This window comes from Nelumbo nucifera, chromosome 7 (genome assembly GCF_055504915.1).
Source record: "Nelumbo nucifera cultivar China Antique chromosome 7, China Antique-T2T, whole genome shotgun sequence".
Taxonomy (NCBI): Eukaryota; Viridiplantae; Streptophyta; class Magnoliopsida; order Proteales; family Nelumbonaceae; genus Nelumbo; species Nelumbo nucifera.
This window is the reverse complement of record NC_142655.1, coordinates 10588612-10704553: the sequence shown is the minus strand read 5'-3', so window position 1 is coordinate 10704553 and position 115942 is coordinate 10588612. Positions and strand designations below refer to the sequence as shown.

The 115942-nt window shown below is 40.2% G+C and overlaps 6 protein-coding genes and 1 long non-coding RNA gene across 11 annotated transcripts; 3 read left to right on the top strand and 4 right to left on the bottom strand.

Moving 5' to 3' along the window:
• Positions 1-16590: 16590 nt before the first annotated feature.
• LOC104608865 (triacylglycerol lipase SDP1-like) lies at positions 16591-21656 on the bottom strand. The gene is made up of 4 exons (XM_010274982.3): positions 21508-21656; positions 18931-20389; positions 18129-18272; positions 16591-17971 (listed from the first exon to the last, which is right to left on the bottom strand). The coding sequence occupies exons 2-4, from the start codon at positions 20347-20349 to the stop codon at positions 16931-16933; spliced, it is 2604 nt and encodes an 867-aa protein (XP_010273284.1). The 5' UTR covers positions 20350-20389; positions 21508-21656; the 3' UTR covers positions 16591-16930.
• Positions 21657-34911: 13255 nt separating this feature from the next.
• LOC104608866 (cytochrome C oxidase subunit) lies at positions 34912-46953 on the top strand. Of its 3 annotated transcripts, XM_010274983.3 has the most exons (7): positions 34912-36011; positions 36266-36600; positions 37719-37871; positions 39837-39929; positions 41679-41737; positions 46341-46434; positions 46613-46953. In XM_010274983.3, exons 1-7 carry the CDS (start codon positions 35171-35173, stop codon positions 46823-46825), a joined length of 1788 nt encoding a protein of 595 aa, XP_010273285.1. In that variant the 5' UTR covers positions 34912-35170; the 3' UTR covers positions 46826-46953. The 3 variants fall into 3 exon arrangements, 2 of the variants coding, with proteins under 2 accessions (XP_010273285.1, XP_088748175.1); XM_088892049.1 differs by lacking the exons at positions 46341-46434; positions 46613-46953 and adding an exon at positions 46256-46336 and having other exon boundaries at positions 34914-36011; XR_016078741.1 differs by lacking the exon at positions 41679-41737 and having other exon boundaries at positions 34916-36011; positions 46613-46667.
• Positions 46954-58324: 11371 nt separating this feature from the next.
• On the top strand, positions 58325-62395 carry LOC104608867 (uncharacterized). Of its 2 annotated transcripts, XM_088891135.1 has the most exons (3): positions 58325-60396; positions 60484-61855; positions 61973-62395. In XM_088891135.1, exons 1-2 carry the CDS (start codon positions 59079-59081, stop codon positions 61839-61841), a joined length of 2676 nt encoding a protein of 891 aa, XP_088747261.1. In that variant the 5' UTR covers positions 58325-59078; the 3' UTR covers positions 61842-61855; positions 61973-62395. The 2 variants fall into 2 exon arrangements, with proteins under 2 accessions (XP_088747261.1, XP_010273286.1); XM_010274984.3 differs by having other exon boundaries at positions 58325-61855.
• LOC148790159 (uncharacterized) lies at positions 62028-74964 on the bottom strand. Its single transcript, XM_088891136.1, has 2 exons — positions 74451-74964; positions 62028-74329 (listed from the first exon to the last, which is right to left on the bottom strand). Exon 2 carries the CDS (start codon positions 73196-73198, stop codon positions 72083-72085), a length of 1116 nt encoding a protein of 371 aa, XP_088747262.1. The 5' UTR covers positions 73199-74329; positions 74451-74964; the 3' UTR covers positions 62028-72082.
• Positions 74965-80254: 5290 nt separating this feature from the next.
• LOC148790158 (uncharacterized) lies at positions 80255-81169 on the bottom strand. The gene is made up of 2 exons (XR_016078910.1): positions 81013-81169; positions 80255-80647 (listed from the first exon to the last, which is right to left on the bottom strand). It is a non-coding gene; the product is annotated as an uncharacterized LOC148790158 (long non-coding RNA).
• A 5457-nt stretch (positions 81170-86626) lies between these two features.
• LOC104608868 (protein trichome birefringence-like 38) lies at positions 86627-91235 on the top strand. Its single transcript, XM_010274986.3, has 5 exons — positions 86627-87107; positions 87181-87352; positions 89936-90111; positions 90240-90398; positions 90772-91235. Exons 1-5 carry the CDS (start codon positions 86803-86805, stop codon positions 91061-91063), a joined length of 1104 nt encoding a protein of 367 aa, XP_010273288.1. The 5' UTR covers positions 86627-86802; the 3' UTR covers positions 91064-91235.
• Positions 91236-105995: 14760 nt separating this feature from the next.
• On the bottom strand, positions 105996-111548 carry LOC104608869 (scarecrow-like protein 3). 2 transcript variants are annotated; one of them, XM_010274987.3, is made up of 2 exons: positions 109220-111548; positions 105996-106413 (listed from the first exon to the last, which is right to left on the bottom strand). In XM_010274987.3, the coding sequence occupies exons 1-2, from the start codon at positions 110641-110643 to the stop codon at positions 106410-106412; spliced, it is 1428 nt and encodes a 475-aa protein (XP_010273289.1). In that variant the 5' UTR covers positions 110644-111548; the 3' UTR covers positions 105996-106409. The 2 variants fall into 2 exon arrangements, with proteins under 2 accessions (XP_010273289.1, XP_088748116.1); XM_088891990.1 differs by lacking the exon at positions 105996-106413 and having other exon boundaries at positions 109210-111532.
• Between the last annotated feature and the right edge of the window lie 4394 nt (positions 111549-115942).

The following is a 115942-nucleotide window of genomic DNA, read 5'->3' as shown; positions in this document are numbered from 1 at the left end:
AACTTAATTGGACAAACTTGCCGTCTTGTCACAAGTGACTCCTTCACCGTGCCATCAAGCACCTATCGTCGTGCCACCAGAGTGCCTACAACGTGCCTTTTTAGTGTCATCCATCATGTATATCATGGGTGGGATATGTATGTATCTTGTAAGGGGAGACCGCCAATGGCGTTATTGTAATTACCTAGTATAATTTTCCACTCTTTTGGTGTTTTTCTTATGTCACTCCCCCAAAAGCTTAACGTACTCTTTGAGGAGAGGTAGGTAGTCGAGTGAGCTCATAAGCGTGTAAAGGTTAAGCACGAGATCCCCTCGACACGGTACTGTGTGCTTGTGCTTACCACTGATTAATGCAATACAAGTTGCCTTTTGTCTAATTTGTGTGCCTTCTTGTTGCCTTTTGTGTGTTGTTGCTTGTATTTGTAGGTTTTCTCGACCCCATCGAGCGTCGCACGAGGCCTCATCGATTAGCCCGTGACAGTCTGCCACTGTAAACTTAGTCGCAAGCAAGCTCGCCCACCCGCTGCTGCAAACTTGCCAAACAGCCGCTGCAAGCTTGCCATCCGCCGCAAGGCCCACAATTCTTACTAGTGCCTGCAAGTGCTGCTCGCTACCTGCAAGCTCACCGTCGCCGGTCGTTGTCGGACGCTGGAGGTGCTGGCCGCCGCAGGTGGTCGGTTGGGTGTGAGGGTTGAGAGGAGGGAACTCAGGAAGGGTTGGAATGAAAATGGATTCCAACCCTAAAACTAAAGGGACTAAACATTGGAATTGGGTTGGGGATATAGAAGGTATTTTATTTTTTGTTTTTTTATTTATAACATTGAAAATAAAAAGAGTAACCCACGAACCACTGCCTGGGTCGAATAGTTTAGTAGTTCGATCGCCCCGGTCAACGGTTTTCTGACCTTTTCAACGGTTTTTAAAAATTTTCGGTTTTAGTAAAACCGGACCCAAGGGCTGACCGGTTACTGGTTTTTCCGGTCCAACCGTACAGTCCAATCCGATTTTGAAAACCATGGTTTAGACTGTTCTGTCTTTGTATTTTGTTTAATTTTTTTAATGTTTAATAGAAGGGTATTTGACGTCTGTATAGGGGATCCGGACTGTACATTGTGGGTGTTGAGTATTTTTCTGTTTTTAGACTTTTGAGCTCATATACATTTCAGAGCAGCTCCAGCTGGGAACCTCCTATAAAATGCTCGGAGCTTAACTTTGGTTCAGCTGCTTCGAGGAAGCTTATCCGGACTTCCGTTTAGGGGTGTTAAACCCGTCCAAATTACTACCAATTTGGACGGATTGGATGGACCAATAGTGGACTTATATTGGATTTGACCAGTCTAGACTTAACTATCCAAAGTATTTATTGGATTGGATTGGACTTGACCAACTATAATGGACTTATATCGGATTGGGTGGGATTGCACCAATAACCGGTTCATTTGTCAAAGATAAGGATACATGTGTCAATAGAAGATAAGGATACATGTGTCAATAGACCAATAACTGGTTCATTTATATTGGATCGGATTTGATTCATGGTTTATTTGAATCCAATCCAATTCGACTGGATCTAATAGGATTCGATTTGAATTTGAATTGTATCAGTAAGTTGGATCTGATTCGATTCGATTTGTTTTCTTTAAAAATTAATAAATTATTAAAATAAAAAATAAAATATACTAATTTAAATAAAGTTAAAACAAAAAATATAAGCATTTTTAAATTATTTTCATCATATATATACATGTTTTTATAAATAAATAAATAACAACAAATTTATAAAAATATAATATAAAAAATATATTTATAAATAAATAAATAACATATATATATGTATTGTATATATTTATATTTCTAAATATATAATATATATCGGATCAGATCTTCTAGGATTGGATAGGGGAGGGAATGCAAACCTGACCTGATTTTTGATTGGATCCTACTACCCAATCTGATCTGAATAGGGGTGATGCGAATCCAACCAAATAAGATCGGATCTTGGATTGGATTGGATTGGATCATGATCCCCATTTGCACCCCTAAGACCAGGTTTGCCAGGTTTAGGTTGGAACCAAATCTAAATTAAAACTAATTTGAATAGATTGGACGGTCCAAAGCATTGAATTGGATTGATCCAAAATGGTCCAAAGTATTCATTGGATTGAATTGAACCCAATCCACCAATAATAGACTCATGATCCGATCTATTTACACCCTCTAAGACCAGGTTCGCTAGGTTTAGGTTGGAGCCAAATCTAAATTAAAACTAATTTGAACAGATTGGATGTTACAAGGCATTGAATTGGACTGGTCCAAAATGGTCTAAAGTGTTCATCGGATTGGATTGAACCCAGTCCACCAGTAATGGACTCATATGGTCTGGATCGGATTGGACCAAATCCAGTCCAATTGACAGCCGTACTTCTGTTGATGCATGTTAATAGTTGCATGATGAATTGATCATCAAAATTGGCTTTCGCAATTTTTCACCAAGACCTCATTCGTTTTTCGTTTGTTTATTTATATGGGTAATTGAATTTGTTCATGTCCTTTCAACGGTTCCGGTTTAGGTAGAACCAGTCCCAATAAATAGTTGAGTCTATTGGGTCCAGATCCAATAAATCCGATTATATTGAAGGAGCCCAAATATCCTACAAACTTTTCCTACCCACTCTCTGCCCGCCATGAATTGGAACCACACATCTCTATTGACTCCAATTCACGGTGGGTAGAGACTGGGTAGGAAAAGTGAGTAGGAGGAAATCCCTTGTGATATTGAAAACTTTGGTTAAGCTGTTTTAACCCAACTTCCCCCAAGTGGAAAAATTACCCACCTAATTGACATGGAATTCTATTATTGGTTAAACACAGCCACCAAGTGCAGCAAACCAGAGAAGTACAACGGCTTCTACCTTTCCAAGGTGGGGTCTTATTCTTACAAGAACAGTTTTAACGCCATGTATTCTGAAGAAAAACCCAAAGAGCTCAAATCAGGGGTCAGTCAGTTATCTTTTGGGCTGTCCTCCTCAGACTCGAAAGCTTATCTGAAGCACCTCAAAACAACTGAACCAGCTTCGCTAAATGTTCAGATCAACCGTCTCAAACGGGCACTAAAGCTCGAGCTTTCCACAACATCACTGTTCAAAGTGGAGTTATTAATCTCACCAAACAAGCTCAATAAATTGCAGGGTGGAAATTGGAAATGGACTCCCAATGAAAGGAATTGAAAGAAAATCATTTGAAACCCAGAAGATTGATGATTGCATATTAATGATGTTATGGGCTGCCTTTTTATGTGTACTGCCGAAAAAATAACTATTAGCCTGTGACTTGCATTTAGGCCCATAATCAAGTCAAGAATTGTTTTTAGATAAAACAAATGTCATTAAAGAAAATAAATACAGAGTTTACCAAAAACAGGGGAAGACCATCTCCCCACTAAAAGGTTTAGCCTTCTTGGCGAATATGAGCAGGATAATTCAACAATCTGCCCATATGACCAAACCCCATATTAACAAAGTTCACTTTAAGAGTCAAAATTTTATCAACCATTTCCAGACATTCAGGCAACACCAGGGATCGGGGAATATTAGACTGAATTCCATTCAACACTTGCACAACCATCAAACAGTCTGACTTCATGAAGCAAATCCCCTATACCTTGCAAAATCAACAGCCTTCAAAATATGAAAATAGCAAACACATAAAACATTCTCACCTGGAAAGCTAATATAACCTGAAAGGCATAAATTCACATTAACAGACTTGAAACACTCCGAAATTCTAATCGGCCGAATAAGTATGTCCATATTCAGTCTCACCTCTAAAGCTTGTTGGCTCATGAAGAATTGAAGAGAAAAGAAATAGGATGATATTAGACTTATGACTTATAAAGGGCGAATGCTAGTATGGGCCTGTCTATCATGGAGCAATTAAATTTAAATCACAAAAGCATAAGACATTAACACCCAATAATTAGGGGTGGTTATTTCAGCCCAGGGCCGCATATATATTCATATGTAATTGTTGCTGTCAAGGATGGGCTGAGGGCAACAAGTTAATTTCACTTCCTTAGCCGAGGGCTAGTATGTCCGAGGGCTGCAATGCCGGACCTGAGGATCAGAGAGCTCACTAGAGGCCCTGGTGTTATCTTAGGGGTGGAGACTCCAACGGTCAAGTTAGTCAAGTGTGTAGTAAGGGGTCGGACGAGGCCTGAGAGGAAAAGCTCAGACGAGGTCACGCATGTGCTAGAGAGCTTGAGAGTAGAAAGAGCCAAGGTAGCTTACATAGGGAGTGATGCACCTATATATACTTGAGCTCGCCTAGGAGTTGGGTGGAGCCAGGTTGTTAGCAGCGGACGACCAGGATTTGATTTGGCCGATGCTACATGGCGCCATCCTAGCCTTGCCACATGCACCTACATCAATAATATTTTATGCTTATTATATATTTTTTATATAATATTCTATATTATATAATAAATATAAACTTATATGCATATTATATGTGATGATGCACGATCTGGCCGGTCTTAGCTGTCGATGATCTTGCCTCTGAACTGAGTAACAGGGACCTGAAACGGGAGGAGAAGAGAAGCTCCGGGGAGAACCCGGCGTAAGGGCTCCGAAGCTTAAGTTAGAATCCTTCAAAGGCAAGAATTACCAGATAGCGCGAGAGTTAGCATATCTCATCCCTGGGTGGGTAGAAGCCTTTTATAACCACCTCGCGCACTCACTTCCAGGCCTCCGTCAGGTCGGGCATGATTACTTCTGAACTCCTGCCAGTTCGGGGGTCATTTCCTCTGGCCGGACAGAACCACCACTGTTCCTTTTGTCGGAGCCGTCTCTGCGGCTAGTGACGACGGTTGCAGGTGGCGGTGGCAGGAAGCCGTTTGAAATGCGGCTGTTAGGTGTCAGATCCCAAATCAGTCAGGTATGCCACCCTTGGATAAAGACGTCCTTGGTATCGGGTACGTCTGGCTGGCCTGGTGCTTTGGAAGTCAAGTGTTGGAGTGGCGAGCGAGGTGCCTTGAGTTCGGTTTGGAGTGTTCCGAGCTGCCACGGGTCAGCTCGGGTCAGCTTTGTAAGGCTTGGGGCCCAGTACAGTTTGTGCTCCTTGCAGGGAGCTCGGGTTCTCAGGAGGGAGCTCGCTCTTATCAGGGAGCTCGGGCTCCTAGTACCGAGCTAGGACTTAGGGAGCTCGGACCTTTAACAGGGAGTTCGCTCTTAACAAGGAGCTCGGACTAAGTGCAGCGGTCTGGAGTTCGGGCTCGGTAGTGAGTTTGGACTTGCTTCCGATGTTCGCTTTGGGTGCTCTACTGTCCCGAGCTGCTTGCCTTTGCCACGTGTCGGGCGATCGCGAGGTCGGGCCAAATTTCCCTTCATCAATTGCCCCCCACTCCCTGTGACAACGGTTCCGTCTTGGCGCAGGGAGTTTGCGAGGTAGTGGGAGGGTTTTGGTCCGTACTGAGCGTGCTCACTCCAATTTGATTTTCAAAAAGGGGCGCGCGTTCAGAAGTCGTGATGTCAGTTTTTCAAGAGTTACGCTGCAGACGCTTTTATTGCGAGGGGACATGCGCCGTTGCTCCGTCAGTTTCGGGAAGACGCGTGCCGACACCTGTCCTCTGACAAGACGTGCGCGACGTTCCGTCAGTCTCTAAAAGACGTGCGCCGATTGGTTTTTGGAAGACGTGCGTCCTAGCGCGGTTGTGGGCCGTTGGATTGGCTTTGATCTGGGCCATCGTTTTCCGTACGCTGTGGATATAAATAGTGCACAGGGGGGGGCCCGTCCCTGCTATTGTCGTATATCTTGAGCTCGCGCCTTAAGTTTCAGCTCGTGCCTTAAGTTTCAGCTCGCGTCCTAGCTTTTTAGCTCGCGTCCAGGCTTTTCAGTTCGCGTCCAGGCTTTTCAGCTCGCGTCTCAGGTCTTGCTTGTCTTCTTCCCGGGTGAGTATTTTTTGGAATCCCGTTCCGTTTCGCGATGTCTGGCTTGGAGGGTTCAGACTGTTCAAGCGGGTCTGATGTGGGTTCTACGAACCAGTTTGCGTCCCACGGTAGTTCAAGCGAGCCCGATGTAGGTCCTGAGGGAGGGGCTGGGCCTACCACCCGAGGTGCTTCGGGTAGGTTGGCATCCACCTCCCGCCGTGGCCGGGTTGTAGATCAGTTCGGCCCTTCGACCATGACGCTTGAGGAACTTCAAACCCTCGTAGACTACTATAATTTGCCCAGTGAGTACGGTTATTTTATCCCAACGGGGAGCTTTCCTTGGGAACATGGCCCTGATGAGATGGTGATTTTCCGGGAACAGCTCGCCGCGGGGCTGCGACTGCCCTTCCACCCTCTTGTTGTCGAGCTCCTAAACCACTTCGGTGTGACGGTTGGCCAGCTTCACCCGAACTCTATTAGGAACTTAGTGGGAACGATCTCTTTATTTTGCGACGAGAACTTCCCTCTGGATCTGGAGATTTTTTCTTCTATCTTGATGTTGAAAAAGCAAGTGGGTCCCCTCCCTGGGCGTAGGCGGGCATACTACCTGTCCCCTCGCCCGGGCTTCAAGCTCTTACACGGACTCCCCAATAAGGTCCCGGCATGGAAGCGGGACTATTTCGGGGTGCGAAGTGCGATGGGGTGGCCGTTTCAGACCGGCTGGGGGGTGGCCGCTCCTGATTCCGGCGTCACACTTGATGAGGAGACGGCGAAGGGCCTTCGGCAATGGGTGCGGCTTGGGCTGGATTGCCAATGGTATCTGACGAAGGCCAAGCTTATTGCTGCGGGCCTGAGTTCGGGTAGGTTCTTTCCCTAGTGATCTTGTCTTGTTCTGTGCTTACGTCTTACTGATGCCGAACTCCTTTTCGCAGGTACAATGGATTCACGAGGGTCACGAGGTGCGCACTTATTCGAGGGGATGAAGAGGAGAAAGCTGGTGGCCAAGCGAGCTCGCGCCGAGCCATCCCGGGCTGCGGAGCCCGAGGTGCCGGACTGTCCGGCAGAGGAGCCCGAGATGGTTCCTCCCATGCAGGGGCCGGCGGGGGCTCCTTATGCTGAAACCACACACACGGGGGCTCCCGCTTATTCCGAGTCCGCTCATATGCGAGCTGGGCCGTCGGGCTCGGAGGCCCCGGAGGACTTCAGGAGCGTGCTGTCGCCCGTGCATGCTCTTCAACGGAGTAGGGAGGCGACGTTTCCTGAGGAAGTCGCGGCGTGGACCGAGCTCCCTCTGCACCAAGTGGCCTGCCGGGCCGTTACTCATGCCATGGTGGTAAGTGGCCTGCCTCCGTGCTTAGCTTCTATTTTTTCATTCGTTTCTCTGATCTCCTTTTCCTTTGATAGGTGAACTCCTCCATTCATGCCTTGGCGAATCAGGTGGAGAAATGCTCGCGGCAGGCGCGAGCTGCCGAGGAGGCTGCTCGGGCTGCCGAGGAGAATGCCCGGACTGCCGAGGAGAATGCTCGCGCTGCTGATGCTGCTGCTCGCCGTGCGCGGTCTAGGCAGGCGAGGTCTCAGAGGGATGCCGAGGCCATGGGGGTGGTGGTGCAGCGCATGGCGGAAATGAAGCTGGAGTTGGAACACCAGGTCGAATATCTTCAGGAGGATATCAGGGAGAAGACTCAGATCTTCTCTCAGGGCATCGAAGACGCGAAGAAGAAGGCTGTTAGCGATTACATTGCTTCGCCGGATTTTGATGACCTGATGGTAGACTCCTACAGGAGGGGTTTCAAGCTAAGTCGGTGGATGATCTGGAATACGTACCCCGACCTCGATACCAGCGCCATATCCACTTCGCGCATCACTCCAGAGATGGCTAATGCCGCGGATGCCGAACCAGACTCCGAGGGGGAGGCAGGTCCTTCAGGCGTTGTCGGAGAGGCTTCTGATAACGATGAAGTAGCTCCGGGCTTGTAAAATGTAATGAGATGAAATGTACACATCTGTTTTGAAATGAAACGTCTTTTTGTTCGTGTACTGCTGTCTTCGAGCTTATATTTTTTGCCGAACTGACCATTTCGGGCCGTCAGTTTGTTTAATGAAATGACTTCGGCGTACTTGCTTTGGTGGCCTATAGATAGTACCTTCTCAAGTTGACAACGTTCCATGCTCGGGGTAATTGTTTCCCTTCTAGGGTTCCGAGCTCGTACGCTCCCCCACCGAGTGTTTTTGTTACTCTGTAGGGTCCTTCCCAGTTCGGTCCCAGTTTCCCTACGCCGGTTTCGGGCACCATGACCTTACGGAGAACCAGGTCGCCGATGCGGAAGTTCCTCTTTTTTACTCGCGCGTTGTAGTACTGAGCTACCTTTTGTTGGTAAGCCGCGGTTCGGATGTGCGCGAGGTCTCTCACTTCGTCCAGTAGGTCGAGGTTGGTGCGCAACTCGCCCTCGTTTGTCCGTTCGTCGTACGCTTCCAGTCGTAACGTAGGCACTTCGATTTCCGTCGGGATCACTGCTTCGGTGCCATAGGTGAGGTTAAAGGGGGTCTCACCCGTGGCGGTCTTTTCCGTGGTTCGGTGTGCCCATAAAACACTTGGTAGTTCGTCTACCCACAAACCTTTGGCCCGGTCCAATCGCGTTTTTAGTCCGCGGAGGATGGCTCTGTTCATTACTTCTGTTTGGCCATTTGCCTGCGGGTGTGCGACCGATGTGAAGTTCTGACTAATTCCCATACTTTGGCACCATTCTTGGAACTTGATGTCTTCGAACTGTTTGCCATTGTCGGAGATCAGTACCCGAGGTAGCCCGAAGCAACATACGATGTTCTTCCAAAAGAAGTTTTGTATGTTTCGGGCTGTAACTATTGCTTGGGGTTCGGCTTCTATCCACTTTGTGAAATAATCTACTGCCACCACTAGGAATTTCCTCCCGCCTGTCGCTGGTGGGAATGGCCCCAGGAAGTCGATGCCCCATTGGGCGAAGGGCCATGGACTGGTGAGGCATTTGAGGTCGGCAGCGGGCTGATGGTGGATGCTGACGTGCTTCTGACACTTGCCGCATTTTCTGACGAGCTCGATTGCCTCTGCCTTCATCGTTGGCCAGTAGTATCCTTGTCGAAGTGCCTTTTGGGCGAGGGCTCTGCCCCCCAGGTGTCCGCCACACAAGCCTTCGTGGATGTCGCGGAGTACCAGCTCGGCTTCGGCTGAGCGCAAGCATCGCAGATAGGGGAGCGTGTAGGATCGTCGGTACAACCGTTCGTCTATCATGACGTATTTGGCTGCCTGGCGCTGCCCCCTCTTGGCTGTGTTGCGGTCCGCGGGGAGTGTTCCGTCTAACAGGAAGCTCGCGAGTGGGTCGATCCAGCTCGGCTCTGCTTCGGTGACGGGAGCGACCTCTTCTGCCCCACCGAGAATGCTGGGCCGAGGTAAGTCCTCTACGTACACGGTTCTCCTGGCGTTGTGGCTCGTGCTAGCTAGTCGGGACAGGGCGTCGGCCTCAGCGTTCTCTGACCTCGGGATTTGCTTGATGAAGTGTGATTGGAAGTTGAGCAGAGCTTCCTTTACTTTTGCCAAGTACGCAATCATAGTGAGTTCGCGTGCTTCGTACTCGCCTGTAACTTGGTTGACCACGAGCTGGGAATCACTGCAAATAACCACGTGCTTTGCTCCGACCTTGCGCGCTAGGTTTAGCCCGGCTATCAGTGCCTCGTATTCTGCCTCGTTGTTGGACGCCGCGAACTCAAAGCGTAGTGCGTAATCCAGTTTTGTTCCGCCCGGGCCGCGTAGCACTATTCCAGCCCCGCTGCCTTGTTGGTTCGAGGAGCCATCTACGTTAAGGATCCAGGGCTCCTCCTCCCAGTTCGCGTTTGGTCTAACCAGAAGGGATGCCATACTGGCTGCTACTTCGCGGGGTTCGGACTCGTTTGGCTCGGGAGCTCCGAGTTCGCCCGAACTGGGAATCTCGGGCTCTACCGGCTCAGGGGCTTCGAGGCTAAACGTGCATTCTGCGATAAAATCTGCCAAGGCTTGGGCCTTGATGGCAGTTCATGGCTTATACTGGAGATCGTACTCGCTGAGCTCGATGGACCACTTCGTCAGCCGGCCGGAAACCTCGGGTTTGAGTAAGACTTGCCTCAGAGGTTTGCTGGTCAGGACGATGACGGTGTGGGCCTGGAAGTACGGGCGGAGTTTCCGTGCTGCTATCACCAGAGCATACGCTAGCTTTTCTATCTGCGGGTACCTTGTCTCTGCTCCCTGCAAGATTTTGCTAACATAATATATGGGTCGTTGGACCCGGTCTGCCTCCTTTACTAGTACCGAACTGACTACCTAGTCGCTGGCCGAGAGGTACAGCTCCAAGACTTCGCCTTCCTCGGGCCGAGCTAAGGTTGGTACTTTGGCGAGGTAGCCTTTTAGCTCGTCAAACACGAGCTGACAGTCTTGGGTCCACTCGAACCCTTGGCCTTTGATCGCTTTGAAGAAGGGTAGGCAGTGGTTTGCCGATTTGGACATGAAGCGGCTTAGGGCGGCTATGCGGCCGTTCAGCCTTTGGACTTCTTTTATTTTCCGAGGTGGTCTCATATCTAGGATGGCTTGTATTTTGTCTGGGTTGGCCTCGATGCCACGTCGATTGACAACGTAGCCGAGGAACTTGCCCGAGGTGACGCCGAAGACGCATTTGTTGGGGTTTAATTTCATGTTATACCGACGCAGGATTTGGAAGACAGAATCTAAGTCTTGTACTAATTCTTGTGAAAACTGTGTTTTGACGACCATGTTGTCTACATAGCACTCTATCTTTGTGCCGATCAGGGACCGAAACAGCTTATTTACAAGTCTTTGGAAGGTCGCCCCGGCGTTTTTTAACCCGAAGGGCATGACCTTGTAACAGTATATACCGAATTCTGTTATGAAGCTGGTTTTTTCCTCGTCGGACTGGTCCATCCGGATTTGGTTGTAGCCTGAGTAGGCATCCAGGAAACTTAGCAATTCGTGTCCCGAGGTCGCGTCCACTAGACGGTCGATCCTAGGAAGGGGGAAGCAGTCTTTCGGGCAAGCTCGGTTCAGGTCGGTGTAGTCGACGCACATGCGCCACTTGCCGTTCGCCTTTTTCACCAGCACAGGGTTGGCCACCCAGCTCGGGTAATGGACTTCCCTTATGAAGTCTGTCGCGAGGAGCTTTTCGACTTCCTCGTCGATCGCTTTCCAGCGCTCCGGGGCTAAGTTCCGTTTCTTCTGTCTAACGGGTCTGACTAAAGGGTCAGTGTTGAGTTTGTGAGTTATAAGATTAGGGTCAATACCGGGCATTTCGGCCGCGGACCATGCAAAAATATCTAAATTTTGGAGTAAAAAACTTACCAGTTCGGCCCGTAGGGGTTCCTTGACAGAAGCACCAATATGGAGTGCGCGAGATGGGTCCGTAGGCGAGGTCGGGATCGCGACTGTCTCTTCTGTCGGTGAGGCTCGTTCTTCGCCTTGCTCCGTAGGCCGCTCCAGGTCGAGGTCGCCGGCCGGCTTGGACTTGCCCTTTAGGGCGGCGACGTAGCACTTGCGGGACTCGAGCTGGTCGCCCCGCACTACCCCCACACCGAAGTCCGTAGGGAACTTCATTGCCAAATAATAGGTAGAGACCACCGCCCGCAGGATATGCGTGATTGGCCGTCCTATTATGGCGTTGTATGGGGAGGGGGTCGCGACCACCAGAAAATCGTGGTTGAGTCCGACCGCACAAGGCCATGTGCCGACTTCCACGGACACCGTTATCTTCCCAAGGGGCCTGACTTCCTCCCCGCTGAAGCCCACCAGGGGAGTGCTCGCAGGTTTTAGTTCGCTCCTTGGCAGCTGTAGCTGATCAAATGCCGACTTGAATAGGATGTCCGCCGAGCTGCTTGAATCTACGTGTACGCGCCTAACTTCGAAGTCGCTGATCCGGAGTTTAATGACGAGTGCGTCGTCGTGAGGGTAGCGAACTCCCCGCGCGTCGTCTTCTGTGAAAAGGATCGGCTCTTCGGTCTTCGGCCTCTTCGGGGGGTTCCACTCCTTGAGGACCGCTTCGCGGACTGAGGTCCGAGCTGCCGCTGATGTGCACCCCACCACTACTGAACCTCCCACAATTACATGGATGGTTCCCCGAACTGGCCTTTCTGCCGGGGGCTGTCGCTGCATTGGTTCGGCAGGCCTGCTGCTAGTCTCCGGGGCGTCTTTTAAGTGTTCGCCCGGTTGATCCGCTTTATTGCTGTTATTGTTGTGCTGTACAAAGTTTCTTAAGTATCCACGACGGATGAGCCCCTCTATCTCGTCTCGGAGGTTATTACATAGCTCGGTACTGTGACCGTGGTCCCTATGGAAACTACAATACAAGTTCTTGTTCCTTTCGTTCGGATTTCCCTTTAGGCGAGGTGGCCATTTCACGAAGGGGGCGTCCTTGATCGTCATTAGGATCTCGGTCCGCCTCGTGTTCAGTGGCGTGTAATCCGTCCGAGCTGGGAGGGGAGCTCGGAGTGACTGGTTCGGTTTCGGGTCCCGGGCCGGGTTTTTCCGGTCGGCCGAGCTAGAGGGCTCGCCATCCCTCTTTCTTTTCTCGTTTCCGCCCTCGGTTCTTTGGTTGATTTCCTCCTCCGTCCTCATGAACTTGTCCGCGAGCTTGAGGAACTCGGCCACGGTCGCGGGCTGATTAGCTACCGTGTGCCACTTGAATTCCTTGTGCGTCACCCCTCTTTTCGCTGCGGCGAGCTGTACCGCGGGGTCCAACCGAGGTATCTGTAAGCATGCCTCGTTGAATCGTTTGATGTAGTCCCGTATGGGTTCTCCTTCCCTTTGGACTACTCCGAAGATGCTCTCTTTTGCTCTGGGGCACCGTTTGCTGGTAACAAAGTGTGTAGTGAAGACCTGCACGAACTGTGCCCAACACTTTATCGATCTGGGGGCCAAGTTCCTGTACCAAGTGCGGGCTACCCCCTTGAGGGTGGTGGTGAAGGCCACGCACATGCATGATTCGCTGGCCCTGGCGAGGTGCATTTGGGACTGGAAAGCGTCCACGTGGTCGTTGGGGTCGAAGGATCCGTCGTACTTGTCTAGGGGCGGGAGCTTGAAATCTTTAGGCAAGGGGACTGCCAGGAGTTCTGGGGCGAGGGGGGAAGGAACTGAGAGGATCGGGACGATTCCTACCTCGTCCGAGCTCGCCTCGCCTTTGCCTCTGAGCTCGGATAAGACGCGGGTGGCGGTTCGTCGACTTCGACGGCGTCTCCGCTGCTGAGTGGGCCTTGTGCTGGCGCTGCTGGCCTCTGTGTTGCCGAGCTCGATGGGCTCGGAGTTCTGGTAGTCCGCTGTTGTCAGTGCGCCGAATCGGTTTCCCACCAGTGGGGACTCCGGTTTTGAGACCCGAGGTGCTGACCTCGCGGGCGAGGTTCCTGATCCGCCTGCGAGCCGTGAGGCGGGGATGACTTTTCTTTCTCTCCGGCCTGGGGACGAGGCTTGGCTGTTTGGGGGATTCTGGGGCCTGGAGGCCTTTCCTTGGTGAAGGCGCCCATCCTGCGGAGAGGCTTTCACTGGCTTCGGGGCTAGGTGGCGAGGTGGAAGCGGTGGTTGGTTCGGTGTCAGTTGGGGAAACTGCTGCTGATAGTGGTATTGGGAGAGGTTGTGCAACACTTGGTGTTGGTGAAGCTGGTGTTGCTGGAACTGCTGCATCTGGGCTTGCATTGCCCGCATGCATTGCATCAAGTCGTCCAACCGATTCTGGCTAGCTGCCAGGGGGACGGCGGTTGGTTCAGAGAAGCTAGTCTCGATGGGAAGAGGGAAGGAGATGTTTGCGGAGGGCAGGCTTATAGGTGCCACTGTTTGTGGCGTAGTCAGGTTGGGGATTCCATCCACCATGAGGGGGATGGTGAACTGCCCCACACACACCACGGGAACTTGGAGCTGTTCCCCGGTGGTGTTTGTCTCTGTGCCGCGTCCGGCGTTGCTGGATGAGGCCATAAGTAATGAGTTTTTCAGAGAAGAAGGAAAGGGTATGAAAGTTTTGGAGGGAGGCTTTTTGAAGCGTTTTCCCACAGACGGCGCCAATTGATGATGCACGATCTGGCTGGTCTTAGCTGTCGATGATCTTGCCTTTGAACTGAGTAACAGGGACCTGAAACGGGAGGAGAAGAGAAGCTCCGGGGAGAACCCGGCGTAAGGGCTCCGAAGCTTAAGTTAGAATCCTTCAAAGGCAAGAATAACCAGATAGCGCGAGAGTTAGCATACCTCATCCCTAGGTGGGTAGAAGCCTTTTATAACCACCTCGCGCACTCACTTCCAAGACTTCGTCAGGTCGGGCATGATTACTTCTGAACTCCTACCAGTTCGGGGGTCATTTCCTCTGGCCGGACAGAACCACCACTGTTCCTTTTGTCGGAGCCGTCTCTGCGGCTAGTGACGACGGTTGCAGGTGGCGGTGGCAGGAAGCCGTTTGAAATGCGGCTGTCAGGTGTCAGATCCCAAATCAGTCGGGTATGCCACCCTTGGATAAAGACGTCCTTGGTATCGGGTACGTCTGGCTGGCCTGGTGCTTTGGAAGTCAAGTGTTGGAGTGGCGAGCGAGGTGCCTTGAGTTCGGTTTGGAGTGTTCCGAGCTGCCACGGGTCAGTTCGGGTCAGCTTTGTGAGGCTTGGGGCCCAGTACAGTTCGTGCTCCTTGCAGGGAGCTCAGGTTCTCAGGAGGGAGCTCGCTCTTATCAGGGAGCTCGGGCTCCTAGTACCGAGCTAGGACTTAGGGAGCTCGGGTTTTAGGGAGCTCGGACCTTTAACAGGGAGTTCGCTCTTAACAAGGAGCTCGGACTAAGTGCAGCGGTCTGGAGTTCGGGCTCGGTAGTGAGTTCGGACTTGCTTCCGATGTTCGTTTTGGATGCTCTACTGTCCCGAGCTGCTTGCCTTTGCCACATGTCGGGCGATCGCAAGGTCGGGCCAAATTTCCCTTCATCAATATGCTATTTAATATATGTACTATTCTATAGACAAAAGACTGCTCAGGATTAGCCTAGAACCTGGTATGGGCTGGGCCTAGCCTAGGCTATAGCCCTTATCATAAGTACCAAGCCCACGCCAGCCCAATCACCCCTACCAATAATCTCCTACTTTTGTGGTTCATGGTCTCTTTTTTTAGCTCATCCCCCTCCCTTAACCCCCACCCCCAACCACAGTGGCAGTGGGATTTGATCCCAGGTTTCTATTCTCATGAGTCAGAGATCCTACCAATTGAGCCACCATCAGTTGGTCCGCCGTCTCTTTGATGAACAGTGGAATTGTTAGTTACAGAGTTCTAACCCATCTGCAATTCTAAACAAAGAAGAAAATTTTTTAATCAATTTAAGATCCATGATCGTAAGATTTTGGCAAAAATAATTTGATGCCAACTGTGAACCTGACATAACCTTCCTTTATACTGTGCCAGGGCGGTGTAAGGCAAGCTCGCACTGGTGGAGTTTGACAAGGAAAATTTGAATCCAAGACTATAATCCCATTAAAGAACAACAATATCATCATTAAATAAAAAAGGCAAGTTGACGAGAAAAAAGGGCATAAGGTGCAACTCAATGGATCTTCTAATCACTTCGTGTATTTTTCAGTTGATGAAATTTGGTGCATCATGAAAGGGCATAAGGTGCAACTTAGTAGATCTGCTAAATCAACCATGGGCCTTGGCTTCACTAAAAACTGAAAGTTTCAAAATAGTGCTTGTTTTGGTTTATTGGTTTAGAGAGCAAAATACATTGGAGACCTTTAAATCACAAAATGGGCAAAGGGGATCCTTGCAAATTACTCTATCCAAATCAATCATGTGAGGTACATGGGTTGACATGTGAAAGATTTGCATTAGTTACATGTTGCCTTGGTATCTTGTAGGAGGCTACAAGGGTGATACAATTTTTTCCTTTTGTAATTTGAGACAAAATGGTCCTCACTTCTGTGAGTAAAAGTCTAAATTAACATTAGCAATGGCCTCACTTCTGTAAGGCCTGGATGGCTGCTTCAGAGCTCTGCTCACCATTCTGTTCAAAATTGCCTTGCTCTGTGGTTCAAATGCAGCAATCATTCATATCTTACCTCCCAGCAAATGAAATCATATTTAGAAATTGATTGGAAGCCTAGCCACAAAGTCCATATTTCTCCTCTGAAGAAAAAATGGAGAAAGAAAAAGACTTATGAAAAGCATTTAAAGATTCAACTACCACACCTAAATTAATTATAAACAAATGAGAATGACAGAAGAAATGAAAAAAATGAATGAATGGATGAAATGATGGACTCTAAGTTGGCGGAGCTTCTTCGAGGGAGCTCCTTCCTCCAGAAACAGAGATAAGAGAGATAAGAGAGAGAAAGAAGAGGAAGAGAGAAGGAAAACAAGGTAGTTATGATTCTTGTGTCCATTCTATTCTAATCATGGCCTTATATAGGCTCTCACACTAATCAGCTCTTCATGACTTCGAGCTCTGCATGTGGGTGGTTAGGACGTGGCCTACAGTTATAAACAAATCGCAGGGGAGGTTTGTAATGTTTGGCATGTGCCGCAGCTGCTCACTGCATGGCTTCATGACCCGTGTGGGCCTGGCTTTCCTACACCGAATGGGCCCGGTGACCTGATAGTGGGTTATTCGCCTGGGATCCATCATAAACTTTGTAAATAGTATGACTATGGCCATATAAGATAAGATGTTTATTGATTAATTAAATGGATAAAATTGATACTAGATTTTACTTTAATATGAGATTACATTCGTGGAATGCTGTCTCTAACTCCCTCTCAGAAGTATACACAATCCAGCATCATATTTCTAGGGTCCATAAGAACAGTAGGACTCTGCCATTTCTATTTGTCACCTAGCTTGAATTTGAAGTTCAGGTTTCATGTCAATTTGAATTTTCTCTTGAAGAGTGACATCCCCTAGCCTACCCCAAAATTGTAACAGAAATCATGGAAAGGAGCTCCGTCCAACTGTTGCATGCATTACTGCAGGAAAGAGGGACTGAAAATCTCATGGGTCCACAGATAGGGAACTATCTTGGTTTGAGACAAAATGATCCTCAGAACTACCATGTGGATTAGCTTCTTGAAGGTTGTTAGAGATGGTTCCATCATCATTACCATTTTCAGATGTTGAGCTGGCATCCATTTCCTTCTCTAGACATTCAAGTTGCATACATTCTGCAATGGGATTCTGAGATGAAGCTTGGGGGCTTTCGGATTCCAGAATCCTGTGAGTAGGAGATAAGTCTTCCTTCTTCACAACATTGAATACAAAACCATTATGGACTCTTTCAGGTTGCAGGAGGTCTCCTTCAGTCACCGTGATGCTATTGGAAGAAGTTCTATTAATTGCCTCTTGCTGATTGAACTCTGTGTCAGAGTTTCTGTCTGGTGTTGTTATCCTAGAGTCTGGTGCTATTATCCTTGAACTGTTAAAGTATGGATCATTTTCCACTATCTGAATTACAATGGAATTGGAATGAGCCATCAGCCCTTTGATCTCATCTTCCCTAGTCAATGGTCTAGTGGATTTTGCATTAACATCCAAACTTTCAACAAAGTCAATTAACTTATCTGCTGAAGTTGTTTTCATCAAGGGTCCACCAGATCTTGTCCATGAATTGAGGTCTATACTCTCTGACTCACTATCACTTCCATCATGTGTGTTGCGGTGGAATCTAATGTTCTGGCAAGATGGTCCTCCTATGTGTACACCAACACCTTGTTGCAATGGGGATGCAATATCTGAAAAAATTTCATCAAGGGATCCTGTTGAGTTCTCTCGTGCAAGGCAGTTCCATGAGGGGATCCTTCTGGAAGCACTGAACCTAACTGTGCTTCCCAACCCATGAGAAGCAGCAGCAGCAGCTCTCTCTGCACTCCTTTTGAGCCTACGCATATGGTTAAGAATTGCAACACATTCATCTAGTGCAAGTTCAATGCTGCAGTTGGCTTTTATTGCAGAGAGCTTCTCCCAGGTGCACCGCCTGCCCTGATTAGCAGCCTTTTGGAGCTCTACACGAGATGGATTTTGTATAATTTTTGAGTACTGCGATAGACAACAAAAATAAGGAAAACATAAAAAAAATGGGTATGTTAATCCAACACTGGAAAATCTATTTTGAATCAGTCTGCATACTGTTATTTAAATAAACAGAATACCATCAATACGTGCATAAAATAACCTAGCAGCACCTCAAACCTACCTGGGCAAGTGTGGCAGGCATAACAACTGTAACATCACCTTCCCATTCCTGTGCAAACAGCTTGGCCAGTCCTCCCAATGGAAAGCCAAGTTCCAGTACCTGGTCGCATCTATGCTTGACTTCCATTTCCATGAGATGAGCAAGCTAGAAAATTAAAAGATCAAGTTAACAATCACTTGACAAGGAACAAAAGCAATGAGTAAATGCCCACATGCACAAGTGACTCAGCTTGAGAACAGAAGTAGGTCAAATGGCATAATCAGTACATAAAGTTTGTGTATGTATTCCAAATACAGATGAACGACATACATATGGCACAGATGCTCAAAGATCTGAAGACCAATCAGAAGGGATATTAGACAATGGTCAAGCAATTTAATTTTGAGATTTGAAGCATGTAGTATCGGTCATTGGCCAACAATGTGCTAGAAACTGAATGATCAACAGATTGGCTATTGTTCCCAAGTAATTGAGATCTTCCAGGAAATGTGCTTTTGAGCTGTGAAGGGTTCAGACTGCACTTCAACATAAGCATTTTTAACACTATGTGATGAAACTGACCAACAACTTCTATGTGTATTTTGCAGAACCCTCCTGTCCTCCCTGATGTAGGAAGTTTGGTCATGCGTCAATTGTAAAGAACCGTATCCTAGCAAATATCCCACCCAACTGTTTTAGGAGTCCCTGAGCATCTTCAGTATGCCTTGATGCTTCATATAACAAAATAGCTTAGAGAAACTGGAGGATGCAAATGTTATTGAGAACAGTAAATGTCATAAAGTACTTAAGATCATCCACATACCTTGGCAGCAAAATTTCCTCCATAAGCTCGGACAAGCTCCTTTAGCCTCAATAATGGTGCAATATGAGGATTGGCCTGACTGACAATGAAATGATTAACATTGAACAGTTCCTTCAGTTGCAACATGGGTAAATCACTCTCCAAACTACCATCTCTCCACCTACGCACCAATGTACCATTATCTTCTTCAGGATCCATGTGAAATGGTGGGTGGTAAGGAACAATTTCACCACTTCTGTCTTTCGCCATCAGTTCCTGAGCCTCAAACAAACCAGGAAAAGCACAAGAAGCAGTCACTGCACTCCATATAACAACATGAGGCGATGTCAAATAGTTAAGACACCTTGGAGGCTCATGCTTCCTTGGGGAGCAAACTGTGATTGCAAGAATACGGCCAGTCATGTCATATGCTTCTTGGAATGTCAGGTTATTTGTAAGATGCCTCAATAACATCTGTAACTGCCTTATCTCATGAACAGCTCCTTGGGTCATAAGCCTTTTAACAACCGCAAAAACCCCACCCATCTGATCAAAAAACTTCAAAGAGTGCCAAGAATCCTCAAAGAAACTCTGAAGTTCAGGCCAAGACCTTGTGGCAACAACGGAGCACATGATGGATCCCACACTAGAGCCTGCAATTATCCTGGGCAGAAGTTTATGCTCCACAAGTGTCTTCACCACACCCACATGAAAAGCCCCCAGCGATGCACCACCACTCAAGAGCAACGCTGTCCTCCCAAATGCATGTCTTGTCTCATGCATGAATACGAGCTTTTCTTCCAAGAGAAGTTCCTCGGAGTCTGAGTCACAAACCATTCTCAACTGAGTTGAAACCTCATCAATGTATTCCTTTATGAGTTTTGGCACCTGAAGTCTTCCCTTGTGGAGTTCCGGGTTGCACATATTACCCAGATTTCTGACCAAATCAGCACGCATACAGAAAATTATATCTCTGAGAGAACCCTCCTGACGACGGTGTCGAAGCTCTTGGAGCTTATTACTTACCAGTTCTTCATCATAAAGATCCGACTTGTTAATCTTGGTGGTCTCCTTGTCCAGCATCTTGGCTGCATGAGCCCATTCCTCGTATGTCAAAGCATTTCTCATCATATTCCTCAAAAATTTCCTCCTGTGAGCCATCTCCGCCTTTAGCTTAATAGTTGTGTATCTCTTCAACAGGAAAGCTATGAGTGTCACCATTACCAATATCCCTTGTGGATTCCGGGGATGAAACGAAGAAACCACCGGTAGCAGAAAGTCTCTAAACCGACAAAGAAAATTCCATAGAAAATGGAGAATTTTCTGCCTTAATTGGGATATCGACCTGCAGAACAAAATCCTGAAAGCAATTGTCCGCCCAATGATCGTTGAGGGTCCGATTGAGAATGGATCAACGTTGGGTTCATTACTGATATCCATATCTTATCTCGAAAAAGTTATTGACAGCAAGCAAGCCCAACTGTCTCGATATCAAAAAACAACAGGAGAGAGGGGAAAGAACATAAGTTCTACTCCAAGACTAGCACTAGGAACTCAGGGTATACTAGATATTCAAAATTTTCTCAAAACTAAGATTTCAGAGCACAAACAAGAAACGACTATCGAAGAAAATCCAATACGAGTTTTTGCCCTCCAACCCTAATTTGTAGAATCAATTGCCGGTAATGGAGAAGGAGAAAAAAAACACAAATTGGTTTATATTCTCAGACCTGAATTCGCAGCTTCTCAACTATCAGAGAGAGGGAACAAAATCGGATTTTCAACCCAAACTTCGTACCTTTAGCCGAATGCAGAGAAAGAATTGGTGGCTGTGGCTCTTTTCTAAACTTCAACCAGGATTAACAGAAATGAGTCAACATTTCAAAAGGAAACCGGATTCAGTCAGCCCCATTCGAAGTTTCGAACATCTTTATAGCATTGCATTGAGAGTATCTCCCATGAAATAAAGCACAAAAGTATGGAGATGTTCCCAATGCAAGACTGTAAAGGCTGTTCGAACAGTGTTCTAACGGAGTTTGCGCTGACTGAAGTCGAACTCATTCAAAAGAGGCAATGAAGACTCAAAAATACAGATTCAAATAACCAAATCGCGAATTGGGTTGATAGAAACAGAGATTAAAATGAATGATTTGACCACTGAAACCAACTTCCACCCAAAACCCGAGAAGGATCCTCAACCCGGGCTCTCATTTCTCAAAAATTCAAACCCAAAAAACCAGAACAAGAAAATTAAAAGCTAGCAATTCTCAAAAATCCAAAAACCCAGAAACCCCACGAGGGACGTAAACAGGAAAACAGAGAGACATACAGTGAAAGAAAGAAGGATAAATATAACTCCGAAACACAAACCAGAAATTAAAATTTTGAGAAATTCGAGAAACCAGAAAAGAAAAACGGGAATCAAACTGTGACGTTGATCCGTATCAGCAAGGAAAGAAGCTCCCTACGCTACTAAAACATAGCTTCTATCGTCCAAATCTCTGAACCATCTATTATTATAGAGCTGCAACGAAATAATAACCCAACTTCGATTACTTGAATCAAAACAAAATCAAATAAACGAAATAACTACCGAACCTGCAATGTCCTGCTAATAATGGTTGGCGTCTGTGATGCAAATTTGCATTTTGTAGACGAAAACATTTAAAAAAGGAAAAAGAAAAGGCAGAGTTCCAAAAACCTCTAACCCCTATAATCCAATCCCAACGAACTCGCTCCTGTAATTTAGAGAGAGAGAGAGAGAGAGAGAGGTTTTATACAAGTCTGAACACGTTTTGCTCGCTTAATACGTTTTCGAATTTCAGTTGGGAGGAATGGATGATGATGGGCTGATAGGGACGGGCGATGTCTATTTGGCACGGTTTGATTCGTTCTCATTTGGCGGTGTTCGTTCTCGTTTGAAGTAATCCATCATCCATCTCTATCGCTTTCCGATGAATCATGCTTACGCCAAGCCGTCGATTGAACGGACTTTCTGTTTTGGAACATGGCAAGTTGGCAACTCTTGAGTCATGACCAAGGACCAAGGACCAAGGACCAAGGTTTTAATATTACCAAAAAAAAAGGACCAAGGTTTTAAAAAAACTGAAATTTCGATTATGAAATAAAAAAGATATATAGAAAATTAGAAAGCCGGCTGAAAAAAAAAAAGAGTAATAATGACTGAAATTAGTAGAGTTAAATAACAAAGATAAGTGGAACTTTATTTTTCAACTATTATTATTTATATTTTGTCACGTGTCATATAACATAAAATAGATATGAAAAACAACCGTAAAATATGGCATAAGGGATCCACGGGAGAAGATGCATTTCTATCTAGGGGAAAACAAATTTGTATTTTTATAAACAAGAAAATAAATTTCATAAATGGCAATTTGGAATTGTATTTTTAAGTTCTGTTTGCTTGTGGTAAGAATTTCATTTGCATTTATACAAATAAATGGTATTGCAAATAGATTGAGTATAAAACGTCTGTAAAGGCCAAATTTCGGGAAGCTTCAAATGAAGTTTTTTGGTCTTTTTGCATGATAGATAGCATCTAAACGTGTTTTTTAAAAGTCCGGTAGACTGAGCCACTTATAAAACTGTATTTTTCTTTAAAGACAAGGCCCCAAAAGTTCAAAATGTCTTTTGATCATCTAAGCTGTTAGAAGATCTTTATACAAAGACTTGCAAAAACGACACCTTTATTCTTTTTTTTTTATGTGAGATCTACAATAATGTTATTTTCTCCACCTTGTATGAAGGAGAAGGGTGCTAGGAGGGCTTTCTATGATTGGAACAATATTATGAGTAGAATTATAGATGAATCTAAGGCTAAGTTTGGGAATGCTTAAAAATAAGTGTTTGTTCGAATAAGCACTTATTTTGGGTCAGGACCACACCATTAAGCACTTATTGGTGTTTGGAAAATAAGTACTTATTTTAAAATTTCTAGTTTTTTAAGTGCTTAAACAATGAGCCTTATTCCATCCATTTCTACCAACACTATCCTTATTTAATTTTTATAACTCCAATAATGCCCTTCAAATGTAAAAATGTATGGTTTGGGCCACTGTTTTCAACCAGACCGGACCAGAAAAACTGCCATTTTTCTCCAAAACCGCTTTTTCCCTCAAAACCATTGATTTTGGTTAGCAAACTGCTGAACCGGCCGGTTAATAGTTTTGCAATTTTTTAATTTTTTTTATTTTTTTGTCAGAACAAGCCGGCCATTCGGGTCAAATGGTCTAACCGTTCGGATCGATAACCGGACCCCTGACCGGTTCATTTTTAAAAACCATGGTTTGGGCCACCGATAGTTTCTTCTTCATTACCCTTTGTAACTAGTGGTGGAAATCGTTCATCTATTACTAGTGGCAGAGATCTATTACCAGCGGTGGAGATATGGATTCAAAATCGAACCGGTTTTTAGATTGATTTGTGTTTTCATTCCAGCGGTGGATATCTAGGTTTTAGATTGATCTGTTGCCAGCAATGGAGATATGTGTTTTCATTCCAGGTTGGGGTTTCAGATCGATATGCAACTCTAGTAATGAAGGCAATAATCAAACACCACCCGAATTTCCAACTTATGTGTCCACCCCTCATGGAATATTTTGAAAAATTGAAAGAAAATGAAGGACAAAAGAGTCACAAGTGCTTATTGAAGAAAAAACCACTAGATCCCAAATATGAAATAAGCACTTATTTTTTTAAAATAAATACTTGAAAAAGTTGGTACCAAATGCAAATAAGTGCTTATTCGAATAAACACTTATTTTTAACATAAGCACTTATTTGCATTTGGCACCCAACTTTTTCAAGTTTATATTGGGCATTTGGTAGCCTTTTTCTTTATTAAGCACTTAAATAAGCATTTGTGACTATTTTATCCTTTATTTTCTTTATAAAAACACTTTTATGAAAGCACTTTTATGAAAACACTTTTACGAAAGCATAAAAATACTTTTGTGAAAGCACTTTTACAAAAACACTTTTATAAAAAGTATTTTTATGAAAGCACTTTTAAGAAAGTACCCTTACGAAAGCACTTTTTTGAAAGTATTTTTATGAAAGCACTTTTGTGAATTTTATGGAAACACTTTTAGAAAAGTACTTTTATAAAGTGCTTTCGTAAAAATGCTTTTGTAAAAGTACTTTCTTAAAAGTGTTTTCATAAAATACTTTTATAAAGGTCCTTTTGTAAAGGTGTTTTCATAAAAGTACTTTTATAAAAATGCTTTCGTAAAAGTGTTTTCACAAAAGTACTTTTATAAAATTAAAATAGGGATAATATTATAAGTGGTATTTTAAAATTCAACTAGGGATAGTTTTAGAAGGAAAAAAAATCGAATAAGTGCTTATTGTATAACAACTTTAAAAAAGCTGAAAATTTGGACTTAAAAAATAAACCATTATTTTTAAAATAAACACTTATTTCATGTTTATTTCTTAAATACTAATAAATGCTTAATGGCCCAAATAAGCACTTATTTTTAAACACTCCCAAACATAGCCTAAATCCTCATCCTCATTATCATCTAAGCCTGATCTCAATTATATAAGATTGAGAAAACTTTGACTCCAATTGAATTATAGGTACAATAACATTTCCATGGTGGATTTAAAATTAACTCATCCAGCATTCAAAAAATTTGATAAAAATAAGGAGGCGTTGATTCGTTATCCACCGTTAAAAGCAATTTTACCTACAACTTAAAAGAGCTAAAGTTTTTTTCTAAGATAACTACATGAATCCCATTTCTCCATTCCATTGTGTTCGATCAAAATCCTTTTTGGGCCTTTGAAATTCGAACTCTTAATTAGTGACTTAAACACGATTCATTTTCCATATTTTGTACGGAATGATTGCACACGGTATCCAATTATCCGACTTCGAATTCAAATTCGATCCTACCCCTATTTAATCCAAATTCCATCCGTTTATAATTAGATTAAGTATTGATCTACCTCTATCTAATCCGATATAATCTGATTCGATTCAATTTGATTTAAAATATATATTTTATAATTTTTGTCTATCATTAAAATTAGTCTTAATTTATATATTTTGTACATGTTTCAATCAAATAATTGGAAATATTCATATTATTTTTTGTTTGATTATTATTATTATTTATATATAATAGAAATAATAAAAAAATTAGATGCAAATTAGTGTTGAGGAGGTTTTTGGGAGGCAAGAGGATTTGTAATTTACAAAACCCTCCCCAACCTACCCTATCGCCATACCTATTTGGCAAGGTTGAAAATGAATGGATAAATAATTAGATGATAAATGTTGACTTGACGCTTTCACATGAATCATGCTCACGCCAAATTTATAAAATAATGTGCCTTGTACGCTGTTGATTGAGTGGATGAGTTTTGGAAGTAATAAATTCCTACTTCGAGGTTGCCGTTTAGGAGTGGCAATTCTAACTCTGTAGTCTATGCTAGTCCCGAATGGGCCAATGGAGTTCCCCAGATCCGCATCCATTTTAATGAGTTTGGGATCTAGATGATTAATTTCCAACCATCTAATTTGGACTATGCGCCTGTTTGGGTTTTTAGTTTAGTGTGGGAATTGGAATTGGAGTTGACATCCCTTAGAATCAGAATCGGAATAGCCTATTTCTCCACTTTTTTTATTCATGTTTCAAATGGAAATCCATATCAAAGTGGCCTATTTGCCCAGATAAAAATAGGGGGAGGAAGGCTTGGCATTGGGATAAAGAGAAATAGGGTTTGGGGAGTCACTTGTCTTATTTTTGTTGGCTGGAATGCCATTCCACCAGGAAGAAGAATCGGATTTTGATTCTATCCCAAGTGGCCTATTTGCACAGATAAAGATAGAGAGAGGGCGGCTTGGCATTGGGATAAAGAGAAATAGGGTTTGGGGAGTCACTTGTCTTACTTTTGTTGGCTGGAATGCCATTCCACCAGGAAGAAGAATCAGATTTTGATTCTATCCAACAAAACAATGTGGGCCAATTCGATTTGCTCTTATGAGTCAAATGGGCCTTTATTTGTTGAATTCATTAAACAAATACAAATACATAGAGTGCAAAATCTTGTATTCTATATTATTTTGTATGTATTTATACAATAAATATTTGTTTTTATACTCTTTCCAAACAGAGCCTGGGAATCACAATATTTTACTTCCTATTTGACTAGTCCCAAACAAACCCAATTCCTCCCACTATCATATTCTTTCACATAAAAGTAGGGATCACATATTTACTTCCAATTTTACTACAAATACACAAATAAAGCAAAATAAAGGTAAACTAGAATTTGCATCCCCATACACTTGCATTAATACAAATGAAAATTGCACTGCAAACAAACATGGACAATTCAGAGAAACATTTCATCACTCCAATTTAGGCTGTGTTCAGTATTGTGGCCCAAAAAAAGCTTGATATACTCCAAGCCACTAGGCCCCATTATGGTCTGTTTGAAATGGCAGGTTTGGAACACAGTACACAACATCATAACAAATTTTCTATTTTAAATTTGATATACATAAATTTTTATTAAAATATTCTAAATCAATGTTTTATGAGTGTTCCAACGTGTGGTGGATTTTTTAGCACGAAATTTTAATTTGATGATATATTTGGTTACAAAAACCAATATATAAAAAGAACGCGTTTTCTTTATGACATATTTTGGAACAAAAAAAGTGAGCCACAACCACAGTACCAAACTCATTTCTACCCAGCTGAACCTGATCTAATAGGTGGCATACAGTCATTAGTAGGTTTACATGCTTCAAAAATGGGACAAGTAGTAAGATATGTGGCCCTGGAACCACTACTGGTCTTGTCACTTGTGTTCCCAAATCCCAGCTTCAGCAAAATAAACATTTAAGACCTATTGAAGTTTCTTAATTTGGATCCTGAACCAATTACTATGATCAAGTCTCATTCAGAGTCTGGATCTGTTACTCACAGAGTGCACTTCACACTAATCTCACAGCCCCATCCCACCATGTAATAGAAATATCTCCCATATTTTGTGTTGTTATTCATTGAGAAATATTCCCAATACACAGTGGAGTGGAACTGTGAAGTGGGTGTGAGGTGTGGTCTGGGGAAGCAAATCCCAATTCTTTCAATCAAATGAGCTTTAAATTGAAGGACAAAGGATCCATTTAGGTACATTTCAGATTCTAAGAACTTGGTAGGTTGATGAGTTGATAGATACAAATTGGTGAGAGACATTCGTTGTCACATCACAAATGAGATTTACTTGAGCTAAAATGATAACTTCACCATGATGGAACAAGAAATTGTCAATCTGGCGTTCCTACAAGTACAAGCAGCCTTTCACATATACATTTAATCATTTATGGAGTGGATGCTTAAAAACATTTATGGAGTAGAGATTTTGATTTTCTTGATTCTAAAGGTGATGGAGGCTAACTGTTTGTCAATGCCCATGCACAGTTTTAATCTTCTTAAATATGAAGGCAATATGGTAGACCCTTAGGGCCTGTTTGGTTCATCGCCAAATTCTGCCACAGAATTTGATTCCAACCAGAAATAAGAGAGTTGGGTCCCGTTTGAAGCTCATTTCCAGTCATTTCTTTTTGATTTTGGGAAAAAATAAATTGGTTGAAATAGTGTTTGGTTGGACGCTTTGGTCCATTTCTGTCCAAAATTAGGCAATAAAGTAGAGATACATACAGATCAAATTTGCTGAACGAATGATTGTGACTGCGCAACAAAGTATTAAACTTGTTTCTATGCGACCTGGATCAAATTTGGATACTGTAGTATCACAATAAAATGAATCAAATCAAAATTAACTTGATGAGACCTCAACTAATGAGCCTTTAAAAAAAGTTTTGTCTTTTGTATTTTATTTTTGTAAGGGTTCATTATGACACCGGAAAGACATGATATCGGAAAAACTTCTAACCAGTCAATTGGCATTACAAAAAGAGTGAATCACGTGGTATTCATCAGAATTCATAGGCATGCTTTGATTGGTCAAAACTCTTATAGTACCATATCTTTCCGTTATCATAGATTTTTCCTTTGTTTAACTGTCATTTTTTTCTGCTTCATTATACAACTGAAGTCCGTCAAACCCATAACCCCAATCCAGGTGACAATAGAATTTGATCCTAAGTCAACTAGCTAGAAAACTTATAAACTGATGAACCACCGTCAGTTGGTCGTGAAAATTTGGTATTTATATCAGCTTTGACAGTTTTATACAAACATGCTAATGTTTAACAGACTTGACTATTAATTGGATTGGGGTGGATCCATTACAAACAAATTAAATCTGATTTTTTATGATCCAAATTCAGTTTAATCAAATAAAAAATTGAACTTGTCATTGACCATGGAATCTGTCTCATTAGTGTGTTTATTTTTTATTTTTTATAAATTAGATATTTTCATTTTCTTGGGTATTTTCTACTGAGGAACCTCTTTCCACTTAGCAAAAGGCTAATAGTTAGAATTCTGCATTATTGTTGTTCAGCTGAAATTCATTTAAAACTTTGACAAATTCTATATTTGGATGTTAAAATAAAGGGTTTGACAAATTTGACTATGATATTAGACAGACATGATATTGAAAAAACTTACAACCAATCAATTAGCATCGTAATCAATGAAGTAGGATTTAGTCAAAATTATCATGGGGGGTTTTGATTAGTCAAAACCTTTCTAAAATCATGTTTTTCCTATTATTACTAAAATAATATAACTCCTTAAACATATTAAATGGCTCACTGGTTCAACTGTTTGGGTCAATGAAATATTGAACAAGTAATCAATTTTCAGTATCTAAGGACAAGTGCGCAAGATAAAAGTGAAAAGCAAAAAAGAAAAAAAGGCATTTAAATTTTGAAAAATTTTTACTGTATTTCTTTAAGCATCTTAACTCATTGATTGAATTTAAAAATTAAAATATTTGAACAATTATCCTTTATAATATGGACAGATTAAAGTTGACTGGAAGCAGGATTATAACAGGAATTAAAAACAAAATATTGTTCCATAAAGATGAGACACAAAAGCCATGTAAATTGGCCATATTCTTATTTCCTCATTTAATGTCAGCATTTTCATGTATTTGGTTCATAGAACCTTTTTCCTTGTAAATTGACAGATTTGTAAAATTTCCTTTCCTTTTCTTACTTTTTCTTTCAAATCAAATATAAGAAAAAGGTTAGTTGACATAAAACCATCGTTAAATATCTTCATGTCTCCACTCTTCGAAAACCAATAAAAATGAACTTGAAAAAGATTTCTGAATAAATGATTTTGAAACGACGGATTCATTTATTGTTGCAGTGATCTTAATTCAATCCCAAATCAAAGAGAGTTTGAAATAAAATGGATTAGATGATTAATGTAAGAAAATGCTTGTTTTAAGCCATCAATTAAACCTTTGAATTAGGATTAGCTAAAAGCTAAGATGATTTTTTCTGGCGGTCATGAGTCATCATCTAAGCCTTGCTCCAATTATATAGGGTTGGCTATATTGAATTCTTTTTGTCCATTCTGTTTTTATTTGGGAAATTATGGGGAGAAACAAATCAGGATTGAGAGTTTGGCAAATGTTTTAGTGTTGATTTGAAATTGTTCATATGCCGGGTTCTAGGCTTAATTTTATACTGTTTTAGGCTCGGACTCCATATCAGGCATGAGGCGTATTCAAAATTTGGCAAAAGCCAAACTGAACCCAACCCATGTAAGACAGAACCTCCTCCCTTTTACGGACTTGGGAATACAGGTGTAAGACAAGCACAAACTGATGTTCCTAATAGGTGACTGGATCAATATAAAAGTAGGAAAAAAAATCTCAACAAGGGTGGTCCTTGTAAAGTCACGATCTTCAATTATGGAATTATGGATTGAAAGTAATGGATATCAATGCCAGAAAATAGAAGGAAAAGAGGAATTTCAATTATAGAAAGACTCCAAAATGGATGTTCCATCGATTGATTAAAATATACAAATTAGATGGTGAATTTATTACTCAATTTCTATTGATGATATGGATGATGCCTAAAATTTTCCCCTACTTCTAGAAGGTTTTGTAAATCATATATCTTTATTAGGGCACACTTTTTTAGGTCTTACAAAATGTAGTTTTCAAATAACAAATATGACCCTAACCTATTTGATCTCATTCCATCTATGTTTTGCATTTGTTTGTTTGTAATTAATTATGATTTGCATTTTTACTTAATACAAAGTAGTATTTTTTTTTCTCATTTGCAGTTACAAATAAAAATACAAATACATTTTGCATCTAAAAAAACTGATGCAAAATTTATACCACCATCTTCCTACCTCAATTATCTCACATATAAAGTAGAGACAACCTCATCTTACTTCCAGATTCCAACCTCACTCCCAAACTTATAACCCTTCCTCTTGACTCCATTCTCTTGCATATAAGTTTTTGTTTAGACCTGATGAAATTTGGAGGAGTCGATCAGGTCATAGCACGATTGTATCTGAAAGCATGATTAGCTAGCTCGTGGGCTAAGCAGTTACAAGAGCGAGATGTATGAATAAAGTTGGTTGACACAAAGCAAGAAGCAAGATGCCTACATTCTAGAATGGTAGAATGTACTCTCCAAGGAGGGTCTACACCCGAAGAGAGAATGTCAATAATGTGCTTTGCATCACTTTTGATGATGAGAGCGTCAAAGCCCAAAGCAATTGCACACCTCAAACCTTCCAAAATTGATAAGGCTTCAGCTTCTACAGGGGAAGAACAATGGAGGGGGGCACATCTTCCTAGAATGAAATCACCATTGTGATCTCTAATAACAATTCCTAATGCCAAGTGAGAAACACTCCATGCCCCATTTGAATTAATTTTAAGGACTCCAGTAGGAGGTTTGATCCACCTCTAAAACAACTGAGGACCCGTGCTGATTTCAGAGTGAACACTATTAGTGTTTGAAACTGAATTAGTAGCTCTGGAAAGTAAGGCACAATGAGCTTCAATGGCTGCAAGCGTCTGAAATGGATTAAATAGGTGTTGTTCAAAAATCACTTTGTTTCTATGCTTCCAAATGAACCACATTACAATTACCCCTTGAGCAAACATTGGAAAGCAAGAATATTAATCCCTTATTTTGTCAATATGTTTCCAATACTGTAGTCAATAACATAAATTACTGTTCTGAATATTCTTAGTCCGGATACCTAAGGAGGCAAACCAGATAGGCTGAATGGCTGGATAGTGAAAAAAGAGGTGATCCATAGTTTCGTCCAAATCTCTACACAAGCAGCAAGTTGCTTCAATCTTAGTTGATCTTTTTGCCAGCTCTGCATTAACTGAAAGGGCTCCCTTACAACATTTCCATAGGAACATTTTGACACAGGGAATTAAAGTTTTCATTTTCTATAATTCTTTCCAGCTAAGATTTTCACAAACCCAGGAAGCATGAGAAGATTCTGAAACATCTTGACACAACAATTTATATCCATAGTTGTAGGAGTACCGTCCATGGGGAGTTAAATACCAAATCAGCTTGTCTTTAGTTAAAGGATCCACCTGAGGGATAACAATCTTTGTAATCTGGTTAATAATTTTCTCATCAAAGAACAAATTTAAGAATTGGATGTTCCACGTCCGAGAATTCTAATTAAAGAGCATGGCCACTTTACAGCAAACAAGTTCCTAGTTAGTTGGCTTTTCAATTAGCCCCTTAGGAATCCACGGATCCTTGAAATATATACTTCCCAACTGTTTGAAATTAACCATCTACAACCCTTAATGAGATCTTCCCCAACAATGAGTGTGAATTCTTATGAATTTGTTCCCTAGAAATTTAAAGAGGTAAAATACTATTTTTTAAGTATTTTAATCCATAAAGAATTAGTTTCTGTGAGGAAACGCCAAGCCAATTTAAGTAAGAGAGCTCTGCTCATCAAACCTGGGTCTCTAAAGCCAAGACCCCCTTTCTCCAAAGGGAATAAAAAGGACTTCTACGCATTCAGATAGATGGGTATTTCCTTAGATGCCTTCCCCCACCAAAAATCACGACAAATTGAGCTTAACTCTTTGCAGATGGTGGATGGAAGAGCATAAGATGCCATGTGGTAAAGGGGGAGGGAAGTTAGAGTAGGTTTTATGAAAGCAGTTCTACCAATATGAGAGAGGATTCCTGATTTCCAATTCTTAAGCTTTGACCTTGTTTTATCTACATAAAATCTCCTGGTTGAGTGTTTCATGGAAGTATTAAGAAGAGACCCACCAAGGTACATATTCTCCAACATCATCTCTTTTACGCCCATCATTTTCATGATTTTAGATCTTGATAAAAGAGGTGTGCATTTACTAAAGGAGATCGAAGACTTATCATAGTTCACAAGAACAAAACAGATCCAGTATCAATCTCAGTTTTTAAGCCTCCAAAGTGGCTGCTTTCCCAAAAATCAGTAAATGATCTACAAAAAGAAGATGCTTTAGCTTGAAATTGAATCTTCCAAATTTAAATCCTTTTAGCTCACAGCATGGAGAGCATCAGAGAGCATTATGGAAATCAAGGTTTGCCTATTTGCACTCCCATGCATTTACTCCAAGACATTGCAAATATATGCTCAACAGTTTGTCACTTCAACAAGTGACTAGGTCCCTCATTTATAGTTTGGTAGGGTGGCATTTCGTTCATTTGTGGAACAACCATTATTTAAGGGTACTTGGGGTAACATCAAAATAGAGATTGTCACGACTCTAAACAGTATACAATGTGTGATGGGTGAGGTGGTGATTTTACATTTTTTTGCTTGTCATGCATCCCAATAGAACATCCGTGAGGTTGAGGTAAAGTTTTAGACATTATCACTAAAAGTAAGGGCAGGCTTTAGATGATTCTTTCCACCCCTAGCCCTGAAAAAATAAAGACTGCATTTGGAAGCAGTATAAAACCTCATCGATGGAGTTTCATACTGAATCGTACAAAGGTTCTGACCATTGAGCTTCGAAAAATATGATATTTTATATTAATAAAATTGATGTAAAACTTTACTTTAGATGAGGCTTTATTATGATGTAAAATTCTACTTCATCCAAATACCGATAAATCTAAACCCGGAGTAAAGTTTTACATGAATCTTAATTTACGCTCCATCCAAATGCCAACAAAACCAAACCGGCATAAACTTTTACATCGCCTTCCAAATGCAGCTAAAAGTAAAAGGTTGAATTTGTTGAATTGGCCAGTAAGTGGAATCGAGTCAGATTCAATTCCCATATTATTAAAAAGAATGGAAAAAAAGCTCAATTCCAAGGATACCTGAAACTCTGTCATTTCAGAGTTTTGCCAATAATGACTGATGCAATAAAAGGCAAAGCAAATCAGAATGAAAGAGTGCAAGTTGATAATTTCTGGGCCTAAGTTGATAATTTCAGACTTGTTCTCAGGTTGGGCGAGGCCCAAACCGAAGAAATGAATTTGGGTTTGGCCTGGACTGACTCTCATTCTGGCCCAACTACAGGTCCAACTGCATGATTTCTCTCTCCCTCTGTCTCTCTGGTTTCATAGCTTGATGGCCTGATGCTATGGTTGAAAACTTGAAATGGAGGGATATAATATATGGTCTTGCCGTGAAAAGACTAAGCAATCGCTGCGCACCACGTTGTGATTGCTTGGTATCTTCTCATGAAGAAGTTGAAAAAACTATAAAAGTATTGCCTCTGCCGGCTGCCGCGTAAATCAATCGCTGCGGCTCTGTGCAACCTCCTTGTAATTGCTTGGTATCTTCGCATGGAAAAAGTAACAATTTTTTCTAACAAACCATATACACAATCAACAAGCTAGTGCTCGGTGTTTGGTTTCTATGTGAAATTAACAAATAACGATAACCTTCATTCCAACCGCAAAACAACCAAGATTTGACTTAGCAACCACTCAAACCAGTCGTCCACCGGAGAGAATTGACGGAAGATTAATCGGAAGCCTTAGCCTTAGTAAATGCAGCGAGACCGGTCGATCGACAAAGCCATTCGACCTCGTAGATCCCGCCGCCGGCGGGGTTCAAGGGGAGAGGAGTACGGGAACGGGTTGAATCCTCTTGGTGGTCTATTTCTCTTCCTGGTGTTGGTCATTCTCATGGCAGTCACCTTGCTTCACCGTTTGGATTCTTGTCTGCTGAGATGATCTAGATTACAGTTTTAGGCTTTTGGGTTCTGCAACTGCAATGAAACATGAAAGAAAGCTTTTGTGGTTCTCACAATTCACATACTCGATCGACGATTCATGCATCTTGTAATTAATTCGTTTTGAGTTCTCTTCTTCCCATTTTTTCTCAGTCTATAGAAAACATTTGGATCAGTCTGAATCGGAATTGAAATACTTCCAATTAAAATCGAAATGGCCAATTTCCATAGTCTGTTTGGTTCAGACCAAAATCACAATGGTCGAATGGAAATTGGAATCCGCTGGAATGAGATTCAAATTCCGCCCAACCAAACGGTTGAAACCGGAATGACCCATTTCCATTCTAATTCCATGTCTTTATTCCTGGGAACCAAATGGGCCCTAAGTTGCTTTTTGTTGAGCTTTCTGAAAAGTGAAAACACATTTTTCTTCTTGCAATCAGTTGAGAAAATGCTCAAATTAAACGGTTTTTTTTGACGAAATACATAGAAAAACGCCATGTTCGCATCACCTCCACCAAATACGTTTTTCAAAGACACACGGGTGTTTCAATTTTCTAAAGTAGATGATTTCTAAAAACGGTTAATCGGTGAGGAAACGTTTTCGAGGAGTATTTGCTACGCCCATTGGGCCATGGACCCAGGCCCATCATGGGAATCTGATTATGCCATGATGGCCCATGGGCACCCGACGAGACGAACAAACGAGCGAAGTCTAGGGGTCGGACGATTGCTTCTTTTATCTTGATCATCTTCTACCGTCTGATCTCCCTAAGAAGTGATCTCGGCATTCTCTGATGCCAGATAGACGGTTTGTTCTCCTCGACACGTATCCTCGGTGAGTGACTGTGTTGAGATTCAAGAGAGTGTCGACGACGACGACTCGACGGTCGACAACGGCCACAGAACATTCGATACAGTTTTACTTTCTTATCGCATCCCCCTCTCGGTCAGGAGAAAGTAGAAACAAAAATAGAGGAAGAAGAAGAAGAAGAAGACGAAGAAGAAGAAGAAGAAGAGTCTCTCAATTAGTCACCATGGCTACTCACCTCAGAGGCCTAGAGAACATGTTTTAGCTCTAATCACAGATGTTGTACTGTTGATGATGGCTTCCATTCATCAATCGTCATGGGTTTTCACTCTCAAGGCCATTAATGGTGTTTCTTCTTCCAAAACCAACCTTTTTTCATCAGCAAACCTCAGGGCATATCCCTTAAGAACTCCTAAAATATCAGCGTCTCTGGAAGACTCCATTGAGGATACTTCACCGTCTAATTCAGCGGAAACAGGTTCTGGTGACCAATTGGGTTCTTCGGACCCAGTGAAGCTCGCTTTTTCTAGAGCCAAATCTTATAAAAAATCCTTAAAATCGAACCCGGGCCCCAAACAAAACCAAAACCCAGTTGCAGAATTGGTTGGAAATGTAAATGTGGATGGTAGGTCGGTTTCAGATGATATCGATGGTGGCACGAAGGAAGTTCCAGCTTCTGTTAAGCTTGCAATGGAGAAAGCTAGGGAATATAAGAAGAACAAAGGGATTTTGGGAATGGTGGGTGGTGACAAGAAGGCTAGGGAGGGGGAGAATGTAAGTGCTGGTTCGATTTCGGATGATGCTGATGGTGGCACGAAGGAAGTTCCAGCTTCTGTTAAGCTTGCAATGGAGAAAGCTAGAGAACATAAGAAGAACAAAGAGGTTTTGGGAATGGCGGGTGGTGATAAGAAGGCTGGGGAGAGGGAGAATGTAAGTACTGGTTCGATTTCAGATGATGCCGATGGTGGTTATGTAGATTCTGGTAACCTTTCAAATGATGCCGGTGGTGGCACGAAGGAAGTCCCGATTTCTGTCAAGCTTGCAATGGAGAAAGCTAGAGAATATAAGAACAAAGGAGTTACAACAACTGCGGATGGTAACAAGAACGTTGGGGAAAAGGATAGCAATCTAGGTAAGTAGGTAATCTTTTGAATTTGGAAAACCTTCACCTTTTTGTTTGAATTTGGTTTGATTTTTATGCAAGTAAATGTACTCTTGGAATGCTTGCTCCTATTTCTTTCTTTTTTATGAACATTGTAATTGAAATAGAAATAAAAAATTTGTGTAGAAATCTTTGGTTGAGGAGGAACTTTATAATATATTTTAAATGAGACATGTTGTTGCTGCAGAACTAGGAGTGAATTTTCTGTATGCTTTACATTCTAGGATTAGAGAAAACGAACGTGGGAAACTCAGGAGGCAAGTTTGTTGAGAAGAGGGTTACTAAGAAGGAAGAATTAACTATTTCCAGCATTGACTTTTTGGGTCTTGGCTTTTCGGATAAGAGGCAGAGCAAGGGGTTGCCAGCGGGTTTGGTTCCAGTAACAGACCCTTTTGCAGATGGGGATTTGCCTGAGGTGGAATTGATTGTTGGGGATGCTAGCAAGTTTGGAACTGCAACACCTGTGAAGCCAGAGCTTAATGAAGATGATTCAGATTTATACAAGCCCAAAGTTTCTACTTGGGGAGTCTTCCCGAGGCCAAGCAACATTTCAAAAACGGTATGGTGATAGTTGTCATATTCTTGATCATTCTCAAACAACATGATACTCTCCACTGATAATTGTAGATTTTAGTGATTCTTCCCATATTGTCATGGATTGATGTTGGGACTGCTTAATCCATATTTGGTTTGTTTGAGCAATCAATTATGTAAATGGAGATACAGTCAATGTTTGATCTCGTTTTTGATGCTAACTTGGCTCCATTAGCAACAAATTTACTGACCGAGTCCAATGCAATATACTTATATATCCATCGAAGGAAAATGTCCTATCATTCACTTGGCAATTTAAATAAAGTGTTTTTAGTCAATTTAATAGAAGAAATGAAAAGATGCAAAGAAAAATATATTGAAACTAAATAGAATCATTAAAAACTGAGCTTCAACTCAGTAGTAAATACACAGTTTTTGTTGGGATGCACGTATGAATTATGTGTTGTAAAAAGAGTTCCACATTGGAAAAAGAAAGGAAATGCAAAGGACTCAAGGATTGGCCCATAAGGCCCATAACCTAATGGCTTAAGCATTTGGATCATAAGTGGTGTCCAACTCTTGTGTGTATGTCCCATGCATGTGTACGTGTACGCAAGCTCCCTGGTTTTAGCATCTCCTCATGGTTGGCGACTCACATGGCACAACAGTTTTTGGAGTATTTTGGTCCCTCAGTCTATTATCTAGCACCAAATTATAGACTGTTTCTAGAGATCAATCTAGCAAAATGTGACTTATGCATGTCTGTGTAACTATTCTACATTATTTAGCTATAATAATTACATTATTTGTTATTATCTATAAAAATTACATTATTTGCTAGTAAGATTGTAGAGAGGTTTTACAGAAGGTTGGTATTTGTGCTTTTATTATGTACATAACCATTTATAACTGATTCTTTAGTATTAATTGCCCTCTCTTCTCTGTTTTTTAAGATCATAGATTGAACTTAAGGAAAGGAGAGAAGTAGAGAGAGAGAGAGAGAGAGAGAGAGAGAGAGAATGAGAGAGAAATATTTTCATAAATAAACAAGCCAATAAACTTTAATATGTCAAAACCACCATTTCTATATGCTGCTTTCTGTCCTGCTGATCTCCTACAACCTGCTTTTTCTATTGCATCCAGTATGGTGGTGGAAGGGTGATTCGCCCAGGGGAGGTGCTTGAAACAGAAGAAGACAGAGCTGCTAAGGAAGCACGGACTAGACAATTACTTGCTGCCTACAAGAATAAGATGGGCTTGACAATTGATGCTAAGCTAAAAGCTGAATGTGAGAAGGTATAGTTGTAACAGAACTCAACCTTTTTCTTTGTATCGTAATATCTGAATTATCTATGTTTCATTAAGTATCTTTTATTTCACATAGGCAGGCTATATAAGAAAATAACACTTATATACCATGTTAAATAGAAATTGTTTTAACAATTATTTTTGTTGTGTTTTGGATTAGTAAAGATAAGACTGTCTTAATTAAAGGAAAGGAGAAGAATATCAAGGGGTAAATCTCATTGAAAGAAAACTACAAAATATTGTTAAGGGTTAAAAAAATGCCATTTATGAAAAGTACAAATAACATTTACTCTACGTAATCTTATGAGTTGCTATATGAAAGATTTATACTCAAAAGAGTATGTTTAGAAGATGGATTAATGATTATGAGATTAATCAACTGATTAGAATTCTTTCTGGATTGATCAAGTTTTCATAGTTCCAGGATGTAGGAGTTTGGAAGGTCCCTGTGGTGTGTTCTATATCTGATCCTTTTTTACCTTACTAGCTAGGATAGAGGGAGAAGCTACTTTTCTTCATTTGGAACTCATATTGCCTCAAAAGTAGTTTTCTTTAATATATAGCATCCTTACACTTTACCACCTTATTCATTGCGACTTCCAACAACTTTTTTTCCATTTTTTACTTCTTTTTTTTTTTTTGGGTGTGGGATGGGATAGGAGAGAAGAGCAGGGGAATTAGTTAGCCATCTTCTTTCTCAGGCTTTTTGCACGTATCTGTATTATGCTCAGTTGGGACCGGTTTTAGAGGACATGTGAGGCCTACACCTTAGGCTTTCACTGTGAGAAATGGTAAATCCCAATGAAAATTCCCTTAGTCTTTAATCTTAAGTCTCATTCCTGAAAATATGGGGCATATGATTCGTACCTTGAGATGTCTTATGCTAATAACATGCATTTTGTAGATTAGCCAGGTTCTCATTTCAAAACTGAGTTAATGATCAATTTTAAGTTCTAAATATATGTTTATATTAACACTGTTTGTTATGCTCAGTATATTTAGCGATTTAAACCCATTTAAGTAGTAATCCCCCCTCCATGCTCAGATTCAGAGATATGCTAAAATAATGGATGACATGACAAAATGTCTTCTGCTCTCTAGATTCAACATGGTTTGAGCAATGAAGTACAGAGATATTCATGAATTCTTTTCCATGCCATGTTTTTTTGCCACCTCAATCCAAAGACAACCTTATATATTCATCAATAGAATTTATATATGCTACATTGAGATGTTTAGAGCATATATTTAAATGTATTATTTTTTTTAATTCATATATTCTTGTATTATTTTATTTGAATAATTACAAAATAATAATTAAATCTTGAACATAGGGCCATGGGCCTATCAGTTTGGTTATTCCATAGAACTATGGCTTGTAATTGGACAATTTGGATGGGTACTAATGTGAACTATGGCTTATACTTTTTCTCAGAAACAACTTCTTCTTCTGTTTTTTTTTTTTTTTTTTTTTTGATGAGGAACAAAAAAATATTGATTAAGGTGTTTAAATATAAGATATGCAAAGCTTGTAAAGTTGTTGTAGCTTTACACCCAAAATGACATTCCAGTTAAACACAAAATAGCTTTACACCCAATCCATGAAGAAACTGTTGCATTAGCACACAACTGTTCTAATTATGGATGCTCATTGTTACAGTATATTAAATATTTTTCTCTTTATTTATCTCATGTGTTGTACCAATTTGTAAAAGTATCTTGCTTTGCAATAAAACGTTTTCAAAATTTGGTAAACCAAATATTTTTTATAGTGTGTAATTTACAGGCAATTTGTCCATGTAAGTATTCTTTGAATGTCTAAAATGTATTATATGGTTCATGGTGTTTTTAAGTGTCTATGTAATATTAAGATGCATGAATCATGGTGTAATTCGTGTCCAAGAATTATAATACAAGTTTTCTTGATGCAGTAATTACTTTATGATATTGTAGGCTTTGAAAGATGGTGACTACTTCATGGATCTTGGGAAGCTTAAAGAGGCATTGCCTTATTATGAAAAAGTAATGAAGGAATTGGCCTTTCAGGTAATTTATTTCATGATATGGCTGTCTTCAGCTGTAGATGGCCCATGGCCACTTCAGTTTGTAATTAGAGCTAAGGCTTTGGCTCCCTCCTTGGATAGCTCATTCAGGTGGACCCTTGGATCAGCTAACCCTTTGCTCATGCACTATCCAGAAATGGTGTTGGAAGGCCATAACTTGTACAGAGTAACCTGGCCAAGAGGTTGAGCAGTAAATCTGGTTTTATGCCTTTATTAGTTTTTGTTTTCCTCAGAATAGTGTTGTTTTATTTATTTCTGTGTTTTTTCCATCACTAGCTCCAAATGACAAGGGTTTCACTTTTTATTGTTTCTTATTAAAAAGTAAAAAGGCCACCTTTCCCAAGACCCCAGATAGCTAGGACCAGCATTGGATAATGGCGTATTAGTCCCCTCTACATAAGTATTAGCCTGCAGGCTATTTACCTATTCATCCTTCTTGATAAAGGTGTGTTTCAAAAGAAGGAAGATAAAGGATGATGGAATATGGATATAATAGTAGCATGTTTCTTTGTGAAATTGCAATTAATAAGTAATTATTGTGTAGGATGTAGGGTTCTTTAGCAATTTGTAAATTCTTTAATTAGTTTCTATCATTGAATAGGAATCTGGATCTTAGGCTTAATTCTTTTCTTGGTTGTTATGCTAGAGAAGGATATATTTAGGTTTCTACATATAAAGTACTCTTCTTCTGAAATTAAATGTTATTATTTCTTGGAGTTGAATAGCTCCTTCCTTTGCATGTCAAGGCATGTGGTTGATAATTACTGGTTTATAATGAATCAACTGTCGCTGATTACTTGATCCTAATTTGACAATTTTGTTGCATTTATTGCACCACCATTGGACTTTTAGTCATTGTGATTATACGTGACGATTCAACCACTTACTATTTCATTTACACATTGGCCATTATGAGGTTATGCTAAACCACTCACGCATTTACTTAACTACATTATCTACATTCTACATACAGACTAAATGCATATATACAAATACTTCCCTCATATCATGTATTTATGCCCTCTTGTTAAACTAGCTAGATAAATAAAATTACACTTCTGAAAATATAATGTTTCAACTGAAAATTCATGATATATGTCAGTGTAAGGTTCTCATTACTGGATACATATTATGTACTAAAAGTTCTTAATAATAGCAAGCAAATGGAGTCTAATAAGTCTTCAAATATCTTACTACCAAAAATAAATATAAATGTAGTAGTATTTTATTTTTCCATTGTTGTAACATGGTGCTTACCATGTATTCATGTTTTAGTAGCAAGTGCTTTTTTTTTTTTTATAAAGGTGAACCAATTTTTATATGGAAGTAAATCTTTATGATAATCATAGAAATTATCATGTGTTTGTCTAAAGGTGGACTACTCTTACATGATTACATCCACTGCCAATAAGTGCCTCCTCCAGATTGTTTTCCTTTCTGTTCTTTGATTGGAGAAAATCTGTATGATTATTTGGGACTTGTATTTCAAGGTGACATTGGATAATTATTAATATGGTGCTGAGTGTCTAATTTCTTGTTTTCAGTCTCACGGTATTTTAATATTGCCATTATCTGTTTTGTTTCATTTTTCTTATTTCTAATTTTATAGGGGTGTTGTTTGTCACAAAATCACACCCTGGTTTCATCAGCTTCATTGCACTTTAGGAATTGCTCCTTGAGCATAAAGGTATATCTGGTTTAATGTCGTAAAAAAAGAATGTATTGTTTGCAGAATGAACTTCATGGATTAGCTGCTTTGCAGTGGTCTATTTGTCAAGATTCACTTAGCAGGTATACTTCCTGAGGTTTTCTCTTGGCTGTGAACTTGTTGAGATTTAATTTGAGTTGTTATTTGTTTCTTTCCTAACAAAGGTAAAAGTTAAGTGCCTAGAATCTATGGTCTATGGAATGGACACAGTACTGGACATGGCAAGCACCTAAAATCTAGGATTATGGATACTAAATAGATATGCATAGACGCATTTATGTCTGTAAGTCTAAATGCTTATACGTACTTATGTTATTTGGATGTTACCAAATCCAAAACAGAAATCAATATATCTGCTATCATGATTCAAACTTGAGAAAACAGATTTTGTGTACATAGATATGCATAGACACATTTATGTCTGTATGTCTAAATGCATATATGTGCTTATGTGTTTTGGATGTTACCATATCGAAAGCAGAAATTAATATATCTGCTATCATGATTTACATTGGAGAAAACACCTATTTTGTGTACATTTTAGAAGTTAAATTAGAATGCACATTTATATGTCCAATACTTGCTGACATGAGTATCATGTTGATATGTTGACATGTGTACTACATGCCAGAGAAATCTGATCAATCTAGGGGGTCTCAGATTGGATTTGGATTCAATCTGAGTCTGCTTAATGAATACATGTGTTCTTTAGAGCCTACATGCGGATCTAATTAGATTTCTTATCTATGGTGATGTGCCCAAATGAGACCCTACATGGTTTACAAAGTGCTAAGATTGGTGGCCTTCCAAAACATTCATAGATCTAAGTTGAGAAGTGTTGTCCATTTGTTGCCAAGACATAATACCAAGGTTAGGCAATTGGCCTCCTAGACAACATCAAAGCATCACCTAGGCATCAGGTGAGCAGTATAGGTGATTAGGTGTAAATATTTTAGTTGGGATGACCAAATGAGAAACATGTTATACTCCCTTTATATATTGATATATCTGCAAAATCCATTCTGGCTCAATGAAAGTTTATTTAGAGCCAAAAATTTTGGTTCTTAATCCATGTGCGTGTACATGTTTTTCTTTGAACTGGGAAGGTTACCCAAAAATAACATGTCATTTTTCTGATAACTTGGGTGAAAGTTGTCATCTAATCATTTGATAAGTTAGGGCAGTCCACGGAGTCCAAAACTCCAATACCTGATCTGATGTCAGATCTGATTATTTAGGATCTGATGATCCATTTACATAATTGGGTTGTATTCAGATATTGGAACTTGCATCTGTTTAGTAATTGGACAGAATGCAGATTTGACCACATCAAATCCGATTATGAACTGAGTCCAATTATGTTTTATAATATACATATCATATAAATTTTATTTGCATTAATCGTAGGTGAATTGAATAAACATATTCAGGGGGGGCCCCTGGTGCATGTTGAAATCTGGAAAATATTCAATATTTTAAGAAATGTTTGGAAAATATTTCTTACACTTTTGGAAACACTGAAATCTTTGGAAAATATTCAATATTTTAAGAAATGACAAAAGAAGCACAAATACGCACTTCTAAGTTATAATGTTAATATGTTATTATCAAGTATCATACAGAAACAAGGAATGTAAAGTCATCATCATCATCTAAGCCTTGTCCCAACCGTATGGGATTGGCAAAAACAAGAAATTAAAGTAAATAACTCAAAAGTGTGTGCCGTTGGAGTTCCCTATAGTCTTTTAGGGTCAAAGTTATAACTTCATGTCAAAATTAGAAGTGCATAATCTTGATAACAATTATGTAAATCCATGACACTAAATTAAGTGATGCATGGTTATTTGTAGAATAAAAATGATGGTATATTATGCACCAATGGAAATAAAACTGCTAATATTCAAATTTCTATATTATAGTCACTTTTTAATCTCTTCCTTTTTATTATTCTTTTTGAAAGAAATTGATTTTAGTGAAGTTATGTAATCAGTTTTGACCAAAATAATATGATATTGGACCACTGTTTTGAAACATTAAAACTTAAAGTTTCAATATATAGGACTTGAAACTTGAACGTAAAATGTGGCAGTTGACATTTCTGACATATTTTGATTTTTGAAACCTTGGAGGTCAGCAGGGAGATGAAAAATAGTGATCTGGTTACTAATCCAAAAAAAATCAAAGTGACCTGGATACCAACAAATAGCAGTGTACTCACAGGGCTCTTGGCAGCTGTAGGCTCTCACGACTGTCATGGGAGAGTTGTGTTGTTTATATGGATATTATCTTCTTAAAGAACGTCTTAATGAATACCAATAGAAAAATGAACATCTTCAATGAAATAAAAATTGGGGTAAATTACAGATTACCACCCTGTACTATGGAGGTAGTGACACTTAGTCCCCCAAACTTTCATTTGTGACAAAGACCCCCTGGACTTTCAGATTCCAAAACTTTGCCCCCTCCGTTATCATTCTGTCAGTTAACTTTTGAAAAAGATTCTCATGTGACTGTTAGATATATGTATAAGCCCTTTAGTTATGTTTATTTCTTCTTCTTTGTTGCTGCTAGACCTGTTCATGGGCTGGGCTTAGGTTTAGCTTTTGACAAAATTTAAATGTGTCTGGTCTGAAGCCTGAGCTTAAAGCAGTGCAAAATGTTCATGGACCGAGCCCGAAGCCCAACCTGTGAACAGGTCTAGTTGCCATGGTTTTGTTTGGTTAGAGCTTAGAAACAAAGTGGGCAATCAAGAGATAATGTTCTTTTTCCTGTCCGTTTTCATTATTCTGAAATGTCATCCTCTTGTGCATACAAATCTCAAAAGGGGCATTTTAGTAAATTAACTTCCTCTGTCAATCCAGTTAACGGGGAGGGGGCAAAGTGTTGGAATCTGAAAGTTCAGGGGGGCTAAGTGTTACTATCAATACAGGGTGTTAAATCTGTATTTTACCCAAAAAATTAATAGTTAGAATCATCGTCATCTAAGCCTTGTCCTAACAATGAGGTTGGATACTAATAGTTACAAGTTTCAATAAAATAAAAATCAATAGTCAAGAAGAGGCAAGCTATATGCTGAAAAAAAAAGAAAAAGAAGAGGCGAGTTATGTCTGCTTGAACTCAAGCCTTAACATTGAGGTAACTCAGCTGTCTGCACTGATGCATCATCAGATCCTAATAGCATGCCATTTCTGTCAACTCCTTTATGATGAGCTGATTACTCATGATTTGGAGTCCCAACTACTGATCTCTGAGAGAGCTACATGCAATTTATGGATCAAAATATAATAAAGCATCGTTTCTTACTTGACTAGTCCTATCCTATAGGGATGGCATCTTAATGTTATGACCAGTCCTATCCTATAGGGTATTAAGAAGGCTTATGAGGATTATTCTCCTCTGATTGGATTGGTGGTAAAAGATCTAAGATAAGATTCTGAGAAGATAATTGGAGGGATGACATCTTAATTTCTCTCTGTCTAAGGCTCTATAGGCTACCCCTTCAAGTGGGAAAGAACATCTCGGAATTCTTCTCTTTGCAAAAGATCTCATCGGCCTTGAATTTCTCTTTCATTATCCACTTCTATATCTGACTGTTTTTTTTTTCAGAACTTCTTGATGGTGTGCTTCATTCAAATGTAAGTGACTAAATTTGGTGAAGTAAGATTACAAGGAAAATTTTTAACTTGCTCATATTATGTTGCTCTTGCAAGAAGAGTTGCAGATATTGCATATGTAAGTTCTATTTGGGATAGCCATGTTCCTTGGTAGAAGCCTTATGCAGTTGGTTTTCTTAGATAAACCCTCACCATAGATGCCCAGAACCATAGAGGAATGTAGATTCAAAATACGTGTCATGGTGTAAATCTGCTTAGGACACAGTGAACAATCTTTTACCGTTTTGCCTAGGTACTTCTTTTCTTTGGGAATTTTTCCATTCTACTTTTTAGATGTCTTGGGTGCTTCCTCCCTAAGTGAAAGGCTTAATTTTAGCTTAGCCTTCTCTTTTGGTAGGGAGGAAAGGGAGATATTCTCTGACCTACGGTTCCTTTTGCCATTTGTTGGATCATATGGAAAGAAAGAAAGCATAGATGGATTTTTGAAAGCTGAGAGAAGTGTGGATGCTGTTAACTTCTAAATGTTTTGGCCATGGCTCCAGGAGAGTTCAAGTAGGTCAAGTGTATAGGTTTTGTCTATAAGTGGTATATGAAATATGGTTTTAGGTGTAGAGAACGGTAATACTGTAATGGGCCATTGATTGGTGTAATGGTAAATCTTGGGCTGGCATGTGTTCTCCAGGTTCAACTCTGAGAGAAGCTACTTTGTGCCAAAAACAAATGCCAAAGGTTAGGTCTGTATCCAGTCTACTCCTCCCCCCCTTCCCCAAGACCCTAGATAGCTGGGACCAACATTGGGTAATGGGTGGTATACTGTAAAAGTGGCATGCAGTTCTTGATCTTTTTGTTCATCTTTATTGTTAAACATTAATAAAATCTTTTTTATTACTAAAAAATGTTTAACCTGTACAATCTGTTAATTTACATGTGAGTTCATTTTCTCATCATCTAAATTCATTTTGAAATATTGTCTGATTATCATTTCAGTAGTTAATAATTGTCACTGTAGCAACAAGAAAGTGGTGATGTATTCTATTATGGAAATATCATCAATTAATTGGAATTTCACCAGGCCAAATGAGGCTAGGGTTATGTATGAGAAGCTCCAGTCTCACCCAAATGTGCAAGTAAGCAAGAAGGCAAGACAGTTCATGTTTGGTTTCCAGGTATGTATCATTTGTTTTGTTTTTATTTTCTTGATAAGTATCAATAATTATCTAAAGTTGGATCTCATTTTTTCACTATTTTTATTGTTTACATCATTTTCATGTTTATATTTTAGCCCTTTAATTGGCATTGCACTTTTGTAGTGGCTGATGTGATTTAGAACTTCATTTACTTCAGGCCATGGAAATGATGAAGGTCACAAGTTCATTTCTCTCCCTAAAGGCAACGGGCTACCAAGATTATTTTGAAGCATTTATAGAAGACAAAACCAATTACACTCCAACAGAAAATGAAGATGAAGGTGCACTAACTCAAGCCCTTCCATATATTATTTTTCTTGTTTCTCCCATTTTTCTCATACTACTTGTAGCTTTACAAAGAGGTACTTGATATTGAAAATTAGAAACCTGCAAGATCTTATTCTTATTAATCACTTATTGTCCTCTGGAGTGTAGTGGTCCAAGTAATTTTGTTCACAATTTATTATTTCTGAATACACATTTGCATATTTACTATTAGAAGCTTCTCCAAGAATACTGCAAATCTGACTGACATGAGAACAGCAGTCACCATGGCATATTGCAATAGAAGCTGGTATTTATCATGGAATATGCAATGCACATACATGTCATGATGCATAATGCTGGTAAAAATTGTTTTTTAGTGTCGAAAGATACAATATCAATTCAATAAGGTTTTCCACATGAGATCTCATTTCTTACAACCAAGGTTCGAAGTATCGATAGTATCATACTATACAATACGATATGTATTTGTTTTTGACCTTGCCGATATATTAAATACGAGAAATTAGGGAGTTAGCTCAATTTCGTATGTTAATATCATTGCTAAGTATCTATTTGCGGAATAGGTTGTCATGTGCAAGTGTATCAATGCTTTGAATGCCTTGATACATGAAAGAAATTAGTATGAACTGTGTCGATACTTTGAACCATGCTTACAACAGATTGAAAGAAGACAATGAAAACATGCCTGATCTATGTTTGCATAAATCACTGGTAAAATCACCCGGAATGACATGCTGTTCTATACAAATTTCTGTAAGTTGAAATCATTCTTTACCAGTATATCTTGAGCAATTTCCAACTAATGATTATTGATAAGGTATCTAAAGAGTGTATATACTCTTATCTCACTGCACAGAATTATAGTTAAAGAGATGCGCAATGGGTCATTGCAGAAATCTAGCTATAGAAACATCTGAATCAGATGATGCAAATAAAATTCCTCGAGGCCTTCAGTGACAGAAATAACTAGTGCTGAAAGAATTGCTTCGTATTGTTTCAAATTTCAACATCAAGAATTAATATCTGTAGGATCTATTCAATCACAAGAGAACAGTCAACTGTGGCTCTCCTTCATTTTTTCCAACGCTCTCTTAAACTTATCCTGACCTTTTGATACCGTCAAAGACCTGCAAGATACATTTATAACGTATATAATCTTCTGTCAAGTTAACGTTAGTTGCCATAGAAGTGGTCTATATGCACCATTATTACACAAACCTGTTAGAAAAAGCGATCAGTTACAAGGGGCTAGAAGAGCTAGGGCGGACTGAAAAGGACATGGGTAGAACCGTAGAAGTGATAAGAAATGATTTAAGCGGTCATAATTTAATTTAATGATGGATATGGCAGAATGGTGAAACAATATTCATGTAGCTGACCTCATATAGTTGGGACAGGGCTTAGATGATGATGAATGACAACACCTGACTGACCAGTCTACCATGTTAACTACTTTTCATATAATAATGATAGGTTTATTTCTCTCCCGTACTTCATCCCTTAGGCTATGTTTGGTTTCATATAATGATGATAGGTTTGTTTCTCTCCTGTACTTCATCCCTTAGGCTATGTTTGGTTTCATATAATAATGATAGGTTTGTTTTTCTCCCGTTCTTCATCTCTTAGGCTATGTTTGGTTTGAAGGAAAAAGTAGAGAAAGGAAGGGGAAGGTAGAGAAACCTATACAAGGTTTGTAAAGTTTTTTTTTACCTTTTCCTACTTTTTCCTTAAAACCAAACACAGCCTTATTTTATATTCATTCATAACTTACCAACTGTTCATTTCAAGTGAATGGATAGGCCTATTGATTTTGGTTCAGAGTTCAATAGATGTTATCCATTAAGGGTAAATGTTATAGATGTGTCACTGTAATATTATAGATGTTATCCATTCATAACTTACCTGTGTCACTGTAATAATATAGATGTTATCCATTAAGGGTAAATGTTTGAAAGGGGGTCTCTGGAGGCATTGTAAAATAAAGATAAGTTTATCTGTTTATGAGTTAGAAAAATTAAAGGTTGGTTTCAGATTTTCCCTAACTCTTAATATCAAGATTTCTTTTATTTATTATTTATTTTTCTTTTAGGGGAGGGGGGAAGATATAACTTTCTCAGCCTAAAAGAACCAAAATACAACTAGAAAATCATTAGACAATGCCATTGAACAAAATTAGAAGAATTGTTCTACTTTGTTAAAAGGAATTCCAATCCAATTGTCATGCATGATTTTTCTTATGTTGAGTCAAACGACATTATGTTGTATTTTTTTTATTCTTTTTTGGGATAAGTTGGCTGCACTTCACCTCAGAATTCTGAATTTAACAATTCAAAATTACAAACACCTCCACCTATAAGGCTATAACACTCATACCTGCCCATGAATTGGCATCAATTCCGAGTTAGCACCTACCCCAACTGTATGATGGAGTTAAGATTTCTAGGGGTGGACTGAACAGTAACCGCCCCCCCCCCCCCCTCTTTTTTTTTTTTTAAGAAGAAGATTCTTTAAGGTGTAGACTGAATTTAGATCTAACCTCCAATACAAAGTGGACAATTTCAGACTCAAACCCATGTTCTCAGTCTTGTCAACGTAAGATTTTTCCATGGCTCTTACCATCTCTGCTTGATGTATTTTCAGGCAAATCATCCTTTAGGTTAAAGGAAGGAAAAGATATGAAAACCTATACAAGGTTTGTAAAGGTTTCCTTACCTTTCCTTTCCTTTTCCTATTTTTTCCTTCAAACCAAACGCAACCTTATGGTTTGGAATTAAAATATGCACTGTTTGGTTTATTAGATCGGAATTTCTGAATCTGCAGCCTCAGAAATTAAGATCCAAACAAATGATGGCCCAAGAACCTTGTGTAAGAAATTAAGATGGCCCAAGAAATTAAGGAGTTGTTTGGATCTTATACAGTGGTTTTTATCCATTGAGGAGTTGTATCACAACACCAAATGATGGCCCAAGAAATTAAGGCTCCATACATCCCCTAATATACACCTTTCGATCTTGGATCGAGTTCTTAGGCGGATGGACCAATAATTGAGATGGTCACTCCATGATTAAATTTGTTTAACTGTAAGTTCTTCATGGTAAGGTCAGTGGACTTCGCGGGCACCTTGCTCTTACTCCAGCAAAACATTGCAGCCGCACATTAGGACATACAAGTATGGAAGATGTTCCTGATGTACAACCACAATACCTTATGAGTAGGTAAAGAAACCAAGTCTTTTACTCTTTTCCCACTTCTTAATCTCCCTGTAATGTGTAATATGTAATACCAAAAAAGATGTAATACCAAAAAAGAGAATCAATTTCTTAGTGTCGGTGAGTTGGGCAAAGAAAAAAATATCAGACACCCAGGCGAGATTTCCGCACCTTTTGTATCGCATACATGAAGTACGAATCTTGAGTCCTTGCGTCCTTTTCTCTTTCTGATTATAATGGAGAAAAGCTTCCACCATAATCAGTTCTTTTAATGGGACTGGATTAATTGTGGTTAGAAATGAATTTGGTGAGAAACCTGGTTTCTTTTGACTGTTCTGAGGCCATCTGTTTGAGTTAGGTGCTCATGAATCTCTACCATTCAGATGTCGGTTCTCGACCCCCTGAAATTTCACTGCCTAAGCCTAACTACTTGATCATGAGAGCCATGAGGCCCATGACATTATACAATGTTCGATGGTCTTGGTCATTGGGCAGCATCTGTATATGGTTTTTAAATAGAAGTCTATGTGGGAGTTGAACTAATTAAATGGTTGGTTTGCTGTCTATTTTATATATTCATTTAAAGTATTGCTTTCTTTCGAGGGGAAAAGCTTAGAATAATAGGCTGTTAAAGCACTCAAACCAAAAGTAAAATATGTGGAGATGGGAATTCAATTGTGGATTGAATAATATATTCACAATGAAGATTTTGGCATTATTGGCCATTACAAACATTTTTTTTTTATTATTTTTGCAAAGACCTCCACGTGGTGTGGCTCAATGTCAAATGACTGTCATTTGTGTCACCAACTGAGGATGCAAGAAACAAAATCCCTTTCATATCAACCTCACTTATTAAGACTGTTTGGCAAGCTGTCAGATGAATTAAGTCTGATGAATTTGATGATTCTAAGAACTACTTTTTAAGTTTGGATTTGTGAAATTGTTGATTCTTTGATATTAAAAGTTTTAACTAGAAAAAGAATCATTTTTTGGCTTAGTGGTCATTCAAATTTTGAGCAAACATAGCCTGAAACTCTAGAGGAAGCTGCTTCAATGTTCTGTAACAAAAGGATGACCTTATTTCTAACCCTGGTGAAGAACCCAGGTCCTAGTAGAGTTTTCTTTTTTTATTTTTATTTTTTATTTTGAAGCTTTATGAGTTTAGGGAGGAAAAGTTAAAAGAAATCCAGTTTTTTAAATGCCTTCACATAGCTTGAATATCATGCATGGTAGCTGTCCATCTTACACTCGGATCAGAACAACTATACATCAGCACTCATGTTATTGCTCACAGAGGCAACAAAATGGACATCAGATCACGTCAGTGCTGTTGTCTTAATTCCAAAGAAAAGCAGTATTGACGTCACACAAATGATCCAACTTTATCATTCAGCTCAGGGCCTACTTATTTTCCTTCCACACAGGAACCTTGTGTAAGAAATAAGAAACTTCCTACAGTTGCCGCTTTGATATATAGAGCTTATGGTTGGATCTTGATCTGAAACCTACAAGGCTAAACGGAATTCGATCTAATTTGAGAGTTAGTGACAAAGTGCATGTGTAAAAGGGAAGGGGCATTACTTGGTTCATTTGTAAAATCTTGGGTTGACAAGGTCTTGGGAAGGGTTGGCATTTAGTCCACCCTTCACAACACCTTAGATGGCCTAGCATAGGCATTCAATAATATCTTATGAATTTAACTAAACAAGACAAACAATTTCGGTAATATTTTTGATACATATGTTTACAGTGTTTTTTTTTTTTAATGAAATATATATTAAAACAAACTTTGAAAAAAACCTAAAAAAAATATTAAAAAGCGCATGATTTTAAGTACCGATACATCTGTCGATACACAATTACACAGACATGTATTGATACTTTGTAGAATATAGTTGACCACCTTGAATTTACGACCGTGGTAATACTTACTTCTGCTGACTTTGTTTTGTGAGAAAGACCCCATAAAACTTTTAAATTCCAGCACTTTGCCCCTTGACCCGCTAATGGGCTTGATGATGAATGTAAAATTATTAAATGGCTCATTTGACATTTTATGGGCTGACAGCAGCAAATGTCATAATGGTGGAAAAATCTATTCTAAAGCACAAATAGTTATCAAGGCATTGATGAACCCATCGTTCTCAAGGTGTCTCAAGATGAGCATTAATTAATTATTGAAGAAAACAAGTTAGGAATTTCGAAGAAAAAAAAACTAAATTAAAAGGGTAAAATGGTCATAAAATGAGGTATCATTAACTCCCTCCTACAAAAACAAAAAGAAGAAAAAAAAAACTCGTGTCAAAGAAAGCGAAATTTTACATCAAATGTTATCCGTTTAGGATGTGTTTAGTTTGAAGGAAAAAGTAGGAAAAGGCACGAGATTTGTAAAAGTTTTCCTATCTTTTTCTTACTTTCTCTATCTTTTCTTCCAAACCAAACATAACCTCAAGAGAACACAGCTGGGGCAAAATGGTGCTATGAGGTGAACTAGCCAATAATGAATACCAACGAGCAACCAACATGAAGGAAGGTTACCCATGACCATGAGATCAAAATATATTTTGGAACATTACTGGGTGTTTTGGCCCTACACGACAACTCAATATGCAGCTGTGAAGAAGCTTCTTGCATGCAAATGCAAAGTTACAAGACAGCTCTTCTCTATCTCTAGCTATCTCCTGGAGTTATATAGACAGTTCCGTAACAATCCCTCATCAATCGCAAAGCACGAGCCAAGAGGGTACGTTGTCGGCTCCCTGTGCACAGCTGATGCAAACCCATATAGAGATTTTGGGAGCTACAGTATTATTAAGAAGGCACATGTCTCTAGGCATACATGAAAAACTGAATGTGGATTTTTTTCTTTTTTTTTTTGATAAATTTAGTGGAAAATTTTTGCTGCCGTGAATAGAGCTCAGTTTCAAAGTAGTAAAAAACAAATATATAGATTGCAAATCCTTGTATTTTGTATTATTTTATATATATTTATATTGTACATATTTCTATTTATACTCTTTCTAAACTGAACTTATATTAGGAGAGTCTGGATCTCCTGCACCAAGCAAAAACTTTGTGCATATAAAATTCAACCAGACATTGAATATATTTTCCATACATGTTTGTTAAATTTATAAGAAGGGCATGAAACCTTACCCTTAAACAAAACTGGGAACCGAAGCTTGAAGCAAAGGGACAAAAAACAAACCAAAAAAAAAAAAAAAAAAATTATCAAGGAAAGCACACTTATGAAACTCCTCTGAAATCTGGACTGCCAGTTTTCACCCCATTTCAATTTTGGAATCTTCTCTTCAATCACAATCTTCTTGGGGGTCATCAAGGCAAGAATAGAAGATAATTTGAGCAAACAAGCTCAGGAAGATTTCCAAGTATCCCAAGGAGGACCAGATAGCGGTGCTACTAGGAATCCCATCTTTCTCCCATTTGTAAAACTCTTTAGAGAGGGTTATTGAGGCCCTTTTTACTTTTTTTTTTTTATTTTAATTTTCTAGAAAAAGGGATATTGAGCTTGATCACAATTCACAAGAAAAAACAGCCAGTTTGGAAATCTAATTAGTAGAATATTGGATATAAGGATAAGAGCATCATTGTGATCATCTAAGCCTTATAAGAAGACCTGAATTTTTCCCAATTGCATGAAATACAAAGTCCATATATAGTTTCTGAGATAATTGTTTAGAGTTAGACTGCGTTTGAATATGCTTTGGTCATTTTGCTAACAAGGCACATGCAAACTGATCCATAAGATAAGATCTGAGTTATAAGGTTTAAATGTCAGTGTCGGTGGAATTAATACTGGTCGTTCAAATATAATAATTAAGCATATCAGAATTATATATTTTGTGTACAATTTTAAAAATTACAGCCATAGTAGAAAAGTTGCAAAATATTTTGAATATATTATGAAATGGCATAGAATCATAGGTACACCATTCCATTGGATTTGAGGTTTATAAGCAAAATTACAAGGTTATACTGTAGACTTTAAGAGTTAAAAACTATTACAGAGTAAGTCGAAAAAAAAAGTTGACTCAAATGTACAAATGATTAAATGATTCTAATAGATTAACCAAATAATCTATCAAACAAACAATCCTAAGGTATAATGTCATATCCACAAGGAATTTTAAACCAGCTCATAGTGGTCCTTATCTCCCTTACATGGACAGTAATACTATTGCTCGGCATATCTTTAATATTTTTGTCATTTCATCACATTAGAATATCATTCCATTCTATATATGTACTTAAGCGTGTGAATGGACCGGTTTTGGATTAGACCTATTCAGTTCAAAATCAATTTAAATGGATTAGACGGACCAATAAAACATATTGGATTGGACCAATCCGGTTCAAAATATTTATTAGATTGGATTGGACCTGGTCCATCTATAATAAATTTATATTGGATTGAGTTGGATTAAGCCAATATCTAATCCATTGATATTAGAGAAGAATATGAATATCAATGGAGCAGGTTTAGATTGAAACCAATCTAAATCAAAACGATTTTAAATAGATTGGATGCTCCAAACATTGAATTTGACCGGTCCAAAATAGTCCAAAATATTCATGGGACTGGATTGGACCTAGTCCATTTATAATGGATTCACATTGGACTGGATCGGATTGGACCAAATCCAGTCCAATTAACACCCCCAGTACTGCTAGTTTTCTCAATTTTAGTAATATTTTGTATGGATAACCTATAAAAATAAAAATGCATTATTGAATTACCAAAAACTGTATATGCTGGTATTTTAAACCATAATGAACAAGTTTTCTTAATATCCACCACTGATTTTACTTATTTTAAATCATAGTTATTGTTAAAGAGTATATTTTATAACGGGTTTATGTTCCATTTAAGCAAAAGCTGCTCAAGAAGCCTTATGTAATTGTTGTCAGAATCAATTAATGATGTATCTTTAATAATTATTTATTTTGTTTGGTTTTTATTCATGACATCTCTTATCTCTTATCTATTGGTGGTAGAGCTAACATTGAAATGATAGCCGACTGTCATGAATAGACTATAAGTATATACTACCATATATACTAATACTATCATGTAATTGTATATGATAGAATTAGGCCTAATATGTGTCTCCAATAACAAAATATTAAACCATCGTATTTATTTTATTTTCTTGGAATTTAAGCATGGGATAGAATTATAGAAAGGTGGTGATTTGAGCACATCAATTTTTTTGATAAATCCACAAGACCCTTTACTATTATATTACAAAATTTACTTATTTAATAAACAAAAAATGCCCCTTATCAAAAGGAGGTTGTCCAAATTTGGGCCTATTAAAAATCCCTAAGAAAAAAGCTTTTTTTTTTTTGAGCAACTCAGTACCCACAGACCACAATAAGATTCTAGCCTTGTGTGTCTGCAAGCTTTAATAACAACTTGGGCTCATTTCAGATGCCCTAAGAATCAAACTGGGGCATTACCAATGGAATGAAATAATTTTGTTTTGGTTTCTCTGATAGAATATGAATTCATATGTCAACAGAAAAATGGAATCATCATCTGAATGTTAGTAAAAATCCAAAATTGCACTCTTATTTGCTGTCCCTTCCATTATTGAGTTGGTTCTCCATAATATTGTGAATCTATAAATTCAGATGCCATGGAAAATCCTAATTCATGACCAAATGCCCTAAAAATGAAATATCAACATCATGTCCAGGAACTATGAATGTAGGCCCAACGTTCCAATCCTTATGGTAGAACGTCTTTTTCCACCTTCTTACTAATACAGTGACAAAATAATAATACTGTATTATTACAGAATTTTAATTAAGTGATATATATATGCATTTATTTTTTGGACAATATTTAGTAATTAAGTCATTAAAATAAAGGTTAGATAGTTATTTTAGGCATTTAAGTAGAAGATAAAATTTTACTTTTCTGAACCATTTTGTTAGATTTCATTTATGTATCCATATGTAAGAGTTCAAACAAATTAAAATAGCAATTGTATTTAGTTTTAATTAATAAACTTGTACAATTAATCTTGAAATAGACCAAATGCGTGGTTGTTATCCAAAATATTTTTTACCATTCTAGAACTGCTCTCTTTTGGAGTTCTTCAATAGTTCATAATTTTGGATCCATATCTGTGTTTTGAAAGAACTGATGAAATCCTTATAAAGCTATTTTTAATATTATGATAATATAATATTGGCATAGTGTTAATTAATTTTATGTGATGGAGATTGCACACATAAGCTTGACAAAATTCTTTTTTCCCTGGTACCATCAACCTAGAAAGCAAAAGTAATCTAGCAATTAAAGGCCTGCTTGGTTCGTGGGAAAAGGGTTTAGAATTGGAACTGGAATGGGCCATTCTCACTTCAACTGTTTGGCTGAACGGAATTGAAATCTCATTCCCATTTCTGCTGGAATGGTATTCCTCCATTTGAAGGAATGGCCATTCCCTCTGACCTTGGGAATAATGAAATCCCATTCCAGCTTATTTTAATTCTAATTCAGATTCCTGTTTGAATCAAACAGAATATGAGAATAGACATTCCGATTCCAATTCCAAGAGATGATTCCAATTCTGACTACCAATCAAATAGACTCTAAATAAAAGGAAAATAGCAAAAAATAAAAATAAAATAAAATCAACTAGTCATATTACGGTATTACCATTATCTTCAGGGACAAATGGTGTATAGTTGTTGTCATATGCTACATTTGATAGCATGTGGCATTGTGGCCAGATGGGTCTCACTAATCCACCCACTAATCAGAGAGATGGGTCTCTGTCTCTCTCTCTAGATCTCTCTGAGAATTTAATTGGGGTAGTTCGGATCAACTGTTGCATTCTGCCATGTGATATAAAATATAGAGGTCATATACAGCAAAAAGAGATGGATGAGTTGTCCAACAAATTCTTAGCCTTTGTTTATGAGAACTAGTTCGTGGCTCAACCAAGGAGTCTGTAGCAGCTTATTTACTTCTTCCTTATTCTCAGTTTGGAAGGAGTACAAATACAAATATATATAGGGCAAATACAAATAAAATAATACAAGATATTGTACTCTGTAATTTGTATTTGTATTCTTTCCAAACTGAGCCTTACATGTACACTCAACGCGTAATTTGGACGGGCTAATTTTGTCAACCTCAGGTTGGACAACAGAGGAACTTGCTTGTATTTCATTGCCTTGTCTTTAACAAATGGGCTCTATATGAGAGAGAGAGAATCCATATATTCCATCATTTTGATAGGTGATATCCAAATAAATTTACTGCCTTAGATGGTTAAAAGGGTTGATTTGGAGCAGGACCAACTATATATAGGTCCTCATCCGAATTTATGTTGTTCTTGGGTCCATACCTGGTCCATTTCAGATACAAACTGGGTCTAGTTGGATCTGAAGTCTGAGAACATAGTAGGGTTCAGAGCTCACCCAATTAGATTTGGATCCATAGTTCCATACAATCAGATCCAACTACGAAAGAGGATCTCCAAAGTGATCCAAACCTAAAATCTACCTCGGTTTAGTTTCAGCTGGTTTCTCACCCAAGTCAATAGATAATACTGATATTAGCTATCATCTTTCCCATATTTATTGAGAAAAAAGATCAAAGAATCAAAAAGGGCGGTGGGCCGGTTGCCTATTTATGTCATCCAGATGGCAAGAACTAGGATAGTTTCTAGATTTAAAAAACTTTAGTTTGTATTCAAGGTCATTTTCAACTCCTACCCTTTTCTGATACAAAGTCATATTTCCCCATATTTGTTTTTGGTAGGTAAACTGGGCCCAAATTGATGACCTCATTGAATTCTGATTTCCCATCCACCATTCATTCCATAAATCCTGACCAATGAAGAGAATTGTAATAAAATTCCACTCAATAAGATCATAAGTTTAGCTTCAAAACCACCACTGTATCTATAATTAATGTGAGATATACTAAATGCTACTTAGAAAAGCCATGGAAGAGGAGGATAAGCTTGCAGAAAGTGTTTGTAAGGGCTGAGAGGAGGATAAGCTTGAATGGGTTAATCTTCTCCCCCAAGAGAGAGCAAGAATGACTTGCTAGGGACCATGACCCCATGGTCAGATCATGTACAAACTCTTTTGGTAATTAATTAATGTATCTTTGTATGCTTATCAAAAGAAGAGAAGAGAGCTCATGGTGGGAAGCCATGGCAAGACAGGTGGGCTTCATGCAGCACTTCTAATAACTACTCGAACACTCTGGTCAATAGTTAGAACTTAATTGTCACTTAGTAGAGCTCATAAACCCTAATTCTCTCAAAAAGAAATGAGACAGGCATAAAGGTTCAGGCCTTAAAGGTCGGTTATGAAGATAAAGAACAACTGGTGATCTTTAATAAAAGGCTGAGGGGCTGACTAGTGGAGTGCCTCCTGCTGCTCTGCATCGGCCCTTGCCAAAGTAGTCCCATGGCCCGCAACTTTTGGCCGACCATGGCCCTTGTCTCCACTCATCCCACCTAGATCGGTTGGTTCCCTTCCTTGGAAATGGAATTACCATGATACCCATTTCCCGTTAGTCTGACTACAAGTTCAGTAACAAAAATTTGAGCCCATATTTGTCATTCAACCATTGAGGGGATACTTGTGTCATTTAAGGAATTCCATGGTTAAAGAATATTCTGGCCATCTGCTGGGGTGGATGTTTTCTTGTTCCAACAGTTACCATAATTGGTTTTGGAAAAGAACCGGCCAAGTAAGGCCCCATTTCTACTCATGGTTGCTGGTCAGCACCATATTCCTATCTGATCCCATGCTCAAAATTTAACCCAATTACATTTTAGATGAAAATGATGGTAAACCAAATAGGCCAACTACTGTGAAGAAAAAAGCAAGCTTGGAATCTCTCTGCTTTGTTGTGTCTTCACCACTCTTCCTCTACAATCTCTAGTTTCAGAAAGCCATAGCAGCAAGAAGAAGACTACTTTTCTTCAGAGCTTGAATGATTCAACCCAGAAGAAAAGAAGGACATATCCCAAGCTCCTCATAGAACCAGAACCTTTCATGTAATTCGAATTCTCTCTTCATGTTTTACTTTGGATTTGGACCAAGTCTTGTTATATTCTTTCTTTGAAGATGGTTCAAAGAAAGTCTCCCAGCAAGCTTGGTATCCAAGCAGCTTCCCAGAAGCATGATAAGCCCGAAAAGCGGTCAACGGCTGTTAAGCCAGCTACTACTCAAGCTCATGACATGAGAAACAAAGGAGCATCCGAGCTGAAGAAGAAAATAAAGAAGTCAAGATCATTCAAGCGATCTGACTTGGAGAGCTTGGGATCATCTTCTTCAGTGACACCGGCAAAGCTGCGAATTCATAAGCCAGTTATGGAGACATCTAGTCCTGGTATTAGTCCACAGAATCAGTCCATGATCAAGGTCTCCAGCGCGACTCCGAATTACATGAAGCCCACAACCAGTTCTGATGCAAAGAAGGAGCAGCGTTCACAGGTGAGTCACTGTCAAACTAGTCCTCATAGTAGAATTTCTAGTGGAAGGAATACGAGTTGCTCAAAGCACTCTGCTTCTGGTCACAAACCTGCGAGAGCTTTAACAAAACAATCTAGTTTGAAACCAGTGAGGACTTTAACGAAGACGTCTAGTTTCAAAATGTCGAGGCCTTCCATAAAGAAGAGTTCCCGAGTTGCTCTGTGTCCTAGCCTGGATGTTGGCCGGGCTACCTGTTCATCCACTCTGAAGGATTCAAAGTTGCCGGCTTTTCTGATACTTAATCCAGGCGGAACAGAAGCACAAGGAACTTCAGTTCCGAGGGTCTGCCCATATAATTACTGCTCCCTCAATGGCCATCATCACGCTCCTGTGCCTCCCCTGAAGCGTTTCTTGTCGATGAGAAGACGTCTGCTTAAAACCCAGAAGAGCAAGAGATTGAGAAGTCTATCCCCACTGAGAAAAAAATCTTCTCGGGGCGGAAAGAAGGGAAGTGATACGGGTCAGCTGGACTACAACAGGGATCCTACAATTCAAGACGCGATGTTGGCAAGCTCAGAAATATCTCCTCTGATGGATGAATCGGACACGGATTTTTTTGTAGAAATTTATGCTAAACCAAGAGATGAAACTGCAGAATCAATTGGAAGAAGCATTCTCAATGGAGATGAGGAAGCAATAATTGATTTTTCTTTGAACCCTGAAGATCTTGACGATGTTAGTATGTTGTCAGATAGAGATGAGGCAGAAGCAGAGAATTATGATGGAAAAGTTGATGAGAGCTTCACTGATGATTCACCGCACTCAGAAATAAGCTTTGAAGTCGATCTCAGCCACAATGGAGATGTTCTCATGGGAGAAATGGACACTCCAATGGCATCTCCTGGACATGATCAGTTTTTAGAAACTGAGGTTGATGACTACCAGCTTCCCCTGGTGCAATCCCAAACAGGTATGGGATATTGCTGCATTGAGACCAAATTGGAATTTGAAATCCCTGCAGAGACAGAACTCATTGAGTGTGTTTCTGAAGTTACAGATATGGATTGCGGGGAAGTACAAGCTGCAATACCACATATTGATTTTCACCAGGAAATTCCAAAGGTGGGAGAACTGCAGGAGTTCTGTAAAGAAAATGAAAGCTACCTCAATGAACTTGGAGACAGTGGTTCTGAATTGAATGGCGGAGATCAAAATTTGGAGGGTGATGCATCCAGTGATGTAAGCGCTGAAGGGTCTGATGGTTTTGAAGGTTTAAATCGGGAGGCTGGAGTTGAGGAATCTACAATAGTTAATGGAGAAAAAGGAGAAGATACGCAGCCAGATATCTTCATCAGCATCATGGAATCTGCAACTTCTGAAGTCTCATTGGTGGAACCAATAGGATCCTGTGAAGAAAAGAATGGAGAATATGAATCAGGTGACAACTTCCTCAAACAATATTCTCTACCCAAAGATGGTGAACCCATGTGCACCACTAATGTTGAATGTGAAGCTGTAGAGGAGATAGATGAAAACAGTTCTGAAGATGCAGGGAACGCTCTTGACTTTGAAACATCTGAGTCAATTGATCTAGAGGATGTGGCAAAAAGCAGTCTTCCTCTAGACGACGCAGTTGTGGGTGCTGATGTCCAAGGCGTAGCAGGAGGAAAAGTAGAAGATGCCAATAATCTTGAGACGGTTAAGGAAGATTGCAATGAAAACCACCAAATACAAACAGAGATTGATGCTTACAAGCTTGATGTTACTACTGAAGATGAGAAACTCCTCCCACTAGAGACTCAAGACCACTCATCTGATGACCAATCATACATGAGTGATGTACTTGAGGAACAAAAGCTCTCAGAAAAGGTTCAGGGAGTTGGAGGTAAATTTGGTATCACAAGTTCCAGAGATTCTGAGGAAGACAATGATTCAAAGAGGAACAAACACAGTTCCACTGAAGAAAGTGAAGAAGACAAGGTAATTCAAGTAAGAAATGGTATGGAATTGGATGAAACAAAGACATTCCCCATGGAAAATAATAATGTAAGCCTAGAAGAAGATAAACTAATCATCAATTCAGAAAGCAGCTTCAACCAACAACTGCCCAAGGCCTGCAGAAATCTAAGAGGAACAGTCAGACGCAAGAGGCCTACTGAGGACGAGGAGGAACCCAGGAAGTTCAACCCACGGGGCCCAAATTTCCTTCCTTTGGAGCCTGACCCTGAAGCAGAAAAGGTTGATCTCAGGCATCAAATGATGGATGAAAGGAAAAGTGCAGAGGAATGGATGGTTGACTATGCTCTTCAACAGGCAGTGAAAAAACTTGCTCCATCTCGCAGCAAGAGGAGAGTGGCAGTGCTGGTTCAAGCTTTTGAAGCAGTAACTCCAGTACCAATTCAAGCTTGTAGCTAATGGTGGGCATCTAGGTAAGAGCTATGATACTCTTGATTAAAAACAATAGATGTCAGGGAAATAATTTATAGATGATCTAAGCTCATAGGAAAAATAGATTCTCATTCTTTTTCTTCATCTTTGATATGCAGTTGAGGGCCAGAATGCTGTTCAATCCCAGAAGATTTACTATGAATTAGTGAAGTGGTATAAACAACTATAGTTCAGCATGAATAAGGTACAGGTTCAATAAAACAACCGACTTGTTCAACATTGCTTGGGAGTTCAGGAGGAGAAACAATACAGTAGAAGTTATGGTGTGGACATTGAACTCTGTACATACAATAGTATAATTTCTATTAACAATCTAAAGCTATGTATTAATTAAGTTGTGATGTTTTATAGTATAATGAATAAGGTCACTATATGTACTCTGTAGTAAGAGTATTGAGTGTGTTGTTTAGCATCTTCAAGGGGATAGTATCAACCTCAGTTGTTAAGGGTGATTCACCTTCAAGCAATTGCCAATTTATAATGTACTTGTTTGTTTTATAGTAAGTACCCACTTCTGTCCAGTATCCAGTAAGTGATTTTCTCCTGTGAGATACTTGAGTTACTAGTCTATAACAGATCAATTCTATACAATAAGATTGAACTGTTATAAAACTGGATTTTGGAAATATATATATCTATATATATATATATATATGAATGTCAAGATGGTATGGTGATTTCCATAGAAAAGGAATTCATATTCCAAAATGTTCAGAAAAGCACATAAACTCATTGATATATCTTTCACCATTGCTTTTCGTCAATATAAAATATGAAGATTGTAAATCACAGAACTAAACAAAGTTATTACAGAGGAAGAGAAGAAATTATGTGCATGGACAATCAAACAAAAGCCAAGCAACATAATTGTTGATAGAGTTACTTTGCCAGGAAAATAGAGCAGAGATGTCAGTAACAGATTTGGTAAAGAATAGACAATTTTATAATCCAATAAACATTATCCCATGAATAAATACTTCTTATGGCTTGATTTTTCTGACTGTACAATTGAAGTTGAAAACAAATCTCATCCCAAGTTGATCAGAACAGGAAGCTGTACTGTGCTGCATCAAAAATGGAGGAAACAGGAAATAACAACTTAGCAGTTTACATTTCCATGTTCATTAGTTTCCCTACAAAACATACAAAAAGGGACAAAAAAATGGAGAAGCTAAAATCATAGAGCATGAAGCTAAATGCTAACTAGTGATAGGTCTGTCTAGTAACTGATCTGTACAGTAATAAATTGATGCCAAACTATCTAAATTTCATGCTACAGAGTTATGCCCATCCAATGGCCACAATTTCTCTTTTCCAAGTCCATGATTATTCTATTACACTGAATATTTGATGTCATATGATTATTAGAGTTTAGACCATCCCATAGTAGGAAACAGAGAATTGAAACTGATGCCCATCTTGGGGCAACCTGCAACAATAAACCAAAGAGCCAATTTAGATGAACCTTATAATCCAGCAGGTTGACATTTTGAGGAAGCATTAAAAATATGGCAAAGTAGTTAGTGCATTAAATAGTTAGGACCGTCAGTTTCTGGCTAGAATGTTACACAGGTCGGGTCTGCCCACTGAATGATAGACCAGGTGCTCTCCCACTTAAGTTTTTAATATTTCTGCACTTATGGTTTTGTTTAGAGGCCATTACTTGGTGTAATGGTAAAATCCTGAGTCAGCAAACCTCTGAGAGCAACAAACTTGTTAAAGAAAAAAAAATGATGAGGTTATGACAATATGCAGTCTACCCCACCCAAGACCTCTGATAGCTAGGACCAGCATTGGGTAATGGCCTTTTGCTTTCATTTTTAGTTTCCTTTAGGCTTAGATAAACTGAAATGTCTATAATTCAATTGAAAGAATCATGGGCCAAGTCTAGGGGTGACTTGATAAGTTTCAAATGAATTTTAGAAAAGTTTTGACAAAATTTCCCAACCTTATATAAATATATAATCAGTTCAGCACATCTTTTTTGGCAAAAAAATTCCCAAGTTTGCTTTATTTCAAAAATTTGGCCTAATCTAGCCCTTACCTCAATTCCCAACTACAAGTGGATCATCTACAAGAATGATAGATCGTTCCACTCTATCTTAATGATCCACTCTGAGGTTAACACATTGAAAAGCACAACATTTCAGTACCTTCTTAACTGCTAGAAACTTCCTGTTCTAAGTTCAGGTGCCCCCAGGAAAGGTTATCAATGATAGTTTGTTCTTGAAAGCTTCATGGGCAGCCTGATCTTGGAAGAAATCACAATAGGTAGATATAAAGCCAAAATGATGTTTGCATTAATTATAAAGAAATAAAATGGTTAATGTTTTATTAATTCAATGGCTAGAATTGGATTTGAAGCATCCTGATTTGCCAACCAGTAAAGCTCCAAGCAGGGGATACCATGCGATCTGGTTTTGTTAGTCATTGTCAAACTGATTGGGCCATAACTGGGGCCATGCTGGCTCAAGGTCCACTGGCCCAGCTCAAGTTATGCTTGAATTGGGCCAATCTTTCGTAAGTTGGGCTGGGCCGTCCAAGTTCTCGATCTAAAGTTGAGTTTTGGATCGTCCGAGCTAATTTTGGTCCAGTGCAAGGGCTGTAACATTAAAACCAAAAACATTGATTACTTATGGATACAAAACCACCACCACCACCATCATCATCATCATCCATTCCATTCTGTTTAAAACCACACCATTGTTAAATTATGAACACTAAAATCAGAACGCTCTAGCATGAGCACAGAATGACAAATCATAATTTATCTTGTGTAAAATGTATACTAAAACGGAATCTTATCAGGTGAAATTATTCATCAAAAAACTGCCTGAAGTTTCACTTTTAGATAGATTTTACACAAGATTAAATCTAGAAGAATATTACTCAAACTTTTCCTACATTAAAACTGACTGAAACTAGACCTGTTCATGAGCTGGGCTTCGAGCCTGACTTCACAGTATGTTGGTCTCAGGTCAAATTTTGGCAAAATCCAAGCCGGAGTCCAGCCATGAACAGGTCTACCTGAAACCTTCCCTGTTTATCAAAACCAGGATTGGACGTCTCCTATGACATGCTTGATTAGAGCAAACCCCCTTCATTTAGATGCCTATCATATGTGATGGTGCGCAATCTGGCTGGTCCTAGCTGTAAATGATGTTGCCTCTGGCTGGAGCAGAAGGTGCCTGAAACGAGGAAGAGAGCGAGTATTTCCGGGGAGGAACCCGGTGAGAGTGCTCCGAAGCTCAAGTTAGTATCTTCTCAAAAGCAAGATAATAAACCAGATAACGCAAAGTTATCACATACCTCCTTCTTGGGGGGAAGAGAGCCTTTTATAACCACTTCGCGCACTCACTCCCAAGCTCCTGTCAGGTCGGGCATCATTACCTCTGCACTTCTACCAGTTCGGGTGTCATCACCTCTGCTGGGGCAGACAACCGCCACTGCTCGCTTTGTCGGAGCCGTCTCTGTGACTAGAAGTGGCGGTGGCAGGTGGCCGTTGAAGTGCAGCTGTCAAGCGTCAGATCCTAAGTCAGTCAGGTGCGCCGCCTCAGGATATAGACTCCTTTGGTGTCAGGTACGGTTATTCAGCTCGGCGGTCTGGAGCCGAAGTGCTAGAGTGGTGTGTGAGGTAAAGTCTTGAGTTCGGGTAGAGGTGTGGCCCGAACTGCTTTGGGGCGGGCCAGTTCGGGTTTTTGCCCCTTGTGCTCCTTGTAAGGCTCGGGGTCAAAGGGGGAGTTTAGGCCCCTTTTGGGGAGCTCGGACTGCTAGTTCCTCCTCTCGGAGCTCGCGCCTCGAGTGTATTGCCGTGCCGAGTTGTTGCTTCTGCCACGTGTTGGGTGGTCGGGCCAAATCTTCCTTCATCAATTGCCCCCCACTCCTCGTGCTAAGGGGCTTGCCCTGGCACGGGGAGTTTGTGAGGTGGCGGGTGGATTTGACCCGTACTTCGAACCGGTTTACTGATAGCGTGAAGTGTGCGTTCGTTAGGAGATCTCCGGGTTTCTCGAGTGCCAAAAAAGTCAGGGGACGCGCCAGTCCGTCTTTAAATGCTGGGAGACGTGACAGTGCGCGTTATTTCAAAATTTAAAAAACGCGAGGCTGGGAAACGTGACAGCGGGTGTTATTTCAAATTTGAAAAATGCGCCGCTGCTGCCTTTAATGCGGGGAGACGTGCGCCGACACTGCTTCAGTTTCAAAAGACGTGCGACCAGTCACGTCTCGGTCTTAGGAGGTGTGCGGTCAGCTTGATCGTGGGCCGTTGGATTTGCCTCGATCAGAACTGTCGGTTTTCGGTCACCGTGGGTATAAATGGTGGGGGACCCCCAGTCGCTTTCCATTGCCATTCTCCTGCATTTGCTTCTTGAGCTCGCATCCAATTTCCAGCTCGCGTCCAAGTCTTTTAGCTCGCGTCAACCTTCCGTAGTCCATTTGCCTTTTTCCGGGTGAGTCGGTGCTTTCTTCCTGGTATTCTTTTCTTCCCGATATCTAGCTCGGATAACTCAGACAGTTCTTCGAGGGGGTCAGATGTAGGTTCTACGAACCGAGTTGCAACCCTCGACAGCCCTAGTGAACCCGAGGTAGAGCTCGAGGAAGAGATCGAACCCGTAGGCCGAGCCGCCTCGGGTAGTTTGGCGTCCTCCTCCCGTCGAGGACAGACGTTGGATAAGTTTGGGCCCTCAACCATGATGCCTGAGGGGCTTTACTCCCTTATCACCCAGTTTAACCTGCCTAGGGAGTATACCTACTTTATACCCTCGGGCGACTTCCCTTGGGAACATGGTCCTGATGAGATCGTGAGATTCCGGGAACAGCTCGCCGCTGGGTTGCGCCTACCTTTCCACCCCCTCATCGTCAAGGTTATGAACCACTTCGGCATTACCGTTGGTCAGCTCCACCCGAATTCTATTCGAAATTTGGTTGGGACTATCTCTCTCTTCTGCGAACAGATTTTGCCTTTAGACCTTGAGATCTTTTCCTCCATTCTAATGCTTAAGAAGCAAGTGGGTCCCCTTCCTAGGCGTAGGCGGGCGTACTACCTGTCTCCTCGCCCGGGTTTCAATCTTTTACACGATCTTCCCAACAAGGTCCCGGCGTGGAAACGAGACTACTTCGGAGTGCGAAGTGCAATGGGGTGGCCATTCCAAACCGGGTGGGGGATGGCTGCCCCCGATGCCGGTGTTACGTTAGATAGGGAGACGGCGAAGGGCCTCCGAGAATGGGCCCGGCTTGGGCTAAAATGCCACCATTATCTGAAGGAGGCCAAGCTCATCCAGGCCGGCCTGAGTTCGGGTAGGTTCCTTGCTTAGAGTCTTGCCTTTTGTTTTGCTTTTCGTTCTTTTGTTTTTTTGATGTCGAGCTCTTTGTGCAGGTGTGATGGACGCAAAGTAGACTCGTGGTGGGAACCTATTTCATGCCATGAAGAGGAGGAAGCGAGTTGCCAAATGGACTCGTGCCGAACTGCCCCAAGATGCGGAGCCCGAGGTGCTAGGCTACCCGCCAGCGGATCCACCCAGGGAGCCCGAGATGGCCCCTCCCGTACAAGAAGCAGCAGGGGCCCCTTATGCCGAGGCTGCTTATATGGGGGCTCCTTATATTGAGACCGCTTATACGGGGGCTCCTTACACCGAGACCGCTTATATGCGAGCTGGATCTTCAGGCTCGGGAGGCCGAGGTGAGTTCAGGAGCGTGTTGTCGCCGAACCACGCTCTTCAAAAAAGTAGGGAGGCCATTTACCCCGAGGAGGTCGCGGCTTGGACCGAGCTTCCTTTGAACCATATAGCCGGGCGTGCTGCCTCTCATGCCATGGTGGTAAGTCAGCGACTTCTTGTTGGGCTCCTTGTCATTACCTTTCTCGCTGTTGCTCATTCTCGTTATTTTTCCTTTTGGTAGGTGAACTCCTCCATTCATGCCTTAGCGGCCCAAGCGGAGAGGAGCTCGAGGCGGGCATGAGCTGCTGAAGAGGCTTTCTGCGCTGCCGAAGCAGCTTCTCGTGCTGCACAGGCCAGGCTGGCGAGGTCTCAAAGAGACACCGAGGCCATGGGAGTGGTGGTGAAGCATATGGCGGACCTGAGGCTGGACTTGCAGCATCAGGTCGAATACCTTCAAGAGGATATTAGGGAGAAGACAGAGATCTTTTCTCAGGGCATCGAGGATGCCAAGAAGAAGGTCGTTGAAGACTATATCGCCTCGCCGCGCTTTGACGACCTGATGGTGGGCTCGTACAGAAGGGGTTTTAAACTGAGCCGGTGGATGATCAGGAATACGTAGCCCGAGCTCGACATCAGCACCATAACTACTTTGTGCATTACTCAGGAGATGGCCAACACGGCTGATGGTGAACCGGATTCTGAGGATGAGGCAGGACCCTCGGGTATCGTCGACGTGCCTTCCGAGGGTGAGGACTGAGATTGTCGGACTGTTTGGGATGTAAACAGAGTATATATATATATATATATATATATATATATATATTCTTTTTGGAATGTAAATAGTGTTTTGTAATGAAACGTTCTTTTGACTAAGTTGTTGTCACCCTCTTTTTCCCGAACTGACTATATTGCCGAATTGACCCTATGCTTCTGATAATGAGATGCCGAGGTCCTTGTTAGCTCGTCATTCTAACCCTCAGGCTCTGATAGCGACTCCTAGTCCACTTCGCTTAGTAATTTATAGGTAGTATCGTCTTAAGTTAATGACGTTCCATGCTCGAGGTACTTGTTTGCCCTCTAATGTTTCGAGCTCGTATGCTCCCCCGAGCACCCTCTTTACTCGGTAGGGCCCTTCCCAATTCGGTCCAAATTTACCCACGCCAGGCTCGGGTGCCATGATCTTACGGAGAACCAGGTCACCGACGCGGAAGTTCCGCTTTTTTACTCTGGCATTGTAGTACCGAGCTACTCTTTGCTGATAAGCTGCAGTTCGGATGTACGCGAGGTCTCTTACCTCGTCTAATAGGTCGAGGTTGGTACGTAGCTCGTCTCCGTTTGTCTGATCGTCGTATGCTTCTAGTCACAGTGTAGGTACTTCGATCTCCACCGGGATTACCGCTTCAGTGCCGTAGGTGAGGTTAAAGGGAGTCTCTCCCGTGGCGGTTTTTTCCGTAGTTTGGTGAGTCCATAGAACACTTGGCAGCTCGTCCGCCCATAACCCTTTAGCTCGGTCTAGTCACGCTTTCGGTCCGCGGAGGATAGCTCTGTTCATCACTTCTGTTTGACCGTTTGCCTGCGGGTGCGCGACCGATGTGAAGTTCTACCGAATCCCCATATCTTGGCACCATTCCTGAAACTTGATGTCCTCGAACTGCTTGCCATTGTCGGAGATCAGTACCCGAGGTAACCCGAAGCAACATACTCTGTTCTTCCAAAAGAAGTTCTGTACGTTTCGAGTTGTAATTGTTGCGAGAGGTTCAACTTCTATGCACTTTGTGAAGTAATCTACCACCACCACTAGGAACTTCCTTCCACCTGTTGCTGGCGGGAATGGCCCTAGGAGGTCGATGCCTCATTGCGCAAAAGGCCATGGACTGGTGAGGTACTTGAGGTCGGCGGCAAGCTGATGGTGGATATTGGCATGCTTCTAACACTTGTCGCATTTTCTGACGAGCTCGATGGCCTCTACCTTCATCGTTGGCCAGTAGTACCCTTGCCGAAGTGCCTTCTGGGCGAGGGCCCTGCCTCCCAAGTGTTCGCCGCACAGACCTTCATGAGTGTCGCAGAGTACGAGCTCGACTTCGGCAGGTTGCAAGCAATGCAGGTAGGGGAGCGTGTAGGACCGTCGGTACAACCGTTCGTCTATTATGACATATTTGGCAGCTTGGCGCTGCACCCTTTTGGCTGCATTGCGGTCCGCAGGGAGGGTCCCATCTAGCAAGAAGCTCGCGAGTGGGTTGATCCAGCTCGGCTCTGCTTCAAGGACAGGAGCGACCTCCTCTGCCCTACCGAGAATGCTAGGCCGAGGTAAGTCCTCTATGTACACAGTTCTCATGGCGTTGTGACTGATGCTGGCTAACCGGGACAGGGCGTCGGCCTCGGTGTTCTCTGACCTCGGGATTTTCTTGATGAAGTGTGACTGGAAGTTGAGCAGAGCCTCCTTTACCTTTGCCAAGTAGGCGATCATAGTTGGCTCGTGTGCTTCGTATTCGCCCGTAACCTGGTTGACCACAAGCTGGGAATCACTGCAGATAACTATGCGTTTCGCTCTTACCTTTTGCGCTAGGGCCAGCTCGGCTATCAATGCCTCGTACTCTACCTCGTTGTTGGATGCCGCGAACTCAAAGCGTAGCGCGTATTCCAATTTTGTGCCACCCGGGCCGCGCAGGACTATTCCAGCCCCGCTGCCCTATTGGTTCGAGGAGCCATCTACGTGAAGGATCTAGGGCTCCTCATCCCAGTTCGCGTTTGGCCTAACTAGGAGAGATGCCACCCTGGCTCATACTTTACGGGGTTCAGACTCTATTGGCCTGGAAGCCCTGGGCTCACCCGAACTGGGGATCTCGGGCTCAACCGGCCTAGGGACTTCGAGGCTAAACGTGCACTCGACGATGAAATCTACCAAGGCTTGGGTCTTAATAGCAGTTCGTGGCTTATACTGGAGGTCGTACTCACTGAGCTCGATGGCCCACTTCGTCAGCCGACCAGAAACCTCGGGCTTGAGTAAGACTTGCCTTAGAGGTTTTTCAGTCAAGACGATGACAGTGTGAGCCTGGAAATATGGGCGGAGTTTCCAAGCTGCAATTATCAGTGCGTATGTCAGCTTTTCTATCTGTGGGTATCTCATCTCTGCTCCCTACAAAATTTTACTAACATAATAGATGGGTTGCTGGACCCGATCTACTTCTTTTATTAGTACCGAACTGACCACCTCATCGCTTGCCGAGAGGTACAGTTCCAAGACCTCACCCTCCTCGGGCCTGGTTAAGACCGGCACAATAGCGAGGTAGTTCTTTAGCTCGTCGAACGCGAGCTGGCAGTCTCGGGTCCATTCGAACCCTTTGCCTTTAATTGCTTTAAAGAAAGGCAGGCAGTGGTTTGCCGACTTGAACATGAAGTGGCTCAGAGCGGCTATGCGGCCATTTAGCCTCTGAACCTCTTTTACTTTTCGGGGTGGTCTCATATCTAGGATGGCTTTTATCTTGTCCGGGTTGGCCTCAATACCGTGCCGGTTGACGATGTACCCTAGGAACTTACCCGATGTGACTCCGAAGACACACTTGTTTGGGTTTAGTTTAATGCTAAATTGACGCAGAATTTGGAAGACAGAATCTAAGTCTTGTATTAATTCATGCGAAAACTGTGTCTTGACGACCATGTCGTCTACATAACATTCTATCTTCGTGCCAATTAAGGGCTGAAACAGCTTATTCACGAGTCTTTGGAAGGTCGCCCTAGCATTCTTCAGTCCGAAGGGCATGACCTTGTAGCAGTACAGGCCGAACTCGGTTATGAAGGTGGTTTTTTCCTCATCGGACTGGTCCATCCTAATTTGGTTGTAGCCCGAGTAGGCGTCCAAGAAGCTTAGCAACTCATGTCCCGAGGTCGCGTCCACTAGGCGGTCAATTTTGGGGAGGGGGAAGCAAGGCAGGCTTGGTTCAGGTCGGTGTAGTCGACTCACATGCGCCACTTGCCGTTTGCCTTTTTTACGAGCACTGGGTTGGCTACCTAGCTCGGGTAGTGAACTTCCCTTATGAAGTCAGCTGCGAGGAGCTTTTCGCCCTCCTCGTCGACCGCCCTCTAGCTTCTCCTGGACGGAATTACCGATCTGTAGTGTCCGAGCTGGGTCTGCAGTTGAAGTTGGGATCGCGACCGTTTCTTCTGTGGGCGCAGCTCGTTCTTCACCTTGCTCTGTAGGCCGCTCCAGTTCGAGGTTGTCAGCCACCTTGGTTTTTCCCTTCAGGGCGGCAACATAGCACTTGCGGGACTTGAGCTGGTCGCCCTGCGCTACCCCCACACCGAAGTCTGTAGGAAACTTCATTGCCAAGTAGTAGGTGGAGACCACTACCCATAGGACATGAGTAATTGGCCGCCCTATTATGGCATTGTATGGGGAGGGGTTGCAACCACCAGGAAATCGTGGTTGAGTCTGACCGCACAGGGCCATGTGCCGACTTCCACTGGTACTGTTATTTTCTCGAGGGGTCTAACTTCCTCTCCGCTGAAGCCCACCAGAGGAGTGTTTGCGGGCTTCAGCTCGCTTCTCTGCAACTGAAGCTAGTCAAACGCCGACTTGAAGAGAATGTCCACCGAGCTGATCCTTAGTTTGATGACAAGCGCATCATCGTGGGGGTAGTGGACTCCTCGCGCATCGTTTTCCGTGAAGAAAATCGGTTCCTCCGTCTTTGGCCTCTTTAGAGGGTTTTGTTCTTCTCGGGCAGCTTCGCGAATTGACGTCCGGGCTGTTGCCGAAGTGAAACCCGCTACTACCGAACCTCCCACTATCACGTGGATGGTTCCCCAAACTGGCCTCTCCTCCGGAGGCTGTCTTTGCGACGGTTCGGCCGGCCTGCTGCTGGACTCTAGGGCATCCTTACCGTGCTCCCCTTGCTGACCTGTCTTATTATTATTATTATTATTATTGCTATGCTGTACAAAATTTCTCAAGTACCTGCGACGGATGAGTCCCTCTATCTCGTCCCGGAGATTATTACAATGCTCGGTACTATGACCGTGGTCTCTATGGAAACTGCAGTATAAGTTTTTGTTCCTCTCGTTGGGGTTCCCTTTTAGGCAAGGTGGCCACTTTACGTATGGGGCATCTTTGATCGTCATCAAGATCTCAGCCCGCTTCGCGTTCAAGGGTGTGTAGTCCGTCCGAGCTGCTAAGGGAGCTCGGAACGGCTGGCTCGGCTTCATCTCCCGAGCTGGATCTTTCCTCCTCTTGTCATCTGGGTTGGAGGGCTCGCCTTCCCTCTTCCTTTTCTCGATCCCGCTCTCGGTTCTCTGGTTGATCTCTTCCTCTGTTCTCTTGAATTTATCCGCGAGTTTGAGGAATTCAGCTACAGTCGCGGGCTGGCTAACTACCATGTGCCACTTGAACTCCTTGTATGTCACTCCTCTCTTGGCTGCCGCAAGCTGCACCATGGGGTCCAGTCGCGGTATCTGCAAGCACGCATCATTGAACCGCTTGATGTAGCCCCGGATGGACTCTCCTTCTCTCTGGACTACTCCGAAGATGCTCTCGGTTCTGGGGCACCGCTTGCTGGTAACGAAGTGTGCGGTGAAGACCTGCACGAACTGGGTCCAGCTTCTTATTGACCTGGGGGCCAGGTTCCTGTACCAGGTGCGGGCCACCCCCTGAAGGTGGTAGTGAAGGCCACGCAAATGCATAATTCACTGGCCCTTGCCAGGTGCATTTGGGACTGGTAGGCATCGACGTGGTCATTGGGGTCGAAGGACCCATCATACTTGTCCAAAGGGGGGAGTTTGAAATCTCTAGGCATGGGGACTGCAAGGAGTTCTGGTGAGAGGGGGGAAGGGACTGAGAGAATAGGGGAAGCTTTTACCTCGTCCAAGCTTGTATCTTCTTTACCTCGGAGTTCGGTCAGGACGCGGGTGGTAGTTCGGCGACTCCGCTGGCGTCTTCGTTGCTGAGTGGGCCTGATACTGGTGCTGCTAGCTTCGGTGTTGCCGAGCTCAATGGGCCCGGACTGTTGGTTGTCCACCGCTAGGACGCTGAATCAGTTCTCCGTGGGTGGGAGCTCAGACTTGGAGTGCCGAGGTGCTGACTTGGCGGGCGAGGTTCCCGACCCGCCGGCAAGCTACGAGGCGGGGGTGATTTTTCTTTCCCTCCGGCTCGGGGATGAGGCCTGGCTCTTGGAGGGGTTCTGAAGTTGGGAGGCTTCTCCTCGGTGAAAGCGTCCGCCCTGAGGGGAGGGCTTAACCGGCTTCAGATCGGGGTGCCGAGGTGGAAGCTGTGGTTGGTTCAGAGGCAGTTGGGGGAACTGCTATTGATAGTGATACTGAGAGATGTGGTTTAATACTTGGTGCTACTGGAGCTGATGCTGCTGGGACTGCTGCATTTGGGCTTGCATTGCCCGCATTCACTGCATCAAGTCATCAAACTGGTTTTGGCTAGTCGCCAGGGGGACAACAGTTGGTTCGGTAAAGGTTGTTTTGACAGGGAGAGTAAGGGGGACGTTCATTGCGGGAAGGTTCATGGGCGCCACTGTTCGTGGCGCACTCAGGCTGGGGATCCCATCCACCGGAAGGGGGATGGTGAATTGTCCGATGCACACCACGGGGACTTGAAGTTGTTCCCTAGTGGCGTTCATCTCCATGCTACGTCCGACATTGCTGGAAGAAGCCATGGGTGTTGGGGTTTCTTGGAAAAAAAGGGGTTATGAGAGTTTTAGAGGGAGGCTTTTAGAAGCGTATCCCATAGACGGCACCAATTGATGGTGCGCAATCTGGCCGGTCCTAGCTGTCAATGATCTTGCCTCTGGCTGGAGCAGAAGGTGCCTGAAACGGGGAAGAGAGCGAGTATTTCCGGGGAGGAACCCGGTGAGAGTGCTTCGAAGCTCAAGTTAGTATCTTCTCAAAGGCAAGATAATAAACCAGATAGCGCAAAGTTATCACATACCTCCTTCTTGGGGGGAAGAGAGCCTTTTATAACCACTTCGCGCACTCACTCCCAAGCTCCTGTCAGGTCGGGCATCATTACCTCTGCACTTCTGCCAGTTTGGGTGTCATCACCTCTGCTGGGGCAGACAACCGCCACTACTCTCTTTGTTGGAGCCGTCTCTGTGACTGGAGGTGGCGATGGCAGGTGGATGTTGAAGTGCGGCTGTCAAGCGTTAGATCCTAAGTCAGTCAGGTGCGTCGCCTCAAGATACGGACTCCTTTGGTGTCAGGTACGGTTATTCAGCTCGGCGGTCTGGAGCTGAAGTGTTGGAGTGGTGTGCGAGGTAAAGTCTTGAGTTCGGGTAGAGGTGTGGCCCGAACTGCCCTGGGGCGGGCCAGTTCGGGTTTTTTCCCCTTGCGCTCCTCGTAAGGCTCGGTGTCAAATGGGGAGTTCGGGCTCCTTTTGGGGAGCTCGGACTGCTGGTTCCTCCTCTCGAAGCTCGCGCCTCGAATGTACTGCCGTGCCGAGCTGTTGCTTCTGCCATGTGTTGGATGGGCGAGAGGTCAGGCCAAATCTTCCTTTATCAATATGCATTAATAAGATGCAATCATGTGGTTTTTTTAAATTTTCATAAATCCAGAAATGTCCCCTAGTAGTCCTGTTGCAGATTTAGATTTTGTTGAGACCATGATGCTCTTATGTTGTCTGGGTCTAGACTCTAGAAAATATTAAACTATTGAAGACTCCATTAGGAAGATCTGAAAGGTCTAGACAAACAACAAAAGGATGGAGGTTGATTTCAATAAAAATGGACAGCATAGAGCTAGGATTGGAGATTGATTTCTAGAAAAAAAGATAAAAAAAAAAGAAGAAATGCCCTTTTCTATAAAAGTTGATTTTCAGAGTTTCAATATTATTTCATGTCATTATACATTTAAACAAAACAAATAAAAAACCTATTTATTACATGTGATCCTCCTACTTTATACCACTCTTTCTTTGAAACACAACAGCCTTTTATTACATAATAAAATGGATTTTTTTTTTCATCCTTATCTAAACAATGAAAGCAGAGGAAGGAATTGGGATCTGCCATGCCAGAACTTGGATTGTCAAAATAGAAAATACTAGCTTCAATGCCCATTGCACTAATATGGACCTATGAACCGTCCAATATTCCAACTCCTTCCTGGCAAGGATGTCATACTCTTCTCAGGTGTTTAATAGTGTCTGACTTGTGTCAAGATTTCGTACATGACTGATAAGAGTCACAGTATTTTCAATTTTGGTGGGTCCCTTCCATTATTCCAAATCATGGTACATTGATCATAAAACCCTTCTAAATAATTTGTACTCTCCTGCTTAGTGATCAGAGTATTGTTGCTGCATAAGATTCCATTTTCAATTTAATCTTTTTTTTATTGGTTGAAGAGAATTTAATGTCTCGTCTCTTATCTTTCAAACCTCTCTCTCTCTCTGCTGATCAGCAGCATTAAAAACCTCTCTCTCTCATGTAGAGGTAACTTGGGGCTGGTGGATTGGAGATTTATCAAATTTTGAATTGGGTCAAGCCCTATGTAGTTGAAACTCTTCAACTCTAGCAATGTGCTGCCAAATTGGAATATGTAAAAGAAAAAAAAGTGTTTCGTAAACTGTTCCGTTGCCCAAAATTGTAAGCACCTCATTCCTGTTTATGTATAAATGGGTTTACCTTCAGTGCTGACTATTTCTACACAAATACATACGTGGCAAGTTCATCAGTTCATGCAATGTGCAAAAAAATAAAATAAAATAAAATCCATGCAATGAAATTGTCATAAAATGCAGCAAAACCTGACATATCTTAGGCAGTATTTTATAGCGGTAGATAATTGGCCGAATTCAATATCATTAAGGGTTTGTCCGTTTATAATCGGAGCATATATCGTTACATATTATCCCTATCCAATATAATCCGATCTGATTCAATATATCATTAAGCGTTTGTCATAGGTTCAAGTTTCATACAAGTGATTTTTAGGATATGTTTGGTATAGAGGTTCGGAATTGGAATTGGAATGTTCCAGCCGTTTGATTGGGTGGAATCAGAATTCGATTCTTTTTTGGGGTGAAATGGCATTCTCTTATTTGAGGGAATGGCCATTCCCGATCCACTCTCTCGAAATCGGATTCCCATTCCAGCCATTGTTTAATTTTGGTTTGCTTTTGTGTGTTACAGAAATATGACATTGCGGGTCTGGCAGAATTTCTCAAGCCATTAAACGAGGTCATCATGAAGGCAAATGCATTGACTGAAGGTCGGCTGAATTTCTTCAATCTACTCAGGCAAAGATTGTGGTGAGAGATTTGTTTACTAATGTTTTTGAGGTTCTTGAGCAGAATTGAAAATTTTGACTGATTACGATTCCAGCTTTTAGTTGAACCAAACAACAACAATTGGAATCCGATTCTGATTCCGGATTGAACCAAATAGATGTCAGGAATAGGTGATCCCGATTCTGATTTCTGGGGATTCCGATTCCAGTCCTATCCACCAACCAAACACACCCTTAATTCATTTTATTAACATATAATATTTTGATCATTTCTAGTTTAATTTATTTATATAATTCAAATATCCAATTGTAATCTAAATTCAATTCAAATCTAATATTAAAGGGATGGATAATATCTGATTCAAACTCAAATATAAATGAATTAAATTTGGATATTTCTACCTTGAGATGTTGCATGTTTTAAAACCAGTTATGGATGGTTTTGGCCTACAATATCACCCTTTTCTTTTCCTTGTAATTAAAATCTTATGGTTACATCATCAGGTAATTGCCATATGTTATCCATATTATTATAAAGCGGATAGTTGCATAAAGTTAAATTTAAGTTTATAATGTCAATTTATATTTTGCCCTTTACTTACATGCATTGGTATATGCCCTTGTACTAGTATTGTAAATGACCAAAATACACTATGTCAAATTAAGATGGGCTTTTGCTGACACAACTCAACTATTCCAAGTTATAGAGCACTTCACAAGAGTGTGGTGTGGTTCAGACCATATAGTCTCAATTAGGGCTGCTAGTTGGGCTGGGTTAGGTTGGGTTGAGCCCAACCCTAAGTTCTAAACTCCCACCCCTAACCCTAACCCAACCCGACCTTCAACCCGACTTACCCAACCCTAACCCTAACTAAATTCCTTCAACCCTAATCCAACCCAATCCAACCCGAAGTCAACTTCAGATTGGGCCCAACCCAACCTTCTTCCCATCCCTTAAAATCTTGTAGAACTTCTTAATCTCAGATTTTAACTCAACTTTCACTATATATATTAATCCTATGTTTTATTAGTATTTGTTTGTTGATGTTTTTATTGGTTCTCTTAAGTACAAAATTCAAAAAAAAGTGTTTGAAATGATTATAGTTTATTACAAATTATAGCTTATAATAGATCTTTTATAAGCTATGGATGGAAAACAACAAAGAGGAGATAAAGAATAAAATATTCAAAAAACATAAAAAAATGTTATGAAGGTTTTGGTATTTCCAATTAGGATTAAGTGAAGTGATTATTTTAAAAGAAATAAAAGATAGTTTGTAGTAGGGGCTATACAACTATCATGCATATAAACAAATCAATGTATGATATCATATATATAACATATATTTATATTTGATATGTACTATAGATTTGGGTTCGGGTTGGGTCGGGTTGCCCAAGGGATCAACCCTAACCCAACCCAAACTAAAGTCGGATTCATAAATTTTAACCCTAACCCTAACCCAAGCATCAACCTGACCCAACCCAACCCGACTTTTCAGGTTAGGTTCAGGTTTGATTCGGGCCAACCCGGCCCAAGTTGCAGCCTTAGTCTCAACCATACCAAAATAGGTCCCAGAGGTTGAAACCACACCACACCTCAAAGAAAGAGAAAATGCTACCAAGCAAGATAACATTTTCTATAACCATGTCACATGCAACCCCAATGAAATGCAAACGCGCCAATTATCACATGTCATGCCTTGAATTTTATTACAATTGTTGGCATGATTTTATTTTAGGGATTATAGCAGTTAAGGGCAACTTTTAGCCCTTAATATCAATAAAAGTAATATATTTAAAAAAATTCAAAAGTAGGTCAATTTTTTAAAAATAATATCAGTTAAGGGCAAAAATATTGTTCATCTTCCTCTTGCAATCCATTCATCGGCGCCGCCGTTTGCCTCCGCCTATCTCTGCCTCTGCCTCCGACAATGTTGTCGGAGGTGGGCGGCGGCAGCACTGGTGGTCATTCCTCTGCCCAACGCCACCACCTCTGCCTCCGTCTCCGACAACATTGCCAAAGGTGGGCAGAGGCAAAGGCAGTGGTGGTAGTGCTGGTGGTCATTCCTCTACCCTACGCCGCCACCTCCGCCCACCTGCATCGCCGCCACCTCTGCCTCCACCCACCTCCGGCAACGTTGCCGGAGACGGAGGCAAAGGTGGCGGCATTGGGCAGAGGAATGACCACCAATGTTGCCGCCGTCGCCTCTGCCTCCACCCACCTCCAACAACATTGCGAGGAGGAGGCGGAGGTGGTGGAGATAGGCGGAGGCATTGCCGGAGGCGGCAACGGATGATAGTGCACGGCGGCACTGGTGAATGGATTGCAAGAGGAATAAGATGAACAGTGCTTTTGACCTAAATTGATATTATTTTTAAAAAGTTAACCCATTTTTGAAATTTTTTTAAATATATTACTTTTATTGATATTAAGGGCCAAAAGTTGCTCTTAACTGCTATAATCCCTTTATTTTATTGAGGGGTCTCTCCCAATTGTCACGTGAAATTAGGAATGTCAACGGTATTCGAAAATCTGATTTCGAATTCGAGATTCGACATAATCAAATTGAATTCGGATAAATTAAATGTCTAATTAGTCAAATTTGGATATCCTATTCATACCAAATAGCTAATCGGATTTGAATTCAGATATGACTTGATTCGATTTGATAAATATCGGAATTCTATCGATTATTTAATTCTTATATATAATATATAAAATATTTAAATATTTTACATAATTTATATATAATATAAAAGTATATAAATAATTTATATATTTATATACTTTATATAAATAAAATATTTATTTTATAGATTTATTAATTACCTAAAATAATTAATTGGTCGAATTTGAATCAAATCGAATATTCGAATATTTAATCGAATTCGAATTCGAATATTAATTTTTAATATCCATCGGATATCGAATTTTCTAATCAGATTCGAATTCAATCCATTTAAACCCCTACATGAAATGCAAACTCCTATTAAAAAAGAACGAAAGAAATGCAAGCTCCTACCAAGCAGCCGTTAGAGGGTGGGTGGGTGTTTTTGAATATTTAAGGGGGTGTTGATCAATGTGTATGGTTTTGTGTTTGAAAACAAAAGCAACAACCACATCAACAAAAACAATGTTATACAGATGGACAAACACCCCCTTCAATGATTAACCCCTGTCACATGCCATTGCCAAATGTTGGTCCCAGCTAAGTGGGGTCTTGGGAGGGGTAGAATGCAGGGCTCGGATCTCTTGAATGAAGCAAATGAACTACACATAGATGTGGGAGCTTAATCATATATTTCTTTTTCAGATTTTGAGAGGGGGGGAAGTTGGTCAATGGGATTTTGGTTTCCATTGATCAAGAATCCCATATTCTTTTTTCAAATTTTTGTGAGAATTAGGGAAAGTTTATTTTCTTGAGTATTACTTATCCGGGTAAGTAATACCCGTTTCTTAAGTGGATAAATAACTTTCCCACCTAGGGGAAAAGTTGCCAACACTTGAATGGGACAAAAATGCCCCTTTTAATAATAGAGTTTTTATGGTTAAAATGGTCATTGCCTTGCTTACATGAGAAATAAAAGAACATGGATAACTGTACTTACACGGGTAAGTGTTTTCTAGGAAAAACTTACCCAAATAACTGCATTTACCTGGATAAGCAACTTACCGAAAAACGAATGGGCCTAAATTCATCTTGGGAACCAATTATCCAAGACTAATCATTTCTAGATGCAGATAACCAGTTTTTGCAGACAGCAGCGAGTCGTAGTTTGTCAACAACATCTAGCCGCTCCCTAATTCTTTGTATAATGTTTTCTGGGAGCTCAGACCATGTTGCTTCCATCTTTTGGATCTTCGACGGATAGGTTATCTCCATGATTCTTTGCTGGCTGAATAAGAAAATAAATCAAAACAAAATGGCCCAGCAGTCATAATCTATACAGGTAAGAAACAAACAGAAGAATAATGGAGGAGAAAAAATAACACTGAAAACTCAATCGGAACAAGAGATGAACGACAGAGGAGAAAAATAAACAAAAAAAATACATACTAGAGAGAGAAAAAAAACCACAAAACACTAATGGCTCATGATCTGTATATCAGATTAGAGGTACTAAACAAAGATGTAATCAATGGAAGAGAAAACAGAAACGTAAATCCAATGTTCTGATCAGTTTATCAGATTAATATCGTATTTGTTTATTCGTGAAAAAGAAAGAAGAGAGAAAAAAAGTGAGAGAGAGAGAAACTGCACCTTTACCTCTGTCCTAGGAAGCCAAGCAAGTTAGGTTGGGCCAAATTGGGCCTTAAGTAGTCAAACCCAAAATGCTGAATTGCTCCAACAAACTCAACCACAGGGGATGAACAGAACTTGAGGATGAATTAGACTATGTTTAGTAGAATTGGTTAGAATTAGATGGCATTTTACTATTAATATATGTAACAAAATGTGGTTATGTTTTTGTGTGGAAATTTTGGATGAGAAGATGGTGCTTTCATTTGAGCATGTAGACTCTTTAATTCTCTCTAATCCTATTTTGAAGCTGAAAAATAATGGAAAATTCAAACAAAGCTTCAAAATTAGGCTTCAGTTGATTTAATTTAGGTTGGCAACAATCATGGTTTGCAACCATTTGTTTTAAAGTAAATTAACATAAAATCCCAACTGAATTTTATCCATTGGGTTTAGTTCAGGCTTGGATCCAAAATTGAAATACTGAATATTATTAATAAATTAAAAATGATCAAAATATTATACATTATTTATAAAAAATAAAGAGTAAAGTCCACATACCCCCCATAGTTTTGTGGGATCTTTCACTTGACCCACTAGTCTTTTTATTTATTTGTTTATTTATTTTGTAAGAAGATTTGACCCAAACTTTTCACCCGATTACACATAAACCTCTCTATTAGCATTTTGTCAAAGAAATGGAAAGAATATGCCTATATGCCTTTCCTTGCATATATTTTTAAAACCCTAAAATGTTCTTTCCTTGATTTGTAAGATGATCTTACCCTTCTTCACGAATATTGTTAAGAAAATACTCTCAATTATGATCTTTTTTACCAAAGATCTAGACCATTAAAATGGAACCTCAAAATCAGTCCTGATCTTGAAAATCCAATTGATGTACAAAGGTTTCGATCAATTTAAGCAATGGGAGTAGAATGGTAGATGACACTAAATATATGGTCAACTAATGTGGTATCCTATATCAGTGGAGTGATCTCTCTGTCTTTCAAGTACTGTACCAAATTCGGGTCATGTAACTGATGTATCGAATCAATTGGAAGATTTTAGATCATCAAAGTGGTCTATTAAAATCATTAAATTAATTTCAACCATCCAAGTGCTGTATCAAAATTTCAATCAATTTGGGCAATGCAAAGGATCAAAGATAAGTTCTCCAATCGACCAGGATGCTATATAACATAAATTGAAATAAGAATTACATGTTTGGCCCTGTTTGAGTTATAAATCCGTATTCCAACCGTCCTATTTAAGTTGGAAATTTAAAATACAAATATTTTCTTTAGGCTGCGTTTGGAAAATATGCAAATAAGTGTGAATATAAATATATAGAGTGTAAAATGGTTCATATAAATTGTAAAATTGAGTTAGTTTTGCACTAACAAATTTATCTTCTTACCAAACAAACTTTTAGCTGTAATGGATGCAAACATGAATTCCAATAAAAAGCATATGCTTTTTTTTTTTACTAAAAGCCCACTTGAATGCAAATTTACTTCTTTTTTCTTGATGTACTTTTACATTTTATTATCAATGTAAATATGCATTGATCTGTTATTTGTCAATGCATACATGTAATGTTGCCAAACACAAGCAAAAGTGAACAAGAGTGCAAATTTACCCTGAACCGGGATCTACACTTCATTTGCAAGATTTCCAAATGCAGCCTTAGGCTCAGTTTGGAAAAAAAAAATACAAATATGTACAGTGCTATTGCATGCAAAATAATACAAAATATAAGGTTTTGTACCCTACATATTTGTATTTGTACTCATGCGCCTTAGGCTCAGTTTGGAAAGAGTACAAATACAAATTTGTAGAGTGCAAAACCTTGTATTTTGTATTATTTTGTATATATTTGTACTGTACATATTTGTATTTGTACTCCTTACAAACTGAACCTTAGGCTCCATTTATTTGCGATACAAACGCCAAACTATTTATGTACCCCAGTTCGCATTTGCGATTGCGAGCCTTTGTTTGATACATAAAAAGTAATGATTATCATAGTAAAAATGTGTTTTCTGACACTTTTGTACTATGAAAAGAGAACATTGTTGTACCTATTTTTTTGATACAATTTTGTGTTCTTTTGATAATTAACTTTTTGACCAAAATTAAGGTATTGGAATATAAGATAGTTGGAGCATTTAATGATGGGCCCACATTTTTGCACAGATTTCAACCAAACAAGATGAATGCAAAAACAGTTTAAAATATGAACCGTATTTACATTCATAAACCGAAAATGGATAAATATACAATATACATATTTATATTTACATTGCAATCAAACACAGCCTTAGCAGAAAATAAAAAAGAATGAACGCCCATAAAACAAAACATAAAAATAACTCTCAACACAAATCAAATCCGCATTACGTTAATCAGATTATATTTAAATTTGAATTCAGACAAACAGATGTGACCCTACTTTCACTTACATTAATTAAAAATTTAAAACTAATCAGATAAATTGTTTTTTTAGTGTAACTGATTGACTAAGGCTTTTTTTCCTAACTTTTCTTTCAAACCAAATGCAGTCTATCATTATTGTGGCCATCATCCATCACGTAAGCCTTGTTACAACCATATATGGTCAACTACATAAATCCTGTTTTACTATTCATGCACGAAAAGACAAATGGGCATCATAATTGCAATTGCCCACTAGCAAATCTAGCATGTTTTAGTCTATTTAGACTTCAGACATCAATTGGGCAGAAAAAAATATGCGCTTTAATTTAATTATTCTAACAAGATCTAATCTAACATCAAAGGTATAACTAATAATCAACTGCAATAACATTGTAATTTGGTAAACTACATCATTGTTAAAAATTGAATCTCACTTAACAGGCCAAGAAAAATTGGACAAATATCTGGAACTGAACCCCAGTGCTTTGTTTGGTTACTTGATTGTAGAAAAGCCAGGTGAAGGGGACGAATGGGAAAGAACCAGGTTTTGGAAAAGTTTTTTTTTTTTCCCCTTTTTTTAGGGTAATAGAAAGGATATTGAAAAGATGATAAAAAGAGAGTTTGCCTTGAAAATTTTCTTGGTACCTTTAATTTCTTTTATGGAGTGAACCTGTATAACATGAGATGGTAATGACAAAATAAATTATTAGTTAAAAACTTTAAAAAAAAAAATCATTACTTGGAAAATCTTGGTTTGGCAAGCGTGAGAAACTGCGAATACAAGTCTGAAAATAGCTATTTTGAGTTAAAAAATGCTAAAAATTAGAACCGAAGTTTTAAAAAGCTAAAGGCGGAGGCAAGATATTTGGGTGTGAAAGGGGCGAGTCCTAAGCCTCGAGGCATAAATCTCGGACATAAAAAATAAATAAATAAAAGATATGTACTTAAAAAAACAAATGAAGGAAATATAAGTTTTTTTATTTCTTTTTGTATTTACATCACCCGAACCAACCTGAATTTGACCTGATCTAGGGACCAAGCTAACAATTTTCTTTCTCATTGTTGTTTAAAAGTATGGAGGTTGGTTTATTCTTTATAGTTCCATTGGTTTGTTTTAAGTTACATTTGGCATTTCTTATTTTAATTTTTAAGGACTTATCTTCTTTTTGCAGTTAAAATGTCCTATACTGAGGCCCTGTTTGGTTTGCGGAAATAGAGGTCCAACTGTTTGATTGGGCGGAATTGGAATCCTATTCCCATTCCTGCTGGAATGGAATTCCCCCATTTGAGGGAATGGCCATTTCCTGCCTCTCCTTGGGAATGAGATTCCATTCCTGCTGATTTTAATTCTCATTCGTATTATAAGAATGGACCATTCTGATTCCGATTCTAAAGGATTTCAATTCTGACTACGAATTAAACCGGATTTTAACCTAAAAAAAAGAGATAAATCCTTAAAATAAGGAATGCCAAATGCAGCCTTAAACTTTTAATTTTAACTACATAGTCCATAAAGAAGTTATTTGGGTGAGGCAATTTAAGAATCATAGCCCATATATATATATATATATATATATATATAACTCTCATTAACAATATTCCCAAAACAATGTCCATATTTAAGCCTTATGCGTTGCACATCACAAGACTAAAGGTTTAAAGGTGTAGGCCTCTAACAACTCAAGGCCTAAGCCTTGGCAATGAAGAGAAATGCTATTGAGGCCAGGCCTTTTTGATCAGCCTCGCCTCAATAACCTTTTAAAACCATGATTAGAACCATATGCAATTTATATACAATTTATTGAGTTGGGATCTGCTCGCAACAAAAACTGTCTCAACAGTCTTCCAACATATCTGTGCCTATACATCTCACAAGACTGGGACCAACCATATATGACGGTATGATATGTGTGGATCCAGATATGTTGAAACATGTTGGAACGGATTTTTGTTCGGAGGGGATTCATGTTCCCAAGACCCCATTTAGCTGGGGCCAACCATCAATATATTCTTTTTCCTATTTCTTTTTTTCAGCAGAAAGGGCAAAATTGCCTTTCGGCTCATGTAGGAGTGACTTCCTGTGTACAACTTTGAAAAGAAGGAAAACGCACAAAAACATTTCACCCTAATTAAGAGATTGCCTTGATTAAATATCTTAATTAATAAAGCTCACACAAATATAGTTGAAACTTGCAAATTACCAAAAAAGTATATTCCCCTAATTAAGAAATTGACTTATTTAGGCAAAATAAATAATAAAACCCTATTTATTACAATTTATTGGGTAAATAAATAGATCCTCCTACTTTATTCCACTCAAAAAATATGAGGCACAAGACAGACCTTTTATGCATGGTTTTAAAACCAATGTTGACACGCACTAGTTTGGAAAAATGTATTAAAAACATCTTCCCATGAATAACAACACAAAGTATAAAAGGTGTTCCCAATACATGATGGGATGAGGCTGTGAGGAGTAGATCCAGACTCTTTACATGGTTCTGTTTTTCACTTGGCTTGAGTTTCAAACGAAACAAACATTGAATTGGTAAATAAATTAGATGGTTAAACCGCTAAACCGTTTAACTCAAACAATAATTTCTTGGTCAATTTTATTTTAATTATATTTTATTTTTATAAATATATAAAAAAGTCACAAATTAAGCCATTCAAACCAGACAGTTGAACCATTGACCCAAAAATTTATAGGTTGATTTTAAAAAACCTTACTTTATGAAGGACATGAAACCTTTATATTTTAGCAACACATGAAGCTTTTTCAAAGTTAATAATACGGAGGATCATTATTCATATGAAACCAGGCTAAAAGATGGAGATGACGTATGGTTGGGCCATGACTCATTGACTTGTTCTGAAACTTTTTTCCACATAATTGCCCAAATGCAAGCTTCAAAAGCCCATTCATGTCATCATGTGGGCTCTCAAACTGTCCAACATTCCAACACTTACTTTTGTAGGGAAGTCCCACAGGCCACAGACCACAGTTCTCCAGTTTAAGAGTCTTTTCTTTTGCCTTGATCCATGATTAATTTAGTACATAGAAACAGGAAAATTTTGGTGGGTCCCTTCCTTTATTCCCAAATCTAGTACAATTTTACCATAAAAAAACTTTAATTGTAAGTTTGTAACTCTCATCTCAATATTGAAGTGAAGATGCATGAGATTTAATTTCAATAAATTACAAAGCGTTTACCAAACAGCTAATAAATGTGATACCGAATTTCATGAACAAACCATGTGGTCTGAGAATCTAAAACCTTGTCACTGTTACTTAAATTCTCTTCTCCTCCTCTCTGTCTCTGTCTGTCTCCGTCTCTCGTCTACTCTCCCCATTTTGTGATCAAAACCGAAATGGGTTTTGGAATTCAGAGCTCTTGTTATGCTGTTGTCACCATCTTTATGGTGTTTTCATGTTATTGTATAGCACACACACGACACCATTTGTATAGTAATGACAGGAGGAGTTCAAGGTGGAGAAAGCTGGAGAGAAACTGCGATCTGTCTGAGGGGAGTTGGGTCTTCGATGAATCCTATCCTCTCTACAATTCATCGGCCTGTCCCTTCATTCGGAAGGAATTCGATTGCATCAAATACGGCCGCCCAGATCGTCTCTACCTTCATTATAGATGGCAACCCCATGACTGTAACTTACCAAGGTAAGATCTCTCTCTCTCTCTCTCTTTCTCAGAGAGTCGGATTGGGTGAATATGTTATTGGGTAATGCTGCAGATTCGACGGTGAGGAGTTCTTGAAGAGATTCAAGGGAAAGAAGATCATGTTTATAGGGGATTCAATAAGTCTCAACCATTGGCAGTCACTGGTTTGCATGCTTCACGCCGCTGCGCCTGAGGCTGCCATCCTTCTGGAGACAGAGGACTCCATTACCACATTCACTTTCCAGGTAAGTCTCTGAGCGGAATGGACAAAAAAATGGCAGAGGTCGGTCTTTGTTGATGCTTCTAGTATCAGTAATTCAGTATCCCAATGTGCAATGGCCGGGCCAATTGAATTTCAGCAAAAGCTGTTTGGCTTTGCTGCGTTTTACTTTCTAAAAAGTATTTTCTGAGGATCTCTGTTACTGGACCAATGATATCATGCCAACCCATTGAATGGTTAGTGGGTAAAGAAATCAAATAACCGCTAATACCTGAAAGGCTACCATCACAAGAGCTTTTGAGCTTTGACCCATCAAAACCGTCCGTGAATTTTGTGATAAATACCCCCTCAACTTAAATGAATTGGCATGTAGCATAGGATTCGGAGCCTTCTAAAACAAAATATTCCCGCAGGACCTGCACAAATGCTGATGTGGCAAGTTCATGCAATAGTGGCAAATGTAATGCCTGGTAATGCATAAATCCTAGCGGTTCAATTTGGGTTGGGTTGAGTTAGGCAGGGAATTTGTTAAATATATATATATATATATATATATATATATATATTTAAATATTAAATAAAAATATGTTTTATATAAAATTTTTTATTTTTATAAAACATTTTTTTTCAAATCGAGTTTAAATTTATGAGCTTTTATTTGAACTGAGCTCGAATTCGAGCCTTGTACTACCCTAGTGAACCGAGCTCAAACCTCGTACTATTTGACTCAGCTCGACTCGATTTCATCCCTAATTATAATGGAGATTGGAATCAAATTCCATTACCACCAGGGTTGAAGAATTATGGGTACGGGCATGGGCTGTCAAATTGGGTAACCCAACTCGGAGTCCAGTATCAATGTCATCTAAAAATCCAACTTTTGAGATTAGACATAATGAGTTAGATCTGGTCCAATAATATCTGATTTCAACTGATTATATAATTCATATATAAAATATTTAAATATTTCAAATAAATTATATATACTTTATATAAATAATATATATATTATTATATTCAAAGATTCTTATATTATCATATTGCTTGATTCAATTCAAGCTCAATCCCCTATTTGAAGCGAATGCCGGTCTAGTGGCATTCTAAAATTTTGAGCCCAGGCTCTTTATTGAGACATTAAATTGGGTATGGCACATTGTAAAATGAAAAAGAAAATATTTTTTCTAAGATGTCCTATTCCGATCCTAATAGTTTTATAATAGAAAAAAAATATAACAATTTAAACCCCCAATTGGCAAACATCCTTATCAAGTATATTTAACAAATAAACATTCAACAATTGAATGTTCCTTGTGATGCCAATGACTCTGGCTTGCGTTTCCCTTGTAATACAAGGTTGTTTATATAATCCCAGACTAGAAATTTGCTCAAAAGCTTAGGATTTCCAGACCAGTTCAACGAATTTGTCCTGGGTTTGGTGCATATTCAGATCTGAAAATTGGCCCATTTGGTGCTATGTAATGCTAGTTTAATGGGCTATTGGTCGATATTGTTGTTTAATGGGACTGGGCCTAGAGGACATGACATTAGATTTAGGTGCGACCCAGACCCATTGGACCCTTGGAATTGCCTGGCTGTAGAATTGGAATAATATATTCATACAGTCATATGCCCTAGAAGTTGACAGCAATGCATCTGATGCATTTGCCCAATTTGTGCGGCACATGATCCCATAATAACATAACAATATAAAAAGTCTCAAAAGTTATTATATTTATGCGACATTCTAGATCACTACTTTGTATGCATTGACACAATAGCTTTTATAGGTTGTTTCTGTTTTAATTTCTTTTAATAAAGTCGGTGCACTATATTGGTTAATTGATCTCAATTAAATTTTATCTTTTCTCTTTTTTGAGTAAAGATTCATTAATTTTGTTTATCGGTCATAATCTAGATGTTGACCTGTTAATAAGGTCAAATTGGTTTTAGTCTCTCGGCCTTTTGGTAACGATATTGGAGCTGAATTCAAGAAGGAAATGCTTAGATTTCATTCGGGCAGCTTCTTTAAGCAAAGAAAAATCAAATTGACTTATTTAAAATTGATGGGCTACATTATATGGGGTGATCAGCCATATGAATCTTAATATTGTTTTGTCATTCCTTTTTTAGTGTTTATTGTCATTAAATTATGAGTACTTAAATCATTTTTTGTAACCTTCATTTAAGTTCATTTTGGTCTGCCTCTGGTTCTTTTAGCCCGTTCAACTTGTAATTAGATCTTTTTTCATATTGGGTGCTGTGGTTGGTGTTTTATGCATGTCAATAAATTATCTCAATTTCTCTTATTTCCTCACCTAAAATCTATGATATTGGAAAAACATGGTACTAGAGAGTTTTGACCAATCAAACCACCCCATGAATTGTGATGAACATTATCCGATTGGTCACCTCTTTTATGATACCGCTTGAATTGGATGTAAATTTTTCCGGTAGCATGTCTTTTCCGTATCATAGTTGAACCAACCCATTACAGTAACTCTTAAATTTCCTTTTAATGATTTTATTTCTGACCCTATCTTTTCTACTTTTATCATTCTTCCATTTAAGCATTCACATTTCTTATATCTCTTTGTGTTCACCATTGCAGAAGTATGACGTCTCGGTGATGCTGTTCAATTCTCAGTATCTTGTAGACATAGAGAAGGAGAAAATCGGACGGGTTATGAAACTGGACTCCATGAAGAATGGCGATATATGGAAAGAGATGGACGTTTTGATCTTCAACACCTGGCTCTGGTGGTACCGCAAAGGGATCAAGCAACCGTGCGAGATACTCACTCACCCCCCCCACTCATATTGCTGAAATCAATAGAAACAATAGTGCTGAGGGTTTAGATTTTTTGTTGATGAGGCACTCTAACAAAAGCTAGCCAACGCTTGTTGTGGTGCAGATGGGACTACATCCAACAAGGGAACATCACTTACAGAGACATGGATCGCATGGTTGCCTTCGAGAAAGGGCTCACAACATGGGCCAGATGGGTCGACTCAGATGTTGAACCTTCCAGAACTAAAGTCTTCTTCCAAGGCATTTCTCCATCCCATTACAAGTAACTCCTTTCACTCCAACTGTTTATACTTTCTACTAATAAGGAAAGAATACAAATACAAATATATATATAACAGTGTAAATACATACAAAATCTAATGATTTGCACTCTACATATTTATATTTGTATTCCTTCCAAACTGAGCCTAATGAAATGGTTAGGGAAACAATGGGCTGGTAAACAAGCATAGGGTGGACCAGTCTGGAACTGGTTATTAATCAATTCTATATAACCACTTCTATAAAATAGATCCAGAACCAAACCAATTAAAAATTGGGATAACCATTTTCAGAATGTTACGCTATAAAAACTACCATTTGATTAATGGTTTATTTTTGTCAACTTTCTTTTGTTTTTGTATCTGTGAACTTAGTGGGATGGAATGGAATGAGCCAGGGGAGAGGAATTGCGCCAAGCAGACGCAGCCCATGAAAGGGTCGACTTACCCAGGCGGCTGGCCTCGGGCGATGAATGTGGTGAGCAAGGTTTTGAGTAGTATAACAAAACCCGTTTATTTGCTCAACGTGACAACTCTATCACAGCTGAGGAAGGATGCACACCCGAGCAGCTACAATGGCTTCAAGGGCATGGATTGCACCCATTGGTGTATCGCTGGCCTCCCTGATACTTGGAACCAGCTTTTATATGCAGCTCTCATTCATTAAAACAACATAATTAGAGAATTCATAGCCAATATTGCACAGTTGATTGCTATTTTCCTTAGTCTTCTTTTTTGATAGTTTCACTTATTGAGTTGATTCTTACAGAATTTTCTTGTCATCCAAGCAAGGGAACATGTTTCAATCTGGTATGAATTCATTAGTTAATTCATGGTTATTTCTTTTTCTTCGCCAATTATATCTTGGCATAGATTGGACAATTACTAAAATTAAAGTAGTTAATGTTTAGGATAGAAAAGGATATATAAGACCAGAATGAAAAGAGAAACAAAAGGAAACCTTTCCAACAGTTTCGTTTTTTTTTTTTTTATCTTTTAATTTTTCGCAGGTTTTATGCTGTTACTAAGAATCAATTGAGATCATATTTCCTGCTACTATAGTTGCAGGCAGGGGTGTCAATGTGGGTTGAGCCCCATCCAAATCAAAATCATTTTGGACAGATTGGATGTTGAATTAGACCACTCCAGACTTAATGTTTCAAAGCATTTATTGGATTGGATTGGACATGGTCCATCCGTAATGGAATTACATTATATTGGATCGGATTGAATCAATATCCAATCCATTGATAAAAGTATAGGTGTCAATGAATTAGGTTTGGGTTGAAACCAATCGAAATTAAAACCAACTTGAGCAGATTGGATTGTCCAAATATTTAAATCGACTACTCGAAAATGGTCCATAATCTTTGAATGCACCTGGTCCATCTGTAATGGATTCATATTGGACTGGATCGAGTCCAATTGGACACCCCTAGTTGTAGGACAATCGAGAGACCCCTTCGACTACAGTCTACGGCTGGGTGAGCTAATTAACTCTCCTTGACATTTATTTCTACGAGTGTTTACCCAAACGCTGTCTTGCAAGGTATCAGGTTCAACTTCATTGGATCAAATCTTAACAACTGTAAGACACGGTTCAATCTCTCTGCTCTGGGCTGTGTTTATTTGTTATTTAAAGTAGGGCCCAAGAGCCATGCCGTGACATGCTGGCCCTGGCTACAAGTTACCAGATTTCTCTGGGCCTTAACTGGCTATTGGTCAGCCCAAAGCACCGCCCTACAACTTAATGCAACACGGCAACAGCAAAGCAATGCGGTTTCACAAATACATTTGACTGGGACTGTCTGAAGCTACATTCATTGTTGCTCTGAAAGGAAAGGGCAACTAGGCAAGGCTTTCAGTAACATTGAATGTTAGGCAGTGACAAAAACACACCCCTGGTTCCCTTCATTCATGTCGGTTGGATGAGAGTCAAATTACTCAAATCCTTCTTTTTTTTTTTAACCGGGCTGGACCCAGAATTTCCACTGTAATTGTCAAAGCCCAAATACTGCAATTAGCTTTCAGGATTCATGAATTTAAAACATGGGTATCAAAGCAACCAAACCAAAAATCAGTCTGGGTATGAAAAAAAAGAAATGAATAAAATAAAATATGGTAACAGAAGATGAGACCTTGAAGATCTTCAAATCCTTCTACAAAACCACTATGGCATGGTGGATTTAGCAAAGGAATTTGAAAACAAACAAACAAATCAATTGTACAGAAAAGAAAAGAGAAACTCTTGATTGATGAAATGTGCCTCTGATAATCTCAGTCATACCTCCTACACCTCCAAGCTGAAATTGAGAAAAGTGCTGGTACTTTCCAGCAGATTACCAGACAGCCATTCTCCTCTTTGATCTTATACCCATCACAACCATAGCTCTCCAGAGTCCAGACCTCCTCCTTGCCTGCAGTTGGCAACAGTAGCTCAAGGGCACTACAAAATTATTCCTGCACAAATACGGTTGTGGCAAGTCTAGGCAAAACAAACATTATCTTGGAGTTAGAGGGTGTGTTTGGCTTGGTGGTGTTTTCCCACTTTTGCTTCTAAATAGTTAGCTGCATCAATATTTTGACATAAAGAGGCAAATGAAATGCCTAACTAGTAATGCATAAATCCAAGGGGTTCAACTTGGGTCCGGTTGGGTAAGGAATTTGTTAAATTTTTAATGGGCCTGAACCCTGAGCGAGCGCCACGGCATCCAGATATTCTACCCAAAATACACTACCAACACACTACTCATAAGAAGCAACTGCCAACTGATGGTGGCTCAATTGGGTGTGTCTGTCTTGTAGCAGAGAGTGAGGATCAAAATCCGTTGCCACTAGGTTGGGGGTTATAGGTATGGGGATGGGTTAGAAAACCCGGTCTCAATTCAACGTGATTGAATTCATCAAATTAGATAACCCAACTTGCAGCTAGGGGTGCTAATGGTACCCAAAAAGCCGACTTTGAACTTGAGACTTGACATAATAGAATTGAGATTAGATATGAATTGATTTGATTAGAAATTTAGAATAGATTCTTGTCTTTCTCCCACTTGGAGAATTAGAGTATCTACCCACTATGGCATTATATCCACAAGGTTCTCTTCTCCCTTGTTCCCAAAACACTAGTTCGAATCAGCCTTGGTGAAGACTTATTTCCATCATCTCTCTACTATGGTTTTGAAGAAAAGCATTAGAGAAAAGAAGGTCTGCATAGCTACATCAAACCCATTACTATTCGGGAGCTACAATTTGTGGACTCTGTGTCAAGTATGTTTAGTTTAAATTAGGGTTTCAAATCTGGTTCAGTTATGTGTGAAAGTTCGATCCAGAAAATACAAATTTTCAATTACTGAGAAATCAATTTCCATGTTGGACTGAATTTTTTTATAAATTTGGCAGCAACTATAATAAGTTTGGCCATATGTAAAAAAAAAAAAAAAAAAAAAAAAAAATCAGCCATGGTGTGTCCCACTTTTCTCTCAAGAGGGGTGAGATGATTGATTGGTTTGATTTGGTGGTTTGTGGGTGGTCTCATGCCACAGTCTCCTCTCACTTTCCCTTTAATTAATCAAAAAGTGTTTAAGACTAGTTATCACTTAATTGGGAAGTTTTCTAATTAGATTAGAACATTGACTAGTTTGACTAATCAAGTATTGGTTAGAATTGAAAACTTACTAGGGATAATTAAATTAGTTAAAAGTTCTAATTTGACTAGAAGAAGACTAGTTTGAGTAATCAAAGTCAAGATTAACTTACTTATAGAAAGAGTTCTAATTTGATTAGAACAAGACTGGTTTGACTAATCAAAAGTTTAGGCCGAATTAGTTAATAATCAATAAAGAGCCATTTCCTAATTTGATTAGGAAGTTAAACGCGCAATTCTTTAGACTGGATCTACTCTTTACACGGTGTCTCACACACGCCTCACATGCATATACTACCATGTATTGGGAACATCTCCCATACTAGTAAATTATTATTCATGGGAGATGTTTCCAATAAACGGTGAATGTGCATGTGAGGCGCCCCTTGTGAGGAACAGATCCCAAACCATTCTTTTAGGAGTCTCAATGGGTTTAAAAACCTAGGGACGTCCAGCTCGAAACACTCTTTGGCTTTGGATTCTAGATACTCTAATTCTCCAAGAAACTCATGAATGAATAGTTGTTCTAATGAAATTAACATGTTGAGAAATTGCTTGAGGTTCATGCCAAGCACAAAAATGAGATGAGTCTATTGAACTGGGCCCACCCAAAACCAGCCAAGGTTGCCAGCCTGATCGGCTGATCCATGCTATCAAAGGCCCAAGGCTGCTCAGTTCACCATGACACACATCGAGTGGTCACCTGATGACATGTCACCAAAATATTCGGGTCCTAACGAACTGAGTACGGACCATTAGACGGTTAGACGCCCTCCAATCGCAGAGCACCACCAGGATCAGCCCTATAGCTCTTCGCAGAGGATTTTCTGCTCTGTTTTTCTTTTCCATCATGAATTGTAACGGCCTTGTCCGAACTACTATAAATTTACATGAGACTACTAATGAAGATCATCGACATTTTCACCTAGAATTTCTCCTTTCCACGGCTTTCTCTTCAGAGACGGTCGTCGTTTCCTGTGAGCGGTGTTCTACACTATAGCTCGGGGAAACGTACGCCTCTCTTCTCGGCAACGAGAAGAGGTCATCAACATCTTGGTATCAGAGCTAGGAGATCCTCTGGAACCCAGGATGAATGAGCTTGAAGAAAGGCTCAATAGCTTGGAGAAGCGGCACGATCAGACGGATGCTCAGTTAGCTGAAATCCTGGAACGACTGAACCATCCTGTCCAGCACCAGGGAAACGGGATGCCGGAGAACAGCCGACACGATGCTTCCACGAGCAACCAGACAAGGGGCGCCGAGGGGTCCAGCCAATCCAGCTATCAGCAGCAGCTTAAACTAAACCTGCCTAAGTTCCAGGGATCCAATCTGGACGGATGGTTGCTACTCATACGTCAGTACCTCCACCTGAACGAGATCCCAGAAGATCAGTGGGTTGCAGTATCGAGCTTGGGGTTCGAAGGCAAGGCGGTGGATTGGTATCGGTGGTTCCTCGACTACCAGCCCAAACCCACCTAGGATTAGTATGTAACAACTCTTGACACCCAATTTAATGGATTACAAGCTACTAACCGTGCAGGAAGATTGTCGAAGCTCACTCAAACAGGGTCAGTCCAGGAGTATCAAGAGAAGTTCCAGCGATTATCGGCTAGGGTGAGAGGGCTCAACGAGGATTATCTAGTAGGTTGCTTTGCAGCAGGGTTGAAACCGGAGATCCGGGTTGGCGTGGAAAAATTTGAATCCACCAATTTGGCACGAGCCATTAGGCTGGCGTTACTTGAGGAAGAGGAACTGTTAGTGAGAAGAACTACCCGTTAGGACCCCCACCTCCGCCCACTAGAAACACCCCAGAAATCAAACGCCTCTCTCCTGCGAAAGCCAGCGAACGCAAGGCGAAGGCGAAGGCCCAGAAGGACTATGCTTTAATTGTGATGAGAAGTATACACTCCAACATCAGTGCAAGGCGAAGGCCCAAAAGTTATTCTGGATAGAAGGGGCCATCGATGATGACGATCCCCTGTTTGAATCTCCTACCGACTTGGGAAACCCAATGGAAGAAGATGACCCCCCTGAGATCTCCCTTCATGCAATTGCAGGTAACAACCCTCTCTCCACTATGAAAATTCGAGGTACATTACGAGAGCATCCGATTATTTTGCTAATAGACTCCCTGTTTCTTCTATAACCAGGTTTTCAGTGATGGTGGCGAACGGAGATCGGGTCTATGGCACTGGGAAGTGTACAGGGATGACTTTGTAGGTGTCAGGCACAACTATAAAGGCAGACTTCCACCTTTTGGCTCAAAAAGGATGTGATGCAGTCTTGGGGGCCCATTGGCTGAGAACATTGGGCTCGGTTACGTGGGATTTCGGCCGTTGGACACTACAGTATGAAGATGATCAAGGGGTACACATTCTAAAGGGGATAAAAGCCACACGAGGGCAGATGGTTGGTGGCGACTAGACCTGTTCATGAGCCGGTCGGGCTTTCACTCTGTATTAACAGATTTTTCTAAGGCCCGAGCCCGAGCCCGAGCCCGGCCTGACCATCGGGCCTACAACTTGGGCCCGAGTCCAAAATTTAGCCCATACTGTTACTATTACTACTGCTGAAGCGGCTGAATAGAGAGAGAGAGAGAAATTATAAAGAAAATAATAAAAAATATATATTAAATTATAAATAAATATTATATTATTTATATAATATATAAAATATATATTATATATTTTATAAAATATATAATGCTGAATCGGGTCGAGCTTTTTTGACAAATCCCGAGCCCGGCCCGAAACACAGTCGTGCTTACTGTGTTAGGCTCGAGGTCAGGCCCGTGGACCTAATTACATGACCAAGCCCGATCGGAGTGCGGGCTGGGCCGGGCCATGAACAGGTCTAGTGGCGACAAGGCCAGGAAGGCGTTACATCAGAACAGCTTATACCTCTTGCAGTTACAAACCCAAGACATAAGACCACAAGAGACAGAGTTAGATCCCCGAGTCCACGCCCTACTTAATGAATTTTCAGAAGTTTTTGCTACCCCCACAGGGCTGCCCCCAATCAGAACCTGTGATCACTTCATTCCATTGGAAAAAGGGACCCGATCCATCAGCTGCAGGCCTTACAGGTACCCTTATTATCAGAAGAATGAGATAGAAAAATAGGTTCGGGAACTTCTTCAATCTAGGGTTATTAGGCCCAGTTCCAACCCCTTTTCTTCTCCGGTGTTATTGGTAGGAAAGAAAGACGGGAGTTGGAGGTTATGTATTGACTACACAGCCCTCAACAGAGCCACCATTAAAAATAAATTTCCCATTCTTCTGGTGGATGAACTCTTAGATGAATTGCAAGGATCGTCCATCTACTCCAAGCTTGACTTACGATCGGGATACCACCATATTCGGGTGAGGGAAGAGTACATATCCAAAACTGCTTTCAGAACCCATGAAGGCCATTACAAGTTCTTGGTAATGCCCTTCGGATTGACGAAGAGCATCCACCTTCCAATCACTAATGAATGAAGTATTCAGAAAATACTTGCGGAAGTTCTTGTTGGTTTTCTTTGACGACATTCTCGTTTACAGCCGGAGTTTTGAGGAGCATCTCCTACACCTCAGACAGACCTTGAGTTTACTTCAGATCCACAAGCTTCATGCCAAAATGAGTAAGTGCAGGTTTTCAGTGCCCTCCATTGAGTACCTCGGGCACACTATATCAGCAAGAGGCATGGAAGTCGACCCTACAAAGATTGACAGTATGATTAGTTGGCCCACTCCAAAGAACATTAGAGAATTGAGAGGTTTTTTGGGACTTACCGATTACTACCAGAAATTTATCCAAAACTATGGCACCCTAGCCAGGCCCCTCACATCATTACTGAGAAAAGGAGCATGGCAATGGACTGAAGCGGCAGAACAAGCCTTCCAACGACTTAAATTGGCCATGACCTCAACCCCTGTTCTCTGCTTATTAGACTTCTCTCAACCCTTCACTATAGATTGTGATGCCAGCGGATACGGAATTGGAGTTGTACTCATGCAAAACAACCAGCCGATAGCCTACATGAGCAAGGCATTACAGGGTCGAAATTTGGCCCCATCAACTTATGAGAAAGAGTTACTAGCCATTGTGTTAGCCGTTCAGCATTGGTGGCCCTACCTCCTTGGCGCAAGATTCACCATCAGGACTGACCACCAAAGCTTAAGGCTATTTGCTGCACCAAAAGGTTACCACCCCGACCTAACAGAGGCTACTCACAAAACTAATAGGCTACGACTATGATATTCAGTACAGGAAGGGACGATAAAATGTTGTGGCTGATGCCCTGTCCCGCTGTGAAGCACCTGAGCTCCAAGCCGTTTCATCTCCCACACCGGTATGGGTGCATGATTTGAAAAGTGAAGTAGTTGTTGACCAGTACCTACAGAGATTCATACAAGACCTGGATTTGGTAAGAATTCATCTCAAAAGTATGAGATAAGGGAGGGGTTGGTCTGGCGAAAAGGAAAGATAGTACTCAGCCCTACATCCACCTTTCGGCGGGAGATATTTGAAGAGCTCCAAAACTCACCCACTGGCGGGCACTCAGGTTATCATAACACACTTAGGAGGATCAGGGGGACTTGCTACTAGAAGAGACAGCAAAAGGACGTCAAGCAATGGGTCCGTGGATGTGATGTGTGTCAACGAAGTAAGGTTGAGAATGTTTCCTTACCCGGACTGCCTCAGCCGATACCCATCCCAGATAAGATCTGAACTGAAGTCTCCATGGACTTCGTGGAGGGGCTGCCATTATCAGATAGGAAATCAGTTATACTGGTTGTGGTTGACCGGCTGTCAAAATACAGTCATTTTGTCCCTCTTAGCCATCCCTACACCGCCAAAGATGTTGCCCAAGCTTATATGGTGGGAGTCTTTAAACTCCATGGACTTCCACAGAGGATCATAAGTGACCAGGACCCAATCTTCACCAGCACCTTCTGAGGGGAGCTTTTCCGCCTACAGGGAACTTCCCTTCGCATGAGCTCAGCCTACCACCCATAGACGGATGGTCAGACCGAGGTACTTAACCGCACTCTGGAAGCGTATCCGAGATGTTTTACACAGGACCAACCCCAGACTTGTGCTCGTTGGTTGCATCTGGCTGAATGGTGGTATAACACCACTCACCACTCAGCAGCCTGTAGCACCCCCCTTCGAAATTGTGTATGGATACCCACCGCCCTCCTTGTTATCCTATGTTCCGGGCAGTGGGCACTACCCGGGTACAGGCAGTTGAGGAAGCTTTGCGGAGCCGGGAGCAGATTTTAAACCAACTTATGGGTAACGTCACTGCGGCTCAAGCCCGTATGAAGAAGTATGCTGATTCTGGGCGATCCGAACGGACGTTCGAAGTAGGAGACTATGTGTATCTTAGGTTGCAACCCTATCGACAGAGCTCTCTCGCCATGTGTTGATCTCAGAAGTTGGCAGCCAGGTTTTACGGCCCATTTCAAGTGGTGGAAAGAATTGGACAGGTGGCCTACAAATTGAACCTTCCCGAAGGATGCAAACTTCATCTCGTCTTTCATGTGTCGTTGCTAAAGAGGAAGATGGGAGCGGGTGCAGTAGTGCAGCCAAGCCTGCCACCTCTATCACCTAGCGGCACACTCCACCCATATCCGAAGGCACTGCTGGAACGACGCATCGTTAAAAGGGGCAACAAGGCCCACACTGAGGTATTAATCCATTGGGAGGGAACAACGGAGATTGATGCCACGCGGGAAAGATGGAACGAGCTAACTAAGAAGTTCCAGGTCATCGTCTTGAGGATCAGACGAACCCGAAGGGGAAGGGGATGATACACATCGACTGGTCACCTGATGACGTGTCACCAAAATATTCGGGTCCTAACGAACCGATTATGGGCCATTAGATGGTTAGACTCCCTCCAATCGTAGAGCACCACCAGGATCAGCCCCACAGCTCTTGGCAGAGGATTTCTTGCTTTGTTTTTCTTTTCCATCATGAATTGTAATGGCCTTGTCTGAACTACTATAAATTTACATGAGACTACTAATGAAGATCATCGACATTTTCACCTAGAATTTCTCCTTTCTACGGCTTTCTCTTCAGATACGGTCGTCGTTCCTACGAGTGGTGTTATATACTATATGTTGGATTTTAATATCATAAGAGACTAAATTCAATGGGTTTGATTAGTCAATTAACATGTGAAATTGTACCTGCACACTTGATTGAAAAATCAGTTTTTCTCTTATAAAACCCAGTTTTGAACTTATCACACATTGAAAAATTATAAGATTTGTTTTCGGTATTTCAATAGGAGCTGATTTACACTCCTTAAAATTAGTAGAGGAGAGTATGGGGATTCGATACCGTGCAATGGGTGTGCGTGCGTGTGTGCGGCGCAATGAAGCGCTTTAGATGCGCACTTTGCTCCTACTTCGCACGCACCCGCGTGGCTCGCGATGGGCGGCTTTGGTTTTGGTGTGTTGCTGACCATTGATCACCGTTGATGAGATCAACGTTCACGATTTGATCGGGTGTGATCAAGAGGCACAATTCAAAGTTGACAGTCACTAACTGTTAACTACTTTTTAAACAGTTACAATGTTTGAAATTGTGACTATTCAAGGTGCCTTCTCTAAACCAGCACCTACATTTTCTTCATGCCTCTTCACAAATTATTTAAGGAGCATGAATCAGACTCCAAAACACACAATTTCGAAATTCACTCTTTATCTCTCTCTCTCAGTTTGGTCTGCTACAGTCTCACAGAAGGTTTCTTTGGAGACTCTTCATAACATTTATAAATGACTTTTCTAGGTACACCTATGTTTACCTTATGAGAACTAAGGAGAAAGCCTTTGACATGTTTAAATTATATAAGACTGAAGTTGAAAATCAATTAGAAAAGAAAATTAAAATCCTTAGAAGTGATAGAGGTGCTGAATACTTTAAAAATGAGTTTAATTCTTTCTGTGAAGAATTTGGAATAATACATCAGTTTTCTGCTCCCTATACCCCTCAACAGAATGGCCTGACTGAAAGAAAAAATAGAACACTTATAGAAATGATAAACTGCATGTTGTTAAAAGCTAATGCACCCTTAAACCTTTGGGGGGAAACACTTCTGACAGTCTGCCATTTACATAATAGAATTGTTTCTAGAGCTAATAACAAATGTCCATATGAATTATGGACAGGAAGAAAGCCTAATTTAGCATATCTAAAAGTGTGGGGGTGCTTAGCATATTATAGAGTTCCAAATCCTAAAAGAACCAAATTAGGACTCAGAGCTAAGAAAAGTATGTTTGTTGGATATGCAGAACATAGCAAGGCCTATAGGCTTCTAGACTTAGAGTCTAACATAATAATTGAAACTAGAGATGTTGAGTTCTTTGAAAATAAACAGTGTTCTGAATCTACAGAAAATGAATCCACAGAAAATGACAGAGAAACTCAGATCTCAATACCTGTTGATAATAATGAAACTGAAAGAAGAAATGACACAACTGTAACACCTACAGTAGGACTTAGATGAAGTCAAAGACAAAGAAAAGATAAACACTTAGGTTCAGATTTTATCTCTACTCAATCAATTGTATTTTTGGTTGAGGCTAATAGAGAGCAGATTTTAAATAAGATACCTATTGTCATAAACATTGAAAATGATCCAAAAACCTATAGTGAGGCCATGACCTCTAGAGATGCTGTCTTTTGGAAGGAAGCTATAAATTATGAAATTGATTCAATAATGTCAAATAACACATGGGTACTAGTAGATCTGCCTCTATGATCAAACCAATAAAATGTAAATGGGTGTTTAGAAGAAAATACAACACTGATGGAACTGTACAAACTTTTAAGGCTAGATTGGTAGCCAAAGGATTTAGTCAAAAGGGATTGATTACTTTGACACCTATGCACCAGTGGCTAGAACAACTTCTATTAGAACACTCATAGCATTAGCATCTATTTATCACTTATTTGTTCACCAAATGAATGTTAAAACTGCTTTTTTAAATGGTGATTTAAATGAAGATGTTTATATGGAACAACTAGAAGGATTTGTTCTTCCTGGAAACGAGAAGAAAGTCTGTAAACTGGTTAAATCACTATATGGATTAAAACAAGCATCTAAACAGTGGCATGAGAAATTTGATTCTTGCATCTTAGCTTTTGGTTTTAAACATAATAGTGTTGATAGATGCATCTACTCAAAATTCACTGAAAATTATGGAGTAATTGTGTCTTTATGTTGATGATATGCTTATTGTGGGTACAAATATGGTTGGCATAAATGAAACTAAAAACTACTTATCCTCTATTTTCAAGATGAAAGATTTATGAGAAATAGATACCATCTTGGGAATAAAAGTTAAAAAGCATAGTAGGGGCTATGCATTAAGCCAATCACATTACATTGAGAAAGTACTTGAGAAATTTAATCATTTAGGGTTTAAAGAATATAGCATGTTATATGATTCTAGTATAAAGCTAGTAGAAAATACTGGTAGAGCAATTGCACAACTTGAGTATGCTAGTGCAGTAGAAAGCTTGATGTATGTTATGCTTTGTACCAGACCTGATATTGCATTTGCAGTAAGTAAAATCAATCGGTTTACAAGTAACCCCGGTGCAGAGCACTGGAAGGCAATTTGGAGAGTTCTTGGGTATCTCAAGAGAATCTTGGAACTTTGCTTGTTTTATTGTGATTATCCAGCTGTACTAGAATGGTGCACTGATGCAAGTTGGATTACCGGTAATGGAGATAACAAGTCCACATCTGGATGGATTTTCGTCCTTGGTGGAGGTGCAATCTCTTGGGCATCCAAGAGACAAACTTGTATATCTCACTCGACCATGGAATCTGAATTCATAGTCTTAGCGATTGCTGGAAAAGAGACTGAATGGATTAGAAATTTATTATTGGATATAAAACTTTGGCCTAGTCCTATGCCTCCAATTTCCATTTACTGTGATAGTGAGGCAACTCTGTCAAGGGCCTACAATGGTACATACAATGGTAAGTCCAGACATATAAGTCTGAGACATGAACTTGTTAGGCATCTAATTCAAGATGGAATCATCACTATAACCTATGTGAGGTTAAAAACTTGACCGGTCCTCTTACCAAGGGCTTGGCCAGAGAATTGGTAAGAATGACAACCAAAGAGATGTGATTAAAACCCTTTACTTAGTCACCTGTAATGGTAACCCAACCTGAACTGAAAAACCATCAGTATTGGGTTTAATGGGTAACAACAAGTTACAGCAATGTGACTATTAGCACTGACATTGAGAAATTTACCATCACAACATAAACAGTGTTGTCCGTTATAATGAGAGGTTGAGATAAACTCTTAATAAAGTTCTAAAATGTGTCAAATAACGAAACACATAGTGGAATTTCACCTATGTGAACATAGAAGTGGTGCCATTCTCATGAGGGTTTGGGTTTGCTCTTGGGATTGTTCATGAAACCAGGAAAGAAGCACATGACCATAATAGTGCTGAGCAAAACTTGAAACTCTTGCAGAGACTAAACATTTTTGTGTGTATAGATGTCTCCGGTCTGTCTTGAGAGTAATTGGTTTAAGGTTTTACCCCCAATAACTTTGACAAGGCTCTGAGATAACTATACTAACAAGAGGTTCAAGTTGATAAACACCTTTTGTATGCATAATTGTGTCATAGTAGTTTGGATTGAGAGAGAACTATGTAATTGATCAATCAATGCGGGGGATTGTTGGATTTTAATCTCATAAGAGATTAAATCCAATGGGTCTGATTGGTCAATTACATGAGAAATTGCACCTGCACACTTGATTGAAAAATTAGTTTTTCTCTTACAAAACCTAGTTTTGAACTTGTTCCACGTTGGAAAATTATAAGTTTTGTTTTTAGTATTTCAATAGAAGCTGATTTACACTCCTAAGAATTAGTAGAGGAGAGTATGGGGATTCGATACCACGCAACGCGCGCGCACGCGTGTGCGCACGTGTGTGCGGCACAATGAGGCGCTTTAGAGGTGCATTTTGCTCGCACTTCATCAACGTTTACGATTCGATTGGGTGTGATCAAGAGGCACAATTCAAAGTTAACAGTCACTAACTGTTAACTACTTTTTAAACAGTTACAATGTTTGAAATTGTGACTGTTCAAGGTGCCTTCTCTAAACCAACACCTACATTTTCTTCATACCTCTTCACAAATTATTTAAGGAGCATGAATCAGACTCCAAAACACACAATTTTGAAATTCACACACTCTCTCTCTCTCTCTTTGTCCGGTCTGCTACAGTCTCACAGAAGGTTCCTTTGGAGACTCTTCAACTTTGTTGGTTGCAGATTCTTGCCCAAGGCTCTGTTGTATCCTATGAACGAATTTTCTTGTAACCCAATAGAAAACTCAGTAAAACTAAGTGGGGGCAAATAACGTTCTAAAGACAGTGTCTTCAGACGCACCTCAGAGCTTCTCCTCCAAAGTTACGGTGACCCCATTCTCTCCAACACTATAGCTCGGGGAAACGTACACCTCTCTTCTCGGCAACAAGAAGAGGTCGTCAACACACCATGGGTTGCCACCACCTCTTGTCATTTTTACCCAAATCCTTTCATTCCACCCAAGAATCAAGAATGCTCTAACAACAAGATGTCTTGATCTATGAATCTTTGAAACCCATATTGTCTCTCCATCTTGTTCTGGTATGCATGGCCAGTTGATGAGGAAGAGAAGGAAAGAATCACAGTTGTAGGAAGGGAAGATCATGATGTTCAAAGAAGTGGAGAAAAAAACTTCAATTGACCTTTTCAATGGATGCATCAACACCATCAAGATTCAAGAAAAAGATATCAAGCAGAGTAAAGAAGTTTCCTCTTTCTGTTTTTTACTTGTTTATTTTATGAGTCATTTGGCAAGTTTTTTTGAAAGATCTTTTGGAAGTTCAGACAGTCAAACTGTACACACGTCTTTCTGTGCGAAGATGAATTGAAAAAAGGCGAAAAAGTTTATTTAAAGCTTCCCAAAAATAGCCTAAAATGGGCTTGGTGACTATATATTTTCCCAATCAAACAGAAAAAGACCAAAACGCAAACTATTGAGCTTTTAAAAAGCTAACAGCCCGCGTGAAAAGACATGCCATACGGGGCCAATTTTCTGTTCTTTATTTATAGGGTAAGGTGGAGTTGGACCAATAGATTATTGGTCCTTAACCTAACCTTATGGGTGCCACCAGGGGGTCTTATCCAACAGCTTTTCTCCAGGCCAAGAGCCAATCCCTCAAGGCAAATTTTTTTGTTTGATTGCGGAGCTCATCGGATCTCCCCAATTAGAATGTGTATAACGGTGTAGTTTTATTTATTTATTTTTTTTGTTTCAATAAAATGTGACGACAAATTGCAAATTTGTTGTGTAAAACTTGGTTCAAATTCAAGTGCAATCATGTCAGATTTTATTTTCTACATTTTGTGTCAAACTTCAAACAATACTGGGCTGAGCTCAAACCCAAGCACAATTTTATTGAAATTATTCAAATCAAGCAACCCAATTTGCACCCTTACTATGAACCCAGGCCTAAAGGTCTCCAAAGAATCCAACCAATGCTTAATTCATACAGTGGGTTCAAAACCGGATGCACATCCTACAATATGCACCAAAACATTGCGATATTTTGAACACATTTTGCACGTAAATATAAATTATTCCCAACAGCTTAACATGCTTAACTGCAATTTATTACTTCACACAAGATGTTAATGTATGTATTTTTTCTATCTTTCATCAAATAATATGTATTTTTCTATAATATTTATACCTCATTAATAGCCAATTGAGCTTTAGAATTTGCACCATTGATGTATTCTTAAGATTTATTTCTATGAATGCTTCCCAAATGCATCCTTGCTATATTAATTATTTTGCAATGTTCAAACATTTTCCAAACGTGTGTAGCTGCTCCCAGGATTAATTGCTCTTTGGAAGTTTCAATTCAAGGCATCAGGCTCAGCTTCATTCTGTAAGACACGGTTCAATCTCTCTGCTCAGGAAGATTATATTACTACAACTGAAGGAAGTATATATACAACCTTCCACCCATGCAGGCGGAATATCAAACCAAAAATCCAAAGATAATTGTATAGCTTTTTGAGCCAGTCTATGAGCAGGCTCATTAAACATTCTAGGATCATAAAGGCCATAGACCCAAGAGACGAACATGTCCTAATTTCATCAACTATCAAAAGAGACCGCCAAGACAAATCTCGACTGGCAGATTTTAAAGCCAAAATGGTTGTCAATGCACCAGAGAAAATGGCAGCATTCTTCCAACTCTTTTGATGAGCCAGTCTGAATTGCTTTTATAATCGCCAGGAACTCTGTTTCCTCTGCTAAACCATGGGTCCTTAATTTACCTGCAGCATCACCAATGAAACAATGGTTATGGGAAAAAGAAACAAAACAAACAAGAGGCTGTAGAAGGATTATAATAAGAAGCCCAGGAAGGAAGCAATTTATGAGAAAAGGAAATATAAGATGAATCATACAAGCCTACAGATACACATTTCTTATGCTCCTAATCGTGAATAGTCCAACAGACTCGTCTAAGTAACCAGAAAAGTGATAGACTTATTATCAAACAGCAAACAATTTCAATGAGAATGCCAGAAACCACAATTAAATAAAATTTCAATGCATTGTTTTTGACAAAAGGATGCTTGCAAAGCTATCTATTTTTATCAGTAACCAAAACGCAAAAGTAACACAAACAACTTAGGTCTTTCTCATCACACCCTGTCCATGTGACACTATGCTTTTCACGATTTGCTCACATCCCAAGCCAGAGCTAAAAATATTTGTTGATAAAACAGATAAAACCAGAAGTTAAGAAAATTATGTTACCTGGATACAAAAAGAACAGGGTTTTGGATATGAAATTTAAAATAAAACTTCAAGTATCTGACACAATACACCACCCAGCCTTGGACAGGTATCTGGGAGTCATTGTGGGAAAATATTAATGCATAGAGCAACTAAGACCTGCAGCCTAGAACAGAACAGCCTGCAGAATAACAAGCTCAGCTATTGTGAATTTTGTTCTTTCTCATAAAAATGACCTTTCGCGACTAAGGACAACTTTCCTGTTATTTCTCCATTCTTTCTTTTTCTCCTTTTCTAGCAAAAGATTCAATTGATAAATACCCTAAAAAGAAACAGAACAAGTAATCCAAAATGTCCAGGACAGTCTACTTATCTGGAATTCTCAATGGGATTAATTGTAGCATCAATAATAAATGCTTCATGTTTGGCTGCCCTATGAAGATAGAACCTAAAGCATGATATATAATTAAGGAGCTAGTTAACATCAATCAGGCATAAACATGATCTCAAGCAAGAGAAAGACCAATTGTAAATGATAGAGAGAAATTCATGCCAAACATGTTGATGAAATTTTCCAGAACTAAAATTTTCAGATATAGGTCCTCCAAAGGACTTTGGTGTATTTGACTACCTGACCTTCTGCTTAAAAAAATAAAACCCTAATCAACTCTCTTCTGATGTCATGTACAAACTTCAGCCAAAAGCTCTTTCTACATACCTGGAAACTATATGCAAGTTTATCTATCTTCTCTTTTGTGTTTAAAAAGGAAATTGCAATTTGAGCATTGAATTGTAATATATTTAGAAAATGAATGCAATCCATCTGATTATTACTATATAATTTCAAAGTATGATCAGTGGACTTCTCTATTGTCCTTCTAGAGATATATTCAATAAAGAATGTTTCTGAAAAATGAGCCATTAACCAGAAACTGAAAGAGAGGGGACAACAGGGTGCACTTTAGAACTAAAGCCGACATAAGTCCATAGAATAACTTAATAAATTAATTAATCACAATATTCAAACAACAAAACCAAGATTGAGATCTATCTACAAATCCCAAAAAGAGACCCATATTCAAATCAAATTTGAGAAAAAAAAACACCAAATTTGCAAACAGAAAGAAACCACCCCTCTAAAAATTGAAAGGGAATTCCCTGAATTTAACCAAACAAAATGATTGACATAAAAAAAAAAAAAAAACTTTTGCCAGCATTTCAAGAACCCATCACAAAGCTCCTTAAAAGAAGAGAAAAAGAAAAGAAAATTGAACAATCAACAATCAATTCCACAAACCCCTCCGAAAGGAAAGAGAAGAAAACACAACTTTTGATGTCAAATCTCTATGTTATTCTCTAAGAATACATCTATTTACATCAACCGTGTATACATACAGCTCAGCTCTCATAATTACAATTTTTCCATCCATTCGACAATCTCCAGCCAGAAAAAGAAAAGTGTAGAGAAATCTCCAAAATAGAAAAAAAACAACAAAACAAAAAAAAAAAAACAGATTCAAGCTCTGTAATGGTGACCGTATAAACTGTTATTACATGCTGACCATATAAACTGTTGTCTCCCATAGAAGTGCCTGTATTGTCTCTACAAACAGATTCAAACTCTGTAATGGTGGAATGTACAGTGTTAAAGGTTTTTCTGGGCATTAATTGGTTATTGATCTAATTCAACAGCAAAGAAATGCAGGTTCCACAAATCCATTTGACTGGGACTGTTGGAAGCTGCATTTATAGTTTCTCTGTAAGGATAAGACAACTAGGCAAGGCTTTCAGTAACATTGGATGTAGGCAATGACAAATGACAACCCTGATTTGCACGCCCTAACAGCAATACCCCAGTGGTCCCCTTGATTCATGTTGGTTGAATGAGTCAAATGACTCAAATCCATTGTTTTGAACCAGGTTGTATCCAGAGTGGCCAGCCAATTACCATGGATGATCTCTGGCTCTACTGATGTGCTTTTCTCTCTACCAGGAGACCAGGAAAAAAAGAGAAAGGAGAGGTGGGTGTGGGGATGTAAATTGTAAAAGACCAAACACAACCGAACAACCATAAACATTCAGGATTCATGAATTTCTAACATGGGTATCAAAGCAAGCAAGTCAAAGATCAATCAGGGTATGAAAAAAGAAATAAGGAAATAAAAATATAGTAACAGAAGATGAGATCGTGAGGAAGATCTTCAAATCCTTACACAAAACCACCATGAAATGGTGGATTTTTTAAACAAAATTGATAAAAAAACAAACAAATCATTTGTACAGAAAAAAAAAGAGAAACTCTTGATGGATGAAAATTGCCTCTAATAATCTCAGTCATACCTCCTACACCTCCAAGATGATACTGAGAAAAGGGCTCGTTCTTGCCAGCAGATTACCAAACAGCCATTCTCCTCTTTGATCTTATAACCATCACAACCATAGCTCTGCAACAACCTCCTTGCCTGCAGTTGACCATAGTAGCTCAAGGGCACCCTGCCAAATCCGGCTGAATCAAGCCTTTGAATCCATATCTCCAGTTTCTCATGCCTCTCCTTCCTCTCTGCTCCCTCACAAGCTATAATGTTCTTAATTTCCTCCCCAAAGAGCATCTTCTCCACCTTCATTCGCTCCATCGATGCCCTGGAAACTGTTGACTCCAAGCAATCAAAAAGTGAAGCATAGAAGTAGAGTGCTTCCAAGAGCCTCTCCATCAGGGTTGACCCATTATGGTTGGATTCTTGCTCGGTCACAACCATGAGTTTTGGAGATAGGCCCCAAAGAGCTGCAAGGAAGTTCTCTATCTTTGCTGAAGCAGGCAAAGATGGTGGAGATGATGATGCCGAGTCAGGACTCGGGCTATACCCATTGACCAAATCTTTCTCAAGCAAATCACCTAGAGTGCTCTGGTTCATCTGCAGGACTCTATGTAGGGGATGGACTGAATTTGTGTTCCTTGCTAGGGGAGGAGATTTCTTACTAAGGGTCTCATCATTGGTTGCCAAGAGGGAATGCAACTGGAGGACAGAGCTGATTGCAAGAGCTTCTCCTGTCTTAACACGCAAGCTTTCAACATCAAGATTGTCCAATTTGCTAACAATGGGATTAAATTGAAATGGAATGTCCAACTTCTCAGCTTCTTCTGTCAAACGAAGAGCTGTCTGCTCCAAAACCTCCTTCTGTTCATGAATGCCGGTAATTCTCAAATGGGGTGGACCTTCTGGCCGTGCACTCAAGGCCTGGATGAGAGCAACCCACTGTGCAGGCTCTGCGCAATGGAGATCAATAATATGGACCATCTTCTCCCCTTCCATAGCTTCTATAATGGCCTGGTTGGTGATCACGATTGCAACCTTTAAGAATGGGCACAGCTCAAAAAACAGCCTCCGAACAAGAATTCCTTCGGAGATTGAAGCCAGTTTGGTAGAATTAAGGGCTCTGTGCAGACCAGGCCATGCTTTCAGAATCCGGTCGGCCAGCGCCTCCGTGAAGTATGCAGCAATGCGCTGCATGGTGTCGCCTTCAGGAGAGGCAAGGTGGGAAATTTGCTCGAGACCAATATTTGCATGTTCAAGGTTACCGGTGGCGACATGATTCGCACAGGACAATAAGAGATGGATCAGATATAAACCTCGCTCCTCGGATTTAAGCTCCCTGAGCCAGGGATAGGGTGATCCTAAGCTAGGGGAAAGTGACATCAGTGAGAAGAACTGAAGGGGTGATGAAGTTACAGATGATGATCCCTCATCTTGAACCATTCCTGCCATTAACCTACCACAACAACCTTTCCTATACAGAGCCGAGAACTTCTTTCTTTCTAATAAAGCAGAGCCGAGAATTGCAGAAAACAGATAGCAACCAATGAACGCAGAGGATCTAAGCTAGTTGGGTATCAAAAACTTCGTGCACCTTAGGAGAATTTGCAGAATGAGCTGCCAAGAAAATGGGTAATTCTCCAAGTGCAAGATAAAGCGAGTCAGTTGTCGGTCGAGAACTATATCTGAATCGAAAAGAAGGCCATTTCAGTGAAATTTTTTCGCCAATATTGAGATTGACGAAACCATGAACTGGGTTCCAAATCTTTCAAACGAAATATCAAAGATGGTAGTTGCGTATGAGAACAAAAACCGTCGAAGGAACAGTTAATTAACCAGGAATTTTTGAAAGAAATTGAAGAAGAGGTACTACACAAGCGTCAAATAAGACAAAAGACATCAGAAATGATAAGTCATGAGACAGACTCAGATGGGTATCTAATAGTTGGATAATTCAAAAGAAATTGAGCAACAGACAGACAGATGGAGCGGAGAACACTACCAGAAACGCAGAAACAGCACGTTAATTCCTCCTCATTCACAGCAGGGAAACCAAGCTGAAGCAACCACGTTAAGAAGTGCAAAACCAGACGTGGGTTTTGAAATTCATCAGAAACCCAGAGAAAGCCCCATGAAAAACCACCTTGCTTGGCATCCAAGTCTTCACCTTTATTCAACCAAAACGGTTAGACAACAGGTTAGGGTTTCTGGGTACTGTAGGTTTTGTTGCAGGAGTGAGGCAAGAGTCATTGAATGAAGGCTCTCACTCTCTCTGCTTTGAAGGACTTTTTTCATGGCTGCGTTGGCGACAATGGGAGGGGGTGCACTTTTGTCGTTATTGATTTGGTGTCGTTTGGGACTCAGAGGAATATGGAATTTGTGAGAGAGCGCGCCTTCACTCTCCAAAAACTGTCGCTTTTTCTGGTTTTGTCTTCACACGACGTGGATGGGGAATAAGAGCCGGACAAAACTTGTTATTATTCCTCATCGATGCTCCCCGCCAAACATGTCCTAACAAAACAAAACAACAGCCCTTGCTTTGTTGCTTTGTGGGTGCGTGTGGGAATTGCAAGGAAGCCTTCTCAGATGCCTCCAAACCTCCATTTGTTTTCTTTTCTACCTCATAGACCATTCAATTGGTATTATCCTCTCATATCAAGACAAAGAGACAAGGAGGTTGCACAACAGGCCAAAAGTAGAGAGCACATTTAACTCCACCCAACAAAAGTCTCGATCTCTAGGTGGCATTGTGCCAATCCTTACAAAAACCTAGCTACTTACTTTCATTCATTCCTTAAACTCATTTTAATAATCTATATTATACTACTCTTTATTAAACTATACTTATCTACATACTATAGTCATGTCTCATATGCCATGTCACCATGACCCATGGCTGTTGTGCCATGTCATCACGTATCGATGACCGGGCCCACTCCCTGGTTGCCACATGTTCACCTGCCTGCCTTAATTATGGGTATGTTATTAGTACAAGTGGAACAGATATAGGCTTGAATTCATACGTTGGATGGCGCTGGTTATCATCACTTACCCAATACTCACATTGATTCTGATCCAGTGGCTGGTAAATATCTCTTAGGTGAAAGATGGGTCCCAACTAAAAAGGGAGGTTGCCAACCAGATTAATGTCTGGTAGGTACCTATATATAGTATTGCCATGCATGCATGTCCTATGCATGAACATGTATGATGTCCCCACTTGGATTACATAGTACCAACTCTACTCCCATGAGCCACATAATACAAAAAAGCTATACCCATTTGAACCCCTACATCAGACATCCTTCATTGTACATCCCTAATCTTGTTTGGCGCATTAGATGTGTGTTCATGCATGATAATAGTAGTACCAGGCATGTGCCACCCATCCACAAGAAATGGTCTCGTGCATGTATGTGATGAAAAAAAAAAAAAAACAACAACTCGAATCAGACCCGACCCGAATAAATAAATGCCATCCTTGTGGGTTGGTTTAGTCAAGGAGATAAAGTCCACTATATAAATGGACTGTTTTAACTTTTATTGGGTGTTTGTTTGGATTAGTTGATGACTTTAGGAAAAGATGGCCATAATTTGGTGAGGTGTTGTACCTTTTTATTGCTGGAGATTGGTTGTTAGTATGTTGTCTTGAGTGGAAGGCATCGGTCCAGAGTCCAAACAGTTTTGTAGGTTTGTGGGGGTGGTTTTCAGCCCAAATCTCCTTTTGAAATGGAAAGCTTTTTCATGGTTTGCAAAATTTAGATGATCAAGAGAAAGAAACAAAAAGTGGAGGACCCAATAAAAGATTTGTGGAAATGTGGTGGGGACTTAAGTATGTTCTTCCAACTTTGGTGGGTTTATTTTACTCTCACCATCTCTTTCTCTCAATCAATCAATCAAACAGGAGGTGTTCAAGGAAAATTGCTATTGGACAAGCAGATCAAAATCATAATGTGGACAAACAGCTATGATCAAACCTTCAAACGGTGTGCCGTATTTGAATTCATTTAAAGGTCGGTCACGGGCTTAAGCTTTGTCAAAAGTAAGACAATTTAAGCGTAACTTGGAGTCAAAAGTTAAGCTCGAGAGGAAGGAGAGGCTGGATGTTTGGCATTTTCTCACGTACTCTTGCTGGGAAGTTGGGGAGAATAGAAATTTTAGCTTTTGTACCGTATGAGCTTAGGAATTAAACTCGGTCAAGATCTGACCTGATTTGATTGTTTTCTACGATGAAATTCAGAAATTCAATGGGTTTGGACCGGGTCTATATAGCCCACCAGTGCCCGACCCGACATCAACCTGAGCTTGACCAATCAATTGTTGATGGGTTGAGTTCTTTCATACCCACAGACAAGCCCCTAAGCTGGGAATGGGTTTCAGAGCCCAAGCTGTTAGCTGGTAATTACAATCCATAGTTTCATATCTCAATTGGGGTTGTCAGAAAACATACAAGAATTGAAGAGGGGAAAAAACAAAAGCGAAAAGGGCTGAGCATCGTTAGGTCAAAATAAAAAATCGAACCGAAATTTTATTTTGTTTTTTTGGTTCATTTAATTTTAGGATATCTTGATTTTTTATTTCGGTTTTCAAATTAAAAAATTTGGTTAATCGAATTAATGTTATAATGAAAATTGGATTTAACTGAAATAACAAAAACTTGAATTGCAAATTTCAGTTTTGATTATTTTAATTTTTTCTTAATTTGGCGTTGGTTCAGTATTCATTCTTAAAATTTTGATTAATTTGGTTTCAATTATTCGGTTTAATTTTGAACGGAATAAACCGATTTCTATTGTGTTCCTGTAAACATCTGTCGGGTCGGACTGAATTGGATGTCATTACTACTCGGGTAAATGTGAATGGGCCAAGTAATTACCAGATGACTAATTGGGCCGACATGCTTGAAGTTTGAATGTACGAAAAGATTTTCTGGGTGGATCGCCTAAATCTATTTGCTACATAAGAAGGTAAACAAGCTGGAGATCTGGACATTCCACCAAACAAGATGACAGTTTGGATTCACCAGTGACCACAAGTTCTTTAGTTATCAGACGTGCCATGTATTGGGCTAGTTTTTGCTCCCTGTAATCCAAGTGCCCAGAAATACTGGTTTAGAGTTTTGTTTGTTTGAGCAACATTGCAAAACCAAGGCATTTGCATCAGAGCATCAGAGACAAGAGAAGAGAACAAGAATGAAGTAAAAATGAATGGTTAATTCCCTTGGAACATGGATCATACTTTAAATTTTTTGGGGTTTTTACTGTGAACATAGAACCATAAGAAGAAGGAAATCGACTACAGAAAACAAGAAATTAACACAGAATAACACCAATGTAGTTTGGCAGTGTACCTATGAAACCCCACAAAGCATTTCACTATTCTTAGAGATCAAGAATTTTTAATTAATTGTAACACACATCAAATATGAGATATTTATGCGAGATGATTCATGAAAACAGAAACCCTAGGAGCACTCTGCAATCATAGGCATCTAACCTAACATTGGGAACATCTCTCTCCATGAATTTAAGATACATGAACTGAAAAACCGATTGAAACTGAACTAAAAAATCGGTTAACCAAATCAGTCAATTCTGTTTTGATTTGATATTCTTAAAAAATTGAAAGTTCCGGTTGATTTCGGTTCGACCAATATATATACAGTAATATTATATATATATATATATATATATATATATATATATATATATACATATATATATTTTTTTTCTTTTTATTTTTTAAAATTGAATAAACCAATAAAACCACTGCCTGTCCTCCTTTTTCCCCCTTTCCCCTTCTTCGAAACCTAAACCTAATAGGCTAATAACCTTTCTCACTCTCTCAATCTCTCTTGCCTCTTCGTCTCCACATCTCAGTCTCTCTCTCTCTCTCTCTCTCCACGGCTCCACCACCTCTCAGGCTCTCACTTCAAGCGACGACAACCACCAACCAGTCCAGCACCGGAAAATCATCGGCCATCACTTTGCCCTTGCCCCTCTATCGTGTTTGTTCAGATATTTCTTTTATTTTTATTTTTATTTTTTTTTTATTTTTAGAATGAATGAATGTTTGTTGAAGTAGGGATGCAAGAGGGAAGGTTTTTTTCCCTTTTTTTATTTTGAGTGCATAAAAAAAATCGAAAAAATGAACCGCGATTAATCGGTCAACCCATTAACTGGTTGCATCAGTTTGATTTCGATTCGGAATTTTAAAAAACTGATCAGGTTGATTTGGTTCAAAAATACCCCACAGTTAACCAAACCATGACCTCTATTATAGTGTTGTGCCTTACCAAAATCGGGGGGGGGGGTACATGTACACATGCATAGGACTTGCACACAAGAGAAGAACACCATATACAACCCAAAAGCTTAAACTATTGGGTTATGAACCACTTTTCATATAAGTTTTGCACTTTTTGTGTTTTTCCAATATGAGACTCTCTTTCCATACACCTACTCATCCTAACACATAACTATATTTTACATGCAACCAAACACCATAAAATTGCAATATTTTATGAAATTATTCTTTAATAACAGTCTGAAAATGGATCCACGTATTCCTCCAAACTATGGTCTTCCATTTCAAAGTTTCTGTCAAACAAGGACAGAATAACAGGCAACGTGAAAATTTGTTATTTCTATCTAAAATGTTTTAAATTAATCAATGCAAATTGTTATTTCTATTTAAAATGTCAAATTTGACATTTCAATAATAAATGGCAATGTTGGATTGCTCGCATGCA

Coding starts and splice junctions, on each gene's coding strand:
- LOC104608865 (XM_010274982.3), bottom strand. CDS start 20,349: ATGGATATCAGTAATGAACCCAACGTTGATCCATTCTCAATCGGACCC. Junction 18,273..18,930: donor GAGGAAATTTTGCTGCCAAG/GTATGTGGATGA, acceptor TTAATTTTCTAG/CTTGCTCATCTCATGGAAAT. Junction 17,972..18,128: donor TGCCTGCCACACTTGCCCAG/GTAGGTTTGAGG, acceptor TGTCTATCGCAG/TACTCAAAAATTATACAAAA.
- LOC104608866 (XM_010274983.3), top strand. CDS start 35,171: ATGATGGCTTCCATTCATCAATCGTCATGGGTTTTCACTCTCAAGGCC. Junction 36,012..36,265: donor GGAAAAGGATAGCAATCTAG/GTAAGTAGGTAA, acceptor TTTACATTCTAG/GATTAGAGAAAACGAACGTG. Junction 36,601..37,718: donor CAAGCAACATTTCAAAAACG/GTATGGTGATAG, acceptor TATTGCATCCAG/TATGGTGGTGGAAGGGTGAT.
- LOC104608867 (XM_010274984.3), top strand. CDS start 59,079: ATGGTTCAAAGAAAGTCTCCCAGCAAGCTTGGTATCCAAGCAGCTTCC.
- LOC148790159 (XM_088891136.1), bottom strand. CDS start 73,198: ATGCATTTGCGTGGCCTTCACTACCACCTTCAGGGGGTGGCCCGCACC.
- LOC104608868 (XM_010274986.3), top strand. CDS start 86,803: ATGGGTTTTGGAATTCAGAGCTCTTGTTATGCTGTTGTCACCATCTTT. Junction 87,353..89,935: donor TTACCACATTCACTTTCCAG/GTAAGTCTCTGA, acceptor TCACCATTGCAG/AAGTATGACGTCTCGGTGAT. Junction 90,112..90,239: donor CGCAAAGGGATCAAGCAACC/GTGCGAGATACT, acceptor GTTGTGGTGCAG/ATGGGACTACATCCAACAAG.
- LOC104608869 (XM_088891990.1), bottom strand. CDS start 110,643: ATGGCAGGAATGGTTCAAGATGAGGGATCATCATCTGTAACTTCATCA.